Source organism: Triticum urartu, chromosome 2A (genome assembly GCF_056163025.1).
Source record: "Triticum urartu cultivar PI428250 chromosome 2A, HENAU_Tu73, whole genome shotgun sequence".
NCBI classification, from domain to species: Eukaryota; Viridiplantae; Streptophyta; class Magnoliopsida; order Poales; family Poaceae; genus Triticum; species Triticum urartu.
In genome coordinates, this window is record NC_141874.1 from 544,346,401 (window position 1) to 544,490,579 (window position 144,179).

The window sequence follows — 144,179 nt, forward strand, 5'->3', positions numbered from 1 at the left end:
TGGAGAAACCCAAAGAAAACTCTAAAAAGAGGGAAACCGAAAAGAAAAACCAAGAAAAAGTTGCACCACAACTACAGTAATGGGCCAGCCCAGTAGCGTGCTCCCTGGAGGCGAGACCAAGTTACATCTCGCAACGGACGTGACATAGCTCCCACACGATGAATGTCCTAGGCAGGAGGTTAGAGCATCTCCAACGGCATGCATCAAAACAAACACCCTAATGTCCACAATAGCGGAGCCCGCCATTCAACCCGGTGCACCAAATGTTCGTCCCTTTTCCAAAAAAAAGAAGAAAACTAAACAAAATGTCCACCATGCAGCCTCACTTCCGAATTATCGATCGATAGCAATTCAACCATACATTTAAATTCTAATAAAAAGCGTCGGATGGTCAACAAGTTTTTCATGTTCATCAATTCCAGATTCTACCATACTCCTCGAAAGTGGCCTTCATCTCAAGCTTCCTCCACTAGGGCTTGATTTTATTCGTCGTCCCATATTGTTCACCCAAATGGGCGACTCCTTGAGCTTCATCCAACAATGTGTCAATGTGTAGGGCTTGCCCTTCGTCCTTTGGTACATCACAATAGCACGTCTAGACTATAAGTTGCAACATTGAGTGAGTCAAAGAATTGACCAACACGTAGAGCAACAAAAAGCAAAACTTACGATCTCGATTGACGCTCCCGTTGGTCACTTTCTTTCCACTTGTGAAATCGCACCTGCGGTACTTTATGATGGCATTTGAAATGGCGTATCACCCGATGGAGTAGCGACTTTGCATTGCGATCATGGATCACATCCAAATTGTAGGGCATGTAGTGCATGCGCTCATGAAATGAAGAATGCACATGTTGCCAAAATATCGTTCCCTTTTGCTTCATGCCTACAAACCCTACACTTGTGGCATACCATGCACCGCACAATAATGCATCCTCCCTCACCGAGTACCCCACCATCGTGCTTGCTTAATACGGAGATAAATAATTTTTTTGCCCACGCCAATTGTGGGGAGTGTAAATTGATCAAATACAACGTAGGTGAATTTTTTGGATTTTTCTAAGAAAAACATTAATATTTTTAGCACTATTTTCAACATCTCTAGCCTTTTTGAAAATGAATAATAGAAAATACTTAAATATATCTAAAAATAATATTTTATGGTAATGGTGGTCATATATATATATAATATACCTTAGAAATGATTTCTAATGAATTATTGGTTTGCAAAAGTAAATATTGTTAGATGAAACCTCACTTTTAGGTTTTTTGAAAATAAAAGGGTTTATTTGCTTTTTGATCAAAATTAAATGTAATAAGAATGTTTTTGGGCTTGACAAGATGGCATGATTTGGTCCCAAGTTTTATCTTTGTTAATCAAGATATGAGATACAAAGTAAATGGTTTGACAAAAACAAAACACATCATACTGGTGTTCGCAAAAAAAACACATCATACTGGAAGATGGAGAGTTTCTCGAAGGAAAAAACAAGCCTAAGGCAAGTAGAGCACATATGTAATATATGTAAGCTAGAAGTTTCATCCACGCGAGGATAAAACCTTCATGGACGATGGCTCCATGTGTGAGCATGCCAACAAATAAACTTATGGAGCTTGAGAGCAAAGACCAGATACAGAGCTAGTATGTTGTATATGTCCTTCAGTTGAGTTATTGACTCTTGTCTAACTAAGAGGAAAATCGAGAGTTACAAGAAGAAGAGGTCGAGCCAATGATCAAGATGATGTGATACAAAACACATGGCATGATAAAAATAAAACACATCATACTGGATATTGGCTAAATAAACAACATACTAGAAGATGGGGAATTTCTCCAAGGAAAAAACTAGGCTAAGGCAAGTAGGGCATATATGTAATATATGTAAGTTAGGAGTTTCATCCATGCGAGGAGAAAACCTTCTTGGCCGATGGCTCCATTTGTGAGCATGCCAACAAACCGATTTCTGGAGCTTCAGAGCTTCAAAGGAAAGACCAGATACATAACTACTATGTTGTACATAACCTCGAATTGAGTTATTGACTCTTGTCTAACTAATATGAAAATCAAGAGTTATGAGAAGAAGAGGTGGCATCAACTTGGGTTTGACGAGCGACTGCAATCTCGCCGTTTCCTCGCCCCCAGCCGCATGCAACGAGGTGGGGGAACCTCGGGTTCTTCCAAGCATGTTTAGAAGTCTTCAAGTCTAATTTTATGGTCTTTGTCGGCGGCGTGCTTGAGGAGGGTGCAATGCCGATGAGAATAAAGTTACTCTAATTCTTCATCATCGTGACAAAATGACTTACCCGGTAGTGTCACTGAGCTAGAGATGTCTTGTCTTTGCATCCTTGACCTTGCGGAATTTACGTTTTTGTCATTGTGAAGCGTTCATACGGATCTACTAAGGTCGTATTAGTGTATGGTGCTTTTCTTTGTCTGATTTCTTGGGGCTTATGCCCGCTTCTTTGCTATTTTAGTGAAGATTTTATTGTCTGAGAACCTGTACTTCTAGGAGATCATACCCGACCCAAGCACATTAGACACCCATGACTCCCCGTCTTTTTAGATGGGTGACTTTTGAGGCTTTTGAAAATAATTGACGCAGTAAAGCTCGTTCAGGTTTGTCGGGTTCCTCTACTCCATTTTGATTGCGTTGTCTTTATTCAAGAGATTTCAATACAATTCTTAGCTTGCATTTGAGCCTGTGTGCTCATATCGGGCCTATGATCTTGTAATGGAACCTTCAACTTGGCTCTTAACTTGTCTGGTGCGGGCTTCGTTTGTTAAGTTGTTTTCGTACTCTGTCTATGTTGGAGGCTTTATTAATTAATCAATAATCCCACACCTACCTAAGGTAGTTAGGTAATCTTTTTTTTGATCTGGTTAGTTAGGTAATCTTACTTAACCTTCAATAATCTAATCGCCCTTCTTCCTGATTTTAACGGGGTGGGCCCCCAGCTATTTCTTCTACCAATCTAAATACGCAAGTCAGCTGTTACGTAACTTTACCTAGAATATGTAGGTAGGTGTAGCAAAGCCCTTAATTTATAAAGCAGGAGTCTATATCCTAAAAAAACATCTTAGTCAAAAGAGTTAGTATTATGTCATTTCATGATCTATGATCCAAGACATTATACATGTAATAATGGTTAGAGTTTGAATAAAATTACATGTTATTTGAGAAAAAAGGTTTATCTTACTACTACGCTTATCAGTGTAATTATTTTATATCCATTATTACTAGCAGACTAACCTCCGTGTATATAAAGGACTACCCTTCGGGTTCTGAAAGAGCACGAGGCAGACATAGCGGCAGAGAAAATAAACATGGTTCTGCACGTGGGACTCTGAAACTCTGCAGGTGACACTAACCGATTCAAAATTTCAAATTCTGCAGAAAGAGATATGAGCAATGAGACAAAAGAGGACTAAACAAGGGGACAAACACACGCCAACTTGTTTGTTTCAACAGTTTGTCTAATTCATATCTAGATGTTTTTTAAAAACATCACATTTAAATTTTCACAAATAACGCAGCAAGCAACAAGGAAAAAAAAAACTGGGACAAAAAATAAACCACAAATATAATGGACACAAGGTTAGATGTGACATATGTGTCTTAGACAGACCCTTGTTTCAAACGGTGCCAGTTCAAACATCATCTCGTCTCTTCCCAGTGAGTGATCAACTCATCAACTATACATCTCAATCTTCAACAATCTAGTCTTCTACCAAACCAAAATCATCAGTGGACTATGTATAATGGATTCTGTTCTAATCTAGCCAAGAACCACTCAAAACCAAAGCATCATACGTTATTCAGAACAGGATTCCAAGCATGGAAATTCTTGACCCCCCTGACCTCCTTGCACACCCGCTCCAGCATCCCCAGGAAGTCCCTGACGATGACGAAGATCCTGAGCGGGCTCGCCTCGTCCTTGCCCACGTCGCCGTGGTAGTACTCGGTGATGTCCCTCACGTGGCCCAGCACCCGGCGCTCGCCGTCCTCCAGCTCCCGGATCACCTCCTCGGCTTGGCTGACGAAGGGCGCCATGAAGGCGACGAAGCACCCGTTCCTCTCGTCGCCGGAGAGGCCGCTCCCCACCAGCTCCTTGATCCGGGAGATGCCCTGCGACAGGCTGGAGACCGACGTGGTGAGCACGTCCAGGTCCACGGTCGCCGTTTTCTTGACGTTGGTGAGCTCGGCGGCCAGGCCGGTGCCGATGTCTGTCCCCTCGGCCGCGCGCGTCGGCGACTTCTGCGACCGCGTCATTTCTTGGACCACGAAGTGCAGCAGCGTCGTCTTCCCGTCGGCGCCCTTGACGTCGGCGAGCTTGAGCAGCGTGTCGAGCTTGAATGCCATGGCGCCGCCCCGCGCCGTCCCGACGTTCATCCGGTTCCCTGTCTTGAGCACGGCCTCCAGCAGCTTCATGAATAGCTTGCTCGACATCAGCTCCCTGCACGCGTCCTTTCGAAACAAAGAAACAAAAACGTCAAGGAACTAGCGCGCGGTTGCAACAGTAGCATGTCGAGCTCTGCTCAGCGCTCACCTCGAGCATGGCGAACGACTTCCTGATATGGCCGACCTCGTCGGCGAAGGTCTCGCGGTACAGCATCGTCTCGACTCGTGCGAAGGCGCACGGTATCGTGAGCACCGCCTTGAGGAGCCTCTCCGCCGGGACCAGGCTCTCGACGTCGCCGTCGTAGCCGGAGAGCTTTTCCACCTCCTCCTTGGTCGGCGCCATCTTGATGAGCGCCTCCAGTTGTTGCACCGACAGGCCGTTCCCTGCACCAAAGATCCAGCAACCAAATCAAGGATCACCACCGTATGATATGAGCGTGTCCTGTTGATAGATACGTGCGCCGTGCAGCCGTTGAGTTACCGTGCAGCAGCGCGGCGTAGATTTGCTCGGCGGTGGCGTTCACCGCCTTCATGAGGATGGTGATGTTCTGCAGCCGCTTGGGGTCCAGGACATGGTTGCCGAGGGATGGGCTCCGGCTCTGGGCCTCCTCGTGCTTCGCCGAGAGCCTCGAGTTGTACAGGAACAGCGACTCGATCATCTGCTCGTCCAATCTGCAAACCAAAAATTATCAAAAGTTGTACTGCTTCAGATTCAAAGATGAGTGCGTGCGTGACAGAAAAACGGAAAGTCAAACTGATCCAGGCTTACTCGAATGAGCTCGATCGGATTCTGTCCCACACCATCCGGCGGTTGGGCGCCTGGCGCACCTTGTCCCAGTGCAGAGGCTTCAGCTTAGGCAGCGCGGCGCCATTCTTCCCCAGCGGCGCGCTCTGCCTCAGCATGCCCGGCGGCGCGGGCGGCGGCGGTAGACCCGGGCCACCACTTCTCCGAAAATTCTGCTCTTTCAGTATGAGCAGTGGTAGGGGTGGCGGCGGCGGCGGTGGCACAACACCCGGACCACAAGCCGGCTGCAGTGGCGGCGGTGGAGGAGGAGGAGGTGGTGGTGGCACCGTCATGTCACTTGCAGCGTCCGAGCGCACGGTTCCTGCCTCTGCTTTTGTCTCCTTTGATTGGCGCGTGCTGCTGCTCTGCACTCCTGGAAAGCTCAATGAGCCGCGGGTTCGCCGGAGCTCAGGATCCATGAAGAGCCGCGCTGCTGACTCCGACGAGCTCGGCGAGTGGGCGCGGCACACTCGCTCCTCGTTCCCGGGCGTGCGCGGGCATTGCGGCGAATAAGGACTCGCGGCCTTCATTTTATCCGCGGGCGTCGCAGGAGCAGAGCTCCGCCGTCTTGACCGCGCGGAAGGTGACGGCGACACGCCGTCGGCCTGACCGGACTTTGTGTCCCGGAGCTCGGAGTAGGAGAAGTGCGAGGAGTTGAAGCAACACGAAGAATGGACCGACCCGGCGCCGTCGTCTTCGGAGCAAGCTCCGGCATCGTTTTCTTCTTCAAGCTTCGGTTCGTCATCTTTCGGTCCGGGCACGACCGTCCCCGGCGCCTCAGCGTCGTCGTGCCCTGCCCCGATGTACGGCTTGACGGCGTCCAGGTAGAGCAGGTTCGGGCCAGGATCAAAGCTCACCTTGTTAGTGGCGCCGCTCTGCTCAGCCCCGTCGCGCCTCCTCTGAAACTTCCTGCACGTGAGGAACACCACAAGGACGACAAGGAGCACCACCAGCGCGCCGGAGAGCGCCGCGGCGGCGGCCACAATGACTAGCTGCATGCTTTTCTTCCCATCGTGGTCGTGCCCACCTCCCCCGTCGCGCGGGCTGTGCGCCGTGCCGTTCCTCCTGTGGGCGACTTTCCCGGGGACGGGGTCCGGGAGGCGCGCGTTCTTGTGGAGCAGCGGTAAGTGGGCACGACGACCCGTGGCCGGCGCCGCTGCCGGTGCCGGTGCGAGAGCCGGAGCCGGAGCCGGAGCGACGGCATGGGCGTGATGCTGCCTCCGCAATGGCCTCGGGCCCAGAGCACCAATGCCAAGCAGCAATCTGAAGCTGCCAACACCCCCACCATCAGCTTGATCTCCCCTCTCCTCGCCGTTGCAGCCTACCGAGAAGAGAAGCACGGCGAAGGACACGATGAAGAAGAGGCGCGGCAGGCGGTGGCGTCTACCGAGATTGGACATGATTGCAGCCTTGCAGGCATCAGCCATTTCAAGGTGGGGAGGAAGGAGGAAATGCTCCTCTGATTTGGTAGAAGAGCTGCGGAAAGGCTGTGCGATCCACGGAATGGAGCAGGCACGTACGCACGCACGCACACGCACCGGCAGGGCAGCCAAGGTAGGCGTCGACGCCACTGCAAGGAACCTCTGAGCAACTGCAGGTACGTGCAGTGCAATAGTTTGCATGTGTACCTGCCTATATGCTTTTGCATCACCCTGTCCATGCACCCGTCCGCTAAGAATAGATAGGCGTCAATGGCACTCAAGTTTGAACTGCTTAACAGTAGTTTGTGTCATGTGCGGTCAGATTCAAACGGACAGTAAAAAACAGTTAGGCACGGAAATTCAAATCATTTTCTATTGCTTGCCCTGTCGTCGTTGCTGTTGGTTTTGCTCGCGCGTCCCTTTGCGAGTTCGCTGCGTGCGCTCTGCAGACTTGTTTTTTACCGCAAGGCTGTTTGGCCATCAGGCGTCAGACAACAATGTTATCCGCCTTTTACTGGTAACCGATCTGGATGGGGGTCTGGGACAATGATTCTCCCCTGTAAAACGATTCAATGCCGCTGGTCTCAGCCGTTTGAATTGGCAGGAGTACGTACACATGCCAGGTGGTGTGTTTAAAACAAACTGTATAAGGCACCGTACCCTAGCCTGGGTGCTGTTGGATTGGTGGCATCTAGTAGTAGCAGGGATGCGTGGACCCATGAATGTGGTTGGGAATTGAGTGCCCTCAAAGGGTGAAAGCAGGAGTGCCAACCCATAGCTTCGGATTCATCTCACGACATGCTTTGCCCAATATTGGCAGATCAAGCAGGCGCGTGGGCATGTGGCAGACTGGACCAGGTTCAGGTAAGATCTAGCGCCTGAATATCCAGCAAATATTAGATTTCTTAGAGCAACTCCAACGAGCCGACCGAGCCGATCTAAACGGACGACGCTTTTGTTCATTTTTTATCCGTTTGTGTCGGTCCGGCGGACACAACATCCGGCGCTGTATTTGGGTCGGCACGAGCGCCCAACGCTGGCCCGACCCATTTCATCGGCGCGCTAAAAAAATATTGCAAGCATTTTGAAAATAAATACATGCATTTAATTAAACATAAAATCCGGCCACGAAGGCCGGCGAAAGTCCACATTACATTAATTAAAATACTAAAAACTAGATGACGCGCTGCCCTAGGCGTCCTCATCGGCGGCGGCGTCTGCGTCGGGACCGGTGAGGTCGATCAACGTCGGCGCAGGGCCGGCCCAGGGGAACGCCGTGTTCCAGACGGCGGTGATGTCAGTCTGCGCCGCCGCTGCCTGGGCCTGGCGCGCCTCCTCTTCGGCCTCACACTCAAGCATCTGCAGGCGCTGGCCCTCCCGGCGGTCCTCGTCAATCCGAACGCGGCGCAAGTGGTCGAGGTAGGCCGCCTCCTGCTTCTCCGTCGCCCCGAGCCAGATCGGCGGAGCGCCGACCCACTCGCGGACTACTCCGGTTCAGGAGTAGCACTCGATGTAGGCCGGCTCCTCCGGCTCGGCTTTGGGCGGGGACGGTGGGGCCACCGGCGGCACGATGCAGTCGCCCGCCGCGGAGAGGGCCATGGCCTCCGCCATGGCCGCCTCGAAAGCCGCCTCGTCCGCCTCCCTCCAGCGATCCTCCTCCTCGCTCTCCTTGATGGCCGCCTGGTAGGCGGCCTCGGCCTCCTGGTCCTCGTCGCAGACGACGAGCGCGGGCGGCGGCAGGCTGTGGTCGACGCCGCGTCGCCTCGCCTCCTTGTGCTCGATGGCGAACCATCGAGCCCAGTTGAGCGAGTCGACGGCGAAGCGCGGGTCGACGCGCTGCTCCTTGCTCAGCAACGCCCGCTGGCGCCGCACCTCCTCCGCATGGGCCCTGGCCGTCCGCGGCGCCGCCGGCACTGGGATCCTCTCCGGATCCAAATGCCAGTCGTGCGGCAGCGTCACGTTCGGGTACGGCAGAGGCACGCGGTGGTGCCAGTGCCACTTGGCCTGCTGCACCGACACGTTGATGCGCTGCCTCTGCCGGGGAGCGCGCGCTGGCGCGGGGAGGGTGGGGAGGGAGGGGGAATGGCGGGCGGGGGCTTTGCCCTTGCGGCTGTTGCCGACGCCGGAGAAGAAACCCATGCTGGCGGTGGCTAGGGTTGTCGCCGGCGTGGGGGCAGGGGTGGCCAGATGGGGACGGGGGGCGAGTGGTAGTGGATGAAGACGGCCCCGCCGCACGCCCGGCTTAAAAAAGGACGACCGCCGTCGCTGACGTGTGGGTCCAAGGTGGGCGGTTGTCATAAATTATGTTGACCGTAGTAGTTGGATGGCCGTCAGGTGGGGACGCGGCGGACGGCGAGGAGACGCGCAGCGCGTCCGCTTCGCGTCTGCGCCGATGCATTCCAGGCGCAATTTTGGGCCGGAAATGGGTCAGCACGGACGCCGGGCGAACACGATTTAAGTTTGGGTCGGCGCGTTGGGCCGCCACTTTTGTCCGCGCCGATCCAAACGGACGTGGGCGGATGAAATGGATCGCCCCATTAGAATTGCTCTTAAACATGGCAAATCCAACGTTTTTCATGTCAAAGTGTGTTAGCCGATGATGACAAATTTAGTTGGCAAGTATAGCAAATCTAACTCAATTCATTTTTGCCAGGAATTTACAAACTAATTTGCCATCCTCACACCAGTATAATTTGCCATGAAAAAGTTTCACTTGCCATGCCTAACAAACTGACGTTAAATTTAGCCTTTCCGAAGAGCTAAGCACTTCAGACATTTGCTAGCTAGAAAGGTACGTGACTGAAAATCTTTGAACCTGTTTGGAATTTCTTTAAAAGCATTAATATTTACTTTTTCCGTTCCAAATTAGTCGTCGCAGAAATGAATGTATCTAAAACTAAAATACATTTAGATATATTTATTTCTGCGACGAGTAATTTGAAACAGAGGGAGTAACATTTTAGAGAAACCGAATTTTATGGGAAATCCTCTCATGGTGCCCTTTAGATACTCCCTTCATTTTAAAATATAGTGATTCCTCTATTCCCGTGCTTCAACTTTGATCATAAATTTAACCAACAAGACCGACTGCCGCAGGAGCAAAAGTTATACCAATGAATTCGTATTCAAAAAAAGTTTTCAATTATATTTTTTTCTCCCGCCACAGTCTGTCTCGTTGGTTAAATTTATGGTGAAAATTAGACCTCGGGAAGCATGGGCGCACTATATTTTGGAATGAAGGAATTAGCTAGGGGAACTTCCTTTTTTACTCTGATTTTTGGAGGATGCTAAACATTAGTTTAAACTTTGTGGTTTTACTCTCTTTTTTGAAATTTGATTTCGTCCCAATTTATGGATAAAGAATATCCACACATTATAGAGGAGTTGAGGATGAAACCTCAGATGACTAAAACTTGATACATGATGCTCAGAGCACAGCTAACAAATGCAACACATCAAGCAAACAAAAGATAAGAGGAGGAACACCGCATGCCACCACCGTCGCCCTCACCAACAGGAACATTCTGCAAGGTTGAGGTAAGGCAATTTCAATGACAAGAGACAACGAACGCAAGGGGAGTGGCCATCGCCTGCTTTGAGAAGGGTGGACCTCGTCGTGGTAATATTTCTCTGTCGTCGAAGGGGGCCGACTGCCCCCTTACCCTGGCACGAAGGAAGTTGCTCTTTCAAACGATAGAAAGCTCAGTAGCAGGAATGGCAACATGAAATTGCTTGAAATAGGCTTTTTCCCAACTTTACAAATAAAGCAAACATCGATACAACCAAATCCAAAGTGACAAAGCAGGTAATACGGCTGCGGCAACAGCACTATCATGCCCAAAGAAAGCAAAAATAAATAAGAAAAAGCCACCTAGTGGTAGTAGGCTCATCGACACTATGGAGAGGAGAGATGACATGCGGTATCTAGAAGCGCATCCAATATGAGCCGAAGACAATCGAGATCCCGCGGCCATTGAAAAATGAGTCAGAGGCATGCCAAGGGAATACCCTTTCAATCACCATTTTATTATGCGTTGTCCACAAAGTCCATGACATAGCCGGAAATATAAGCCAGAATAGATGGCGTTACCGCCCGGTCTGGTTAGCTCCGACTTCTGGGAACCCCGCAAGGTGTAGGCCTTCTAATCAGGCCCGAGGGCCTCACGAATATAACTTTCGAGGGCAAGCGCTGCAAAGCAGGAGAACGGAATGTGGGTCCCGGTCTCTGAGACATCATAGAGGGGGCACAAGCCATTACCATGGCCGTGCTGCTTAAGCACCTCCGTCCCAGAGGGGAGACGGTCCCGCAGCAATTGACACACAAAGATCTTGATCTTCAGGGGCAATGGGGCCTTCCACAGAGGCGTTGTCCATGGAATGGTGGGTGCACAACAAAATGCATGGTACGCTAGGCTCACAAAAGAATACACCCGGAGGTGAAAGACTCGAAGAAACGGTGTCTGGATAGTCCGGGAGCACCAGCAGGAGGGCTGCTTGTAATTTAGTCCACTCTATAGTCTCCGCCTGCCCAAATTACTATAATGAAAATTAATGTTTAGCGGTTTCGGGATAAAGAAAACCCTGAAGGAACTATAACTTTATGCGTAATGTTATCGGTGTGTCCAGATAGTCCGAAAGCATCGATAAAGGAATGATTTACATTAGGACGATTTATTCTACGGTTCCGGGGTAAAAAATGGAACGAGGTAGCATTAGTGTTGTGTGAATCTCAGACATAACTATCTTTTTTGCATGAACATAAGGTTAGATAGTTAGGAGGATAATAATATCCCCAACCCATTAGGGTTTAACTCCTAAATTTGACACTGGTGCTCACATTTTCCTACATTTATTTCAGGTCCTTTGGTGATGTGCATTCGGTGGGAGGATGCATTCTCGTCGACTATAAAGATGCCTGTGACGACTTCATCAACCTTAAGATGAGGTGTCGGTTCAGTCTCTCGATGGTGCTCATAGGGGTAACATGTGCATGCGTGCTTTCATAGGGATGAATATATGTGCGTAGGTATGAGCATATGCGTCTGTATTGTGTTAAAAAACTATTTTTTGTTAGGAATTAAAAAACAACAATTTTCATTATTTTGTTCCTCCTATAATCTAAACTTTCTAAATAACTTTGTCATGACTTATACTAAACATAGGGGTTGCGCCATGGTCTTCATGCGCCAACGGAGGGGTTGCGAGTCCGTCGCCGCGTTCGGACGCCAGACGGACCGCACCGTCTCTGGTGAGGCAGTGATGGACACCATACTTACGAGCGAATAAGGAAAAATATATGTGAGGTCTGGTGGGTCAGCGTGGGCCTGGTCCGACGTGACGGGCGTGCCCGGGCATCCCATATCCGCCCGGGCATTTGAGGGCCATTTGAGACGTTCATTTAAATCAAATTTTTACGACCGGACAGTGATCAGGTAGCCCATCCGAACGTATGAGGCGGCTTTAAGATGTCCGGCTGTAGATACTGGATAGATGCTCTAAGCAACTACTGAGTGAATTGAAGTGAAGCCCTCAGTGAACTGAAGTCAAAAACAACACAGGCGAAGATACGAGGGCTTTGTTAAAACAACCTACTTTTTGGCCCGAAGACCCCACAGAAAGGGACAAAGGGTCTCGCTCTGTCTAGCCGGGTGCTTTCATCAATGTTGACTTGATTCTCCTCCGCTACTACGTACAAGTCTAGAAGTATCAAAAGGTGGTTGCTGGATTAATCAACACTATATGGTGGTCTACCAAACTCGACGCCGTGGTCTTCTCTCGTTGGCAAGCCATTGATGGCACTGAAGGCCTAGGGCTAGGGGTGTTTAACAGTGCGTGCCTCAGCGTGACCCCAATCAAACAAAGATGTCCATTCCCTTGATTGACGCAGGTGCGCGGCCGCGGTGGTCCGATGGTTCCTGAAAAATTAACACGTTGCACGTTCGGCACCTACAACGCTGCTCATTAAACCGACGAAAACGACGACCACTCGAACCAAATTAGCGGACATGTTTATTTTTCTTAGAGGCGAAAACTGCGCTCTCCCTTTTTTTGGAAATTATATTCTTATAGTATTACTTAAGTAAAGTACAATCACGCTTAACAGCATCTAAAACGACCTCTGGTCCTGACCCAAGCCATACAACAGTTAGGCCTTGAGTCCTCCCAAAGTTTGCCAAAATATGACTAAAGGAATTACAACCACGACCGATGTGAGTAATACAAGAGAACTACATTCGGACATGCGTCTCTCTTAACAAAAAATGTGTATCTTGTTTTGTTTGTGTCTTCACTCTTCAACATATTCACAGCCTTCAAATTGTCACTTTCAATATCGTTGGCGGCCATCGACGCGGCAGGTTAGGGCTCCTCCAGTCCTCCTTCCTTGCCCAATAATCTCTAGACTCTTGTCGAGCGGCTCCTTTCCAATGCGGAAGGTTCTTTTCAGGAGTCAGGAACAGGAGGGTAGGACCAAGAAGGAAGGCAAGAACGACCAAACGGCAGTCGGCATGGAGGACCTAATTTACCTGAAAGCAAGAAAGTTCAAGCGATCACCTGATCTTTGATTTTTAAGCGTCGCTACATCAAGAACCGGTGATTTCATAAGCCTTTGACTTTTTAGTTTCGATTTCTATCCGATCTTTACTTCCGCTAAAATCTTGTAGTTAATTTCATTTTTTCAATCTACTCCCTTCGTTCCGAATTACTTGTCGTAGGTATGGATGTATTTAGATGTAATTTAATTCTAGATACATTCATTTTCGCGACAAGTAATTTGGAACGGAGGAAGTATTAGGTATTAGTATTGCAAGATCCAAGTCATCTTTATTTAGAAAGCATGAATCTGGTTACCAAAAATGTGTGAAGAAACAAAAAAAAAGAGGTTTGAACTCGAAAGAAGATATGGATAGGTTTGTTATAAGGAAAAAAACACAAGTGTTCTCCTGCGGCTCTTAATCAAGAGCACACAGGTGGTAAGACTGTTGACAATGATCCTAGCCCAAGAGATGCCCACATGATAATGATATATGGATATTAGTATAATTATGTTTAGGTAATATATTTTTCAGTGAGATAAGGTGTTGGGAAACGTAGCATGCATTTTCCAAAAAAATTCTACGCTCACGCAAGATCTATCTAAGAGATGCATAGCAACGAGAGGGGGAGAGTGTGTCCACGTACCCTCGTAGACCGAAAGCGGAAGCGTTTGACAATGTGGTTGATGTAGTCGAACTTCTTCTAGATCCGACCGATCAAGTACCGAACGTACGACACCTACGAGTTCTGCACACGTTCAGCTCGATGACGTCCCTCGTCCTCTTGATCTAGCAAAAGTGTCGAGGAAGAAGATGAGTTCCGTCAGCACGACGGCGTCGTGGTGACGGTGATGATGAAGTAATCCGTGCAGGGCTTCGCCTAAGCACTATAAAGATATGACCGGAGGCATAAACTGTGGAGGGGGGCGCCGCACACGGCTAACAATTGTTGGTGTGTGTTCTAGGCGCCCCCTCCCCACGTATATATAGGTGGGAGGGGAAGGGGAGCAGCCTTGGGGCGCCCCAAGTAGGAGGAATCCTACTTGGGGTCCTTCCCGAATTCGGCCACCCCCCTTTCCTTATTTCCAGAGAGAAAGAGGGAAGGGGGAAGGGAGAAAGGAAAGGGGGGATGTCGTGGAATTGTCACGACAGATGCTCTAGTGTGAGGACTTAGTCGTGAGCCAACGCATCTATGTGGTAGCTTGAGAGGGATTGATTGGGATCGAGAGACGCAACACACAAGACGAGGATTTAGACACCTTCGGGCCCCGGGAAACATCATCCGATAATAGCCCTACATGTTGTTTGTGGTTAGGTCTCATTATGCTTGTGAGGGAGACGCCGCATAAGCCGGCTCTCCTCTAGTTGTGTCTAGCCTTAGCTATTATTCTTCTTCTCCCTCTTGGAGTGCCCTGCCCCTCCTTATATATGTTGAAGGGGCGAGTTACATCACTAGTCCTAATAGGATTAGGATTACTCTATTGCAAGTGGAGTCCTAGTCTTGCTTCCTGTAACGCCCCGAGACCGTTGCGCCAGATGTCTTCCGGTGTTTCGTTGTTGTTGCCTTATCATTTGCTTGCGTGTCGCATCTTGTCATGTCATCAGGTGCATAGCATCATCATGTTTTTCAAAACTTGCATCCGTCCGGGTTCCCCCAGTGCCATCCGTTGTCAGTTCTGAGCCCAGACACACTTGCACGCGCCCGCGGCACGTCCGAAATATTATTTTATAAGTGACCGAAAAATGTTCTCGGAATGGGGTGAAAGTTGGCATGCGGTCTTGTTATAGTGTAGGTAGGCTGCCTGCCAAGTTTCATCGCATTCAGAGTCCGTTTGATGCCCCAACGAATAACTATAGCGGCAGTATAGCCGGCCTAACGTCGGACGTTTTCGGTCTCCGGAAACGGTTGCCGGATTGCATTCCCCCTCTTTCCTCTCAGTCCGCACACTTGACCTTGTCCGTCTAACCCTCTCTGCACAGTGCATCGAACCCTTCGCGCGTGTCCGAAAGTTGTCCCGGACCCGACCCGGACAGTCGTCACCGTTGGGTCCGGATCATCCCCAAACATCTACTAAACGTCTCCGTTTTGTTAATTGGACTCCCTAGCTATTTTATTCGCGACCGTCCGATTAAGATCGGAGGGACCTAATGCCCCTAAACTTAGCCTTTTTGCTATATATAGATCAAATTCTAGCCTAACCCTAAATTTGAGGAGAGATGTCCCATCCTCCCAGCCGCCGCCGCCATTCCACCAAATCCCCCTCGGGATCCTTCCACCAACCAGCTTCATTTCCCCCCGATCCAATCCAGCCAACCAGCGCCAGCCTCTGCTTCCCCTCGATCCACCCAAGCCCATCGATCCTCTCCCTCCTCGCTCTCCTCGTCGACCAGGGAGACGAGCTCCTCCCGAGCGCCTCCGCCTTACCTCCTCGCCGGCAACCAACGACACCAGGCCGTGACCTGCGCCCCTTCTCCTCTTTTCCTGCCGTCTCCTTCCTCCTCTGCTCTAATCCCTCTCTCTCTCTACTTCTCTTGCTTCCGCAGGAACTAGAGGAGTTCAACCTCGAGCTGCCATGGATGGAGGCCGCCAAGTCCCCCGAACCCAGCCTTCCCGTACGCCGCGTCGCCGTTCCTCCTTCGCATCCCCGAGCGCTCCTCACGTTCCTCTACTTCGTCGTCCACGCCGACGACCAAGCCGTCGCCCCGTTCCCGCTGTCCGCTGCCCGCTCCTCGCCAAGTCCCCTACTTCGCCCGCTCGTTCGAAGCCGAACGCGACCAACGGCCTCCTCTCAAGTCCGGCACCGCCAAGCTGCTTCCTCGCGGGATCCGCCTTTCCGCCGACGACCTCGACCATCAGCGCCTCCGCAAGCCGCTGCCGCGGAGCCTCTGCATCCGCCGCTACATCGCCTCTGCATCGAGCGCCGCTCGACCCCGCCTTGCCCGCTGCTTCTGCTGCTTCCTGCAACGCCAAGCCGCCTCCCTTCCCTCGAGTCCGTCCAGATCCGCCAAGTTCCGCCGTTCGCCGTGGCCATGGAGCTCGTCGGCGTCGTCCTCGTGCCGTCCCAGCCTCGTCGCCATTTGCCTCCTCGCATGGCCTCCTCTGTTCACACGCACGAGGCCAGCACCTCTCCAAGGCCCATCTAGCTCTGCCTGCCCCAAGCCTCTCCATCAGCTGGGCCTCAGCCCATGGTGAGCCTCCACTGTGCCCCCCTTCTCTGTTGAGCCTTGTTCCAGATCCGGCCTGTGTAGGTTTTTTTTAGGATCTGCGATTTAGTTATTTTCCGGAGTTTGTCAGTTTTGCAGAAAGCCCCCTAAACTTCATGCATTTAATAACTTCACAACCGTGCATCGGATTAAAACAAACTTAATATGAAACTTGCTTAGATTTTCATCTAGTTTCATAATATGTCTTTTTCACCCATGTTTAAAATGCTTAAAATGATGTTTGATTAAGTTTGTCCCTATGCCATGTTAAAATGATTTAATTCATATCTAAATAACCGTAACTTGGAATTTAATAAACTTTATATGTAAATGGGGTAGAAAAATGCCTAGTTTAACATGGTGCACTTGTTTTTTCATGTTTAATAACTCTAAAATTATGTTGAGGGCAGAACAGTACCAAACCTAATATATGCATATGAGGAGTTACCGGAATTTGTTGTTCGTTGTTTCCCGCCTCATTTAACCTTGACTAGATAGGTAGTTTTCATTTGCTTCACCCTCTTGCCATGTTTAACAACATTTAATATTGTTGGGTACATAAACAAGATCGAACTAAATAAGTCACGTGGTGTTTCGAGCTCCACTTAATTTGTAGGTTTGTTTGTGCACTTTGCCATGCCATGTATCATTAAACAGGACATGCATCATACTTGGTTGTGCATCATGCCATGTTTATGTGATGGTTGTTTACTATGTTGTGTGTTTCTTTCCGGTGTTGCTTCTTCGGGTTGGTTCCGATAACGTCGCGTTTGTGAGGACCCGTTCGACTACGTCCGTTTGTCTTCTTCATGGACTCGTCCTTCTTCCTTGCGGGATCTCAGGCAAGATGACCATACCCTCGAAATCATTTCTATCTTTGCTTGCTAGTTGCTCGCTCTTTTGCTATGCCTATGCTGCGATACCTACCACTTGCTTATCATGCCTCCCATATTGTTGAACCAAGCCTCTAACCACCTTGTCCTAGCAAACCGTTGTTTGGCCATGTTACCGCTTGCTCAGCCCCTCTTATAGCGTTGTTAGTTGCAGGTGAAGATTGAAGTTCGTTCCTTGTTGGAACATGGAGATGTTGTTCCTTGTTGGAATATGTTTACTTGTTGGGATATCACAATATATCTTATTTAATTAATGCATCTATATACTTGGTAAAGGGTGGAAGGCTCGGCCTTATGCCTGGTGTTTTGTTCCACTCTTGCCGCCCTAGTTTCCGTCATATCGGTGTTATGTTCCCGGATTTTGCGTTCCTTACGCGGTTGGGTAATAATGGGAACCCCTTGACAAATCGCCTTGAATAAAACTCTTCCAGCAATGCCCAACTTTGGTTTTACCATTTGCCACCTAGCCTTTTTCCCTTGGGTTTCGCGGACTCAAGGGTCATCTTTATTTAAACCCCCCCGGGCCAGTGCTCCTCTGAGTGTTGGTCCAAACTAGAGTCCTGTGCAGCGCCCCCTTGGGGAAACTCGAGGTTTGGTTTTAGTTGTATGGAGAGCTCATCTGAGTGTGCCCTGAGAACGAGATATGTGCAGCTCCTATTGGGATTTGTCGGCACATTCGGGCGGTGTTGCTGGACTTGTTTTATCATTGTCGAAGTTGTCTTGTAGAACCGAGATACCGAGTCTGATCGGAATGTCTCGGGAGAAGGTATATCCTTCGTTGACCGTGAGAGCTTGTGATGGGCTAAGTTGGGACACCCCTGCAGGGATTTGAACTTTCGAAAGCCGTGCCCGCGGTTATGGGCAGATGGGAATTTGTTAATGTCCGGTTGTAGAAAACCTGAAGTTGACCTTAATTAAAATACATCAACCGCGTGTGTAACCGTGATGGTCTCTTTCCGGTGGAGTCCGGGAAGTGAATACGGTTGTTAGAGTTATGCTCGACGTAGGTTGTTCTAGGATCACTTCTTGATCATACTTTCTCGATCGTGCTTTGCCTTCTCTTCTCGCTCTCATTTGCGTATGTTAGCCACCATATATGCTAGTCGCTTGCTGCAGCTCCACCTCATACCTTTTACCTTACCCATAAGCTTGAATAGTCTTGATCGCCAGGGTGTGAGATTGCTGAGTCCCCGTGACTCACAGATACTTCCAAAACCAGTTTGTAGGTGCCGATGTTACCGAGCAGGTGACGCAAACAAGCTCAAGGAGGAGCTCGATGAAGATCTTGCCCTTTGTGTTGTTTCGTTCTAGTTGATCAGTAGTGGAGCCCAGTTGGGGTCGATCGGGGATCTGTGTAGCATTTGGGGTAGTCTTCTTTTATTTTGGTTCCGTAGTCGAACCTTGATTGTATTTGGATGTTGTAATGTTTTATTCATGTAATTGGGTGAAGTGGCGATTGTAAGCCAACTATGTATGTCTTTCTCTTATGTATTACATGGGTTGTGTGAAGATTACCTCACTTGTGACATTGCTTACAATGCGGTTATGCCTCTAAGTCGTGCTTCGACACGTGGGAGATATAGCCGCATCGTGGGCGTTACACTTCCTTTGTAAGGGAATATTCCTTACGCTTTCCTTTAAAGCCGGCCCACCATCACATGAACCGGCCTATTGAGCGTTGGGCCTTATCGTCCATCTGACCCGCCCGCCGGGTCTCTGATGAATCGTAACCCGCCAGGTCCAAGCGGGTCGCTAGTGAGTCGCCAAGCTCCAGCCGGGTCATACATCCGGCGGATTATACCGTGGGGTATATCCCCGGCATTAGCCCCCGGTTTAATTTGGATTTATCCATGTTAAACTGATCCTGCAACATAAACACAAGAACAAATTTGACAGGTTGTGCTCCGGGTTAAATATTCTTGTAAGCCGGCACCTGATCATCCTTAAGTCCTTGACATTTTCTCATGGAAAATCCAGGTCAATAGGCCAGCTTCATAATCCATTTGCTGACATTGGCTCTTGTAAAGAAATATTATAAGAAATAATCCATTTGAGTCGGCCTTCAATGCTCTGATTTGACAAAAATATTGGTTTTGAAATATTCAACTGATATTTAGTCGGCTTAAAGATGTAGATCTTGCCAATTTATGATTGCCAAAATTGTCGGGTTATAAACAAATGATGCTGGGTCATGTAATTGTTGCTGATGCCAGGTTAATCTTATGATGACGCTGGGTCATAAACTTTGCAGATTTCTTCGATAATAATATAATACCTGATTTGCTCAAAACTGAGAATTTGAAGTTATTCCTCCCTTATATGCATATCACATGTAGCCCCCAAGTGCCGGGTTGTCATGCTTCCAGCAACCTGGTACTTGTAATTGCCTTATGCTCATAAAAATTTCAACCAGTGTAGCCCCCAAGAGCCGGTTCATTATGCAATAATGAGCAGGGACTTTGTAAATATGATCATGTAGACTTGAGCAGCAACATGTAGCCCCCAAGGGTCGGCTCAGTAAGATAATACTGAGCTGGGACTTTGTATATAATTCATTGATAATAACATCATATGATGTAATCTCCACCATGGGGCTTGAACCCATGTCCATAAGGTTAAGAGCTTTGTACTCTACCAACTGAGTAGTGGATCTTTCAATATAATGGACTGAGGCTTGTGTACCTTAAATTTTTTACAAGAGCAATTGGTAGCCCCCAAGGGCCGGCTCATTACAATGGGATGAGTCGGGTCTTCAATAAGTTGATCAAAAAATGACTTTACATTAGCCCCCAAGTGCCATGGTGCATGCTGGCAGTGACATGGGACTTGCATATTTGATGTAATCTCAATTTGAATAATGTAGCCCCCAAGTGCCGGGTCGTAAGCCTGCAGCGACTCGGGACTATTCCTTCCATTGTAGAATAAACCATATCCATTGATAAAATAATAGCCATTGCACCAAAGCGACTTTGAATAGCTTATCTATTGACAAGTAAATCTGGAGTTTAAAATACCCGGCGGCTCTTGACCGATGGCGATTTAATACACCTCCATTGTAAGCCAGAATTTTTATAACCCGGCGGCTTATAGCCTTTGGGAAAATCCAAAACGGATAATCATTTTGAAGCATCAATTTTAATGATGAGCTTGGACTTAAGCATTTATATAAGTCATAGTTCTGCAAATCTGCACAGAGTTTAAAAAACATATGCCCTGGCGACTTAACGTCAAAAGCCAGGGCCGACTTAAACATAATCATGTATAAACAATATCATATCTGTGATATTGAATCATACTGCCGGCTTATGATACCTGTGCAGTAAGGGTGATAACACAATCTTCAGAAGCCAAAACTTCCAAATGTTTATGATTGTCATATATGGCGACTTATCATCCAAAGTCAAGCCGGGTTAATCGAAACCATATATATGCTTTAGATATGAACAAAAAGGTCTCAATACAAAACCAAAGATTGTTTTCAAAAAACTTAAGCCAAACAGAGAAAAAATGAGGCTTCTGATTCGAATACGATCAGTAAAATGGACCAAAAGGGGTTAAGCTAGGATTTGAATACGATCATGAAGCCCCCTAGTGATTTTGGCGTTGCACCGATCAAGAGGGTACCGACAGCTATGTTCTTTTTGGTTCGAATACGACCTATATTTGAACAGGAAGCCCCCAAATGACCTTGAGAGTTTTTTAACTACTCTGATTCTAATACGATCAAAGTCGGACCCAAAAGGGGTTAAGCTATGATTCGAATACGATCAAGAAGCCCTCTAGTGGGTTTGGCATTGCGCCGATCAAGAGGGTACCGACAGCTATGTTCTCTTTGGTTCGAATACGACCTATGTTTGAACAGGAAGCCCCAAAATGACCTTGAGAGTTTTTTAACGACTCTGATTCGAATACGATCAAAGTCAGACCCAAAAGGGGTTAAGCTAGATTCAAATACAATCATCCCCCAATGGTCTTTTGAAGCAGGGTACCTATGTTTGAGTTGTGCCTTGCAACAGACTCTCTTTGGTCCCTTTATTTTTTCCTGAGAACTCGAGCTTTGCGAGAGATAAATTCTTCTTGAACCGGAAATTCTTAAACCGGATATTGAGAGCTTCAAAGCTTTGCGAGAAACAAATTTACCTTGAGCCGGATTTTGAACCGGATTTGAGAGCTTCAAAGCTTTGTGGTAGATAAATTTTCCTTGAACCGGATTGTAAACTGGAAGCATCATTGTGAGCCGGAATATTTCTGACGGTCTTTTAAATTTTCATCAATATAGAGTAGCCTATGGGACTGGGTTATCTTTCCCTCCATCGTCATGGGATTCTTGAACTTGCTCAAACTTGCAACATTGGCAACATTTACTGAGTCATGTCATCGTAGCTCCCGAGTCTTGGCTTGAGATTCTTTATATTTGACCATAGCATAGGGTGTATATCATTGGTGTTGATAGCGCAATGTGAATCCATAGTAGGTGAGGTGACTGCGGCGGGTTATAAATGATCCCGTATGAGCCGTGTCAGCAACTCGGCCAATGGTTCCTTCCAACTGGCTGTTTGAAGTTAACCAAACTGTAGTGGCGGCGACTTGTGCGCCTGCCCATTGAAACATCCAGTGCAGACGGCGGCTGATAACATATAATAATTTGCCTCCAATTTATTGAAAGAAAACCGAGCTCCCCGAGCAGTGACTTGCTCATACTCAATAAACAGCTCATGCAGACATGTACGACCTGATGTGTTGAAGTAGACCAGACCTCAGGGGTCGGCCGTAGAGTTTTAGAACCGGCGTGGAAGCATGAATCAGCCACCGACGCGGACGGACAAATCGACCACGCTGTTTGTAAGTTGATGCAACCAAGAGAGTCGGCCGTGGGCGCGAGCGAGCTGACCACGGCATTGATGCAGACTCAACAACAGAAGCGGCGGCTTATATGTGTGTCCGTCGAGCAGCACGGCATGGACGAACACCAGCTGACCCGCGCTTCATATCCATAGCACTTGTGTGATGGATAATTATCCTGCATTGAGAACACACGTATCAGAGTAGTTTGTTTTTTGAGAAATTAATATGCGCTAAAATAGAACTGGACAAATATCACCTAGTATTTTTATATCTCAGGCGCTCATATTGGACAAGCACATTTTTGTTCCGCGGATAACTCAGCCTTGAAACCTGGACTGTGCATGCGCTTGGTCCTGTGATTTGCGCCCAGCCTCTGGGTTTCTTCTGAATGCGTAAGGGGTATCTGTCAATCCCAGTGGTTGGTTTGACCGCCATAGTAATATAGTAGTTGATTTTTGCTTGCTTCTGCTAGTAGATTTGAGACGACGGCAGCCCATCATAGATACAACCTTCTCTGAAGACCGTTGCCGCTATAGCAGCCGAACACAACACCGAAGTCATACTCTTCTCTGCTACTACAAAACTTGACCCCTGCAGCACTTCTCTGCTACTACAACGGGGATGGGTTAAGGCCATGATAGTGAGGCGATTCAAGGCCACACTGACAACTCGAGGCGGCAGGGTCGACAGAAACGAACGGCTTGTCAGCATCTGACGTGAAGACGGCTAGCGGAGGCGCAAAGCGCCGGGCATCACAGGCGCGTGGAGGCCGGCAACTCACGACGACTCACGACGACATTGGTGGCTCATGGCACAGGTGGAGAGCGGCGGCCTGAAGCCGGCTGGCTACGGGCCTCGACGGCTGAGGCGACAGACGCTCGAGGCAACTCTGCGGACCTCAACAGCGGTCGACGGCAGGCAGCTCAGTGATTGACGGCGCTAGTGCTGTAGCCACGCCATAGTGTTTATTTCTTTACTCTGATTCACTTAGTTGGAGTCTTCACGTCTTGTCTTCAACGACAAACCTGATAGCTTCTCTGAGCAGATGTAGCAGTTTGATTAGTTGTACGAGTTGGCTGATGGAAGTAGATCACGGGTGGAGGAGCAGTAACAGCCAGGCGGTCAGGCACCCGCGTGACACTGCGTACGCCCGCAGCCACTGTAGAAAAAAAGAACAAGGCAGCTCAGGGAGACCCGCGGCAAGGCGGAGCAGTGCGAGAGGCAGGCGGCTCACTGGCAGGGCAGCCCAGTATCTCAAGGAGGACGGCGACTCGCCGTGCAGCAGCTGATGCGGCCCGCGGCCGCGAGACTCGGCGAGGGCACCGCAACGTGGCGAAGCCAGCGGGCGGCTCGGCAGGGGCACCGGCGGGTTACGGTCTCAAAGGTTTCCAGCGAAGGCGTCTTGATGACGGGCCGTGACAGCGAGGCGTTTGACGTCGGAGGCGCCTGGTGGTTCGAGCAGGGCAGAGTCGGCGTGACCGCAACAGCTTGGTGTAGCCGCGGGGGCGACGCTAGTGGAGGCAGCAACCCACAGGCAGGGGTGACCCGAGGCCTGCTCCGGCAGGGGCCGCGGCGGCACTTAGCCACTGGGCGAGGCTAGAACGAGGCTGCGGCGGCTCGGCAAATTTGATGGAGGTGATCCGCCTCGCAGCCGAAGACGCGGCAGAAGTGAAGGCGCGCTGAATTGGGGCGGCTCACGGGCAGCGCGAGGCCGAGCTGGAGACTCGGAGAACCGGTCGCGGTGGAGTATGGGCGGTGCAGGGAGTCCTGGCGACGGCGAATAGCCAGGGCGGAGGAGGCAGCTCGGGGACGCCGGCTTGAGGCCGTAACGGCAGAAAACTGCGCCGGCCATAGCAGAACTGCGGTAGCGGAGGCGAGGCAGGTCGCGGACCGGCGAGTTGGAGGTGCTGCTGCTCGTCTCAGCCACGGAGGCAGCAGGCGCTCGAAGCGATATTAACTTCCCGTCGTGGCTCCACCCCCTTTTTTTTTAACTTCCCGTGTAAATCCAAATCGAGGGCTGTTGCTCTAGTCCTTTTGTTGCCATCACGATCAGCTGCCCTGGATGCGATTTACTTCGCGCATAGTTTCCTTTCAGAGTGTTAGAATTAAAGATAGATTATAATCTCAACTGTTTATCCTCTCTCTCGTAACAATCTTGGTCTCTATCTTCTTGTACCGAACCCGTATCCTAGCGATCGGGCAAAACCTTGTACGCCACGGCAAGGGCTCTTCTTGCCCTCAATCAATATAAACCCACGCGGCTCTCTACGGAGAGTAGGAACGCTTCCATCTGACTTGGTATACAGAGCCATCCTCTTCCCATCTATCTAGCCAAAGCTCCATCGATCTCCAAAAATCAGATCGCCATGTCCTCCTCGGCTCCCGTCGCCCTCAACCTTGGTGCGCCACCTGCCGAGAAGCTTACCAAGGGGAACTTTCTCCTATGTAAGGCTCAAGTGATGCCGGCCTTACGAGGAGCGCAGGTCACTGGCCTCCTAGATGGAACCGACGCAGCGCCCCCGAAGACGGAGGAGCAGCAGCAGTCGGACTAGACGACGGTCACGGTGCCCAATCCCCTCTATGCGCCATGGTTGTCCAAAGATCAGCAAGTTCTCAGCTATCTTCTGAACTCTCTGTCGAAGGAAATCCTCGCCCAAGTTGTGAGTAAAGAAAATACCTTTGATTTATGGACTGCTATCATCACTATGTTTGCCTCGCAGTCTCAATCTCGAATCACGAATTTGAGAATTTCTATCACCACCACCAAGAAGGGCTCCATGTCAAGCACCTCCTACATCGCCCGGATGAAAAATCTGGGGGATGAACTTGCTGCAGCAGGCCGACCTGTCTCCGATCCAGAGATGGTGGACTATGTCCTTGCCGGCCTCGATCGGGACTATGATCCGGTCGTGGCGGCGATTGGCGCCGTTAAAACCTCCATCACCGTCGACAAACTTTTTGCCCAGATCGCTGCCTTCGATCAACGGGTAGAGATGCTAGGCGACGGTCCAGAAGCTGGCTTCAACACCTCCGCGAACCTAGTGTATAGGGGGCGTGGTCAGCCTCGTGGCAGAGGGCGCGGGCGCGGCAACAGAGGCCGCGGCCGAGGGAGACGCTCGCCCTCCTCCTCTTCTTCAAGCGGCGGCAATAGGAGAGGTGGTCGTCCCCAACAACAGCAGCAGCAACGTCCACAGCACCGGGACTATCCCGAGTGCCAAATATGCCTCAAGCATCACCGCGGAGGAGCCCGTGAGTGTTGGGATCGCTATGAGGACGATGAGTATGAAGAAAAGGAGGCAAACGTCGTCACCGACTCCTACGACGTCGACACAAACTGGTATGCGGACTCCGGTGCCACTAATCATATTACAGGAGAACTCGACAAGCTGACCGTCAGAGACAAGTACCGTGGACATGACCAAGTGCACACGGCAAGTGGATCTGGTATGAAAATCACTCACGTTGGTAGTTCAATTGTTAAAACCCCATGAAAAACTTGCATCTTAAAAAAGTTCTATATGTGCCCACAACATCAAAGAATCTCCTTTCTGTTCATAGATTTACCCTTGATAATCGTGTTCTCATTGAATTCCATCCATATTTCTTTTTGGTAAAGGATTTGGACACGAGGAGAATACTTCTTAGGGGCAGATGCGTGGGAGGTCTCTACCTGCTCATATCTTCATCGACACCATCAAATAAACAGGCTTTAGTAGCTGTCAAGCCTTCATCGTCAAAGTGGCATAGTAGACTAGGTCATCCTTCATCAGTTATTGTTAAATTTGTTCTTAGCAAGAATAATCTTCCGTACTCTCATGAGTCCAATATTGAGTCTGTTTGTGATCCATGTCAACAAGCTAAAAGTCATTAGTTGCCATATCCCATATCTACCAGTATTTCCACTGCACCATTGCAACTTGTGTTTTCAGATGTGTGGGGACCAGCCCCCACCTCCGTTGGTAGACACTCATATTATGTTAGTTTCATAGACGACTACAGCAAGTTTACATGGATCTACCTCCTCAAGAAACGATCCGAAGTATTTCAAGTTTTCAAGAACTTCCAAAATCTTGTTGAGCGCAAACTAAATACTAAAATCATCGCCATGCAAACTGAATGGGAAGGTGAATACAGAAAACTAAACTCTTTCTTTCAAGAACTTGGCGTCTCACATCATGTTGCATGTTCTCATGCACATCAACAGAATCGCTCCGCTGAAAGGAAGCATCGCCATGTTGTTGAAGTAGGGCTAGATCTACTAGCAAATTCATCTATGCCACTAAAATTCTGGGATGAAGCCTTTTTAACTGCTACATATCTCATCAACTTACTACCCAGCAAAGTCATAAATTTTGAAACTCCCATCACACGCCTCTTTGGCATCTCTCCTGACTACAAGTCGCTACGTGTTTTTGGTTGTGCGTGTTGGCCCAACCTTCGACCGTATAATACACGCAAGCTCGCTTTCCGTTCAAAGAAATGTGTGTTTCTTGGGTATAGTCCCATTCACAAAGGAGTCAAATGCCTAGATGTTTCTACTGGCAGGGTCTATATCTCTCGTGATGTAGTATTTGATGAGTCATTATTCCCTTTTGAGTCCCTTCATCCCAATGCCGGAGCACTTCTCAAACAAGCAATCCTTCTTCTTCCACCACATCTCCAAAACTCTGATCATGGGGGCGACAATTTTACTAATCCAACTGATGATCCTACTAGTAGGACTGTGCCTCCATGTGTGCAGGATCATGCAGCAGAAAATGGAGCAGAAATTGGTGGAGAAAATGATCAATTTTTTGCAGAAAATGAGCCTATATTGCATGCACCAGAAGAGGACGAAGCTGGCGCGGAGCACGAGGCGGATCCGGAGTCACCTGGAACTCCTGTTCGTCTGACTGCCTCGGATCAGGTGCGTAGATACGCGCCGAGCCACGCGCTTGGACTCCTCCTGCCGCGCCAATCAGCAGGCGCCGCGTCGTCACGTGCGGACGAGCCGCGCCCTGCACCGCGTCCCACGCGCGGGCAGGCGACAGCGACAGACCCGGTGGGGTCCGCGTCGGGATCCCCATCTCACACGCATGCGCCAGCGATCAGCGGAGCGACAGAAGATTCGGTGGGGTCCGCGTCGGGATCCCCGTTCCATGTGCGCGCGGCAGCGACCAGTGGCGGATCTTCTGCAGCCATATACTCCAGTGGATCAGACACACCTCAGGCCACGGGATCTGCTGTGGAAAGCGAGTCTGGGCGCTCTTCTGGATCTTCTGAGCCAGAGCCTTCTGCGCCATCTCCTGTAGCACGACCAGCACACGCACGTCGAAGTCAGCCCCAACAAGTTACAACTTCACGTGTCATGACTCGGTCGCAAAAGGTATAAGAAATCCAAAAATCCGAACTGATGGTACTGATCCATATGGTATGCTGTGTATCGCAGGAGAACCAACAAAATTGGAAGATGCACTTGGGGATCCCAAATGGAAAAATGCAACGGATGATGAATATTCAGCGCTTATGAGGAACAAGACTTGGCATCTTGTACCAGAAAAAAGAGGTAAAAATATCATTGACTATAAGTGGGTTTACAGAATCAAGAGAAAAGCAGATGGCTCCATTGACAGGTATAAATCTCGTTTGGTTGCAAAGGGTTTTAAGCAGCGCTATGGTTTGGACTATGAAGACACTTTCAGTCCTGTCGTCAAGGCTGCAACTATTAGATTTGTGTTAGCTATTTCTGTGTCCAGGGAATGGAGCTTGAGACAGCTAGACATTCAGAACGCGTTTTTGCATGGTGTTCTGGAAGAGGAGGTTTACATAACACAACCACCTGGGTATGTAGATAAAAGGCACCTCATCATGTGTGCAAGCTGGACAAGGCACTTTATGGCCTGAAGCAAGCACCAAGGGCATGGTACTCAAGGTTAAGCTCTCAGTTGAGGCGTTTAGGCTTTGTTGCATCTAAGGCTGATACTTCATTGTTCATCTACAACAAGGCAAACATAACCATTTTTGTACTAGTATATGTTGATGATATTATAGTTGCAAGCTCATCGCAAAGTGCTACTAATGCCCTTCTGCATGATTTAAGCTCAGAATTTGCTTTGAAGGATCTTGGTGATCTACACTTCTTCTTGGGTATTGAGGTAAATAAGATTCAAGATGACATAGTACTAAACCAGGAAAAATATGCCACTGAACTTCTAGCTCGTATGGGGATGAAAGATTGTAAGCCTTCACCTACACCACTATCCTCTTCAGAAAAACTTTCAGCTTTTGAAGGTGATCCACTCAAAGAGGAAGAAGTCACAAGGTACAGAAGTGCAGTAGTAGCCTTACAGTATTTGACATTGACAAGACCAGATATTTCCTTTGCTGTTAACAAGGTTTGTCAGTATCTTCATGCACCCACTACTGTACATTGGACAACTGTTAAAAGAATTTTACGGTATAACATACTGTGAGTTTAGGCCTTCAAGTTAAATGCTCCAACTCCACTCTTGTTAGTGCCTTCTCTGATGCTGACTGGACAGGATGCAGTGATGACAGGAGGTCAACTGGAGGTTTTGCAGTATTTTTTGGTTCTAATCTTATCTCTTGGAGTGCTAGGAAACAAGCCACAGTATCCAGGTCAAGTACTGAAGCTGAATACAAGTCACTAGCTAATGCTACTACTGAAATCATTTGGGTTGAATCGTTGCTCAATGAATTGGGGATTAAACATCATCGTGTGTCATGTTTGTGGTGTGATAATCTAGGTGCCACATATCTCTCTGCAAACCTAGTGTTTCATGGCAGAACCAAGCATATAAAATTGACTTTCATTTTGTAAGAGAAAGGGTTGTAGAGAAGAAGTTGGACATACGATTCATTCCCTCCAGAGACCAAGTTGCAGATGGGTTCACCAAAGCCTTGCCAGTCAAGCCATTCGAGGAATTCAAGAAGAATCTCAATGTAGGATAGTTGAGATTAAGGGAGGGTGTTAGAATTAGAGATAGATTGTAATCTCAACCGTTTATCCTCTCTCTCTCTCTCTCTCGTAACAACCTTGGTCTCCATCTCCTTGTACCGAACCCGTATCTAGCGATCGGGCAAAACCTTGTACGCCACGGCAAGGGCTCTTCTTGCCCTCAATCAATATAAACCCACGTGGCTCTCTACGGAGAGTAGGGACGCTTCCATCTGACACAGAGAATAAAAACAATAATCTATCCTGAAGCGACTCGGTGGCCACGTACGAGGTATTGCAGCGGAGAACTTTTGTCCGTCTCGGTGATACACTGAAAATTGATCCGGTTTTGAAGGATCATCTGACCACAGCGACGCGCATCATGCAACCCTAAATTTTCTTCAACTCAAATCTTGTATCTGCCAACCTCAAATTAATCATACTTCTGAACATAAAATTGATGAACATGCCGGCTCTGTCCAAGGCTGTCTCACGCCGGGTTACCCTGCGCGTTTTCTATGCTGGTGCTTTTCCATCTGATATATCGCGAGCTTCTCGATCCTTGAAGAGATCCCTCCAAGAACTCAATACCACCGTGCACAGGCCCCACGGTGGGCGCCAACTGTCGTGGAATTGCCACGGCAGATGTCCTAGTGTGAGGACTTAGTCGTGAGGCCAACACATCTATGTGGTAGCTTGAGAGGGGTTGATTGGGATCGAGATACGCAACATACAAGACGAGGATTTAGACAACTTTGGGCCCCGGGAAACATCATCCGCTAATAGGCCTACATGCTGTTTGTGGCTAGGTCTCATTATGCTCGTGAGGGAGACGCCACATAAGCCGGCTCTCCTCTAGTTGTGTCTAGCCTTAGCTATTATTCTTCTTCTCCCTCTTGGGGTGCCCTGCCCCTCCTTATCTATGTTGAAGGGGTGAGTTACATCACTAGTCCTAATAGGATTAGGATTACTCTATTACAAGTGGAGTCCTAGTCTTGCTTCCTTTGTAAGGGAATGTTCCTTACGCTTTCCTTTAAATCCGGCCACCATCACATGAACCGGCCTACTGGGCCTTGGGCCTTATCGTCCATCTGACCCGCCCGCCGGGTCTCTGATGAATCGTAACCCGCCAGGTCCAAGCGGGTCGCCACTGAGTCGCCAAGCTCCAGCCAGGTCATACATCCGGCGGTTTATAACGCGGGGTATATCCCCGACAAGGGCCGAACCCCCTTTGCTCCTTCTCCAATTCGGCCACATGCCTAGGGGGGGGATGTGCCAACCCTTGCGGGCTGGTGTGCTCCCCTCTTATGGCCCATATGGCCCATATCTTCCTCTCGGGGGTTCCGGTAACCCCCTCGGTACTTCGATAAATACCCGATACTACCCAGAATACTTCTGATGTCACAACCCCTAAATGACAGGAGGCACCAAGAACAATGTTCTCTTCACAAAACCATCGGAACGATTCCAAGATACCCGCGTGATCCTAATTTTTGTTGTTGTGAAAGTTGAGAAGAGAAGAGTCAAAAGTCTACGTTAGGATGCCTTACCAGAGCGATGAAGGGACTGAGGAGTAAAAAGAATTCCTAACTCTCCGATATATAATACCTAAATGACTCAAAACATTTTTCTAGACTCAACAACGCCAGCGATTCGATCAAGCAGGGGGCTCCTAAGGTTGGGGAAGGCTCTGATTACCAACTTGTAACGCCCTCGATGCGGCTATATCTCATACGTGTCGAAGCACGACTTAGAGGCATAACCGCATTGAAAGCAATGTCGCAAGTGAGGTAATCTTCGCAAAACAACCCATGTACATAAATAAAGGGGAAAGGTACATAGTTGGCTTACACTCGCCACGTCACACAAATACATATATAAGTCATTACATTCATCCAATACACTCATGGTCCGACTACGATACCAAAATAAAGATCAACCCCCAAATGCGACAAAGTCCCCGATCGCCCCAACTGGACACCACTACTGATCATCTGGGAAAGACACGTAGTAACGGCGAGAGTCTTCGTCGAACTCCCACTTGAGCTCGGTCATATCATCTAGAACAGTATCATCGGTCCCTGCATCTGGTTTAGGAAGGAATCTGTGAGTCACGGGGACTCAGCAATCTCGCACCCTCGCGATCAAGACTATTTAAGCTTATGGTAAGGTAAGGTATGAGGTGGAGCTGCAGCAGGCGGCTAGCATATATGGTGGCTAACATATTCGCAAAAGAGAGCGAGAAGATAAGGCAAAAGCACGGTCGAACAACTATGATCAAGAAGTGATCCTAGAACAACCTACGTCAAGCATTACTCCAACACCGTGTTCACTTCCCGTACTCCACCGAGAAGAGACCATCACGGTTACACATGCGGTTGGTGCATTTTAATTAAGTTAAGTTTCATGTTATCTACAATCGGACATTAACAAATTCCCATCTGCCCATAACCGCGGGCACGGCTTTCGAAAGTTCAAATCCCTGTAGGGGAGTCCCAACTTAGCCCATCACAAGCTCTCACGGTCAACGAAGGATATTCCTTCTCCCAAGACAATCCGATCAGACTTGGCATCCCGGTTACAAGACATCCTCGACAATGGTAAAACAAGTCCAGCAACACCGCCTGAATGTGCCGACAAATCCCGATAGGAGCTGCACATATCTCGTTCTCAGGACACACTCAGATGAGACTAGCTATGAGTAAAACCAACCCTCAAGTTTCCCTGAGGTGGCCCCGCAGGCAGCTCAGTCGGACCAACACTCAGAGGAGCACTGGCCCAGGGGGGTTTAAATAAAGATGACCCTCGGGCTCCGGAAACCCAAGGGAAAAAGAGGCTAGGTGGCAAATGGTAAAACCAAGGTTGGGCATTGCTGGAGGAGTTTTATTCAAGGCGAACTGTCAAGGAGTTCCCATTATAACCCAACCGTGTTAGGAACGCAAAAATCCGGGAACATAACACCGATATGACTGAAACTAGGGCGGCAAGAGTGGAACAAAACACTAGGCATAAGGCCGAGCCTTCCACCCTTTACCAAGTATATAGATGCATTAAGATAATCAAGATAATATTGATATCCCAACAATAAACAGTGTTCCAACAAGGAACGATCTCCAATCTTCACCTGCAACTAGCAACGCTATAAGAGGGGCTGAGCAAAGCGGTAACATAGCCAAACAATGGTTTGCTAGGACATGGTGGGTTAGAGGCTGAACATGGAAATATGGGAGGCATGATAAGCAAGTGGTAGGTATCATAGCATAGTCATAGCAAAAGAGCGAGCATCTAGCAAGCAAAGATAGAAGTGATTTCGAGGGTATGGTCATCTTGCCTGCAAAGTTCTCAGAGTTGCCTTGATCCTCGTAAGCGAACTCAATGGGCTCCTCGTTCATGAACTCGTCTCCTGGCTCTACCCAAGCAAGAACAACAAGCAAAAGGAACACAATCAACCACGTGCAATGCTCAAACAACATGATGCAAACATGGTATGATATGCAAGATGCGATATGTGATGCATATGCAAGATTAGGAAAGGAATGATTGAACCTGGCCTCAACTTGGAAATCCAAGAGTGCCACTGGAAAAAGGAGTTGGTTTCGGTTGAAATCGATATAAAGATCACCGGAATCGGATGCACGGTTTGGAAATGGCAAGCAAAACAAATATGGTACCGGTCTGCGATAATCAGCAAGTAGCCATCTAAATGCATCAAGATAAATATGCTACAGCACTCAAACATGGCAACAAAATACATGGCAGGGATCCACTCATGATGCTTGACAAAAGATGAACACTGAGCTACGGCTAATTCATCCATTAACAGGTTCAAACAAACATGGCAAAAGTGAAAATGATAACAGGTTTCAGACTTAGTGAAATCAACACAAGTCTGGAATTTATCATCAGGAAGCACACTTTAGAGCATGAAAACTACATGCTACAGGAACATATCATGGCAAATCAAGGCATGACATGCGGCCACTCGAAGCATATAACAAAAGTCCCTTAGTGACCTTGAGCCAAATGGATCAGAAAATACAATTGCAAGCATGTGAACATAGCAAAAACATAAACAGATTCAGACTTAGTGAAAAACTGGAGCATGCAAAACAGTTAACAGGTAGGCATGTTTACGAGCTCGATGCACTCACCACAGAGCATGGCATGACAAACTAAGCAGACACACATCAAGAAGACATGGCATAGAAGCTAGACATGGCAAGAACAATAACATAGCATGCACGGATCAATAGCAACATCCTCGGCAAAATCGCTAAACATGTCAACAATCTGCCAGGATCATTTTATAGCAAAAGTAGAGCTCGATTGACTCAAGATAGGGTGCTCCAAAAATGCAAATAAAGACATGGATGTATAGAGCACCACAATATTAACAAAACATCCTTACTGATCATCCTCAAAAGAGGCACGTATCACTAGGAAACAACATGAACATATGGCATAAAAACAAAAACAGAACAAGGACTTAGTGAAATTCTAAGTCCCTGAAATTAGCATCACCGAGTAAGCTACTTTGCATGCTTGTGCTAGTCACCACAAAGATCACAAAAATACATGGCAATCACCCCTGTAAAGATGGCATGTCATTCTACAAAACACATGTAGAGCTCAGGATCATAGCATGCACACATTAATCATGGCAAAAATGACAAAAGGCCATTTGCTGAAATAGATCTGATAAATTCATCACATAGCCCTCTTCCAACAACATTTTGGGCATCAAGATGAGCTTAAATGAAAATGATGCAATGCGATGAAATGATGTACTCGTCGAGACGAACATTTTGATATGCTACACGTACAAATCAGAGCTACGGATGCGGAGTTATGGCATGACAAACATAGGAAAAAACTAGGGTTTGAAGAGGAAAAAGTCAACCGTCTCCTCAGATCTGGATCTGCACGCTTCCCGAGAAGATCGCCGGAGTTCGCTGGAACAGTGGCTCGTCGCCGGACTTGGGGGGTTCACCGAAGAAGAAGAGGCCGGCCGGGGCGAGGAGAAGCCGGAGAGGCTCATCGCGGGTAGTGGCTGGCGCCGGAGTCAGCGTCGATGGAGCTCGCCATGGCGGAGCGAGGCGGTGTGGTCGGCCGCGGCGGAGCACTGGCGAGGGGCGCGGCGGAGGGTGGCGAAGTCGGCGGCGGAGGCGGCGGCGCACCAGGGCGCGGGCGGCGTGGGAGGAAGGAGAAGGACGGCGCGCCTCGGGCCCTCGGGGGCCGGCTGCGGGCCGGGCGGGCCGCGCACGGTGGAGGCCGGCGGGAGGCCACGTGGCCGCCTACAAGTGGCTGCGGGAGGCGGCGGAGAGGCGTCCGACGTGGACGGACATGTCCGGTGCGGCGCAAGGAGGTTTTCTAGGGTTTTGAGGAAGGAGAGACCCGAAATTTCGGAGGAGGGGCTAGTTTTATAGGTAGGGGGAGCTAGGGAGCTCCAAATGAGGTGGGGTTTTCGGCCACACGATCGTGATCGAACTCTCTAGATGATGGGAGAGATTTAGGTGGGTTTTGGGCCACTTTGGAGGGGTGTTGGGCTGCAACACACACGAGGCCTTCTCGGTCCCTCGGTTAACCGTTGGAGTATCAAACGAAGTCCAAATGGTACGAAACTTGACAGGCGGTCTACCGGTAGTAAACCAAGGACACATGGCAAGTCTCGGCCCAATCCGGAAATGTTTAACACCCGCACATGAAAATAGGTATAAAGGACCACCGGAGGGTATAGGAGCGCCAGAATGAAAAACGAACAACGGGGAAAAATGCTCGGATGCATGAGACGAACACGTATGCAAATGCAATGCACATGATGACATGATATGAGATGCATGACAAAGACAACAACACATGGAGACAAAAACCCAACAATGATGAAATAAAATAACTTAGTGCCGGAAACAGCAAGAGTTGGAATCCATATAAGGTAAATTACATCCGGGGTGTTACAACACTCCACCACTATGAAAGGATCTCGTCCCGAGATCTAGGACTGGAAAAACTCCGGGTACTCAGAACGAAGGTGATCCTCGCGTTCCCAGGTGGCTTCACGGTCGGAATGATGTGACCACTTGACTTTGAGGAATTTGATTGACTTGTTGCGAGTCTTGCGCTCAGTTTCTTCAAGAATAGCAACGGGGTGCTCACGATAAGAAATGTCTTCTTGGAGATCAATGTCTTCGAAGTTGACGGTGCGGTCAGGAGTCTTGAAGCACTTGCGGAGCTGAGAGACATGGAACACGTCATGCACGTTTGCAAAGTTGGAGGGAAGCTCAAGTTGATAGGCGAGATCGCCTCTCTTGCTGACGATCTTGAAAGGACCCACGTATCTAGGGGCAAGCTTCCCTTTGATACCGAAGTGACGAGTACCTTTCATTGGAGAGACGCGGAGGTAAACATGGTCTCCGATCTCGAAAGCCAAGTCACGATGCTTGCTATCATAGTAGCTCTTCTGGCGCGATTACGCGGCTTTGAGATTATCACAAGTGACTTTGCACATCTCTTCTGCCTCTGTGATCAAGTCATTTCCAAGAAGTTGACGTTCACCAGTCTCTGACCAGTTAAGAGGAGTATGGCACTTCCTGCCATAGAGAATTTCAAATGGGGCCTTGCCCAAACTCGCTTGAAAGCTGTTGTTGTAGGAGAACTCGACATATGGAAGACAATCTTCCCACTTCATACCGAAGGAGATGACGCAAGCCCTGAGCATATCTTCAAGAATCTGATTGACACGCTCGACTTGGCCACTGGTTTGGGGATGAAAAGCTGTGCTGAAACGGATGTTGGTGCCCATGGCCTTCTGAAAAGAATCCCAAAACTTCAAGGTGAAGATGCTGCCACGATCTGAAGAAATCAACTGTGGAATGCCGTGCAGAGAGACAATCCGAGAGGTTTGGATTCATCAGGAGGAGTCAGAACTGGAGCAGTGACTAATTTCTCTTTCAGGGAGTTGAAAGCGATGTCACATTCAGGAGACCAAACGTACTTCACGTGCTTCTGGAGAAGGTTGGAAAGAGGCTTCGCGATCTTTGAGAAGTTCTCAACGAACCTTCGACAATATCTTGCGAGACCAAGGAAACTGCGGAGTTGCTTTACGTTTTGAGGTGGTTCCCAATTCACAATTGCAGACACCTTCTCAGGATTCACCGCTATGCCCTTGGCAGAGATGATATGCCCAAGGTAGAGAACCTCATCGAGCCAAAACTCACACTTTGAAAACTTGGCACAAAACTGATGCTCTCTGAGCTTATCCAACACCAAATGCAAGTGCTTGGCATGATCTTCCTTGTTCTTGGAAAAGACCAAAATGTCATCGAGGTAGACCAAGACGAAGTCATTTGTGTAGGGGTTGAAGATGAAGTTCATCATGCGAGAGAATGTCGGAGGAGCATTGACGAGGCCAAAAGACATGACAGTGTATTCATATGAACCATAGCTTGTTCTGAAAGCTGTCTTGGGGATATCCTCTTCACGAATGTGAATCTGCTGATAGCCCATACGGAGATCAAGCTTGGAGAACACTTGAGAACCTTTGAGTTGTTCAAATAGCTCGTTGATGTTAGGAAGTGGGTACTTGTTCTTTATAGTCTTCTTGTTCAATGGACGGTGGTCAACACAAAGTCAGTCCGTTCCATCCTTCTTCTTCACAAAAAGAACTCCACAACCCCACGGAGAAGAACTAGGTCAGATGAGACCCATACGCTCTTGTTCATCGGGTTGCTTCTTCAGCTCCTTCAACTCTTTAGGTCCAAGCTTGTAAGGACGTTTGCAAACAGGTTCCATGCCAGGCTCAAGATCGATGACAAATTCAACTGGCCGGTGCGGAGGCATTCCTGGAAGCTCTTCTAGAAAGACGTCTTGATATTCACAGACGACTGGAATTTGAGAGATGGCATCCAATTCATCCCTCTCATTGAGAGAAAACAGACGGATGGTATTATCCCTTGCGGCGAAGACAATTACATCCTCAGACGAATGAGTCAATTGAATCTGCCTGGCGGCACAATCAAGCTGAGCCTTGTGCTTAGAAAGCCAGTCCATTCCAAGAATAAGATCGATATCCGAGTTACCAAGGACCATTGGAGAAGCCAGAAACTTGAAATCACCCATCATGATAGAAATATCCGGAACCATCATGCTAGAACTCAAACACTTAGCCGGAGAAACAACTTGCAATGCTTTAGGTAATGCCTTAGTGCCAAAATTGTTCTTCGATGCAAATGGGAATGACATGAAATAATGTGATGCACCAGAGTCAAAAAGAACTTTTGCTAGAATATCGTTAACAGGAAGGTTACCCATGATGACATCTAACGAGTCCTTTGCCTGAGCTGCATTTATCAAGTTGACCTTGGCGTGCTTGGGGTTATGCTTCACCACAGCTGTACTTGCAGACCTCACAGGAGGAGGAGGAGGAAGACACCTCTGATTGAAGCATTTGTTGGCATAGTGACCCTTCTGTTGGCACTTGTTGCACGTGACCCCCGAGAGCGGACGGTGATACGGAGCACTTGATCTTGGAGCTTGAGACGAAGTCTTGTTCTGAAAGCCATGGTTGGGTGGGTGGGAAGATTGTAACACCCTCGATGCGACTATAGATCCCACGTGTCGAGGCACGACTTAGAGACATAATCGCATTGAAGGCATATGTCGCAAGTTAGGCAATCTTCACAACATCCCATGTAATATGAATAATAAAGGGGAGAACATAGTTGGCTTACACTCGCCACGTCAATCAAGAACATAAATAACATTACATCAGCCATACACTCAAGGCCCGACTACGGCGCCAAAATAAAAGAGAACCCAACATGCGACAACGGTCCCGTTCACCCCCAACTGGGCACCACTACTGATCATCAGGAAAGGAAACGTAGTATCATTGAGAGTCTTCGTCGAACTCCCACTTGAGCTCATACGCGTCACCTGGACCTGCATCTGGTGTAATAGTAATCTGTGAGCCACAGGGACTCAGCAATCTCGCACCCTCGCGATCAAGACTATTTAAGCTTATAGGAAAGGAAAGGCAAATATATGTGGAGCTGCAGCAAGCGACTAGCATATATGGTGGCTAACTTATTCGCAAAGGAGAGCGAGAAGAGGAGGCAAAGCGCGAGCGAGAAACTAGAGAGCAACCTGTGCAAACATTACTCCAACACCGTGTCCACTTCCCGGACTCCGCCGAGAAGAGGCCATCACGGTAACACACTCAGTTGATTCATTTTAATTAATTAAGGTTCAAGTTATCTACAATCGGAGATTACAAATTCCCATCTGCCCGTAACCACGGGCACGGCTTTCGAAAGTTCAATCCCTGCAGGGGAGTCCCAACTTAGCCCATGACAAGCTCTCACGGTCAACGAAGGAATAGACCTCGTCCCAAGACGTTCCGATCAGACTCGGTATCTCGGTAATTCAAGACACTTCGACAGGTTAAAACAAGACCAGCAACACCGCCCGAATGTGCCAACAAATCCCGATAGGAGCTGCACATATCTCGTTCTCAGGGCACACTCAGATAGGTCAAGCTACGAGTAAAACCAACCCTCAAGTTTCCCCTAGGTGGCCCCGCAGGCTGCCCGGTTCGGACCAACACTCAGAGGGAGCACTGGCCCGGGGGGGGGGGGTTAAAATAAGATGACCCTTGGGCTCCGGTAACCCAAGGGAAAAAGAGGCTAGGTGGCGAATGGTAAAACCAAGGTTGGGCACTGCTGGAAAATCCTTAAACAAGGCGAACTATCAAGGGGTTCCCATTATAACCCAACCGCGTAAGGAACGCAAAATCCGGGAACATAACACCGATATGACGGAAACTAGGGCGGCAAGAGTGGAACAAAACACTAGGCGAGAGGCCGAGCCTTCCACCCTTTACCAAGTATATAGATGCATAAAGATAACATAGCAATATAATGATATCCCAACAAGTAAGTAAATGTTCCAACAAGGAACGGCTCCAATCTTCACCTGCAACTAGCAACGCTATAAGAGGGGCTGAGCAAAGCGGTAACATAGCCAATCAACGGTTTGCTAGGACAATGGTGGGTTAGAGGTTTGACATGGAAATTTAGGAGGCTTGCAAGCAAGTGGTAGGCATGTTAGCAATGGCATAGCAAAGAGCAAGCAAACTAGCATAACAAAGATAGTAGTGATTTCGAGGGTATGATCATCTTGCCTGCACAGTTGTCAGAGGTGACTGGATCCTCAAGAGAAAACTCAACGGGCTCCTTGTTAGCGAACTCGTCTCCCGGATCTACCCAAACAAGACAAACAATCAACAAGGATACAATCAACCACGTGCAAGCTCAAACAATAAGATGCAAAGATGATATGCTATGCGGGACGCGATGTGGGATGCAAAATGCAAGATATGCAGGAAATGCATGAAGCTGGCCTCAACTTGGAATTCCAAGGGTGCCACTGGAAAGATGAGATGAAATCTCTTGAAAACGATATAAAGAACGCCGGAATCGGAGTTACGGTTTGGAAATGGCAAGCGTTTCAAAAAATGACACCGGTCTGCGTTTTACAGCAAGTAGGCATCTAAATGCAATGAGATTAACATGCTATAGCACCCAAACATGACAACAAAATGCATGGAAGGGATGTACACAAGATGCTTAACAAAAGTCTAACACTGAGCTATGGCCAATTCATCCATTATGAGGTTCAAACAAGCATGTCAAAAACGCAAATGCAAAACAGATTTCAGACTTAGTGAAATTAACACTTGTCTGAAATTTCAGATCACGAAGCCCTCTTCGGAGCAGCAAAACAACATGATACATGACCTGATTAAGAAAAGTAAGAACATGGCATGGAGCTACTCAACAAGATTAACAAAAGATCCAAAGTTACCTGGGGCCAAAAGGGTTCACAAAATATACTAACGGGCACACGAACATAGCTAAAACACAATCAGTTTTCAGACTTTGTGAAAACTGAGACATGCTGAAATATAACTCACGAAGGCATGTAAACGAGCTTGATGCACTCACTACGGTACAAGTCATGGCAAGGCAAGCATACATCCATTAAGAAGGAACAAAATGCTAGCTAGACATGGCAAGAACAATGGCATAGCATGCACGGATCAACTACAACAACATCGGCAAAATCGCAAACAAGTTGACGATCTGCCCAGATTCACAACGAAGCAAAAGTAGAGCTCAATTGACTCAAGCTAGGGTGCTCCATAATTGCAAGTAAAGACATGGACGGATAGAGCATAACATGATTAACTCACGAAGCCTCCTTCTAACAGCATTTCGGGCATCAAGATGAGCTCAAATGAAAATGATGCAATGGAATGAAATGATATACTCGTCGAGGGGAACATTTTGATATACTATATGTCCAAATCGGAGCTACGGATGCAAAGTTACGGCAGGTCAAAGTATGCACAAAATTATAAGGGAGAGGGGAAAAAGTCAACCCAGATCTAGGGTTCCTCGCGGGCGCGCAAACCGAGGCGAGATCCGAGCTCGCCGGAGAAGACCTGTTCGCCGGAGATGGTGGCCGCTGAAGGGAGGAGAAGCCGGGGCGGCTCCGGCCGGCGTGGATGCGGCGACGGTGGAGCGTGGAGGCGGCGGTCGGTGGCGGTGGTGCCCGAGGCGGCGACGAGGCGAGGTGGTGCGGTGCGGCGGCGGCGGCAGCCGGGCGCGAGGCGGCGGAGGACGGCGGCGCGGGCGGCGGAGGACGGCGTCGGCGGTGGCCCGGGCCTCGGGGGCCCAACACGGGCCGGGCGGGCCGCGCGGGGAGGCGCCGGCGGGGAGGCCACGTGGCGGGAGGAGAGTGGCTGAGGCGGCGGCGGACAGATACGTCCGGCTCGCGCGGACGTTGTCCGGCGGCGGCGGAGAGGTTTTTTTTAGGGTTTCGTGGGGGAGGAGATCCGAAAACGGAGGGGGTGTATTTATAGGCATAAGTGGAGCTAGGAGAGTCCAAATGAGGTGCGGTTTTCGACCATGCGATCGTGATCGAAAGCTCTAGATGATGGAGCAGAGTTTGGTGGGTTTTGGGCCAAATTGGAGGGGTGTTGGGCTGCAACACACACGAGGCCTTTTCGGTCCCTCGGTTAACCGTTGGAGTATCAAACGAAGTCCAAATGATACGAAACTTGACAGGCGGTCTACCGGTAGTAACCCAAGGCCGCATGACAAATCTCGGTCCAATCCGGAAATGTTTAAACCCCACACACTAAAGAAAGCTAGAAATGACCACCGGAGGAGAACGAAGCGCCGGAATGCAAAACGGACAACGGGGAAAATGCTCGAATGCATGAGATGAACACGTATGCAAATGCAATGCACATGATGACATGATATGAGATGCATGACAACGATAACAACACACGGAGACAAAGACCCGAACCCGAGGAAATAAATATAACTTAACGCCGGAAACGGCAAGAGTTGGAGTACAAATAGGGAAAGTTACATCCGGGGTGTTACAACACTCCACCACTACGAAAGGATCTCGTCCCGAGATCTAGGACTGAAAGAACTCCGGGTACTCAGAACAGAGGTGATCCTCGCGTTCCCAGGTAGCTTCACGGTCGGAATGGTGCGACCACTTGACTTTGAGGAATTTGATTGACTTGTTGCGAGTCTTGCATTCAGTCTTTTCAAGAATAGCAACTGGGTGCTCACGATAAGAGAGATCTTCTTGGAGCTCAATGTCCTCGAAGTTGACGGTGCGGTCAGGAGTCTTGAAGCACTTTCGAAGCTGAGAGACATGGAACACGTCATTAACATTTGCGAAGTTTCAAGGAAGCTCGAGTTGATAGGCGAGGTCGCCTCTCTTGCTGACAATCTTGAAAGGTCCCACGTATCTAGGGCAAGCTTCCCTTTGATACCGAAGCGACGAGTACCTTTCATAGGAGAGACACGGAGGTAAACATGATCTCCGATCTCGAAAGCCAAATCACGGTGCTTACTATCATAGTAGCTCTTCTGGCGGGATTGGGCTGCTTTGAGGTTATCACGAATGACTTTGCACATTTCTTCTGCTTCTGTGATTAAGTCATTACCCAAAAACTGACGTTCACCGGTTTCAGACCAGTCGAGAGGGGTACGACACTTCCTGCCATACAGAATTTCAAAAGGGCCTTGCCCGAACTTGCTTGAAAACTATTGTTGTAGGAGAATTCAGTATAAGGAAGACAATCCTCCCACTTCATGTCGAAGGAGATCACACAAGCCCTGAGCATATCTTCAAGAATCTGGTTGACACGCTCGACTTGACCGCTTGTTTGAGGATGGAAAGCAGTGCTGAAGCGGATGTTAGTGCCCATGGCCTTCTGAAAAGAATCCCAAAACTTCGAGGTAAAGATGCTGCCACGGTCTGAAGAGATCACTTGAGGAATACCGTGCAGAGAGACAATGCAAGAGGTATAGAGTTCCGCCAATTGAGCTGCAGTGATCGACTCTCTGATAGGCAGAAAGTGAGCCACTTTGGTGAGCTTGTCGATGACAACGAATATAGCATCATTGCCACGCTTGGACTTTGGAAACCCAGTCACGAAGTCCATCTCAATGTGGTCAAACTTCCATTCTGGAATGGCAAGAGGTTGGAGGAGACCAGCTGGCCTTTGGTGTTCTGCCTTCACTGTTCTGCAGACATCACATTCATTCACGAATTGAGCGATCTCGCGCTTCATTCGAGTCCACCAATAAGCTTGCTTAAGGTCTTGATACATGTTCGTACTCCCAGGGTGGATGGAGAGGAGAGAATTGTGAGCCTCGTTCATGATCACTTTACGGAGGTCACCTTTGGGCACAACAATACGATCCTCAAAGAAGAGAGTGTCCTTGTCATCAAGGCGGTAGCACTTGTACTTGGACTGACTCTTGGCAATCCCAATCTTCACCTTTTTCACCATAGCATCAAGAAGCTGGGCTTGGCGAATCTGGTCTTCTAAGGTAGGAGAGACTTGAAGGTTGGCGAGGAAACCTTGAGGAACAACTTGCAGATTAAGTTTGCGGAAAGCTTCACAAAGCTCGGGTTGATAAGGCTTAAGAATCAGACTGTTGCAATACGCTTTCCTGCTCAAAGCGTCAGCGATCACATTGGCCTTGCCTGGAGTATACTCGATACTCGGATTATACTCTTGAATCATTTCGACCCATCGAGTTTGCCTGAGGTTGAGATTAGGCTGAGTGAAGATGTACTTGAGACTCTTGTGATCAGTGAAAATATCCACTTTTCTTCCCAAAAGAAGATGTCTCCAAGTCAAAAGAGCATGCACAACTGCCGCCAACTCGAGATCATGAGTGGGGTAGTTCTTCTCATTAGGCTTCAACTGGCGAGATGTATAAGCAACAACTTTATTCTCTTGCATCAATACTGCGCCAAGACCTTGGAGAGAGGCATCACAAAAGACCTCGTACGGCTTGGATTCATCAGGCGGAGTCAGAACTGGAGCAGTGATCAATTTCTCTTTCAAAGTGTTGAAAGAAATATCACACTCCGGAGACCAAACGTACTTGACGTGCTTCTGAAGAAGATTTGAGAGAGGCTTTGCGATCTTAGAAAAGTTTTCAACGAATCTTCGGCAATAGCTTGCGAGACCGAGAAAACTACGGAGTTGCTTCACGTTCTGAGGAGGTTCCAATTCACAATTGCAGACACCTTCTCAGGATTCACAGCAATGCCCTTGGCAGAGATGATATGACCAAGATAAAGAACCTCATCGAGCCAAAATTCACACTTGGAGAACTTGGCGTAGAACTGATGTTCTCTGAGCTTATCAAGAACCAAACGCAAGTGCTTGGCATGATCTTCCTTGTTCTTTGAGAAAACCAGAATGTCGTCGAGATAGACCAAAAAGAAGTCATTGGTGTAGGCGTTGAAGATGAAGTTCATCATGCGAGAGAACGTCGGAGGAGCGTTGGCGAGGCCAAAATACATGACAGTGTATTCATATGAACCAAAGCTTGTTCTGAATGCTGTCTTGGGAATATCTTCTTCACGAATGTGAATCTGGTGATAACCCATACAGAGATCAAGCTTGGAGAATACTTGGGCACCTTTGAGTTGTTCGAACAGCTCATTGATGTTGGGAAGTGGGTATTTGTTCTTGATGGTCTTCTTGTTCACTGGACGGTAATCAACACAAAGTCGGTCCGTTCCATCCTTCTTCTTCACAAAAAGAACACCACAACCCCACGGAGAAGAACTAGGCCGGATGAGACCCATTTTCTCTTGCATATCGAGTTGCTTCTTCAGCTCCTTCAACTCTTCAGGTCCGAGCTTGTAAGGACGTTTGCACACAGGTTCCGTGCCAGGCTCAAGATCAATAACGAATTCAACTGGCCGGTGCGGAGGCATTCCTGGGAGCTCTTCTGGAAAGACATCTTGATATTCGCAAACGACTGGAATTTGAGAGATGGCATCCAATTCACCCTTCTTATTGAGAGAAAACAGATGGATGGTATTATCCCGAGCGGCAAAGACAATTACATCCTCAGACGAATGAGTCAATTGAATCTGCCTGGCTGCACAATCAAGCTGAGCCTTGTGCTTAGAAAGCCAATCCATCCCGAGAATAAGATCAATATCCGAGTTACCAAGAACCATTGGGGAAGAAAGGAACTTGTAGTCGCCCAACGTGATAGTAACATCTGGCACCTCCAGACTAGCACTCAAACGTTTGCCAGGAGAAACGATATCCATTTGTTTACCCAAATGAGAAGAAACGAACTCATGCTTGGTAAAAAATGGCTTTGACATGAAACAATGCGATGCACCCGTGTCAAAAAGAACTCTTGCAGGAATGTCATTAACAGGAAGGTTACCCATGATCACATCTGACGAGTCCTCTGCCTGAGCTACATTCATCAAATTGACCTTGGCGTGCTTGGGGTTATGCTTGACCATAGCTGTACTTGCCGATCTGACAGGAGGAGGAGGAAGACGCCTCTGGTTGAGACACTTGTTGGCATAGTGACCCTTCTGTTGGCACTTGTTGCACGTGACCTCTGAGAGCGGACGGTGATACGGAGCACTCGATCTTGGAGCTTGAGACGAAGCCTTGTTCTGAAAGCCAGGGTTGGGTGGGTGGGAAGAACCACTGCCACCTTTGCTCTTGTGCTGATACGGCTGACGGAATGGAGGAGGAGGAAGCCAAAACTTCTGCCGCTTGGCCACTTGAGTAGAGGAAGAAGGAGTAGCATCTCTGACTCGCTTCCTGGAAGCATCACACCTCAATTGAGCAGCCTCTTGCTTCAGTGCCATGTTGTAGAACTCATCGTACCTCAAGGGCTCAAAGAGAACAAGAGCAAGCTGGATATCTTCTCTGAGACCACCCCTGAACTGGTATATCATGCTCTTCTCATCAGGGACGTCCTGCTTGGCAAAGCGGGCGAGCTTCTGGAACAACTTGTTGTAGTCATAGACAGACAAAGAGCCTTGCTTCAGATTGCGGAATTCCTCACGCTTGCTTTCGACCACGCTCTGCGGAATATGATGAGCTCGGAAATCTCGACGGAAATCATCCCAAGTGATAACACGTCCACCTCTGGAGTCCTTGTACTACTGGAACCATTCTGCAACTTGATCTTTGAGTTGGAAGGAAGCGAACTTGACAAAGTCCTCAGGCCTGACGTTACTGCACTCGAAATGCTTACACAGATCCACAAGCCAATCGTCAGCATCGGTTGCCTCAACACAATTGCTGAAAGTCTTTGGCCCGTTAGCAAGGAACTGGTTGAGTGTAGCAAAGTGACTCTGACTGCTGCCTTGATTCCCTTGACTGCCTTGATTGCGCTCTTGGAGAATTTGCATGATCAGCTGTGTGTTTGCATTGGTTGCGGCCATCACAGCTTGCCATGCCTCCAGAGGAGGTGGAGGTGGTGGCGGATCTTGATTCTGGTTCTGACTAGTGCTCTTAGCGGGAGCCATCCTGAAGAGGTTGACCACCGTTAGCACATAGACAGATAAATGAAGCTGAAACCAACGGAATGAAAATTGCAACATAAAGTCTTCACATCCAAACAAAATGAACGAATGCATTCCTCTTGAAGTGGTCACATATCCCTAAATTGCGAAGCCACGTAGAATTAGGTAGAAGAAGTAAAACAACAAGATACGGCTTGAGAACGAATAATCGGTAAGAAATCCCAATCTCAAACCAATATCCGTGGAAGAAGAACTAGAGCTACGAGAATTCCCACCTATGAAACTCCCGAACCTTTCCGGTTATGCAATCAGGTGTTGGGGATACAGGGGAAGCATAATATCTCACCCAAACTAGCAATTCCTACATCCAGCTGTATCCATCCTTCAACACATAACCAAGAAAACTTCGGAAACCATCTACCTCAACCTTCGAAAAGCATCCGTTATACAAGTTATGGCGATACTCCCGAACTCCCGCCCCAGTACTGGGTGGCGTCGAGGTTATCTCACCAACGAACTGCATAAAAGAGATTTTCGATGTCGGCGGACATATCTCAAGTATTCCAGAATTGCAACGATAAAATTATGATGACAACACCTCAGAGCTCAACTCCCCGGGACACTTCCACTAAACCCCTGACAGGAGGCACCAAGACAATGTTCTCATCATAAGCCATCGGAACGATTCCAAGATACTCGCGTGATCCTAATTTTTTTTGTGAAATTTGAGAAGAGAAGAGTCAAAACTCTACGTCAGGATGCCTTACCAGAGCGATGAGGAGACTGGGAAGTAAAAAGAATTCCTAATCTCTCCGATATATAATTCCTAAGAGACTCAAAACATTTTTTTCTAGACACAACTCGGCCTCTAAAAAACGATCAAGCAATGGGGCTCCTAAGGTCGGGGAAGGCTCTGATTACCAACTTGTAACACCCTCGATGCGACTATAGCTCCCACGTGTCGAAGCACGACTTAGAGACATAATCGCATTGAAGGCATATGTCGCAAGTTAGGCAATCTTCACAACATCCCATGTAATATGAATAATAAAGGGGAGAACATAGTTGGCTTACACTCGCCACGTCAATCAAGAACATAAATAACATTACATCAGCCATACACTCAAGGCCCGACTACGATGCCAAAATAAAAGAGAACCCAACATGCGACAACGGTCCCGTTCACCCCCAACTGGGCACCACTACTGATCATCGGGAAAGGAAACGTAGTATCATTGAGAGTCTTCGTCGAACTCCCACTTGAGCTCATACGCGTCACCTGGAGCGGAATCACCTGGACCTGCATCTGGTGTAATAGTAATCTGTGAGCCACAGGGACTCAGCAATCTCGCACCCTCGCGATCAAGACTATTTAAGCTTATAGGAAAGGAAAGGCAAATATATGTGGAGCTGCAGCAAGCGACTAGCATATATGGTGGCTAACTTATTCGCAAAGGAGAGCGAGAAGAGGAGGCAAAGCGCGAGCAAGAAACTAGAGAGCAACCTGCGCAAACATTACTCCAACACCGTGTCCACTTCCCAGACTCCACCGAGAAGAGGCCATCACGGTAACACACTTAGTTGATTCATTTTAATTAATTAAGGTTCAAGTTATCTACAATCGGACATTACAAATTCCCATCTGCCCATAACCGCGGGCACGGCTTTCGAAAGTTCAATCCCTGCAGGGGAGTCCCAACTTAGCCCATGACAAGCTCTCACGGTCAACGAAGGAATAGACCTCCTCCCAAGACGTTCCGATCAGACTCGGTATCTCGGTAATTCAAGACACTTCGACAAGTTAAAACAAGACCAGCAACACCGCCCGAATGTGCCGACAAATCCCGATAGGAGCTGCACATATCTCGTTCTCAGGGCACACTCAGATAGGTCAAGCTACGAGTAAAACCAACCCTCAAGTTTCCCCTAGGTGGCCCCGCAGGCTGCCCGGTTCGGACCAACACTCAGAGGGAGCACTGGCCCGGGGGGGGGGGTTAAAATAAGATGACCCTTGGGCTCCGGTAACCCAAGGGAAAAAGAGGCTAGGTGGCGAATGGTAAAACCAAGGTTGGGCACTGCTGGAAAATCCTTAAACAAGGCGAACTATCAAGGGGTTCCCATTATAACCCAACCGCGTAAGGAACGCAAAATCCGGGAACATAACACCGATATGACGGAAACTAGGGCGGCAAGAGTGGAACGAAACACTAGGCGAGAGGCCGAGCCTTCCACCCTTTACCAAGTATATAGATGCATAAAGATAACATAGCAATATAATGATATCCCAACAAGTAAGTAAATGTTCCAACAAGGAACGGCTCCAATCTTCACCTGCAACTAGCAACGCTATAAGAGGGGCTGAGCAAAGCGGTAACATAGCCAATCAACGGTTTGCTAGGACAATGGTGGGTTAGAGGTTTGACATGGAAATTTAGGAGGCTTGCAAGCAAGTGGTAGGCATGTTAGCAATGGCATAGCAAAGAGCGAGCAAACTAGCATAACAAAGATAGTAGTGATTTCGAGGGTATGATCATCTTGCCTGCACAGTTGTCAGAGGTGACTGGATCCTCAAGAGAAAACTCAACGGGCTCCTCGTTAGCGAACTCGTCTCCCGGATCTACCCAAACAAGACAAACAATCAACAAGGATACAATCAACCACGTGCAAGCTCAAACAATAAGATGCAAAGATGATATGCTATGCGGGACGCGATGTGGGATGCAAAATGCAAGATATGCAGGAAATGCATGAAGCTGGCCTCAAATTGGAATTCCAAGGGTGCCACTGGAAAGATGAGATGAAATCTCTTGAAAACGATATAAAGAACGCCGGAATCGGAGTTACGGTTTGGAAATGGCAAGCGTTTCAAAAAATGACACCGGTCTGCGTTTTACAGCAAGTAGGCATCTAAATGCAATGAGATTAACATGCTATAGCACCCAAACATGACAACAAAATGCATGGAAGGGATGTACACAAGATGCTTAACAAAAGTCTAACACTGAGCTATGGCCAATTCATCCATTATGAGGTTCAAACAAGCATGTCAAAAACGCAAATGCAAAACAGATTTCAGACTTAGTGAAATTAACACTTGTCTGAAATTTCAGATCACGAAGCCCTCTTCGGAGCAGCAAAACAACATGATACATGACCTGATTAAGAAAAGTAAGAACATGGCATGGAGCTACTCAACAAGATTAACAAAAGATCCAAAGTTACCTGGGGCCAAAAGGGTTCACAAAATATACTAACGGGCACACGAACATAGCTAAAACACAATCAGTTTTCAGACTTTGTGAAAACTGAGACATGCTGAAATATAACTCACGAAGGCATGTAAACGAGCTTGATGCACTCACTACGGTACAAGTCATGGCAAGGAAAGCATACATCCATTAAGAAGGAACAAAATGCTAGCTAGACATGGCAAGAACAATGGCATAGCATGCACGGATCAACTACAACAACATCGGCAAAATCGCAAACAAGTTGACGATCTGCCCAGATTCACAACGAAGCAAAAGTAGAGCTCAATTGACTCAAGCTAGGGTGCTCCATAATTGCAAGTAAAGACATGGACGGATAGAGCATAACATGATTAACAAAACTCCTTTACTGATCATCCTCAAAAGAAGCACGGATCACTAGGAAACAAGCTGAACATATGGCATCATGAACTAAATAATCCCAGACTTAGTGAAAACTACTAAGTCCCTGAAAACAGATTTACCGGGTGCCTCACTTTGCAAGCTTGGACAAGTCACCACGCACATCCTAAAAATGCACGGGTTGAACCTCTAGAAAGATAACAAAATGCTTAACAAAACATATGAAGGACTCACAGGCATAGCATGCACACAACAATCATGGCAAAAATGACAAAAGTCTAAGATGAACTAGCAGATCTGACAATTAACTCACGAAGCCTCCTTCTAACAGCATTTTGGGCATCAAGATGAGCTCAAATGAAAATGATGCAATGGAATTAAATGATGTACTCGTCGAGGCGAACATTTTGATATACTATATGTCCAAATCGGAGCTACGGATGCAAAGTTACGGCAGGTCAAAGTATGCACAAAATTATAAGGGAGAGGGGGAAAAGTCAACCCAGATCTAGGGTTCCTCGCGGGCGCGCGAACCGATGCGAGATCCGAGCTCGCCGGAGAAGACCTGTTCGCCAGAGATGGTGGCCGCCGAAGGGAGGAGAAGCCGGGGCGGCTCCGGCCGGCGTGGATGCGGCGACGGCGGCGCGTGGAGGCGGCGGCGGTGGCGCGTGGAGGCGGCGGTCGGTGGCGGTGGTGCCCGAGGCGGCGGCGAGGCGAGGTGGTGCGGCGCGGCGGCGGCGGAGGACGGCGGCACGGGCGGCGGAGGACGGCGGCTGGGCGGATCGGCGTCGGGGACGAGGTCCCGTGCGGCGGCGGCGGTGGCCCGGGCCTCGGGGGCCCAAGGCGGGCCGGGCGGGCCGCGCGGGGAGGCGCCGGCGGGGAGGCCACGTGGCGGGAGGAGAGTGGCTGAGGCGGCGGCGGACGGACACGTCCGGCTCGCGCGAACGTTGTCCGGCGGCGGCGAAGAGGTTTTTTTTAGGGTTTCGTGGGGGAGGAGATCCGAAAACGGAGGGGGTGTATTTATAGGCATAAGTGGAGCTAGGAGAGTCCAAATGAGGTGCGGTTTTCGACCACGCGATTGTGATCGAACGCTCTAGATGATGGAGCAGAGTTTGGTGGGTTCTGGGCCAAATTGGAGGGGTGTTGGGCTGCAACACACACGAGGCCTTTTCGGTCCCTCGGTTAACCGTTGGAGTATCAAACGAAGTCCAAATGATATGAAACTTGACAGGCGGTCTACCGGTAGTAACCCAAGGCGGCATGACAAATCTCGGTCCAATCCGGAAATGTTTAAACCCCACACACTAAAGAAAGCTAGAAATGACCACCGAAGGAGAACGAAGCGCCGGAATGCAAAACGGACAACGGGGAAAATGCTCGAATGCATGAGATGAACACGTATGCAAATGCAATGCACATGATGACATGATATGAGATGCATGACAATGATAACAACACACGGAGACAAAGACCCGAACCCGAGGAAATAAATATAACTTAACGCCGGAAATGGCAAGAGTTGGAGTACAAATAGGGAAAGTTACATCCGGGGTGTTACAAAGATCCATTGCCACCTTTGCTCTTCTGCTGATAAGGCTGACGGAACGGAGGAGGAGGCAGCCAATACTTTTGCTGCTTAGCCACTTGACTTGAGGAAGAAGGAGTTGCATCTCTGACTCGCTTCTTGGAAGCATCGCACTTTAGTTGGGCAGCCTCTTGCTTCATTGCCATATTGTAGAACTCATCGTACTTCTTGGGCTCAAAGAGGACGAGAGCTAGCTGTAGTTCTCTCTGAGACCACCCCTGAACTGGTATATCATGCTCTTCTCGTCAGGAACTTCCTGCTTGGCGAAACGAGCGAGCTTTTGAAACATGATGTTGTACTGGTAAACAAACATAGTGCCTTGCTTCAGGTTGCGGAATTCCTCACGCTTGCTCTCAACCACACTCTGGGGAATGTGATGAGCTCTGAAGTCTTGACGGAATTCATCCCAGGTAATCGCACGGCCTCCTCTGGAATCTTTGTATTGCTGAAACCATTCTGCAGCTTGGTCTTTGAGTTGGAAGGAGGCGAACTTGACAAAGTCCTCAGGCCTGACATTTCTGCACTCGAAATGCTTGCATATATCCACGAGCCAATCATCAGCGTCTGAGGCCTCGACACAGTTGCTGAAGGTCTTTGGCTGGTTAGCAAGGAACTGGTTGAGTGTAGCAAACTGATTCTGATTGTTGCCATGGCCTTGGTTGCGCTCTTGCAGAATTTGCATGATCAGCTGCGTGTTTGCATTGGTAGCAGCCATCACAGCTTGCCATGCCTCCGGAGGTGGAGGTGGTGGTGGCGGATCCTGATTCTGATTCTGATTGTTGCCCTTAGCAGGAGCCATCCTGAAGAGGGTGACATCCGTTAGCATCTTGACAGAAATATATTCAAGCTGAAACAAATGGATAGAAATTGCAACTTATAGTCTTCACATCCGAACAAAATGAACGAATGCATTCCAATTGAAATGGTCACATTTCCATAAATTGAGAAGCCACTTAGAATTGAGGTAGAAGAATAAAAACAAGGTACGGACAAGAGCAAATACTTGGTGAGGATTACCCAATCCCAAACCAAATATCCGCGGAAGAAGAACTAGAGCTACAAGAATTCCCACCTATGAAACTCCCGAACCTTTCCGGTTATGCAATCAGGTGTTGGGGATACAGGGGAAGCATAATATCTCACCCAAATCTACCAAATCCTACATCCAGCTGTATCCATCCTTCAACACATAACCAAGAAACCTTCGGAAATCATTTACCTCAACCTTCGAAAAGCATCCATTATACAAGTTATGGAAATACTCCCGAACTCCCACCCCAGTACTGGGTGGCGTCGAGGTTATCTTACCAACAACTGCATAGAAGAGATTTTCGATGTCGGCGAAAACTCAGGTATTCCAGAATCTCAACGATAAAATTGTGACGACAACACCTCGGAGCTCAACTCCCCGGGACACTGCCACAACCCCTAAATGACAAGAGGCACCAAGAACAATGTTCTCGTCACAAAACCATCGGAACGATTCCAAGATACCCGCGTGATCCTAATTTTTTTTTGTGAAATTTGAGAAGAGAAGAGTCAAAACTCTACGTCAGGATGCCTTACCAGAGCGACGAAGGGACCGAGGAGTAAAAAGAATTCCTAACTCTCCGATATATAATACCTAAATGACTCAAAACATTTTTCTAGACTCAACAACGCCAGCGATTCGATCAAGCAGGGGGCTCCTAAGGTCGGGGAAGGCTCTGATTACCAACTTGTAACGCCCTCGATGCGGCTATATCTCATACGTGTCGAAGCACGACTTAGAGGCATAACCACATTGAAAGCAATGTCGCAAGTGAGGTAATCTTCGCAAAACAACCCATGTACATAAATAAAGGGGAAAGGTACATAGTTGGCTTACACTCGCCACGTCACACAAATACATGTATAAGTCATTACATTCATCCAATACACTCATGGTCTGACTACGGTACCAAAATAAAGATCAACCCCCAAATGCGACAAAGTCCCCTGAGGGTGTCCTGGATAAGGGGGTGTTCGGATAGCCGGACTCCTGGACTATGAAGATACAAGATTGAAGACTCCGTCCCGTTTCCGGAAGGGACTTTCCTTGGTGTGGAAGGCAAGCTTGGCGATACGGATATGTAGATCTCCTACCATTGTAACCGACTTTGTGTAACCCTAACCCTCTCCGGTGTCTATATAAACTGGAGGGTTTTAGTCCGTAGGACAAGATACACAACAATCATACCATAGGCTAGCTTCTAGGGTTTAGCCTCTCCGATCTCGTGGTAGATCAACTCTTGTACTACCCATATCATCACTATTAATCAAGCAGGACGTAGGATTTTACCTCCATCGAGAGGGCCCGAACCTAGGTAAAACTTCGTGTCCCTTGCCTCCTGTTACCATCCGGCCTAGACGCACAGTTTGGGACCCCCTACCCGAGATCCGCCGGTTTTGGCACCGACATTGGTGCTTTCATTGAGAGTTCCTCTGTGTCGTCGCCATCAGGAAGGACGCCTCGCCCCGTCTTTAAAGACGGCACCGTTGCTAAGGGAGCTTTGGCTGTCGGTCAAACCCTCCGGCTAGGTGGTTTTCTTATGACCACCTGTTCGGCTTCTGGGCCGACGATGACCTCTCGAGCCATCGAAAACAATCTTCATGTCAGCTCGGAACTCGCCGAGCAGTTAGATCCAATGGAGCTCTCCTCCATAAACGAGCTCTTGGATCACTTCGCCGCCTGGGAGTCGCTACGGATTACGACCAGATTGGGCCTAAACCCGATCTGAGAGAGATTAACTCTCCCCAAGTCACCCATCACGTTGCCGTGGTAGAGGGACAGTGCGGCGACCCTTCATCTATCTTAAGGACTCGTTACGTCCGGATTCCCGATTCCTCTAAGCCGGATACCCGTGGAGGGGAGGATATAACTCAAGACCTGAACTTAGAGTCAGGCGACGGACTGGATTCATTGGACAACATCCAGGAATCTAAATTTTCGAGTTCGGAAATTCCTCGGCCTCTGAGCCTCAGATGGGGTGAGGCTTCGGATTTAATTCCACCCACCCACCCGAACATTAGCGATCTATCCCAAATTAGGCAAGAGCCTGAAGAAACAGTACATCATTACTGGGCCAGATTCCTCCTGGTTATGAACAGGATAAAGGACTGCCACGAGGAAGACGCGATTTCATTCTTCTGCAATAATTGCACGGAAAAGGGAATCCTCAACGCCATAAGTCGCCGTGATATTACACGCTTCGCTGACTTGGTGTCCATAGTACGAAAGTACTGTGCGATGGAAAGCGCCTAGAAAAACGAAATAAAATTTTGGGACAATCCGGCCCTGAATGCAAACCTAGTCCGAAATAAAAGGGTGCATCATCACCAGACACCCGGGTCAAACACCAAAAAGCAAAAACCATCTACAGGGCATGGAACCGTATTGTAAGGATGGCTTAATGGACCCTGTAAAATTCATAGTACAGAGGACGCCACACCAACTCACAGCCTTAGAGCATGTTGGATACTCCGGCAGGTGGCCAAAATTGGCGAAAATCTCCTAATTCCGGAGGCCACAGAAAGCCACCCCAGAGATACCAATACGGTATTAACAGTCTTCGAGACTTTCGCATCAAATAATATGCGAAAAAGGACACTCCGCAGCCTTGTCGAAGTCTACCAAGTAGCAACAATAAATCCATGGAGTGACACGGCTATTACCTTTAGCGCCAGTGATGAACCTAAATTCCGAACAGCCCGAGCACCGGCCTCATTGGTCCTCAGTCCAATAGTGGACGACTTTCGTCTTACCAAGGTACTCATGGACGGCGGCAGCAGATTGAACCTCATTTATGAGGAAACCCTTCAAAAAATGGAAATAGACTGGAACCACATTGAGCGAAGTAGCACAACCTTTAGAGGAATAATCCCCAGTCGGGAAGCGCGATGTACAGGAAAAATCACACTAGATGTGGTGTTCGGCACGCCGGATAATTACAGGTCCGAAGAGGTCGCGTTCCATGTGGCTCCGTTCAACAGCGGTTATCACGCTCTGCTAGGGCGGGAAGCGTTTACAATCTTCCAAGCAATACCCCATTATGGGTACATAAATCTCAAGATGCCCGGGCCCAACGGGATCATCACCCTCGCTAGTGATCCGGACATAGCACTCCGCGCCGAAAACAAGACAGCCGCACTGGCCCTTGAGGCACTATCTAAAGCCCTAGCGGCTGAGGAACTGACTGCGCTGCGCTCCACGGTGAATAGAGACGATGTGGTACTCGACAAAAGATCCAAGTCCACCTCCTTTAAACCGGCGGACGGAATAGTCCAATTCCAGGTCCATCCAACGGACCCCAATAAAACAGCCTCCATCGGGGCACATTTAAACCCTGATGTAGATGCCGCACTGCGAGAGTTCCTACGAGAGAACTGGGACATTTTCGCCTGGCACCCTTCAGACATGCCAGGAATCCCACGCAGGCTGGCCGAGCACAGCTTAAATATCCTAAAAGAATTCAAACCTGTCAAGCAAGCTCTTCGGCGTTTTTCCGAACCTAAGAGACAGGCCATGGGAGAAGAGCTAGCAAAGCTATTGGAGGCCGGATTCATCAGAGATATAAAACATCCGGACTGGCTAGCAAACCTGGTGATGGTACCAAAGAAGGACAAATCCTGGCGCAGGCTTCCGCACAGGCTTTCACTGGCCGACGGCCCGGGCAGACGCCCGGGACCTAGTCTAACGATGCACCGGTTGCCAGCTCTTTGCAAACCAAAGCCATATGCCACCCACCGCTCTCCAAACTATCCCCATCAATTGGCCCTTCGCGGTCTGGGGGCTTGACATGGTTGGACCCCTTAAAGGTGGAACCCACAAGCAAAAATACTTACTGGTCATGGTTGATAAGTTCACCAAATGGATAGAAGCCAAGCCTGTTAAGACTTTATATCCGGGGTTGTACACTGTTACGGCGTCCCCCACAGCATCATCACTGATAACGGCACGAACTTTACGGCCGACGAGGTAAAACTCTGGTGCAAAAACATGGGCATCAAGCTCGATTATGCTTCCGTCTATCACCCACAAACTAACGGCCAGGTCGAACGTGCAAATGGTCTTATCATGAGCGGCATTAAACCCAGATTAGTGCGGTCCCTCAAGGAATCTAACACGCACTGGGTAGAGGAGCTCGACTCCGTACTCTGGGGGTTGCAGACCACGCCGAATCGCACCACCGGATACACACCATTCTTTATGGTGTACGGCGCAGAGGCAGTTTTGCCTTGCGACATAATTCATGACTCACCTCGAGTGCGCATGTACGAAGAAAGAGAAGCCAAGCTCGATCGGTAGGACAGTTTGGACGCATTGGAGGAGGAGCGTGACGTGGCAAAAGCCCGTTCCGCATTCTATCAACAGCAGGCTCGAAGATACCAAAGCAGAGAAGTACGAGCCAAAAATTACAACGTTGGTGAATTAGTTCTACGCCTGCCGGACAAGAAAAAGGACAAACTCAAGCCCAAGTGGGAAGGACCCTTCATAATTGACCAAGTCCTGACTGGTGGAGCGTATCGCCTGCGAAATGCATCGGATAACCAACTCGAGCCGAACCCATGGAACGCAGCCCGTCTCCGAAGATTTTATGCCTAGCGCTGGACTCTGTGTTCGTCTCCTTCCTCTGTACATTTTTATATACTTTCTGTCTTACATTCCTCTTCTTCTCCCTCTCTTATAGCCTTTAAAAGCTCATAAAGTGACGCGCTATCCGCGCTCATTAAACCTGGGGGCTTCTTTAAACAGAAGCTTATTTATACGGGCTTCATGCCCAACACATGTGTCACACTTCCGCATGTACCTTTTATTCACTATTATATGCATCGATATGACTTAAGTTTTGGCCAAGCTGGGTTGCCTGGCTCCTGTGCTTACCCCTACGTTCCCGATTGTTCGGCTAGGTGGTAAAGGGAGCACCTCTGTGATTGTTACTGCCGGGTCAGCCGGACGTGTACCTCAGACTGGGTGAAGCCGAAAGCTAGCGTTCTTAAGGGAATATCCGGTCGGTGAACTAAAGATGATCTTTTTTTATTTATCTATACCCCCCTAGATGTTTTTCCTGCGTTTCTTTTTGCAGCATGGACATGCACTTTAGGGCATGCCTCCCAGGGAAAGGAACCCCTAACGGAACTATTCTCCCTGGAAGATGTTTCTTACTAACAATGTAATATAACATAACTAGTCGGGCACTTGTCTGTTCACGCACTAATGACCCCTACGCCTGGTCTCCATGCATTCCCTGGTTCCTATATAACCGCATGGGAATTCAGACACACTCGGGACCGTCAGGTCCCGAGGCTGTAGCGAAAAGGTCGGCCATGACAAATGATCTACAATCCGGCTAGAAGGCATTATAAATGTCAATTAAATTACATAGTCATTTTGACTGATTGTATTCCTCTTCAATACCATCTAGCATGCTGTCTAATTTACAGTCCTACTAGGAATACTTTGCGGCCAACTCTACTTGGCCGTATACCAAGCTTACAGGGATCTCCTTCCCATCGGGGCCCACAGGACCGACCTCGGCCATGCGGTTGGGGTCAGCCTTTGTGTACCACGTCTTCACCATGGCCCAGGCCTCCCTAGCGCCTTGACGGCAGGCCGATATCTTCCACAATCGGAAGCGCCGCCGTGCTCCCTTTAGCCTCTCTGCAAGATCTTCAAGACCTTCGGGCATGGAGATGGATGGCCACAGGGCCTGGGCGACGCCTTGCATCGCCTGCCGAACTCGATCGAGCAGTTGCGAGAGCTCGGGAAGGTCACCTGTAGAACCGGGCATCTCCTCTGCAGGACGACCTGTTAGCACACCTACAGACATTGCTCCGTTAGTCGACTTCCCCGCCTAACTTTCTTTCAAAGGTTCGTTCAAGCACTTACTAAATATGCCGCGCCGAAGCCGCTGATTCTCCTTCACGGAGCCTGCCAGCTGGGCACGAACATCCTTCAGCTCGACGCCCAGCTTGGTGTTGGCATCTTGGAGATCATTCTTCTCCCGCCTCACCTTTGTCAGCACCTTCTCACCAGCCTTTAGCTAGCGTAGGAGGTGTTGCCTTTCCGGATTCAATCCGGCGCCATCTGCAATTTCATTTGTCAGATTCGCACCCATGCCGTGCTTCACAAAATACTTATCTTTCGAAGTGTATATTACCAGAGGGGGTCTCCTTGGGCTCCCCTGCTGTGGCTAGTGCGGCCTCAAGTTGGGCTTTGCACTCTTCCAGCTCCTTGGACAGTAGGGAATTCTTTTCTGTAAGAACCTGCATAACAAATGATCCTTAAATCAGTTATTCTAACTGTTTCAAGTCTCGGGGGCTACTGGTATATATATAATTACCAAAATTTTCTTACCCATATGTCTTTTACATATTGCTCCGTGGCTCTGGCTAGACCATTTTGAGTGGCACAGAGGTATGCATCTCCCGAATTGAAGGCATCTAACGCCCCTTGGGAGAAACAAGCGTCGCGAAGAATTGTCCGGCGACGCCTGTGGTTCATGGCACTCTCCACCTCAGAGTTGGTGGCAGACAACCCGTCCACATCCTCCGTCGGAGGAGCGTCTGGCGCGCGCCTTGCGTTTGCCTCCGCCTCCGGACCAGGCTTTGGAGCCTGGCTGGTGGAGGCGCGATTGGCAGCCCCTCCGGATATAGTCCGGCGGGGTCTCTTTGTCCTGAAAAGAGCACGAGTGTCAATGTGCCTCGAAGGTATAACACCTGGGATAAGGGGGCGCGCCATACCTTTGCGCTGACGTCTCGGTCCGGACTGCACTTCTTTTCTGCCCACGGGGCCCTGCGGCCCCTCATTGGCTTGTCGCCGCAGGTTTGGCCTTCCGCCTCAAAAACCTCCCCTGCAAAGCTCAGCTGTAATCAGGAAGCTGAAAACACGAGAGGGCGGACACCTATTCGGGGTACTGGGACTTTGATCTCAGTTACCTGGGAGGCTGGGATTAGCCCCGGGTAATCGGCCATAATGGCCACCAAGGCGTTGTCCTTGCTCAATTGATGGAACACTCCATCAATCAGCTCCACAGATATGTCCGGATCCTCTTGAGAGGCCGGGTCGAGGGACCGTCCTGGGTCCTCGGGTTGTGGAGGAGGGCTGCTTATTTCCTTAACAGCCCGGCACAGTTCCTGCGTTGAAGTCGTCAGACTGAATATTTAACAATGGGAATACAAAACGGATGGGCAAGTAAATGCGACCGCTTACCCAGCTTGGGGGATTGTGCATAGAGAATCCACCCTGTGGGTTGACGTGGAGAAATTCCTCCTCTTCTCCCTTATAAAAAGTGGACAAGATCTTTAGTAGAGCGGTAGCTGAATCTGGCCCCTTACGGCCGTAGCGGGTGGCGTCGTCCTCCCCGTTGAAGTCCCACATGGGGTGGCTTCTATACTGAAGCGGCTGCACCCCCCGCATGATGCATTCGGCCATAACCCCGATCATGGTTAGTCCGGAATGGGCTAACAATCTTATTCGGCCCATCAGGTAAATGATGTCCCTGTCACTTTCCCTCTGAGGGCTCCGTGGACGCCAGCTTAGGCGCTTTTTTAAGGGAGCACTGTCGAATTCAGGGAGGCCGATCTGGACAGGATCCGGCAGTGGGACGTCTTCTATATAAAACCATTCCGAGGGCCAGTCTTCGGATGCCTTCTTTGGGGTTCCGGACAGATATCCGGTCCCGGCGATGCGCCACACTTCGGCTCCGCCCACTTGATACATTGACCCCTCCTTAGAGCGGGGCACAAGGCAAAATAACCTTTTCCATAGCCCGAAATGAGCCTCGACGCCCAAAAACAGCTCGCAGAGGGGTACGAAGCCCGCGATATGCAATACGGAGGCAGGCGTGAGATTGTGTAGCTAGAGGCCGTAGAACTCCAGCAGTCCCCGGAGAAATGGATGGATTGGAAACTCGAGCCCCCTTATTAAATAAGGGACAAGGCATACCCGCTCTCCTTTGGAGGGATTGGGGGCACTCTCCGCTTGCTTTCCGCCGTTATAGATGGCAAGACCAGCTCGAACCGGGATCATGTAGGCCGGGGGGAGAAATCCCTTGGTCTGGAGCTTCACTAGCTCGCTATGCGGGATGGAACATCTCTCCCAATATCTAGGCTGAGGGCTGGAAGGGCGAAAGGAGGAGTTGCGACGGCTGGCCATGGTGGAATGGACCTTTGTCGGATGCGCTCTGATGAACACTCGCGAAGGGGGGAAGATGTGGTTTGGATCTAAATCCCCGTCCCCTTAAATAGGGCAGCTCATTTACGTGGCTAGGGGTGTGAATGTAAAAACACTTAGACTTTTCATATTCGTTTGACACGTGGGAAGCGGCCATTATTGGGCGTAGAAGCCGAGGAGCGCAACATCTACAAGAAACCGGACTTTATTCAACAGGTACACGGAATTTGGGGGAGAACCCTCCTTGCAATGCCGAAGACAATCTGCGCACCGAACTCATCGTCATTGAAGCCTGGTTCGGGGGCTACTGAGGGAGTCCTGGATAAGGGGGTGTTCGGATAGCCGGACTATACCTTCAGCCGGACTCCTGGACTATGAAGATACAATATTGAAGACTCCGTCCCGTGTCCGGAAGGGACTTTCCTTGGCGTGGAAGGCAAGCTTGGCGATACGGATATGTAGATCTCCTACCATTGTAACCGACTTTGTGTAACCCTAACCCTCTCCGGTGTCTATATAAACCAGAGGGTTTTAGTCCGTAGGACAAGATACACAACAACAATCATACCATAGGCTAGCTTCTAGGGTTTAGCCTCTCCGATCTCGTGGTAGATCAATTCTTGTACTACCCATATCATCACTATTAATCAAGCAGGACGTAGGATTTTACCTCCATCGAGAGGGCCCGAACCTGGGTAAAACTTCGTGTCCCTTGCCTCCTGTTACCATCCGGCCTAGACGCACAGTTCGGGACCCCCTACCCGAGATCCGCCGGTTTTGACACCGACATCCCCGATCGCCCCAACTGGGCACCACTACTGATCATCTGGGAAAGACACGTAGTAACGGCGAGAGTCTTCGTCGAACTCCCACTTGAGCTTGGTCATATCATCTGGAACGGTATCATCGGTCCCTGCATCTGGTTTACGAAGGAATCTGTGAGTCACGGGGACTCAGCAATCTCGCACCCTCGCGATCAAGACTATTTAAGCTTATAGGTAAGGTAAGGTATGAGGTGGAGCTACAGCAGGCGACTAGCATATATGGTGGCTAACATATTCGCAAAAGAGAGCGAGAAGAGAAGGCAAAAGCACGGTCGAACAACTATGATCAAGAAGTGATCCTAGAACAACCTACGTCAAGCATTACTCCAACACCGTGTTCACTTCCCGGACTCCGCCGAGAAGAGACCATCACGGTTACACACGCGGTTGGTGCATTTTAATTAAGTTAAGTTTCATGTTATCTACAACCGGACATTAACAAATTCCCATCTGCCCATAACCGCGGGCACGGCTTTCGAAAGTTCAAATCCCTGCAGGGGAGTCCCAACTTAGCCCATCACAAGCTCTCACGGTCAACGAAGGATATTCCTTCTCCCAAGACAATCCGATCAGACTCGGCATCCCGGTTACAAGACATCCTCGACAATGGTAAAACAAGTCCAGCAACACCGCCCGAATGTGCCGACAAATCCCGATAGGAGCTGCACATATCTCGTTCTCAGGGCACACTCAGATGAGACTAGCTATGAGTAAAACCAACCCTCAAGTTTCCCCGAGGTGGCCCCGCAGGCAGCTCAGTCGGACCAACACTCAAAGGAGCACTAGCCCAGGAGGGTTTAAATAAAGATGACCCTCGGGCTCCGGAAACCCAAGGGAAAAAGAGGCTAGGTGGAAAATGGTAAAACCAAGGTTGGGCATTGCTGGAGGAGTTTTATTCAAGGTGAACTGTCAAGGGGTTCCCATTATAACCCAACCGTGTTAGGAACGCAAAAATCCGGGAACATAACACCGATATGACGGAAACTAGGGCGGCAAGAGTGGAACAAAACACTAGGCATAAGGCCGAGCCTTCCACCCTTTACCAAGTATATAGATGCATTAAGATAATCAAGATAATATTGTGATATTCCAACAGTAAACAATGTTCCAACAAGGAACGATCTCCAATCTTCACCTGCAACTAGCAACGCTATAAGAGGGGCTGAGCAAAGCGGTAACATAGCCAAAAAATGGTTTGCTAGGACATGGTGGGTTAGAGGTTGAACATGGCAATATGGGAGGCGTGATAAGCAAGTGGTAGGTATCGTAGCATAGGCATAGCAAAAGAGCGAGCATCTAGCAAGCAAAGATAGAAGTGATTTCGAGGGTATGGTCATCTTGCCTGCAAAGTTCTCAGAGTTGCCTTGATCCTCATAAGCGAACTCAATGGGCTCCTCGTTCAAGAACTCGTCTCCCGGCTCTACCCAAGCAAGAACAACAAGCAAAAGGAACACAATCAACCACGTGCAATGCTCAAACAACATGATGCAAACATGGTATGATATGCAAGATGCGATATGTGATGCATATGCAAGATTAGGAAAGGAATGATTGAACCTGGCCTCAACTTGGAAATCCAAGAGTGCCACTGGACAAAGGAGTTGGTTTCGGTTGAAATCGATATAAATATCACCGGAATCGGATGCACGGTTTGGGAATGGCAAGCAAAACAAATATGGCACCGGTCTGCAATAATCAGCAAGTAGCCATCTAAATGCATCAAGATGAATATGCTAAAGCACTCAAACATGGCAACAAAATACATGGCAGGGATGCACTCATGATGCTTGACAAAAGATGAACACTGAGCTACGGCTAATTCATCCATTAACAGGTTCAAACAAACATGGCAAATGTGCAAATGATAACAGGTTTCAGACTTAGTGAAATTAACACAAGTCTGGAATTTATCATTAGGAAGCACATTTTAGAGCTTGAAAACTATATGCCACAGGAACATATCATGGCAAAGCAAGGCATGAAATGAAGATACTCTAAGCATATAACAAAAGTCCCTTAGTGACCTTCAGCCAAAAGGGATCAGAAAATACAATTGCAAGCATGTGAATATAGCAAAAACATAAACAGATTCAGTCTTAGTTTAAAACTGGAGTATGAAGAACAGTTAACAAGTAGGCATGTTTACGAGCTCGATGCACTCACTACAGAGCATGACATGACAAACTAAGCATACACCCGTCAAGAAGACATGGCATAGAAGCTAGACATGGAAAGAACAATAGCATAGCATGCACGGATCAATAGCAACATCCTCGGCAAAATCGCTAATGTCAACAATCTGCCAGGATCATTTTATAGCAAAAGTAGAGCTCGATTGACTAAAGCTAGGATGCTCCACAAATGCAAACAAAGACATGGATGGATAGAGCACCACAATATTAACAAAACATCCTTACTGATCATCCTCAAAAGAGGCATGGATCACTAGGAAACAACATGAACATATGGCATAAAAACAAAAACAGAACAAGGACTTAGTGAAATTCTAAGTCCCTGAAATTAGCATCACCGAGTAAGCTACTTTGCATGCTTGTGCTAGTCACCACAAATATCACAAAAATACATGGCAAGCACCCCTGTAAAGATGGCATGACATTCTACAAAACACATGTAGAGCTCAGGATCATAGCATGCACACATTAATCATGGCAAAAATGACAAAAGGCCATTTGCTGAAATAGATCTGACAAATTCATCACAGAGCCCTCTTCCAACAGCATTTCAGGCATGAAGATGAGCTCAAATGAAAATGATGCAATGAGATGAAACGATGTACTCGTCGGGACGAACATTTTGATATGCTACACGCACGAATCGGAGCTACGGATGCGGAGTTATGGCATGACAAAGTTAGCAAAAAAACTAGGGTTTGGAGAGGAAAAAGTCAACCGTCTCATCATATCTAGATCTGCACGCTTCCCGAGGAGATCGCCGGAGTTCGCCGGAACAGTGGCTTGTCGTCGGACTTGGGGGGGGGTTCACTGGAGAAGAAGAGGCCGGCCGGGGCGAGGAGAAGCCGGAGAGGCTCGCCGCGGGTGGTGGCCGGCGCCGGAGTCGACGTCGATGGAGCTCACCGTGGCGGAGCGAGGCGGCGGGGTCGGCCGCGGCGGAGCACTGGCGAGGGGCGCGGCGGAGGGCGGCGAAGTCGGCGGCGTACCAGGGCGCGGGCGGCGCGGGAGGAAGGAGAAGGACGGCGCGCCTCGGGCCCTCGGGGGCCGGCTACGGGCCGGGCGGGCCGCGCGTGGCGGAGGCCGGTGGGAGGCCACGTGGCCGCCTACGAGTGGCTGCGGGCGGCGGCGGAGAGGCGTCCGACGCGGACGGACATGTCCGGCGCGGCGCGAGGAGGTTTTCTAGGGTTTTGAGGAAGGAGAGACCCGAAATTTCGGAGGCGGGGCTAGTTTTATAGGTAGGAGGAGCTAGGGAGCTCCAAATGAGGTGCGGTTTTCGGCCACGCGATCGTGATCGAACGATCTAGATGATGGGAGAGATTTAGGTGGGTTTTGGGCCACTTTGGAGGGGTGTTGGGCTGCAACACACACGAGGCCTTCTCGGTCCCTCGGTTAACCGTTGGAGTATCAAACGATGTCCAAATGGTACGAAACTTGACAGGTGGTCTACCAGTAGTAAACCAAGGCCGCATGGCAAGTCTCGGTCCAATCCGGAAATGTTTAACACCCGCACACGAAAAGAGGTAGAAAGGACCACCGGAGGACATAGGAGCGCCGGAATGCAAAACGGACAACGGGGAAGATGCTCGGATGCATGAGACGAACACATATGCAAATGCAATGCACATGATGACATGATATGAGATGCCTGACAAAGACAACAACACACGGAGACAAAAACCCAACAACGAATGAAATAAAATAACTTAGTGCCGGAAACGACAAGAGTTGGAATCCATATAAGGTAAATTACATCTGGGGTGTTACACAATATTTTATCTATGTATTCACACATGTACCAAGGTTTCTGATCAATACAATTCTTGCATGAATAATAAACATTTATCATGAATAAGGAAATATTAACTAACAACTTTATTATTGCCTCTAGGGCATATTTCCTTCAATCTCCCACTTGCACTAGAGTCAATAATCTAGATTACATTGTAATGATTCTAACACCCATGGAATCTTGGTGCTGATCATGTTTTGCTCATGGAAGAGGCTTAGTCAACGGGTCTGCAACATTCAGATCCGTATGTATTTTGCAAATCTCTATGTCTCCCTCCTTGACTTGATCACGGATGGAGTTGAAGCGTCTCTTGATGTGTTTGGTTCTTTTGTGAAATCTGAATTCCTTCGCTAAGGCAATTGCTCCAGTAATGTCACAGAAGATTTTCATTGGACCCGATGCACTAGGTATTACACCTAGATCAGATATCAACTCCTTCATCCAAACTCCTTCATTTGTTGCTTCCGAAGTAGCTATGTACTCCACTTCACACGTAGATCCCGCCACGACGCTCTGCTTAGAACTGCACCAACTGACAGCTCCACATTCAATATAAATACATATCGGTTTGTGACTTAGAGTCATCCGGATCAGCATGAAAGCTACCATCGACGTAACCATTTACGACGAGCTCTTTGTCACCTCCATAAATGAGAAACATATCCTTAGTCCTTTTCAGGTACTTCAGGATGTTCTTGACCGCTGTCCAGTGATCCACTCCTGGATTACTTTGGTACCTCCCTGCTAAACATATAGCAAGGCACACATCAGGTCTGGTACACAGGATAGCATACATGATAGAACCTATGGCTGAGGCATAGAGAATGACTTTCATTTTCTCTATCTTCTACGGTGGCCGGGCATTGTGTCTGACTCAAGTTCACACCTTGTAACTGTTGGGCAACGTAGCATGCAATTTCAAAATTTTCCTACGATCATGCAAGATCTACCTAGGAGGTGCATGGCAACAAGAGGGGAAGAATGTGTCCACGTACCCTTGTAGACCAAAAGCGGAAGCGTTAGTTTAATGCGGTTGATGTAGTCGAACGTCTTCTCGATTCAACCGATCAAGTACCAAACATACGGCACCTCTGAGTTTTGCACACGTTCAGCATGATGACGTCCCTTGAATTCTTGATCCAGCAAAGTGTCGAGGGAGAGTTTCGTTAGCCCGGCGACGTGGTGAGGGTGATGGTGAAGTGATCCGTGCAGGGCTTCACCTAAGCACTACCACAATATGACCGGAGTAAACGGTGGAGGCGGGCGCCGCACACGGCTTGGAACAATTGATGTGTGTTAGAGGTGCCCCCACCCCCGTATATAAAGAAAGGAGAGAGGAGGAGGCCGGCCTAGGGGTGCCCCAAGTGGGAGGAGTCCCACTTGGGCTCCTAGTGCAATTCGCCACCTTTCCTTTTACCGAAAGGGGAAAGGGGGAAGGAGAGAGAAGAGGAGAAGGAAAGGGGGGCGCCGCCCCCTCCCCTTTTCCAATTCAGACTCCTCCCTTGGGGGGTGCGCTCCACCCCTTGTGGGCTGGTTTGCCTTCCCTCCTATGGCCCATATGGTCCATATCTTCCCCTGGGGGGTTTCGGTAACCCCCAGTACTCCGATATGCACCTGATACATTCCGAAACACTTCTGCTGTCCGAATACTATTGTCCAATATATCAATCTTTACCTCTCAACCATTTCGAGACTCCTCGTCATGTCCGTGATCTCATCTGGGACTCCGAACAATCTTCGGTCACCAAAAACACATAACTCATAATACAAATCATCATCGAACGTTAAGCGTGCGGACCCTACGGGTTCGAGAACTATGCAGACATGACCGAGACACCTGTATGGTCGATAACAAACTTCGGAACCTGGATGCTCATATTGGTTCCCACATATTCTATGAAGATCTTTATCGGTCAAATCATAATGACAACATACGTCATTCCCTTTGTCATCGATATGTTACTTGCCCGAGATTTGATCGTTGATATCTTCATACCTAGTTCAATCTCATTATTGGCAAGTCTCTTTACTCATTCTGCAATGCATCATCCCGTAACTAACTCATTAGTCACATTGCTTGCAAGGCTTATCATGATGTGCATTACCGAGAGGGCCCATCGATACCTCTCCGATACTCGGAGTGACAAATCCTAATCTCGATCTATGCCAACCCAACAAACACTTTCAGAGATACACTGGTAGAAAAAGGGCCTGTTGTCCCGGTTCGTAAGGGCCTTTTGTCCCGGTTCCTGAACCGGGACTAAAGGGTCGGTACTAATGCCCTGCCCCTTTAGTCCCGGTTCAATCCAGAACCGGGACTGATGGGCCTCCACGTGGCCTGTGCGCGGAGCCCAGGCAGGAGACCCTTTGGTCCCGGTTGGTGGCACCAACCGGGAGCAATAGGCATCCACGCGTCAGCATTTCTATGGCTGGGATTTTTGTTTTTTTTGAAAGGGGGGGGGGTTGGGGGTTTTGGGGGGTTAATTTAGGTGTTTCATATATTGTGTTAGCTAGCTATAATTAATAGAGAGAAGTGTCCTCTCTTATGTCCGTGCTTGGTCGACGCTACGTACTATACATACGTATAGAGAGGACTAGACACGCTAGCTAGCTAGTAAGCAAACGAAGGAAACAGAAGATCGTCATGAACATATATATATGCATACAGAGAGAAGTGATATCGACCACCTCTCCTTCTCCGAGAGATTGGTCAAACAACAAGTTCTCGTATATCTATCCGACACTACCGGCTACATATATACAATAATTATCTCTTACAAATATAATCATATGGACTCATCGTCCACATAGTATTCTCCGTCTTCAGCGATCACGTGGTCAAGAAAGAATGCCGCCAATTCCTCTTGAATTGCTCGCATGCGAGCTGGTGCTAGGAGTTCATCCCGCTTCCGAAACATCTAATTTGAAGAAGGGGGTCAATACATATATATATGAATGAATGAAACTCAACACAAATGATGGTAATAAAATAAAATTGTGAATGTTGTTATTTACGTACTTCATATTGTTCGTCAGTGTAGCCCCGCTCACAGGTCGTGTGGCGGATGGACTCGCAAACGTGGTATCCACAGAAATCATTCCCTTTTTCCTGCCACAACCACTTTACAAGAAATAGAGGTCAATCAAACTGATAAGCAAGAATGCCAAATCAATAGGAGATGCGCGGAACATGCTACTATAGTACTTACTTTCGGGTGTCTAAATTGCAGCTTCTTCGCGAGTCCTGGAGCTTTTTTGGAGAATTTTTTCCAAACCCCGCCAGACAAAGAAAACAATTAATTGATATATCAGGAAATGAACAAAGTTGCTGATATGGTGGATAATGATCGATTTAACTTACTTCTCGAGCATTTGAGTCATGTCCGCATAGTCTTGGGGATCTTTTCATTTTGAGTCTAAGACAGTTACTAGTCCCTGCTCAAGCTTAATCTCTAGGAGAATATAGTGGTAACTGCACACACATGCATAACTCATCAATTACATTACTATAACCTTGACTAATATATATATAAGGGAAACCAAATACGCACAAGACAGTAACACTCACTTGAAGTTGTAAGGAAAGAGTATTATATCTTTGTTTTCATTTATTACCAACGATCGTAGCAAGTTGGCCTCGGTATCCGCGGCATGAAATTTAACCTGAGTTGCATCTATGAGATATGTGTTAATGAAACCAATATCACCGACTTGTCTTTTCTTCAATTCGGCGATCTTCAATCTGCATAATATAGTGAGGATGATTATAAATACATGCAATGAAAGAGCTGAGCTATATAGAGAGACTTAATGATAGAAGTAGTACTACTTACAGACAGTAGCAGGTGACCGTTGTTTTATCGAGGGCCAATTGATTGAAAAACTGAAAGAACTCCTCAAATGGAATAGGCAACAGTTCAATTCCAACGAGGTCATGCTCCTTTTTAACTTTCACATACAAAGTACTCCTCCCCCCAGAGTCTCTGCAGATTTTCAAGTACCAATCATGCAATCTTCGCGTCATCGTTGATAGAGATCTTTCATCTTTGATGAGAGGCTTCCCGTACTCGTATATTTGTATGTGCACCTCCATGGGTTCATAATGTACATCTTCGGGCAGGTAATCGGCAAGATTGCTATAACCGGGCACCATCCTCGGATCATTAGCGACGTTGTCGCTAGGCACCTTGAGCGGGGGGCACGATTGCTTCGCTTGTTCACCGAGCTGGGCAATTTGTTTCCCATCTCGTCATTCTTTCAGCCTTTGATCACTGACAGTACTTCCCGACCGCTCCGCTTCGGCAAATTCCTTTCCAATAATGCGCTCATAGTTTCCTTCCGGCGGAGACTTGGGTGGTTTTGTCAGGGCAGCCAGAGTGCGCTTCGCTTTCACCGGATCTACCTTCTCCTCCGGAGGTGGATGTATCTTTGCTTTCAACCCTTGAAACCAGTCATCCACTTCGGTTCGCGCGATCTTCGCGTTCTCCTCTGGGGTCCTCTCGTATGGTAACTTCTCTGGAGTCTTCAGAGAAGGACCGAATCTGTATGTCCTCCCGCCTCTGGCTGTACTACTAGACATCGGCCGAGCAGACAGAGCGGCTGTCTTCTTTACTTGCTTACGAGGCGGAGGAGAAGGACTACGACGCACCGGAGCAGCCGGAGCGGCGGCAGGTCTCTTCCGCCCTTGCTGACGAGGCGGAGAAGGAGGAGGCTGGCTGCTCGGGCGCGTCGGCGCAGGCGGAGAAGAAGGCAGAGTGCCGCCACGCGCCGGAGAAGGAGCCGGTCGAGTGCCCTGATCGTCACTCGCCGGAGGAGGAGGCGGTGGAGGAGGCGGAGTGCCCTGACTCGCCGGAGGAGGAGGCGGTGGAGGAGGCGGAGTGCCCTGACTTGCCGGAGGAGGAGGAGGCGGAGGCGTCCAGTTCGGAAGGTTGATGAGCTCCTTCCGCCATAGGCATGGAGTCTTCAGAGCAGACCCTAGCCTAGTATCCCCTTCACCGGTAGGGTGGTCAAGCTGGAGGTCCTCAAATCCCTCCGTTATTTCACCCACCATCACCCTAGCATATCCTTCTGGAATCGGTCGACGGTGAAAAGTTGCGCCGGGTTCAGTAGGATAAACAGAGCCAACAGCCGCCTTGACCTTCAGATTCATCCATTGCGTCATAAGCTGGCAATTTTGAGACTCCGTGATAGCATCCACGGGATAGCTGGCAGGAGCCGTTAAGGCATGCTCCGGCTGAAGCAGCCCGGTGGAAGCCATGCTGCTTCTCCGCTGAGATGGCGGGGTAGCTTCGGGGGAAGCTTCGGCAGTACGTTTCCTGCGATTTGCTTCTCGTTCCTGTATCGCTTGTACCCTTGCTTGCAGCGCCTGCATTTGGGTCTGCTGCAATTTTTTCCTCCTCTCCTGGGATTTGTAACCGCCTGCGTCTGGAAACCGAACCTTCCACGGAATGGAGCCTGGCGTGCCTCGTGTCCGTCCAGGGTGCTCAGGATTCCCGAGGGCCATTGTGAGCTCGTCGTTCTCTCTATCTGGAAAGAACGCCCCTTGCTGCGTTGCTTCGATATACTGCTGAAGCTTCCTGACTGGTATGTCCATTTGATCGTTCGTCCAAATGCACTTCCCTGTTACAGGGTCCAAGGTTCCGACAGCCCTGAAGAACCAAGTCCGGCAACGGTCTGGCCATTTAATTGTCTCTGGTTCGATCCCTTTATCAACCAGATCATTCTCAGTCTTGGCCCACTTAGGCCGGGCTACGAGGTAGCCACCTGACCCCGTGCGATGGTGATGCTTCTTCTTTGCAGCATTTTGCTTGTTTGTCGCCGACATCTTCTTACTCTTTTCCGATGTCTTGTGGGACACAAATGCGGGCCAGTGATCTTTGATCGTCTCATATCTGCCCTTGAATTCTGGTGTCTCTTTATTTTCGACAAACTTATTCAGCTCTTTCTTCCACCTCCTGAATAGTTCTGCCATCCTCTTAAGAGCAAAAGACTTGATTAATTGCTCTTTAACTGGCTTCTCTGGATCATCCTCTGGCGGTAGGGTGAAATTTGACTTCAGCTCAGTCCAAAGATCATTTTTCTGCATATCATTGACATAAGACACCTCAGGGTCTTCTGTAGCTAGCTTTAACCATTGCTGGATGCTGATCGGGATCTTGTCCCTAACCAAAACCCCGCATTGAGCAACAAATGCGCTCTTTGTCCGGAGGGGTTCAATCAGTTGGCCGTCGGGCGCGATTGCTATGATCTCAAACTTTTCATCCGAGCTCAACTTTTTCTTCGAGCCTCGTCTCTTTACCGAAGTTGTGCTTGATCCGGAGGGCTAGAAAAAAGAACAAAGACTTAATTAATATGTGTACATACCAAAACAATGAATGCATCAATTAGCTAGTCAACAAAAGCTTAACTAATATATATACCTGGCCGGACTCGGCTCGGTCACCGGAGACGTCATCACGGTCTCCTTCTTGCACCGGCATTGGGTCACCGGAGCCGTCCTCACGGTCTCCTTCTTGCACCGGCATTAGGTCACCGGAGCCATCATAATCATAGCCAGCTGCTTCCAGACCATCGGTGTCATTGAGAAACAACAAGCAGACGGCATCACTTCCTCGTGCGATTATGTCCCCCAACAACTCTTCTTGTACTTCGTCTCGGGCGGTGTCCATAGTTTCTACAAATATTTACAACATGGCAATTATTATTCAAACATGACAGATGGATATATTAGTGGCAAACGTAGAACTAATATTAATTAGTGGCCTCGACGCTGCTTCTCTAGGGTTTGGGGTGGCCTCGACGCTGCTTCTCTAGGGTTTGGGGTGGCCTCGACGCTGCTTCTCTAGGGTTTGGGGTGGCCTCGACAACGCTTCAAGGATAAAAAAAGAAGAGGAAGAACAAAAAAAAGAGGAGAAGAAAGAATAGAGGAGTAAGAACTCCTCTATTCTTTCTTCTCCGCTTTTTTTCTTCTTCTTCCTCTTTTTTTTATCGGGAACGAGGGTCGTCGAGGGTCACCGAGTGGTAGAGGAAACCCTAAATAGCAAGTATTGTGGGTGTGAGATACATGTGACCGTCGGTGTCGGACACTACATCCACGTCCCACAAGTGACGTGGGCGTCGAAGCCCGCGCCACTTGTGGGACGTGGATGTAGTGTCCGACACCGACGGCCACATGTATCTCACACCGACGATACTTTCTATTTAGGGTGTGAGATACATGTGACCGTCGGTGTCGGACACTACATCCACGTCCCACAAGTGACGTGGGCGTCGAAGCCCGCGCCACTTGTGGGACGTGGATGTAGTGTCCGACACCGATGGTACATGTATCTCACACCGACGATACTTTCTATTTAGGGTTTCTCCTCTACCGCTCGGCGACCCTCGACGACCCTCGTTCCCAATAAAATAAAGAGGAAGAAGAAGAAAAAAATAGGAGAAGAAAGAATAGAGGAGAAGAACTCCTCTATTCTTTCTTCTCCTCTTTTTTTCTTCTTCCTCTTCTTTTTTTATCCTCTTCTTCCTCTCATGTTCGACGACCCTTGACCCCTCGGTGACCCTAGACCCCCTCTCGACCCCCTCATGTCGAAGTTATCGGGTAGGGGGTATATCGACAACGACATACCCGATACATGCATACATACATACATATCACATGCATCCATACATATATGAACAAAATTAATATCTACTAATTAACAACCTAAATAAAAAAACTAATACATATAGGAAGAAGAAGAAAAAAGAAGAGAATAAAGAATAGAGGAGAAGACTTCCTCTTCTTCTCCCTCTTCTTCCCCTTCTTCCTCGCCTCTCTCATGAATGTCCGACGTTCTCGACCCCCCCCCACGTGTCGAAGAAAAAAAAGAAGAAAAAAAGAGGAGAAGAAGAAAGGAATAGAGGAGAAGAAGAGAAAAATAGAATATATTCTCTTCTTCTCCTCTATTCCTTTCTTCTTCTCCTCTTCTTTTTCTTCTTTTTTCTTCTTCTTACTTATTTCTCCTCGTCTTCCTCTCCCCTCTCGGCGACCCTAGACCCCCTCTCGACCCTCGACCCCTAGGCGACCGTCGACCCCTCTCTTTTTTTTCTTCCTCTTCTTTTTTATCCTCTTCTTCCTCTACCGCTCGGCGACCCTCGACGACCCTCGTTCCTGATAAAAAAAGAGGAAGAAGAAGAAAAAAAGAGGAGAAGAAAGAATAGAGGAGAAGATCCTCTATTCTTTCTTCTCCTCTTTTTGTTTCTTATTCCTCTTCTTTTTTTATCCTCTTCTTCCTCTCATGTTTGACGACCCTCGACCCCTCGGCGACCCTAGACCCCCTCTCGACCCCCTCTTCTTCTCCCTCTTCTTCCCCTTCTTCCCCGCCTCTCATGAATGTCCGACGTCCCCCCTCCCCCCTCATCATCATCTATCATCCCCCCTCTCATGTTCGACGACCCTCGACCCCTTGGCCGCCCTCTTGACACACCCATGACCTAAAATGACCTAAAATGAAAATAACCTAAAATTCACTAAAGTTATCGATGACCCTCTCGACACACCCACGAATAAGAAAATATATCGTCCTCTTCATCTCCTCTTCTTTACATATTCACATAGCCACATACACATACATAGCCACATACATATTCATCTATGAATAAAAAAACATCATAGGTACAATTCATATCGACATTTATACATACATGAAAAAAATTATATGAACATCATGAACAAAAAGATCATCGGGCAAAATTATTTTCCATGAACATACATATAGCCACATTCATATAGAACTTTTCCATATATGAACATATATAGATGATTCTCTAAAAATGTAACTTTTGCATATATGAACATATATACATAGAGAAAATACATGCATATATAGCCATATCCATAAACAGAGAGCAGCGGCGGCAATGGGTGGCGTCGTCGGTGACAGGGATGGGAAAGGGGGGGAGCTCACTTGGGGCGGGCGGCGACGGGGAGAGGAGGCCAGCGACGGGAAGGAGGACGGCGGGCTCGGGGATGCCGACGACGGGGACGGCGTGCGCGGGGCGGCATGCGGTGACGGGGACGACAGGCTCGGGGTGGCACACGACGACGGGGACGACCGCGGGCTCGGGGCGTCACAGGGCGACGGGGACGAGGAGGCGGGGCTCGGGGCAAGGCAGACGACAGCGAGCTCGGGGCAGGGCGGCCGGCGACGGGAAGGAGGGTGCGACGACTACGACAGGGCGCGGCGACGGCGACGGGGCAGGGCGCAGCGACGGTAAGCACGCGGGGATGGGGCAAGGCGCGGCGACGGCGACGAGGAGGAAGAGCAGCCTGGCGGTGTCGGCAATGGGGAATGGAGCAGTTGGCAAAAATTTCCTAAGTGTGGACTTATATAGCAGAGCCTTTAGTCCCGGTTCGTGGCAGCAACCGGGACTAAAGGTGGGCATTAGTCCCGGTTGGTGCCACCAACCGAGACCAAAGGCCTCTTTTCAGCAGCCCAAAGGGTGGGAAGCGGCGGCCTTTGGTCTCGGTTGGTGGCACCAACCGGGAGTAAAGGGGGGCATTGGTCACGGTTTGTGCCACGAACCGTGACCAATGCCCCCCTTTAGTCCCGGTTGGTGCCACCAACCGGGACCAAAGGCCTTGTGCGACTGCTGCGTCGAAAGTTTAGTCCCACCTCGCTAGTTGAGAGGGGTGCGCAGTCGTTTATAAGCCCCACTGCCGCACCCCTCTCGAGCTCCTCTCCATTGCAGGCTTACGGGCCTAATTGTCACTGCTATGCCTATGGGCCTACTGGGCCTCCTGCGGGTCTGAATCCTGGCCCTTGGATGGGTTTCTAGTCGTATTCAGGCCGTGGGGGCCCAGTAGGTGGCATTTATTTTGTTATTTTTTGTTACTTTATTTATTTTCTTTTGTTTCTTGCTTTATTTTTTAATTCTTTATGCTTTTAGTTTTAGAAAAATTATAAACTTTTTGTTAATGCCATTAGTTTTCAAATTTGAAAACACTTTTTTGTTTTATTTGTTGCTTTATTTATTTTATTTGTTTCTACTTACAACAAAATACTTATTGTAGCTATTTTTTCCAGTTTTTTTGTTTTGTTTTCTGCATTATTTATTTTCTTTTGTTTTTTGCTTTATTTTTTTATTCCTTTTGCTTTTAGTTTTAGAAAAATTATAAACTTTCTGTTAGTGCCATTAGTTTTCAAATTTGAAAACACTTTTTTAGTTTTTTTGTTTTCTTTGTTGCTTTGTTTTTTTATTTTGTGATTAACTTTACAATAAAAATAGTTTTTTCCTATTTTTTATTTGTTTTTTGCATTATTTATTTTCTTTTGTTTTTTGCTTTAATTTTTAATTCTGTTTGCTTTTAGGTTAGCAAAATTATAAACTTTCTGTTAGTGCCATTAGTTTTAGAAAAATTATAAACTTTCTGTTAGTGCCATTAGTTTTCAAATTTGAATAGTTAAAATTTGAATTCTTTGAAAATTGTTTGAATCACAAGTTTGTGATTAACTTACTAAAAAATTAGAATAGATGCGCTTATAGAGAAAATTCAACCTAAATTCCTAGTAAATTTCTATGAATTTCAGAGAAATTCACTATGAATTTAGGTTAAACTTTTCTCTATTAGGGCATCTATTTTCACTTTGAGAGGAGCTCAACCAGGCAGAGAGGGAAGGGCTTATAAACCGGTGTGAGCCCCCTTCGGTTGGCGAGGTGGGACTAAACTCTGCCCGCAACGAGGACCAACCCTTTAGTCCCGGTTTGTGGCACAAACCGGGACTAATGGTCATGGGCCAGGGGCGAGGAGCAAAATTATAAACTTTCTGTTAGTGCCATTAGTTTTAGAAAGTTGAAAGTTGAAAGTTGGCATGGGCCAGGGACTAATGGTCATGGTATTACAACGGCCGAACCATAAGACATGAAAGCATTTCAAATGAACTCTGAAAAAGTTGAAAGTTGGCATGGTATCATAATTTCACCCACATAGCATGTGCATGTACAAAACGGACAATGGTAGCATGTTCGTGTCTTACAAAGTTGGCATGGTATCATCATAATAGTTGCGGGAGAAAGTCTTCACTTTTTCTTTGCTTGTGTCATTTGCTTATTGCGCCGTAACCATGGATAATCTTCATTGTTTATCAGGATGCTTGGGTCAGCCTTGACACTGAAGGGAGGAATTTCATGAAACTTTTCATAATCTTCAGACATGTCTGTCTTGTCGTCCACTCCCAGGATGTCCCTTTTTCCTGAAAGAACTATGTGGCGCTTTGGCTCATCGTATGATGTATTCGCTTCCTTATCTTTTCTTTTTCTCGGTTTGGTAGACATGTCCTTCACATAGATAACCTGTGCCACATCATTGGCTAGGACGAACGGTTCGTCAGTGTACCCAAGATTTTTCAGATCCACTGTTGTCATTCCGTACTGTGGGTCTACCTGTACCCCGGCGCCTAAAAGATAAGGAAGCGAAAATCAGGTCCGTAGTCAAGTTCCCATATGTCCACTATGTAACCATAATATGTGTCCTTTCCGCTCTCGGTTGCTGCATCAAAGCGGACACCACTGTTTTGGTTGGTGCTCTTTTGATCTTGGGCGATCGTGTAAAATGTATTCCCATTTATCTCGTATCCTTTGTAAGTCAATACAGTCAAAGATGGTCCCCTAGACAACAAGTACAACTCATCACAAACAGTGTTGTCACCTCTGAGACGTGTTTCCAACCAACTGCTGAAAGTCCTGATGTGTTCACATGTAATCCAGTCGTCGCCCTGCTCCGGGTGTTTGGAGCGCAGACTGTTCTTGTGTTCATCGACATACGGGGTCACCAAGGTAGAGTTCTGTAGAACTGTGTAGTGTGCTTGAGACCAAGAATATCCGTCCCTGCATATTATTGAGTCTCTTCCAAGAGTGCCTTTTCCAGTCAGTCTCCCCTCATACCGCGATTTAGGGAGACCTATCTTCTTAAGGCCAGGAATGAAGTCAACACAAAACCCGATAACATCCTCTATTTGATGGCCCATGGAGATGCTTCCTTCTGGCCTAGCACGGTTACGGACATATTTCTTTAGGACTCCCATGAACCTCTCAAAGGGGAACATATTGTGTAGAAATACGGGCCCCAGGATGAAAATCTCGTCGACTAGATGAACTAGGACGTGCGTCATGATATTGAAGAAGGATGGTGGGAACACCAGCTCAAAACTGACAAGACATTGCGCCGCATCACTCCTTAGCCTTGGTACGATTTCTAGATCGACCACCTTCTGAGAGATTGCATTGAGGAATGCACATAGCTTCACAATGGCTAATCAGATGTTTTTCGGTAGAAGCCCCCTCAATGCAACCGGAAGCAGTTGTGTCATAATCACATGGCAGTCATGAGACTTTAGGTTCTGAAACTTTTTCTCTGGCATATTTATTATTCCCTTTATATTCGACGAGAAGCCAGTCGTGACCTTCATACTGAGCAGGCATTCAAAGAAGATTTCTTTCTCTTCTTTCGTACGAGCGTAGCTGGCAGGACCTTTATACTGCTTCGGAGGCATGCCGTCTTTTTCGTGCAAACGTTGCAGGTCCTCCCGTGCCTCAGGTGTATCTTTTGTCTTCCCATATACGCCCAAGAAGCCTAGCAGGTTCATGCAAAGGTTCTTCGTCACGTGCATCACGTCGATTGAAGAGCCGACCTCTAGGTCTTTCCAGTAGGGTAGGTCCCAAAATATATATTTCTTCTTCCACATGGGTGCGTGTCCCTCAGCGTCATTCGGAACAGCTAGTCCACCGGGACCCTTTCCAAAGATTACATAGTGTAAATCATTGACCATAGCAAGTACGTGATCACCGGTACGCATGGCGGGCTTCTTCCGGTGATCTCCCTCGCCTTTGAAATGCTTGCCTTTCTTTCGACATTGATGGTTGGTCGGAAGAAATCGATGATGGCCCAGGTACACATTCTTCCTGCATTTGTCCAAGTATATACTTTCAGTGTCATCTAAACAGTGCGTGCATGCATGGTATCCTTTGTTTGTCTGTCCTGAAAGGTTACTGAGAGCGGGCCAATCGTTGATGGTCACGAACAGCAACGCCTTAAGGTTAAATTCCTCCTGTCTGTGCTCATCCCACGTACGTACACCGTTTCCATTCCACAGCTGTAAAAGTTCTTCAACTAATGGCCTTAGGTACACATCAATTTCGTTGTCAGGTTGCTTAGGGCCTTGGATGAGAACTGGCATCATAATGAACTTCCACTTCATGCACATCCAAGGAGGAAGGTTATACATACATAGAGTCATGGGCCAGGTGTTGTGATTGCTGCTCTGCTCCCCGAAAGGATTAATGCCATCCGCGCTTAAAGCAAACCATACATTCCTTGGGTCCTTTGCAAACTCATCCCAGTACTTTCTCTCGATTTTTCTCCACTACGACCCGTCAGCGGGTGCTCTCAACTTCCCATCTTTCTTTCGGTTCTCAATGTGCCATCGCATCAACTTGGCATGCTCTTCGTTTCTGAACAGACATTTCAACCGTGGTATTATAGGAGCATACCACATCACCTTCGCAGGAACCCTCTTCCTGGGGGGCTCACCATTAACATCACCAGGGTCATCTCGTCTGATCTTATACCGCAATGCACCGCATACCGGGCATGCGTTCAGATCCTTGTATGCACCGCGGTAGAGGATGCAGTCATTAGGGCATGCATGTATCTTCTCCACCTCCAATCCTAGAGGGCATATGACCTTCTTTGCTGCGTATGTACTGTCGGGCAATTCGTTATCCTTTGGAAGCTTCTTCTTCAATATTTTCAGTAGCTTCTCAAATCCTTTGTCAGCCACAGCATTCTCTGCCTTCCACTGCAGCAATTCCAGTACGGTACCGAGCTTTGTGTTGCCATCTTTGCAATTGGGGTATAACCCTTTTTTGTGATCCTCTAACATGAGATCGAACTTCAGCTTCTCCTTTTGACTTTCGCATTGCGTTCTTGCATCGACAATGACCCGGCGGAGATCATCATCATCGGGCACATCGTCTGGTTCCTCTTGATCTTCAGCAGCTTCACCCATTGCAGCATCATTGGGCACATCGTCTGGTTCCTCTTGATCTTCACCAGCTCCCCCCGTTGCAGCATCACCGTATTCAGGGGGCACATAGTTGTCATCGTACTCTTCTTCTTCGCCGTCTTCCATCATAACCCCTATTTCTCCGTGCCTCGTCCAAACATTATAGTGTGGCATGAAACCCTTGTAAAGCAGGTGGGAGTGAAGGATTTTCCGGTTAGAGTAAGACCTCGTATTCCCACATTCAGTGCATGGACAACACATACAAACCATTCTGCTTGTTTGCCTCAGCCGCATCGAGAAACTCATGCACGCCCTTAATGTACTTGCAGGTGTGTCTGTCACCGTACATCCATTGCCGGTTCATCTGCGTGCATTATATATAATTAAGTGTCCAAATTAATAGAAGTTCATCATCACATTAAAACTGAAGTGCATACATAGTTCTCAGCTAACAACATATAGCTCTCCAGAGCATCTAATTAATTAAACCATACATTGAAACTATGTAAAACATTTCAATGCGAAAACAAATGCGATCATAATCGCAACCAAGGTAACAATTGATCCAACGGCATAATGATACCAAGCCTCGGTATGAATGGCATATTTTCTAATCTTTCTAATCTTCAAACGCATTGCATCCATCTTGATCTTGTGATCATCGACGACATCCGCAACATGCAACTCCAATATCATCTTCTCCTCCTCAATTTTTTTTATTTTTTCCTTCAACAAATTGTTTTCTTCTTCAACTAAATTTAACCTCTCGACAATAGGGTCGGTTGGAATTTCCGATTCACATACATCCTACATAAATAAAATCTATGTCACGTTGGTCAGCATAATTTTCATAAATAATAAATGAACCAATAGTTATAAAGATAATATATATACCACATCCGAATCATAGACAGGACGAGGGCCGACGGGGGCGGATACCAGAACCATCGCACTATATAAGATGCAATAATAAAAGTAAGAAAATAATACAAGTATCTATGTAAACATACAAGTAAGAATATTTTTCCTTTCAGAAAGAAGATAAGAACAAGAGGCTCACCACGGTGGTGCCGGCGATGAGCTCGGCACGGGTGATCGACGGCAGTGAAGACGGGGACGGGGCGTGACCGACCGCTAAACCTAGACAAATATTATGGAAAATGGAGCTTGGAGGTCAAGCTTGGAGAGGAGAAAGCTTAAGTAGTGTGGCTCGGGAATTCCATCGAACACCTTGTGTGCATAGGAGGTGAGCTAGAGCACCACCAAGCCCTCTCCCCCTCGGCCAGAGAAAAACAGAGCACTAGGGTGCTCTGCTCGCGAGCGAGGGGTATATATAAGCACCTCATTGGTCCTGGTTGGTGACATGAGCCGTGACTAAAGGGGAGCCTTTGGTCCCGGTTCAAGCCACCAACCGGGACCAATGGTGGTGGGCCAGGAGCGAGGCCCATTGGTCCTGGTTCATCCCACCATCCGGGATCAAAAGGTCCAGATGAACCGGGACCAATGGCCCACGTGGCCCGGCCGGCCACCTGGGCTCACGAACCGGGACCAATGCCCACATTGGTCCCGGTTCTGGACTGAACCGGGACTAATGGGCTGACCCGGCCTGGACCAAAGCCCTGTTTTCTACTAGTGATACTTGTAGAGCATCTTTATAATCACCCAGTTATGTTGTGACATCTGATAGCACACAAGGTATTCCTCCGGTATTCGGGAGTTGCATAATCTCATAGTCAAAGGAATATGTATAAGTCATGAAGAAAGCAATAGCAATAAAACTTAACGTTCATTATGCTAAGCTAACGGATGGGTCTTGTTCATCACATCATTCTCCTAATGATGTGATCTCGTTCATCAAATGACAACACATGTCTATGGTCAGGAAACTTAACCATCTTTGATTAATGAGCTAGTCTAGTAGAGGCATACTAGGAAAATGTGTTTTGTCTATGTATCCACACATGTATCAAGTTTCCGGTTAATACAATTCTAGCATGAATAATAAACATTTATCATGATATAAGGAAATATAAATAACAACTTTATTATCACCTCTAGGGCATATTTCCTTTAGTCTCCCATAAGCACTAGAGTCAATAATCTAGATTACATTGTAATGATTCTAACACCCATGGAGTCTTGGTGCTGATCATGTTTTGCTTGTGGAAGAGGCTTAGCCAACGGGTCTGCCACATTCAGATCCGTATTTATTTTGCAAATTTCCATGTCTCCTCCTCGACTTGATCACAGATGGAGTTGAAGCATCTCTTGATGTGTTTGGTTCTCTTGTGAAATCTGGATTCCTTCGCTAAGGCAATTGCTCCAGTATTGTCACAAAAGATTTTCATTAGACCCGATGCACTAGGTATTACACCTAAATCGAATATGAACTCCTTCATCCAGACTCCTCCATTCAATGCTTCCGAAGCAGCTATGTACTCCGCTTCACACGTAGATCCCGCCACGACGCTCTGCTTGGAACTGCACCAAGTGACAGCTCCACTATTCAATATAAATACGTACCCGGTTTGAGACTTAGTGTCATCCGGACGAGTGTTAAAGCTAGCATCGACGTAACCATTTACGACGAGCTATTTTTCACCTCCATAAACGAGAAACATATCCTTAGTCATTCTCAGGTACTTCAGGATGTTCTTGACCACTGTCCAGTGATCCACTCCTGGATTACTTTGGTACCTCCCTGCTAGACTTATAGCAAGGCACACATCAGGTCTGGTACATAGCATGGCATACATGATAGAACCTATGGCTGAGGCATAGGGAATGACTTCCATTTCTCTTTATCTTTTGCAGTTGTCGGGCATTGAGTCTGACTCAACTTCACACCTTGTAACACAGGCAAGAACCCTTTCTTTGACTGATCCATTTTGAACTTCTTCAAAACTTTATCAAGGTATGTGCTTTGTGAAATTCCAATTAAGCGTCTTGATCTATATCTATAGATCTTGATGCCCAATATATAAGTAGCTTCACCGAGGTCTTTCATTGGAAAACTCTTATTCAAGTATCCTTTTATGCTATCCAGAAATTCTATATCATTTCCAATCAACAATATGTCATCCTAAATACAGGCTTCTCCAAAAGTCTGTATAAAACCATATGCTTTGATCACTTCATCAAAGCGTATATTCCAACTCCGAGATGCTTGCACCAGTCCATAAATGGATCATTAGAGCTTACACACTTTGTTAGCACCTTTAGGATCGACAAAACCTTCTGGTTGCATCATATACAACTCTTCTTTAAGAAACCCATTAAGGAATGCAGTTTTGATGTCTATTTGCCAGATTTCATAATCATAAAATGTGGCAATTGCTAACATGATTTGGACAGACTTAAGCATCGCTACGGATGAGAAGGTATCATCGTAGTAAATTCCATGAACTTGTCGAAAACATTTCACAACAAGTCGAGCTTTGTAGACAGTAACATTACCATATGCGTCTGTCTTCTTCTTGAAGATCCATTTATTCTCTATGGCTTGCCGATCATCGTGCAATTCACCAAAGTCCCTACTTTGTTCTCATACATGGATCCCATCTCATATTTCATGGCCTCAAGCCATTTCGCAGAATCTGGGCTCATCACCGCTTCCTCATAGTTCGTAGGTTCGTCATGGTCTAGTAACATGACTTCCAGAACAGGATTACCGTACCACTCAGGTGCGGAACGTATTCTGGTTGACCTACGAGGTTCGGTAGTAACTTGATCTAAGGTCTCATGATCATCATCATTAGCTTACTCACTAATTGGTGTAGGCATCATAGGAACGGTTTTCTATGATGAGCTACTTTCCAATTCAAGAGAAGGTACGATTACCTCATCAAGTTCTACTTTCCTCCTGAAGGAAATATGCCCTAGAGACAATAATAAAGTTGTTATTTATATTTCCTTATATCATGATAAATGTTTATTATTCATGCTAGAATTTTACTATCTGGAAGCTTGATACATGTGTGGATACATAGGCAAAACACTATGTCCCTAGTAAGCCTCTACTAGACTAGCTCGTTGATTGAAGATGGTTAAGTTTCCTAACCATAGACATGTGTTGTCATTTTATTAACGGGATCACATCATTAGGAGAATGATGTGATGGACAAGACCCATCTGTTAGCTTAGAATATTGATCGTTAAATTTTATTGCTATTGCTTTCTTCATGACTTATACATATTCCTTTGACTATGAGATTATGCAACTCCCGAATACCAGAGGATTACCATGGGTGTTATCGAACGTCACAACGTAAATGGGTGATTATAAAGATGCTCTATAGGTATCTCCAAAGGTGTTTGTTGGGTTGGCATAGCTCAAGATTAGGATTTGTCACTCCGAGTATTGGAGAGGTATCTCTGGGCCCTCTCGGTAATGCACATCATAATAAGCCTTGCAAGAAATGTGATTAATGAGTTAGTTGTGGGATGATGCATTACAGAACGAGTAAAGAGACTTGCCAGTAATAAGTTTGAACCAGGTATGAAGATACCGACGATCGAATCTTGGACAAGTAACATACCGATGACAAAGGGAATAACGTATGTTGTCATTACGGTACGACCGATAAAGATCTGAGTAGAATATGTGGTAACCAATATTAGCATCTAGGTTCTGCTGTTGGTTATTGACCGGAGAGGTGTCTCGGTCATGTCTACATATTTCTCGAACCCGTAGGGTCCGCACGCTTAATGTTCGATGATGATTTTGTATTATGTGAGTTATGTGATTTGGTGACCGGATGTTGTTCCGAGTCCCGGATGAGATCACAGACATGACGAGGAGTCTTGAAATGGTCGAGAGGTGAAGATTCATATATAGTACGATAGTATTCGGACACCGGAAGTGTTCCGGGGGGTACCGAGTACGTATCGGGTCACCGGAAGGGGTTCTGGACACCCCCCGACAATGATGGCCTTATTGGGCCAAGGGAGGGACAGACCAGCCCCTAGTCGGCTGGTGCACCCCCATAGGAAGGTGAAAGTAAAAGGGGAAGAAAGAAGGAAGGGGAGGCAATTCAGACTCCCCTTCCTTCCCTGCTCTCTCCTTTCCTTCCCTCTCCGGAAAAGATGGTAAGGGGGGCGAATTGAATCAGGCCCCCAAGTAGGATTCCTCCTAGTTAGGGCGCCCCATGGCTGTCCCCTCCCACCTATATATATGTGGGGAGGGGGCACCTAGAACACACAACAAAGATTGTTAGCCATTTGCGGCGCCCCCCTCCATAGTTTACTCCTCGGGTAATATTATCGTAGTGCTTAGGCGAAGTCCTGCGTGAATCACTTCACCATCACTGTCACCACGCCGTCATGCTGATGAAACTCTCCCTCGACACTTTGCTGGATCAAGAGTTCGAGGGACGTCATCGAGCTGAACGTGTGCAGAACTCGGAGGTGTCGTACGTTCGGTGCTTGATCGACCGGAACAAGAAGAAGTTCTACTACATCAATCGCGTTGTCAAACGCTTCCGCTTTCGGTCTACGAGTGTACGTGGGCACACTTTTCCCCTCTTGTTGCTATGCATCTCCTAGATATATCTTGCGTGAGTGTAGGAAAATTTTGAAATTGCGTGCTACATTCCCCAACAGTGGCATCAGAGCCAAGTCTATGCGTAGATGATATGCATGAGTAGAACACAAAGAGTTGTGGGCGATCATAGTCATACTGCTTACCACCAACGTCTTATTTGATTCGGCAGTATTTTTGGATGAAGCGGCCTGGACCAACCTTACATGACCACGTTCATGAGATCGGTTCCACCGACAGACATGCAACTTGTTTTGCATAAAGGTGGTTGGCTGGTGTTTGTTTCTCCAACTTTAGTTGAATCTAATTTTACTACAGCCGGTCCTTGTTGAAGGTTAAAACAACACACTTGACGAAAAATTGTTGTGGTTTTGATGCGTAGGTAAGAACGGTTCTTACTAGAAGCCTGTAGCAGCCACGTAAAACTTGCAACAACAAACCAGAGGACACCTAACTTGTTTTGCAGGGCATGTTGTGATGTGATATGGTCAAGACATGATGTGATATACGTTATTGTATGAGATGATCATGTTTTGTAAAAGTTATCGGCAACTGGTAGGAGCCTTATGGTTGTCGCTTTATTGTATGAAATGCAATCGCCATGTAATTGCTTTACTTTATCACTATGCGTTAGCGATAGTTGTAGAAGCAATGTTTGGCGAGACGACAACGATGCTATGATGGAGATCAAGGTGTCAAGCCGGTGACGATGGAGATCATGATGGTGCTTTGTAGATGGAGATCAAAGGCACAAGATGATGATGGCCTTATCATGTCACGTATTTTGATTGCATATGTTCTTTATGTTTTATGCATCTTATTTTAATTAGTACGGAGGTAGCATTATCCAAGTGGGAGTTCTTGAGTAATATGATTCATTGAACTTAAATTTATCATGAACTTAGTCCTGATAGTTTTTGCATATCTATGTTGTAGATCAATGGCCCGTGCTACCGTTCCCTTGAATTTTAATGCGTTCCTAGAGAAAGCCAAGTTGAAAGATGATGATAGCAACTACATGGACTGGGTCCGTAACTTGAGGATTATCCTCATTGTTGCACTAAAGAATTACATCCTTGATGCACCGCCAGGTGCAAGGCCTGCTGCAAGAGCAACTCCGGACGTTATGACCATATAGCAACCTAAATCTGATGACTACTTGATACTTCAGTGTGCCATGCTTTACGTCTTAGAATCGGGACTTCAAAGACATTTTGAACGTCATGGAGCAAATGAGATGTTCGAGGAGTTGAAGTTAATATTTCAAGCAAATGCCCGAGTTGAAAGATATGAAGTCTTCAACAAGTTCTATAGTTGCAAGATGGAGGAGAACAGTCCTGTGAGTGAACACATACTCAGAATGTCTGGGTACCATAACCACTTGACTCAGCTGGGAGTTAATCTTCCGGATGATAGTGTCATTGACAGAGTTCTTCAATCACTGCCACCAAGCTATAAAGGCTTCGTGATGAACTATAATATGCAAGGGATGAACAAGACGATTCCTGAGCTCTTCGTAATGCTTAAGGCTGCAGAGGTAGAAATCAAGAAGGAGCATCAAGTGTTGATGGTTAACAAGACCCCTAGTTTCAAGAAAAGGGGCAAAGGAAAGAAGGGGAACTTCAAGACGAATAGCAAGCAAGTTGCTGCTCCCGGGAAGAAGCCCAAGTCTGGACCTAAGCCTGAAACTGAGTGCTTCTACTGCAAAGGGACTGGTCACTGGAAGCGGAATTGCCCCAAGTATTTGGCGGATAAGAAGGATGGCAAAGTGAAAGGTATATTTGATATACATGCTATTGATGTGTACCTTACTAATGCTCGTAGTAGCGACTGGGTATTTGATACTGGTTCTATTGCTCCTATTTGCAACTCGAAACAGGGGCTACGGATTAAACGAAGATTGGCTAAGGATGAGGTGACGATGCGCGTCGGAAATGGTTCCTAGGTCGATGTGATCGCCGTCGTCACACTACCTCTACATCTACCTTCGGTATTAGTTTTATACTTGAATAATTATTATTTGGTGCCAGCATTGAGCATGAACATTGTATCTGGATCTTGTTTGATGCGAGACATTTATTCATTTAAATCAAAGAATAATGGTTGTTCTATTTATATGAGTAATATCTTTTATGGTCATGCAACCTTGATAAGTGGTCTATTCTTGTTGAATCTCGATCATGGTGATACACATATTCACAATATTGATGCCAAAAGATGCAGAGTTAATAATGATAGTGCAATTTATTTGTGGCACTGCCATTTAGGTCATATTGGTGTAAAGCGCATGAATAAACTCCATGCTGATGGGCTTTTGGAATCACTTGATTATGAATCACTTGATGCTTGCGAACAATGCCTCATGGGCAAGATGACTAAGACTCTGTTCTCTAGAATAATGGAGCGAGCCACTGACTTATTGGAAATAATATATACTGATGTATGCAGTCTGATGAGTGTTGAGGCTCGTGGAGGGTATCGTTATTTTCTGACCTTCACAGATGATTTGAGCAGATATGGGTATATCTACTTAATGAAACATAAGTCTGAAACATTTGAAAAGTTCAAAGAATTTCAGAGTGAAGTGGAAAATCATCGTAACAAGAAAATAAAGTTTTTACAATCTGATCGCGGAGGCGAATATTTGAGTTACGAGTTTGGTCTTCATTTAAAACAATGTGGAATAGTTTCGCAACTCACACCACCTGGAACACCACAGTGTAATGGTTTATCCGAACGTCGTAACCGTACTTTATTAGATATGGTACGATCTATGATGTCTCTTACCAATTTACCACTATCGTTTTGGGGTTATGCATTAGAGACAACTGCATTCACGTTAAATAGGGCACCATCTAAGTCCGTTGAGACAACACCATGTGAACTGTGGTTTGGCAAGAAACCTAAGCTATTGTTTCTTAAAGTTTGGGGTTGCGATGCTTATATGAAAAAGTTTCAAACCCAAATCGAAGAAGTGCGTCTTCATAGGATACCCAAAAGAAACTATTGGGTACACCTTCTATCACAGATCCGAAAGCAAGATTTTTGTTGCTAAGAATGAGATCCTTTCTAGAGAAGGAGTTTCTCTCGAAATAAGTGAGTGGGAGGAAAGTAGAACTTGACGAGGTAATTGTACCTTCTCCCTTATTGGAAAGTAGTTCATCACTAAAATCAGTTCCAGTGATTTTTACACCAGTAGGTGAGGAAGCTAATGATGATGAGCATGAAACTTTAGATCAAGTTACTACCGAACCTCATAGGTCAACCAGAGCATGTTCCGCACCAGAGTGGTACGGTAATCCTGTTCTGGAAGTCATGTTACTAGACCATGACGAAGCTACGAACTATGAGGAATCATGAGCCCAGATTCCAATAAATGGCTTGAGGCCATGAAATCTGAGATAGAATCCATGTATGAGAACAAAGTGTGGACTTTGGTGGACTTGCCCGATGATCGGCAAGCCCTTGAGAATAAATGGATCTTCAACAGTAAGACGGACGCTGATGGTAGTGTTACTATCTACAAAGCTCGACTTGTCGCAAAAGGTTTTCGAAAAGTTCAAGGTGTAGACTACAATGAGATTTTATCACTCGTAGCGATGCTTAAGTCTGTCCGAATCTTGTTAGCAATTGTTGTATTTTATGAAATCTGGCAAACGGACATCAAAACTGCATTCCTTAATGGATTTCTTAAAGAAGAGTTGTATATGATGCAACCAGAAGGTTTTCTTGATCCTAAAAGTGCTAACAAAGTGTGCAAGCTCTAGCAATCCATATATGGACTGGTGCAAGCATCTCATAGTTGGAATATACGCTTTGATAAGGTGATCAAAGCATATGGTTTTATACAGACTAATGGTGAAGCCTGTATTTAAAAGAAAGTGAGTGGGAGCTCTGTACCATTTCTGATATTATATATGGATGACATATTGTTGATCAGGAATGATATAGAATTTCTGGATAGCATAAAAGCATACTTGAATAAGATTTTTTCAATAAAAGACCTCGGTGAAGCTACTTATATATTGAGCATCACGATCTATAGAGATAGATCAAGACTCTTAATAGGACTTTCACAAAGCACATACCTTGACAAGATCTTGAAGGAGTTCGAAATGGATCAGTCAAAGAAAGGGTTCTTACCTATGTTCCAAGGTGTGAAGTTGAGTAAGACTCAAAATCTGACCAAGGCAGAATATAGAGAGAGAATGAAAGTCATTCCCTATGCTTCAGTCATAGGTTCTATAAAGTATGCCATGTTGTGTACCAAATGTATTGTGTGCCTTTCCATAAGTCTGACAGGGAGTTACCAATAGTGATCCAGGAGTATATCACTAGACAACGGTCAAAATTATCCTTAGAGGACTAAGGAAATATTTCTCGGTTATGGAGGTTATAAAGAGTTCATCATAAAGAGTTATGTTGATGCAAGCTTTTACACCGGTCCATATGACTCTGAGTCTCAATCTGGATACATATTGAAAGTGGGAGCAATTAGTTGGAGTAGCTCCATGCAGAGCATTGTAGACATAGAAATATGCAAAATACATACAGATCTGAATGTGGCAGACCCGTTGACTAAACCTCTCTCACAAGCAAAACATGATCACACCTTAGTATTGTTTGGGTGTTAATCACATGGCTATGTGAACTAGATTACTCACTCTAGTAAACCCTTTGGGTTTTGGTCACATAGCGATGTGAACTATGGGTATTAATCACATGGTGATGTGAACTATTGGTGTTAAATCACATGACGATGTGAACTAGATTATTGACTCTAGTGCAAGTGGGAGACTAAAGGAAATATGCCCTAGAGGCAATAGTAAAGTTGTTATTTATATTTCCTTATATCATGATAAATGTTTTATATTCATGCTAGAATTGTATTAACTAGAAACTTGATACATGTGTGGGTACATAGACAAAACACCGTGTCCCTAGTAAGCCACTATTAGACTAGCTCGTTGATTAAAGATGGTTAAGTTTACTAACCTTAGACATGTGTTGTCATCTGATTAACGGGATCACATCATTAGGATCCTGATGTGATGGACAAGACTCATCCATTAGCTTAGCAAATTGATCATTAAGTTTTATTGCTATTGCTTTCTTCATGACTTATACATATTCCGTTGACTATGAGATGATGCAACTCCCGGATACCAGAGGAATACCTTGTGTGCTATCAAATGTCACAACGTAACTGGGTGATTATAAAGATGCTCTACAGGTATCTCCGAAGGTGTTTGTTGGGTTGGCATAGATCGAGATTAGGATTTGTCACTCCGAGTATCGGAGACATATCTCTGGGCCCTCTCGGTAATGCACATCATAATAAGCCTTGCAAGAAATGTGACTAATGAGTTAGTTGTGGGATGGAGCATTACGGAACGAGTAAAGAGACTTGCCGGTAACGAGATTGCACTAGGTATGAAGATACCAACGATCAAATCTCGGACAAGTAACATACCGATGACAAAGGGAATAACATATGTTGTCATTACGATACGACCGATAAAGATCTTTGTAGAATATGTGGGAACCAATATGAGCATCCAGGTTCCTCTATTGTTTATTGACCGGAGAGGGGTCCAGTCATCTCTACATAGTTCTCGAACCCGTAGGGTCCGCATGCTTAATGTTCGATGACGATTTTGTATTATATGAGTTATGTGATTTGGTGACCGAATGTTGTTCGGAGTCCCGGATGAGATCACGAACATGACAAGGAGTCTCAAAATTGTCGATAGGTGAAGATTCATATATAGAACGATAGTATTCGGACACCAGAAGTGTTCCGGGGGTACCGGGTACGTATCGGGTCACCGGAAGGGGTTCCGGGCACCCCCCGGCAAAGAGATGGGCCTTATTGGGCCAAGGGCGGGACAGATCAGCCCCTAGTGGGCTAGTGCGCCCCCCATATAGGCTGAATAGGAAGGGGAAAGGAAAAGAGGAAGAGAGAAGGAAGGGGAGGCAATTCAGCCTCCCCCTTCCTTGCCTCCTCTCTCTCCTTTCCTTCCCTCTCTGGAAAAGATGGTAAGGGAGGGGGGCCGAATTGGACAAGGCCCCCAAGTAGGATTCCTCCTACTTGGGGTGCCCCATGGCAGTCCCCCTCCCACCTATATATATGTGGGGAGGGGGCACCTAGAACACACAACAAAGATTGTTAGCCGTGTGCGGCGCCCCCCTCCACAGTTTACTCCTCTGGTCATATTGTTGTAGTGCTTATGCGAAGCCCTGCGCGGATCACTTCACCATCACCGTCACCATGCCATCGTGCTAACGAAAATCTCCCTCGAGACTTTGTTGGATCAAGAGTTCGAGGGACGTCATCGAGATGAACGTGTGCAGAACTCGGAGGTGTCGTACCTTCGGTGCTTGATCGGTCGGAACGAGAAGAAGTTCGACGACATCAACCGCATTATCAAACGCTTCCGCTTTTGGTCTACGAGGGTACATGGACACACTCTCACCCTCTTGTTGCTATGCATCTCCTAGATAGATCTTGCATGAGCGTAGGAATTTTTTTGAAATTGCATGCAACGTTCCCCAACACCTCCCACTCACTTCTTTTGAGAGAAACTCCTTCTCTAGAAAGGATCCATTCTTAGCAAGAAATATCCTGCCTTCGGATCTATGATAGAAGGTGTACCCAACGGTTTATTTTGGGTAGCCAATGAAGGCACATTTCTCCAATTTGGGTTCGAGCTTATCAGACTGAAGCTTTTTCACATAAGCATCGCAACCCCAAACTTTAAGAAACGACAACTTAGGTTTCTTGCCAAACCACAGTTCATACGGTGTCGTCTCAACGGATTTAGATGGTGCCCTATTTAACGTGAATGCAGCTCTCTCTAATGCATAACCCCAAAAAGATAGTGGTAAATCGGTAAGAGACATCATAGATTGCATCATATCTAATAAAGTACGGTTACGACATTCGGACACACCATTATGCTGTGGTGTTCCAGGTGGCATGAGTTGTGAAACTATTCTACATTGTTTTAAATGAAGACCAAACTCGTAACTCAAATATTCGCCTCCGCGATCAGATTGTAGAAACTTTATTATCTTGTTACGATGATTTTCGACTTCACTCTGAAATTATTTGAACTTTTCAAATGTTTTAGACTTGTGTTTCATTAAGTAGATATACCTATAAGTGCTCAAATCATCTTTGAAGGTCAGAAAATAATGATACCCACCGCAAGCCTCAACACTCATCGAACCGCGTACATCGGTATGTATTATTTTCAATAAGTCAGTGGCTCGCTCCATTGTTTTGGAGAATGGAATCTTAGTCATCTTGCCCATGAGTCATGGTTCACAAGCATCAAATGATTCATAATCAATTGATTCCAAAAGTCCATCCGCATGGAGTTTCTTCATGCGCTTTACACCAATATGACCTAAATGGCAGTGCCACAAATATGTTGCACTATTATTATCAACTTTGCATCTTTTGGCATCAATATTATGAATATGTGTATCAGCATGATCGAGATTCAACAAAAATAGACCACTCTTTAAGGGTGCATGACCATAAAAGATATTACTCATATAAATAGAACAACCATTATTCTCTGATTCAAATGAATAATCGTCTCGCATCAAACAAGATCCAGATATAATGTTCATGTTGAACGTTGGCACCAAATAACAATTATTCAGGTCTAAAACTAAACCCAAAGCTAGATGTAGAGGTAGCATGCCGACGGCGATCCCATCGACCTTGGAACCATTCCTGACACGCATCATCTCCTTGTCCTTAGCCAATATTCGTTTAATCCATAGCCCCTGTTTCGAGTTGCAAATATGAGCAACAGAACCAGTATCAAATACCGAGGCGCTACTACGAGCATTAGTAAGGTACACATCAATAACATGTATATCAAATATACCTTTGTTCACTTTGCCATCCTTCTTATCCGCCAAATACTTGGGGCAGTTCTGCTACAGTGACCAGTCCCTTTGCAGTAGAAGCACTTAGTTTCAGGCTTGGGTCCAGACTTGGGCTTCTTCCCGGGAGTGATAACTTTCTTTCCATTCTTCTTGAAGTTCCCCTTCTTTCCCTTGTCCTTTTTCTTGATACTAGTGGTCTTGTTAACCATCAACACTTGATGCTCCTTCTTGATTTCTACCTCCGCAGCTTTGAGCATAGAGAAGAGCTCGGGAATTGTCTTATCCACCCCTTGCATATTATAGTTCATCACGAAGCCTTTGTAGCTTGGTGGCAGTGATTTAAGAACTCTATCAATAACACTATCATCCGGAAGGTTAAGTCCCACCTGAGTCAAGTGCTTATGGTACCCAGACATTCTGAGTATGTGCTCACTGACAGAACTATTCTCCTCCATCTTGCAGCTATAGAACTTGTTGGAGACTTCATATCTCTCAACTCGGGCATTTGCTTGAAGTATTAACTTCAACTCCTGGAACATCTCATATGGTCCATGACGTTCAAAACGTCTTTGAAGTCCTGATTCTAAGCCGTAGAGCATGGCACACTGAACTATCGAGTAGTCATCAGACCGCGTATGCCAGATGTTCAAAGCGTCTACATTAGCAGGAGGGGGCTTTTCACCTAGCGGTGCATCAAGGACATAATTCTTCTGTGCATCAATGAGGATAATCCTCAAGTTACGGACCCAGTCCATGTAGTTGCTACCATCATCTTTTAACCTAGCTTTCTCAAGGGAACGGTAGCACAGTCCATTGATCTTCCACATAGATATGCAAAAACTATCAGGACTAAGTTCATGATAAATTAAGTTCAATTAAGCATATTACTAAAGAACTCCCACTTAGATAGACATCCCTCGAGTCATCCAAATGATCACGTGATCCATATCAACTAAACCATGTCCGATCATCACATGAGACGGAGTAGTTTTCAATGGTGAACATCTCTATGTTGATCATATCTACTATATGATTCACGTTCGACCTTTCGGTCTCCAGTGTTCCGAGGCCATGTCTGTACATGCAAGGCTCATCAAGTTTAACCTGCGTATTCCGCACGTGCAACACTGTCTTCCACCCGTTGTATGTGAACATAGAGCTTATCACACCCGATCATCACGTGGTGTGTCGGCACGATGTACTGATGCAACGGTGCATACTCAAGGAGAACACTTATACCTTGAAATTTTTTGAGGGATCATCTTATAATGCTACCGCCGTACTAAGCAAAATAAGATGCATAAAAGATAAACATCACATGCAATCAAAATATGTGACATGATATGGCCATCATCATCTTGTGCCTTTGATCTCCATCTCCAAAGCATCATCACGATTTCCATCGTCACCGGCTTGACACCTTGATCTCCATCGTCGCATCATTGTCGTCTCGCCAACTATTGCTTCTACAACTATCACTAACGCATAGTGATAAAGTAAAGCAATTACATGGCGATTGCATTTCATACAATAAAGCGACCATAAGGCTCCTACCAGTTGCCGATAACTTTTACAAAACATGGTCATCTCATACAGTAACGTATATCACATCTTGTCTTGACCATATCACATCACAATATGCCCTGAAAAAACAAGTTAGACGCCCTCTACTTTGTAATTGCAAGTTTTACGTGGCTGCTACGGGCTTCTAGTAAGAATTGTTCTTACCTATGCATCAAAACCACAACGATGTTTTGTCAAGTTTGCTGTTTTAACCTTCAACAAGGACCGGCCGAAGTCAAATTTGATTCAACTAAAGTTCGAGAAACAGACACCCGCCAGCCACCTTTATGAAAAACAAGTTGCATGTCTGTTGGTGGAACCAGTCTCATGAACGTGGTCATGTAAGGTTGGCCCGGGCCGCTTCATCCAACAATACCATCGAATCAAAATAAAACGTTGGTGGTAAGCAGTATGACTATCATCGCCCACAACTCTTTGTGTTCTACTCGTGCATATCATGTACGCATAAACCTGGCTCTGATACCATCGTTGGGGAATGTAGCATGCAATTTCAAAATTTTCCTACGATCATGCAAGATCTATCTAGGAGATGCATAGAAACAAGAGGGGAAGAGTGTGTCCATGTACCCTCGAAGACCGAAAGTGGAAGCGTTAGTTTAACGAAGTTGATGTAGTCGAATGTCTTCTCAATTCAACCGATCAAGTACCGAACATACGACACCTCCGAGTTCTGCACACGTTCAGCACAATGACGTCCCTCGAACTCTTGTTCCAGCAAAGTGTCGAGGGAGAGTTTCGTCAGCCCGACGGCGTGGTGATGGTGATGGTGAAGTGATCTGTGCAGGGCTGCGACTAAGCACTACGACAATATGGTCGGAGGAGTAAATAGTGGAGGGGGCGCCGCACACGGCTTGGAACAATTTATTGTGTGTTAGAGGCGCCCCACCCCCGTATATAAAGGAGGGAGAGGGGAGGAGGCCGGCCTAGGGGATCCCAAGTGGGAGGAGTCCCACTTGGGCTCCTAGTCCAATTCGCCCCCTCTTTTCCTTTTACCGGAAGGGGAAAGGGGGAAGGAGAGAGAGGAGGAGAAGGAAAGGGGGCGCCGCCCCTCCCCTGGTCCAATTCAGACTCCTCCCTTGGGGGCGCCCCTTGTGGGATGGTTTTCCTTCCTTCCTACGACCCATATCTTTCCCCGGGGGGTTTCCGGTAACCCCCTCCCCCCGGTACTCCGATATGTACCTGATACATTTCGAAACACTTCCGGTGTCCTTATACTATCGTCCAATATACCAATCTTTACCTCTTGACCATTTCGAGACTCCTCTTCATGTCCGCGATATCATCTGGGACCCCGAACAATCTTCGGTCACCAAAAACACATAAATCATAATACAAATCGTCATCGAACGTTAAGCGTGTGGACCCTATGGGTTCGAGAACTATGTAGACATGACCGAGACACCTCTCCGGTCAATAACTGATGTCTACTACGCAACTTTATTCTTGTAGACTCGTGTTGGGCCTCCAAGCGCATAGTTTTGTAGGACAGTAGCAATTTTCCCTCAAGTGGATGACCTAAGGTTTGTCAATCCGTGGGAGGCGTAGGATGTAGATGGTCTCTCTCAAACAACCCTGCAACCAAATACAAGAAATCTCTTGTGTCCCCAACACACCCAATACAATGGCAAATTGTATAGGTGCACTAGTTCGGCAAAGAGATGGTGATAAAAGTGTAATATTGATGGTAGAAATATATTTTATATTCTGAATAAATAAAAACAGCAAGGTAGCAAATAGTAAACGGGCACAAAAACGGTATTGCAATGCTTGAAAATGAGGCCTAGGGTTCATACTTTCGATAGTGCAATCTCTCAATAGTGCTAATATAATTGGATCATATAACCATCCCTCAAAGTGAAACGAAGAATCACTCCATAGTTTCTATCTAGCGAAGAACATAAGACAATTGTTTGTAGGGTACGAAACCACCTAAAAGCTATTCTTTCCGATCAATCTATCCTAGAGTTCATATTAAAATAACACGAAGCTATTCTTTCCGATCGATCTAACCAAGAGTTCGTACTAAAATAACACAAAAGCAAATTCAGATTCATAATATTCAATCCAACACAAAGAAATTCAAAGAGTGCCCCAATATGTCTACCGGAGAAACAAAGGCAAGAATGTGCATCAACCCCTATGCATAGATTACCCCAATGTCACCTCGGGAATCTACGGGTTGAGTGCCAAAACATATATCAAGTGAATCAATATGACACCCCATTGTCACCACGAGCATTCAATTGCAAGACATACATCAAGTGTTCTCAAATCCATAAAAGTATTCAATCCGATAACAACAAAATCTCAAAGGGAAAAACTCAATTCACCACAACAAGATAGAGAGGGGAAAACACCATATGATCCGACTATATTAACAAAGCCCGCGATACATCAAGATCGTGACATCTCAAGAACACGAGAGAGAGAGAGAGATTAAACACATAGCTACTGGTACAAACCCTCGGCCCCGAGGGTGGATTACTCCCTCCTCATCGTGGTGGCCGTCGGGATGATGAAGATGGCCACCGAAGATGATTCCCCCCCTCCGCCGGAGTGCCGGAACGGGGTCTAGATTGGTTTTCGCGGCTACAGAGCCTTGCGGTGGCGGAACTTCTGATCTAGGTTAACCCCGAGGGTTTCTAGAATTTTGGGGAATTTATAGGTTAAAGAGGGGGTGCGGGAGGCCACCAAGGTGGGCACAACCCACCTCGGCGCGCCTGGGCCCCCAGGCGCACCCTGGTGGGTTGTGCCCCCCTCGCCCCTAGGTGCTTCTCTAGCCTATCCTGGGTGTTCTGGTCCATAGAAAATCTCCAAAAAGTTTCGCGGTGTTTGGACTCCGTTTAATATTGATTTCCTGCGATGTAAAAAACAAGAAAAAAGACAACAACTGGCACTGGGCACTGGGTCAATAGGTTAGTCCCCAAAAATGATATAAAGTTGCTATAAAATGATTGTAGAACATCTAAGAATGATAATATAATGACATGAATACTTCAGAAATTATAGATACGTTGGAGACGTATCACCATCCCCAAGCTTAATTCATACTCGTCCTCGAGTAGGTAAACGATAAAAGAAATAATTTATGAATTGTGAATGCTAGCAAAGTGCATAGGTTTGATCAATGATAATTTCAATCACTATTCTTAGCATCATAACAATAATTTCTTTCTTATAAAACTTCTCATGTTATAGTGGCAACCAGTTCACATGTTAAGGTTCAAACAATGAATTCTCTTGAAACTCAACAACCTATGTTCTTAGTCACCAAGCAATTGCAATTCAACTTATTCAACAGAGTTTAAGTAAGAGCTCCACATACTCAACCATCTTATAGTATTCCATGATTGCTAACACTCACCGCATACACATGAGCAATACGTTTCAACCGGACACATAGAAAGATAGGGGATTATTGTTTTGCCTCCCAAAGTATTCACCTCAAGGGTGATGTCAACAATAATAACTCATGCTACCCATATCCAACTGGATATATGTGCCTAGTTCTTTCCTCACCACATGATGCTTGCCAAAAGAGAAAAATAAAAAGGAATAGAGAGAATAACTTTGACTCTTTGCATAAAAGTAAATACTGAATAGTAAAAGATATGCCCTTCGCAGAGGGAAGCAAAGGTTGCCATGCGCTTTTGTTTGTATGCTCAACCCCTTGGTGCAAAAGAATGTCACATTATATTGCCCCTTGTGATAGCAACCTTTATTATGCAGTCTGTCACTTTTATTCTTTGCCATCACAAGTTCGTACAACGCTCAATTTTCTCTTACACTAAATGATCTAACACTTTTAGAAGCAATTTTTATTGCCTTATTGCACCAATGACAAATTACTTGAAGGACCTTGCTCAATCCTTAGGTAGGCATGGTGGACTCTTGAAGATAAGATTTGGGTTTAAGGGTTTTTGGATGCACAAGTAGTATCTCTACTTGGTGCAGAATTTTTGGCTAGCAAATATGGGGGGCATGCACCACATGTTGAAGGATCTATGACAATATAACTTATATGTGAATATGAACAAACATTACATTGTCTTCCTTGTTCAACGTCAACAATTTTGGCATATAATATTTTGATGGGGGCTCACAATCACAAAATATTTCCAAGATAGTGTATTTGGATGTGAAAGTTCTCTTCCTTATACTAATTATTCATGAATTTCTTGTATGACCAATATTATGATTGTCAAGCCTCAAAATATTTCACTTTCTAAACCCAATGTGAAGCTACCACTTAGCATGATATGATTTCAACTTCTTGACATTCAATTTATTCAACAATTTACTCATAGGATATAAGTGAAGCACAAGAGTAAATGACAAGCTACTCCAAAAAGATATAAATGAAGATCATGAGCATAATATTTCTTCCTCTCAAATTAATTTAAGTGAAGCAAGAGAGAATTTCTTTAAAAATACTAAAGCACACCATACACAAAAAGATATAAGTGAAGCACTAGAGCAATTCCATAGAAAAGAGCTTCGTTGACGGGATGTGAATGCCGCTTACCTAGCCTCCCTGGCAACTATTCTCTATTTTATTAAAAAACTTTCAGATCTAAGTATTTTATTAAAATATAAAGCAAAATGAAAATAAAATTACATTTTAAGAATAGCACAACTCATGTGAAGAAGCAAAAACTTAGGCTCAACCGATACTAATCGATACTTGTTGAAGAGAAAAGGTGGGATGCCTATCGGGGCATCCCCAAGCTTAGATGCTTGAGACTTCTTGAAATATTATCTTGGGGTGCCTTGGGCATCCCCAAGCTTGAGCTTTTGTGTCTCCTTAATTCTTCTCATACCATGGTTTTCCTAAATCTCAAAAGCTTCATCCACACAAAACTCAACAAGAACTCGTGAGATAAGTTAGTATAAACCAATGCAAAAACGTTATCATTCTCTACTGTAGCAAGTCACTAAAATTATTATTCAAAATTGCACACTAAATGCCTCTGCATATTTAATACTCCTATCCTCAAATAGAATCATTAAACAAGCAAACATATGCAGACAGTACAAACATAACAGCAATCTGCCAAAACAGTATAGTCTGTAAAGAATGCAAGAGTATCAATACTTCCTTAACTCCAAAGATTATGAAACTTTACCACACTATATAAAATTTATCATAGCTTATTGTGCAAAAAGTTTCAACATTTTATCACATTATGAATTTTCTAGGGAATTTTTTCAACATTGATAAACTTTCTGTTTTGAAACAGCAACATGTGGAGTTGCAAAATAAGCATAGTAAAGGCCATCAATGCCACTTTTATTGAAATAAAAGATGCAAAACATTGTTCTAAATAACATCAAGCAAATCCTAACAAAATAAAATGATGCTCCAAGCAAAACGCATATCATGTGACGAATGAAAACATAGCTCCAAGTGAGGTTACCGATAATGTTGGAGACGAAAGAGGGGATGCCTTCCGAGGCATCCCCAAGCTTAGTTGCTTAGATCTTACTTGAATATTACCTTGGTGTGCCTTGGGCATCCCCAAGATTAGGGTCTTGGCACTCTTTATTCTCCTCATATCGACATCTCACCCAAAACTTGAAAACTTCAATCACACAAAATTTAACGGAACTTTGTGAGATAGGTTAGTATGATAAAGAGGAAACCATTCACTTTTGGGACTATCAAAGACAAGATTCATAATTGTTCTCACACAATTACTACTGTAGCATATCATTTCCACAATTTATATTGAGCAATATAAGCCATGGAAATTAGAAAACAAGCAAACTATGCATTCAAAACAGAATCTGTCAAAAACATAACTGTCTGTAGTAATCTATACTCCAACCATACTTCTGCTACTCCAAAAATTCTGAAAAATAGGAAAACCTGGATAATTTTTCTATTAATCTTCTTCAAAACGAATCAGCATTTTATCATGCTTCTGTTAAAAAGTGAGAATTGTTTTCCAGAGCGCAACAGTTTTTGTTTTTTAGCAAGATCAAATCAACTATCACCGTCAGCCGTCCCAAAGGTCTTACTTGGCACTTTATTGAAACAAAAGCAATAAATAATGATTACTACCGTAGCCTAATCATGTGAACATACAAAAATAGTAGGTAAAAAAGTGTTGGGTTGTCACCCAACAAGCGCTTTTCTTTAATGCCTTTTAGCTAGGCATGATGATTTCAATGATGCTCGCATAAAAGATAAGAATTGAAACATAAGGAGAGCATCATGAATCATAAGTTCCTCCCTCATAATAATTTTCAGTAGCATCATGAATAGATTCATCAATATAACCATCACATAAAGCATTCTTTTCATGATCCAAAATCATAGAAAATTTATTACTGTCCATATAAGCAATTTATTCTCATTCATAATAGTGGGAGTATCATAGGAAACTCGAATACTATAAATTGTTCCCCCATTAAAAGAGTAATGTTCAGTAAACGGATATTCAAAATAATTATCACTACTTTTTATAACATAAGTATCATTACAATAATCAACATAAGTGAGAGGCATGAAATCATCATAGCAAATTTGATCATTCAAAGTAAGGGGACTAAAAAGATCATCTTCATTAAGCATAGCATCCCCAAGATTGGGACAAACATTAATTGCAGCAAATAAATTCTCAAACATGTCATTATCATCAAACATAGCATCCCCAAGCTTGTGGCTTGGCATATTATAAGCATAATTGTCGGATTCGGGGTTCCGCAGACCCTTGAGAGGTTCAAACACTGGGGTGCGTGCGAAGAACTCGCCCTCCCCAGTCTGCCTATGCTCCGATTCCACGGCCTAGCTCGACGAACCCAAAGAACAAGAGACACGACAGTTTACCCAGGTTCGGGCCACCTTGCGGTGTAAAACCCTACTCCTGCTTTGTGGTGGATTGGCCTCGAGGGGCTGTGGATGAACTAGTACAATGGATGAACAACCTCAGGAGGTGAGGTGTTCTTGGGCTCGATGAGCTGGAGAGGTGGTTAGGGTGGAATGGATCCCCCCTTCTATGGTGATGGCTAGGTCCTATTTATAGTGGCCTTGGTCCTCTTCCCAAATGTAGGCGGGAAGGGATCCCACAACGGCCAAATTTGAAGTGAGACAACTATTGGGGAACGTAGTATTTCAAAAAAATTCCCGCGGTCACGCAAGATCTATCTAGGAGAAGCATAGCAACGAGCGGGGAGAGTGTGCCCACGTACTCTCGTAGACGAAAGAGGAGGCGTTTAGTAACGTGGTTGATGTAGTCGAATGTCTTTGTGATCCAACCGATCAAGTACCGAACGCACGGTACCTCCGTGATCTGTAGCTCGGTGACGTCCCTCGAACTCTTGATCCAGTTGAGATTGAGGGAGAGTTTCTTCCGCACGATGGCATGGTGACGGTGATGATGAAGTTACCGGCGCAGGGCTTCGCCTAAGCACTATGACAATATGACCGAGGTGTAAAACTGTGGAGGGGGCATCGCACACGGCTAAAGATCAACTTATGTGTCTATGGGGTGCCCCCTTCCGCTGTATATAATGGAGGGGAGGAGGAGGCTGGCCGGCCCTAGGGGGCGCGCCCACGTAGGGGAGTCCTACTTGGACTCCAAATCCTAGTAGGATTCCACCAAGAGGGAGAGAGGGGGAAGGAAGGAGAGGGAGAGAGGGAGAAGGAAAGGGGGGCGCTGCCCCCTTCCCTTGTCCAATTCGGACTGCAAGGGGGGCCTGCCTTGGCTCTCCTCCTCTCTCTCCTATAAGGCCCATGGTGGCCCATTAATTCCCCCGGGGGTTCCGGTAACCCCTCCGGCACTCCAGTTTTACCCGAAACCATTCAGAACACTTCCAAGTGTCCGAATAACATGGTACAATATATAAATCTTTATGTCTCGACCATTCCGAGACTCCTCGTCATGTCTGTGATCTCATGCGGGACTTCGAACAACCTTCGGTACATCAAATCACATAACTCATAATACAAATCGTCATCGAATGTCAAGCGTGCGGACCCTACGTGTTCGAGAACTATGTAGACATGACCGAGACACATCCCCGGTCAATAACCAACAGCAGAACCTGGATGCTCATATTGGCTCCTACATATTCTACGAAGATCTTTATTGGTCAAACCGCATAACAACATACGTTGTTCCATTTGTCATCGGTATGTTACTTGCCCAAGATTCGATCATCGGTATTACCATACCTAGTTCAATCTCGTTACCGGCAAATCCCTTTACTCATTTAGTAATGCATCATCTCACAACTAACTCATTAGTCACATTGCTTGCAAGGCTTATAGTGATGTGCATTACCAAGAGGGCCTAGAGATACCTCTCTGACAATCGGAGTGATAAATCCTAATCTCAATCTATGCCAACTCAACAAAAACCATCGGAGACACCTGTAGAGCATCTTTATAATCACCCAGTTGTGTTGTGACGTTTGATAGCACACTAAGTGTTCCTCCAGTATTCGGGAGTTGCATAATCTCATAGTCATAGGAACATGTATAAGTCATTAAGAAAGCAATAGCAATAAACTAAAAGATCATAGTGCTAAGCTAACGGATGGTTCTTGTCCATCACATCATTCTCTAATGATGTGACCCCGTTCATCAAATGACAACACATGTCTATGGCTAGGAAACTTAACCATCTTCGATTAACGAGCTAGTGTAGTAGAGGCATACTAGGGACACTCTGTTTGTCTATGTATTCACACATGTACTAAGTCTGCGGTTAATACAATTCTAGCACGAATAATAAACATTTATCATGATATAAGGAAATATAAGTAACAACTTTATTATTGCCTCTAGGGCATATTCCCTTCAGTCTCCCACTTGCACTAGAGTCAATAATCTAGATTACACAGTAATGATTGTAACACCCATGGAGTCTTGGTGCTGATCATGTTTTTCTCGTGAGAGAGGCTTAGTTAATGGGTCTGCAACATTCAGATCCGTATGTATCTTGCATATCTCCATGTCCCCCTCCTTGACTTGATCGTGGATGGAATTGAAGCGTCTCTTGTTGTGCTTGGTTCTCTTGTGAAATCTGGATTCCTTTGGCAAGGCAATTGCACCAGTATTGTCACAAAAGATTTTCATTGGACCCGACACATTAGGTATTACACCTAGATTGGATATGAACTCCTTCATCCAGACTCCTTCATTTGATGCTTCTAAAGCAGCTATGTACTCCGCTTCACACGTAGATCCCGCCACGACGCTCTGCTTAGAACTGCATCATCTGGCAACTCCACCATTCAATAAAAATACGTATCCGGTTTGTGACTTAAAGTCATCAGGATCAGTGTCAAAGCTTGCATCGACGTAACCGTTTACGACGAGCTCTTTGTCACCTCCATAAATGAGAAACATTTCCTTAGTCCTTTTTAGGTATTTCAGGATGTTCTTGACCGCTGTCCAGTGATCCACTCCTCGATTACTTTGGTACCTCCCTGCTAAACTAATAGCAAGGCACACATCAGGTCTGGTACACAGCATTTCATAGATGATAGAAACTATGGCTGAAGCATAGGGAATGACTTTCATTTTCTCTCTATCTTCTGCAGTGGTCGGGCATTGAGTCTGACTCAACTTCACACCTTGTAACATAGGCAAGAACCCTTTCTTTGCTTGATCCATTTTGAACTTCTTCAAAACTTTATCAAGGTATGTGCTTTGTGAAAGTCCAATTAAGCGTCTTGATCTATCTCTATAGATCTTGATGCCCAATATATAAGCAGCTTCACCGAGGTCTTTCATTGAAAATTCTTATTCAAGTATCCTGTTATGCTATTCAGAAATTCAATATCATTTCCGAGCAACAATATGTCATCCACATATAATATCATAAATGCTACAGAGGTCCCACTCACTTTCTTGTAAATACAGGCTTCTCCAAAAGTCTATATAAAACCATATGCTTTGATCACACTATCAAAGTGTATATTCCAACTCCGAGATGCTTGCACCAGTCCATAAATGGATTGCTGGAGCTTGCACACTTTGTTAGCACCTTTTGGATGGACAAAACCTTCTAGTTCCATCATATACAACTCTTCTTTAAGATATCCATTAAGAAATGCAATTTTGACATCCAGTTGCAAAATTTCATAATCATAAAATGCGGCAATTTCTAACATGATTCGGACGGACTTAAGCATCGCTATGGGTTAGAAGGTCTCATCGTAGTCAACTCCTTGAACTTATCGAAAACCTTTTGCAACAAGTCGAGCTTTGTAGATAGTAACATTACCGTCAACGTCAGTCTTCTTTTTGAAGATCCATTTATTCTCTATGGCTTGCCGGTCATCGGGCAAGTCAACCAAAGTCCACACTTTGTTCTCATACATGGATCCCATCTTAGATTTCATGGCCTCAAGCCATTTTGCAGAATCTGGGCTCATCATCGCTTCCTCATAGTTTGTAGGTTCGTCATGGTCAAGTAACATGACCTCTAGAACAGGATTGCCGCACCACTCTAGTGCAGATCTTGCTTTGGTTGACCTACGAGGTTCGGTAGTAACTTGATCAGAAGTTTCATGATCATTATCATTAGCTTCCTCACTAATTGGTGTCGGAATCACTGGAACTGATTTCTATGATGAACTACTTTCCAATAAGGGAGAAGGTATAGTTACCTCATCAATTTATACTTTCCTCCCACTCCTTTCGAGAGAAACTCCTTCTCTAGAAAGGATCTATTCTCAGCAACCAATATCTTGCCTTCGGATCTGTGATAGAAGGTGTACCAAACAGTTTCGTTTGGGTATCCTATGAAGACACATTTCTCGGATTTGGGTTCGAGCTTATCAGGTTGAAGCTTTTTCACATAAGCATCGCAGCCCCAAAATTTAAGAAACGACAACTTGGGTTTCTTGCCAAACCACATTTCATATGGTGTCATCTCAATGGATTTTGATGGTGCCCTATTTAACGTGAATGCAGCCGTTCCTAGAGCATAACCCCAAAATGATAGCGGTAAATCAGTAAGAGACATCATAGATCGCACCATATCTAATAAAATACAGTTACGACGCTCGGACACACCATTATGCTGTGGTATTCTAGGTGGCAGGAATTGTAAAACTATTCCACATTGTTTCAAATGAAGACCAAACTTGTAACACAAATATTCACCTCCACGATCAGATCGTAGAAATTTAATTTTCTTGTTAGGATGATTTTCCACTTCACTCTGAAATTCTTTGAACTTTTCAAATGTTTCAGACTTATGTTTCATCAAGTAGATATACACATATCTGCTCAAATCATCTGTGAAGGTTAGAAAACAACGATACCCGCTGTGAGCATCAATACTCATCGGACCACGTACATCAGTATGTATTATTTCCAATACGTCTGTTGCTCGCTCCATTCTTCCAGAGAACGGAGTCTTAGTCATCTTGCCCATGAGGCATGGTTCACAAGCATCAAGTGATTCATAATCAAGTGATTCCAAAAGCCCATTATCATGGAGTTTCTTCATGCCCTTTACACCGATATGACCTAAACGGCAATGCTACAAATAAGTTGCACTATCATTATTAAACCTATATCTTTTGGCTTCAATACTATGAATATGTTTATCACTACTATCGAGATTTAAAAAAATAGACCACTCATCAAGGGTGCATGACCATAAAAGATATTAATCATATAAATAGAACAACCATTATTCTCTGATTTAAATGAATAACCGTCTCACATCAAACAAGATCCAGATATAATGTTCATGCTTAATGCTGGCACCAAATAACAATCATTCAGGTCTAAAACTAATCCCGAAGGTAGATGTAGAGGTAGTGTGCCGACCACGATCACATCGAGTTTGGAACTATTTCCCACGCGCATCGTCACCTCGTCCTTAGCCAATCTTCGCTTAATCCGTAACCCCTATTTCGAGTTGCAAATATGAGCAACAGAACTAGTATCAAATACCCAGGCGCTACTGTGAGCATTAGTAAGGTACACATCAATAACATGTATATCAAATATAACTTTCACTTTGCCATCCTTCTTATCCGCTAAATACTTGGGGCAGTTCTGCTTCCAGTGACCAGTCCCTTTGCAGTAGAAGCACTCAGTCTCAGGCTTAGGTCCATACTTGGGCTTCTTCACTTGAGCAGCATCTTGCTTGCCGTTCTTCTTGAAGTTCCCCTTCTTCCCTTTGCCCTTCTTCTTGAAACTAGTGGTCTTGTTGACCATCAACACTTGATGCTCCTTTTTGATTTCTACCTCCGCAACTTTTAGCATTGCGAAGAGATCGGAATTTTTCTTATCCATCCCTTGCATATTATAGTTCATCACGAAGCTTTTGTAGCTTGCTGGCAGTGATTGAAGAACTCTGTCAATGACACTATCATCAGGAAGATTAACTCCCAGTTGAGTCAAGTGGTTGTGGTACCCAGACATTCTGAGTATATGTTCACTGACAGAACTATTCTCCTCCATCTTGCAGCTATAGAACTTATTGGAGACTTCGTATCTATCAACTCGGGCATTTTCTTGAAATACTTCAACTCCTCGAACATCTCATATGCTCCATGACATTCAAAATGTCGTTGAAGTCCCGATTCTAAGCCATAAAACATGGCGCACTGAATTATCAAGTATTCATCAGCTTTTCTCTGGTAAACGCTCATAACATCTGGTGTTGCTCCTGGAGTGGGCTTTGCACCTAGCGGTGCTTCCAGGACGTAATTCTTCTGTGCAACAATGAGGATAATCCTCAAGTTATGGACCCAGTCCGTGTAGGTGCTTCCATCATCTTTCAACTTAGCTCTCTCTAGGAACGCATTAAAATTCAAAGGAATAGTTGCACGGGCCATTTATCTACAACAACATAGACATGCAAAATACTATCAGTACTAAGTTCATGATAAATTAAAGTTCAATTAATCATATTACTAAAGAACTCCACTTAGATAGACATCCCTCTAGTCATCTAAATGATCACGTGATCCATATCAACTAAACCATGTCCGATCATCACGTGAACATCACTATGTTGATCATATCTACTCTATGATTCATGCTCAACCTTTCGGTCTTAGTGTTCTGAGGCCATATCTGCATATGCTAGGCTCGTCAAGTTTAACCTGAGTATTCTGCTTGTGCATAACTGGCTTGCACCCGTTGTATGTGAATGTAGAGCTTATCACACCCGATCATCACGTGGTGTCTCGGCACGACGAACTATAGCAACGGTGCATACTCAGGGAGAACACTTATACCTTGAAATTTAGTGAGAGATCATCTTATAATGCTACCGCCGTACTAAGCAAAATAAGATGCATAAAGGATAAACATCACATGCAATCAATATAAGTGATATGATATGGCCATCATCATCTTGTGCCTTTGATCTCCATCTCCAGAGCACCATCATGATCACCATCGTTACCGGCTTGACACCTTGATCTCCATAGTAGCATCATTGTTGTCTCGCCAACTATTGCTTCTACGACTATCGCTACCGCTTAGTGAAAAAGTAAAGCAATTACATGGCGATTGCATTTCATACAATAAAGCGACAACCATATGGATCCTGCCAGTTGTCGATAACTTTTACAAAACATGATCATCTCATACAACAATTTATATCATCACGTCTTGACCATATCACATCACAACATGCCCTGCAAAAACAAGTTAGACATCCTCTACTTTGTTGTTGCAAGTTTTACGTGGCTGCTACGTGCTTCTAGTAAGAACTGTTCTTACCTACGCATCAAAAACAACAACGATTTGTCGTCAAGTATGCTATTTTAACCTTCAACAAGGACCGGGTGTAGTCGAACACGATTCAACTAAAGCTGGAGAAACAGACACCCACTAGCCACCTGTGTGCGAAGCACGGCGGTAGAACCAGTCTCATGAACGCGGTCATGTAATGTCGGTCTGGGCGGCTTCATCCAACAATACCGCCGAATCAAAGTATGACATGCTGGTAAGTAGTGTGACTATTATCGCCCACAACTCTTTGTGTTCTACTCGTGCATATAACATCTACACATAGACCTGGCTCGGATGCCACTATTGGGGAACATAGTATTTGAAAAAATTTCCTATGATCATGCAAGATCTATCTAGGAGAAGCATAGCAACGAGCAGGGAGAGTGTGTCCATGTACCCTCATAGACCAAAAGCGGAAGTGTTTAGTAACGCGGTTGATGTAGTCGAACGTCTTCGCGATCCAATCGATCAAGTACCGAACGCACGGCACCTCTGCGATCTACACACGTTCAGCTCGGTGACGTCCCTCGAACTCTTGTTCTAGTTGAGGCCAAGGGAGAGTTTCGTCAGCAGGACGACGTGGTGATGGTGATGATGAAGATACCGGCGCAGGGCTTCACCTAAGCACTACGACAAATATGACCGAGGTGTAAAACTATGGAGGGGGCACCGCACACGGCTAAAGATCAACTTGTGTGTCTATGGGGTGCCCCTTCCCCCGTATATAAGGGAGGGGAGGAGGAGGCCCGCCGACCCTAGGGGGCGCGCACAAGTAGGGGAGTCCTACTAGGACTCCAAGTCCTAGTAGGATTCCACCAAGAGGGAGAGAGGGGGAAAGAAGGAGAGGGAGAGAGGGAGAAGGAAAGGGGGGCGCCGTCCCCTTCCCTTGTCCAATTTGGACTGCAAGGGGGGCCTGCCCTGGCTCTCCTCCTCTCTCTCTTATAAGGCCCGTGGTGGCCCATTAGTTCCCCCAGGGGTTCGAGTAACCCCTCCGGCACTCCGGTTTTACCCGAAACCATCCGAAACACTTCCGGTGTCTGAATAACATGGTCCAACATATCAATCTTTATGTCTCGACCATTTCGAGACTCGGCGTCATGTCCATGATCTCATCCAGGACTCTGAACAACCTTCGGTACATCAAATCACATAACTCATAATACGAATCGTCATCGAACATTAAGCGTGCGGACCCTACGGGTTCGACAACTATGTAGGCATGACTGAGACACATCTCCGGTCAATAACCAATAGCGGAACCTGGATGTTGGTATTGCCTCCTACATATTCTACGAAGAGCTTTATCGGTCAAACCATATAACAACATACGTTGTTCCCTTTGTCATTGGTATGTTACTTGCCCGAGATTCAATCATCGGTATCACCATACCTAGTTCAATATCGTTACCGGCAAGTCTCTTTACTCATTTCGTAATGCATCATCTCGCAACTAACTCATTAGTCACATTGCTTGCAAGACTTATAGTGATGTGCATTACCGAGAGGGCCTAGAGATACCTCTCTGACAATCGGAGTGACAAATCCTAATCTTGATGTACGCCAACTCAACAAACAGCATTGGAGACACCTGTAGAGCATCTTTATAATCACCCAGTTATGTTGTGACGTTTGATAGCACACTGAGTGTTCCTTTAGTATTCAGGAGTTACATAATCTCATAGTCATAGGAAGATGTATAAGTCATGAAGAAAGCAATAGCAATAGCAATAAACTAAACGATCATAGTGCTAAGCCAACGGATGGGTCTTTTCCATCACATCATTATCTAATGATGTGATCCCGTTCATCAAATGACAACACATGTCTATGGCTAGGAAACTTAACCATCTTTGATTAACGAGCTAGTCTAGTAGAGGCATACTAGGGACACTCTGTTTGTCTATGCATTCACACATGTAATAAGTTTCTGGTTAATACAATTCTAGAATGAATAATAAACATTTATCATGATATAAGGAAATATAAATAACACCTTTATTTTTGCCTCTAGGGCATATTTCCTTAAACAAGTAGTACATGCTATCCTGACAAAAGTAGTCTTCGCCTGCAAAAGCTCCTGGTCGTGACTCCGCGGTGGGCTCCGCGATGACCTCCGTCCTGCCGTCCTGGCAGTCTTGGTCTTGTTGCACTGAAATGGAAACCTTTGCTTGATTCCTAGGGACTCCGGGCCTGCGCTTGCCTCCTTAGCACCAAATTGGAAACTAGTACACTGCGCCCGCTGGCGCCCGCCTGGCCTTGGTCATCATGGCTCATGTCATATGAACCTCGGGAGGTGCACCTTGCATTGATATCTCCGCTCCTCGGGAGCTAGCCTGGTGAGGCTGCCCCCCAGGGAGGTCTTGGTGTCGTCCTCCTTGCGGGGTCTTGGGTTGTTGTTGTTGTTGTTGTTGAAGCTGGGCCGTACCAGGCCTTTGACGGAGCCACATCATGGGCCGCAGGCAGGCAAGTCTGGGTACCCTCATTCCCAGAACGTCGACAGTAGCCCCTGGGCCCAAGGCGCGCTCGTACTTGGCTTCGAGACGAAGCCAAATGGCAAGTGTGGATCACTGCGGGCCCTATCCACCCACGGCCTTGGTCGACACATGGCATCCGACGGGACGTGGGTGCCCCCACCTCCCCATGCAGCCTTGATATTCGCCCCGCTCGCCGGCCGCCATTGCCAGCGCAGCCCCGCCTTCATTGCTTGTTGTGCTCTCCCTTGGTTGCTTCAACTTCCTGAGAAATAGCGGCTTCCTTCCCGGATATGATGCCGGCACTAGTCCTCCCCCATTGCTATGGCGCCGCGGTTGAAGAAGAAGAGGAATGCCGGTGCATCGGTCGAATCTCCGCCAGCCTTCGAGCCCGCCCTCGAGCGGTCGACCGTGGTCAATCAAGAAGAGCTGGACAAGATCCGTCTAGCACTCGCCGGCAATTCCAATGAGTGGAAGGCGATGGTGGCTTGGCCCGCCTCCTAGGCCATGGTCGATGCCCGCCAGCACTCGGGGTGTGTGGCCTTTCAGGCTGTGGCGGCGACAGCCGGCTCGGGCGTCGGTTTCGAGCTCTCGCTAGCTATATGTGGAATCCGGAAGCGGTGGGTGTTCATGGGTGTTGGCATGCTCAACTCCCTGCTCATGCTTCCACGGGTGCCAGCCGTACCCAGCTCTGGCTGGGGGCACGCGAAGCTTGTCGACCATCGACTTGCTCATGCCTGGCACCGACTGGCCAGGCTGAAGAAGCTCGGGGTGACGGCGCCCATGGTGGTGAGGGAGTTTGTCCAGTGCCGCATTGCTCTGTTTCAGCGTCATTCCCGACAAATGTGGGCCTTCTCGGGTAGCGAGGATCCCATGATGCTCTAGGTGTCCGTGCTTCCTCCTGAGATGTTGCGCATGGTGCTCATGCTCTTGACGGGCGACTCGGCGCCTACCACGCTTCCAGAGGGGGGCAGCCTCATGTACTGTTGCTCGAATATGGAGGAGTTCGTGAGGCAGATGCCCCTTTTTGATGAGTGGGGGCTGCGCCCAGCTTGCCTTGAAGGGACCCGTGAGAACCCCGTCCTCGTGGTTCCTATGCCTGCCATTCCTGCGGCACGCACCCCAGAGGTGGATGCAGGGGGTGAGCGCCGCCAAGGGCTGCCAGGGCGGCTGCTGAAGAGGTGACGCAGCCCAGCGCTCCTGAGGTGGTAGCCCCCAAGGCTCGGGTGATCTGTCCTGAGGGGGCGACCGGAGAGCTGACACGATCCGGAGCTCCCCAGGTCGCCGCCCCCGAAGCTCGGACAAGCAGTCTTGAGGTGGAGGCTGGGGAGCTGCCGCAGCCCGACGCTCCCGAGGTCGCCACCTCAGGAGCCCCGCCGAATGCCCCAGACACTGATGGTCGTGCCCAGGGCTTCAGCCAGATTCACCTGAACTTTGAAGCACTACGCAAGAGGAAAGGGGGTCCAAGCTGCAGTGGTGACGCCTACCAGTCGCTGAAGCAGAGGAAGTACATAGCCATGGACGAGTGAGTACCTTATCTTCGCAATTTCTTGTGTGTTGTGTCCTTTCTTGACAATGGCTATTCAGGGTCCCTTCGGCTGTAGCAGCGAGGCCTCCCGAGGTGCTTCCTTCACCAGTCCTTAGCTCGCTCCTGGTCTCGAGCCCCCCACGTCTGACCACTGCGCGAAGGGCCTGCCCAAGAGGTTGATGCGCCAATGAGGGGTCTTGATCCTTCTTTCCTGGCGTCCTTCCTTCGCGATCCGGCCTGGGGTGCAGAAGGCGTGTCAAGGGCTCCTACATTGGTCATTACTGGTGGCTGGGCAGCCCCAGTACTGGCTTCGTCTTCGGGTGGCAAGGCCGCGCCACCCAGCACCTCCGCCGAGGCCCGAAAGGTGGCGGGGAAGGCACCAGCCTCCAGCCCCCTGCCAGGGGCAGGCAGGCCACCTCAAGCTTCCCCAACAACCGTCGGCGTGGAGGATGGGCTTGGCCGTGCGCCACGAGCTCTTCCGGGAGGCGATGGGTGCGCTGAGCCAGCTTAGAGAAGAGCTTGTTGATGTCGACGCTCGCCTTGAGACGGAGGACCTTCACCTGGCGCACGAGTGGCACCAGTTGAAGGTCGCCATCAACCTTGGGTATCTTCAGCATGAGCGCGACAAAGCAAAAGTCGCGGTGTCCCTTGCAACCTCACGTGAGGCTTGTGCCCAGGCCTTGGAGGAGGCCAGGGTGGCCGACCATCGCTGTGAGGCTGTCGAGGAGTGTGAACGGGAGTTCCATGCCTTGAGCGCTACCCTTGAGTAGCAGATCGAGACGCGCATGGCCGTCTTAGCATCAATGAGGGGAGCACCTTCTGAAGAGAAGGAGATCCTGAAATGCGAGGAGGCGCTGGTGCTGGAGGCCTTGGAGCGCAGCCTGGAGCTTGAGCGGCTGGAGGTGAGGGAGCACCAGGTGGCCACGGTTGAGGACGCCATCACCGCGCGGGAAGCCAAGATCCAGGAGGAGGTCGATCGGAGGGTGGCGAAGGCTCGCGTGGATCTTGCCGATGAGTACCGCTTGAAGCTGGAGCTCATGGAAGCCGAGGTTGAGGGCAGGACTACCGCCCTTAAGGCAAAGTTGAACAAGGCGGAGCAGCACAAGAGGGCCGCCAAGGTAGCTCAGGCTTTGGCCCAGGCTGACTTGGCATCCACACGCGCCGACTTGCTCTCACTCCAGCGACAGATCGATGGCGCCGCGTCCCTCGTGAAGAAGAATGCGGTTGAAGCATGCCGTCGACGGACGTTGCAGCGCGAGCATGCTTCTATGCTCCAGGCCCTCAAGGTGAGGGCCAACCGAGCCTTGAGCACCATCTACGACGTGAGCGCCCCTCACCCAGCGCGAGGAAGATTACGCCGGCCACCTCCACTTCTTCACCGACGTCGTGACGCTCCTGGAGGACCGGGTCGTGAAGGCTCGCGAGATCATTGAGGAGAGGAGCCGGGGCCTCCTTGGGTGCGCATTCTCACGCATCTTCAGCCACCTCCAGAACCTTGACCCCCACTTTGATTTTGACGCCGCCATAGCCCCTGTGCCCGGGGTTATTCGGGACAACCTGGCGTACAGGGTGGATGATCATGTGGAAGCTCTGGTCACAGAGTTCGCCCCCGAGGATGATGCGGCGGTGATCATGGCGGATGAAGATGGTGCTGACGACGATGATGAAGACGATGTCAGTGGCAGCGCAGGTAGCACGGATAAAGGCGACCAGGACAGTACTAGAGGTAGCACGTCCAGTTAGACCTACGTTCCTTTGCTTTGACCTATACGCAAAAACTCGGACACGGCGTCGCAGGGCGTGAGAGCATTTTGGAGGGGGAGCCCATTGTAATGTATAAACCAATGTCATGTCTTTTAAAGTAGGACTTGAAATGTGCTATCGCGAGCTTGCGAGCCCCCGAGCAGGGTTGTTGCTGAGACTTATGTTGATTTTAGTAGGCCTTGAGAGGGTCCTGAGGTCGCAGACGTGCCTTCCTTCTGAGGCGAGCTCTTCGGGGCTTGCGAGGTTTTAGGTCTCCTGACGGGCCTGCTGGCTCACCCAAGAGAGCCTCGCGAGGAACGAATGCTGGACTATGGCTGGGTTTGCGCATAGTGATCCTGCGGTGATTGCATCCTTGGCCTGGGGGGCCTTGTCGTCGGCCGGGCCAACCCGAGCGTGCTTGGCTCGCCACACCACACCCAGCCCCCGCTCGCGAGGCGCTCGCAGGGAGGAGCAGGTGTGAGCCCCTCAAAAAAACATGCAACCAGAAGGTGAGAAACCGACACAAATCAAGAGAAAATCCCCCCATTTTTGATAACACAAAGAGAACCTCAAATCTCAATCCAAAAGGCGGCGAATCGGGTTACAGAAAAGGGGGCGAAGCAAACAGCTACGTCCGGCACCCAGCTAGTCTTCTTGTCTTCTCACCAGCGCGGAGCTAAGTGCTTTCACTGGGTGTGAGCATAGTCATTGGGGGACAGTGTCGACGGCCAGCACGGAGCATGGTGCATCCACTTGGACATGGGTGGGAGCCCCCATGAAGCCCGAGGGCGGCACTCAGGAGACTCCGGGGAGTGTACAACCCCACTCATTATTACTTGAGAGTGTCATGAGAGGACACCTTCACAGGCGCGAGCCTTGCTTCATATCGCCAGATGAGGGCCCCGCCCTACGCCTACCCCGACCACCGTTGGGGCGTCCGGAAACCAGGAGAGACCAAGGGGCAAGGGGGACGCTGGCGGCGCCCGTGGCGACCACGGGCCCTCTGCTGGGGGGAAGGGCTCGCCAGCGCCTTCCCTGGCAGAGGACCTACCTCTATGTAGCGCCTTGCTCCATGTGGCGCGGGGGAGGCCCTGGCTTCGGGCCCCTCCCGCGCAGCCCCCAGTGCGCCTCTCCCGACCAGAGTGGAGCCGTTGCCCGGGGGTCTCTGGCCGCTGTTGTGGCCTGGTTCACCTACGGTCCATGGTTAGCGTAAGCATGCTCCTGAGATACTGGCTGTACCCAACGGTTATTGTCGTTGAACGGGTCGACGAAGCTTCCTGGTGCCTCGCGGAAAGCCTCAGCCTCTTGCACCCCTTCTGCCCAGCCTAGCTCGGGGAACGAGCCGAGGACTTCCCCTGGCGTGTACTCTAGGTCCATCATGCGGGGTATGTAGGCGTCTGGGGTCGCAGTGCCGGGGCCATTGCCTAGGTGCCCCGCGCCATGGGCCACCGGGCCCGGCGCCTAGCCCTGTTGTCCATGGGGCGACATCCCGCCACCGCCCCGCAGGGGTCCGCCATAGCTTGCGCCTTGTGGTAGGACGAACGGTGGCGCGGGCCATGTTGGTGCTGTCGGGTCCCCCAGGCGCTCCGAGGGGCGCGCGGGCACCCCGGGGTCCGACGCGCGCCCCTGCCACAACCTGCGGCGTGGGCAGGGTGCAAAAGGGTGCCGCTCCCCTGCATACGGCATCAAGCAGCTTGGCGATCCGCTCCAGCAGGGCGTCGCGACCGCCCTCTGCCAACCTACATCGCAGCAGCTCTCGCGCCATGATGAGCGCAACCCGCATGTTCTCCTACTCCCGACGAGTGTGTGGTGCTGTTGCCGTGGCGTAACCCAAAGATCATGTGGTGGTGTGCGTACACTATGGTGCGAGGGCGGACGGCGCCAGCCGGCGCCCCCGTGTCCGGCAGTGTTGAGCGATGCGCAGGCCGCCTGGAGCGTGGAGTGGAGGTCTTCTTGGGTGGACGACACTGCCCGGACGGGCCAAGCAGCCTAGTGCTCTGCATGAGGCCTCAGATCATCGGCCATCGGAGCTGTGGGGCGATGGTGGGCTGACTGGAAGAAGAGAAGCTTTGACGCACCCCTACCTGGCGCGCCAAATGTCAGATTCGGGGTTCCGCAGACCCTTGAGAGATTCAAACACTGGGGTGCGTGCGAAGAACTCGTCCTCCCCAGTCTGCCTATGCTCCGATTCCACGGCCTAGGTCGACGAACCCAACGAACAAGAGACACAGCAGTTTACCCAGGTTCGGGCCACCTTGCGGTGTAAAACCCTACTCCTGCTTTGTGGTGGATTGGCCTCGAGGGGCTGTGGATGAAATAGTACAATGGATGAACAGCCTCAGGAGGTGAGGTGTTCTTGGGCTCGATGAGCTGGAGAGGTGGTCAGGGTGGAATGGATCCCCCTTCTATGGTGGTGGCTAGGTCCTATTTATAGTGGCCTTGGTCCTCTTCCCAAATGTAGGCGGGAAGGGATCCCACAATGGCCAAATTTGAAGGGAGACAACTAGTACATGCTATCCTGACAAAAGTAGTCTTCACCTGCAAAAGCTGCTGGTCGTGACACTGCGGTGGGCTCCGCGATGACCTCCATCCTGCCGTCCTGGCGGTCTTGGCCTTGTTGCACCGAAATGTAAACCTCGGCTTGATTTCTTGGGACTCCGCGCCTGTGCTTGCCTCCTTAGCACCAAAGAGGAAACTGGTACACTGCGCTCGCTGGCGCCCGCGTGGCCTTGGTCATGATGGCTCACGTCATATGAACCTCGGGAGGTGCACCTTGCATTGATATCTCCGCTCCTCGGGAGCCAGCCTGGTGAGGCTGCCCCCCAGGGAGGTCTTGGTGTCGTCCGCCTCGCGAGGCTTGGCCCCTCGCGAGAGTCTTGGGTTGTTGTTGTGGAAGCAGGGCCATACGAGGCTATTGATGGAGCCACATGATCTGCCGCAGGCAAGCAAGTCTGGGCACCCCCGTTCCCAAAACACCGACAATAATCACTCTCATCATTAATAGTATGAGTAGCACCAATGGTATAACAATTGTTATCATCATAGCTTTCCACGTTGGTGCCAATTTTTTTCAAAGATTATAAGAAATATCTTTATCTTCCTGATCATAATCATCACAACAAGCAATGGGCATAACAAAATCATCATCAATAGTGCTCTCGGACATTGTCCCATAAGACATAGAAGCAATATCATCATCAAGTACGTCATCCTCCACCATTATTTTTGAGTCATTTTTGTAACGCCTCGGACACACCCGCCGGTGGTCATTACTCCTGGCGGGATCTAGACTGGCCCCACAGATCAATACTAGTCTTTTCTGCGCACTTTGTCCTCACTCGTGCGCACCTGGGAACAACTTCCCGGTCGGTCACCCATCCTGAAACTACTCCAAGCTGAGCACGCTTAACTTTGGAGTTCTGTCCGTCTGGGCTCCCGGAAAAGAAGGAATTCCTTATTGATATGATTAGTCTATCATCCCTAATAAGCCAGGCTATCACATACACCCCCACTCAGAGGAACCGACGTCCTCGTCGGGCCACAGGAACGTTCCCTCTTGGCACAAACGTCTGTGCATCCAGTCCGGTACATGTGCCATGTCGTGTGCCACGACGGGTCACAAACATCATGAACAACATGACCGCGCACCTGTCCGCAAACATCCGTGTAACCGCGAGGGTCGGCTCTGATACCAACTTGTAACGCCCCGGACACACCCGCCGGTGGTCGTTACTCCTGGCGGGATCTAGACTGGCCCCACAGATCAATACTAGTCTTTTCTGCGCACTTTGTCCTCACTCCTGCGCACCCAGGAACAACTTCCCGGTCGGTCACCCATCCTGAAACTACTCCAAGCTGAGCACGCTTAACTTTGGAGTTCTGTCCGTCTGGGCTCCCGGAAAAGAAGGAATTCCTTATTGATATGAGTAGTCTATCATCCCTAATAAGCCAGACTATCACAATTTTCATGAGGCACAACAATAATAGGAGCAACACTATTTGGGAGAGATACCTTTTTAATTACCTCTATTCTTTCCTCTTCTTCACCATATCATGTGTGGGTTTAATTAAATTTTTCAAGCTTCTTGTTGAAGAGATTGATTGGATAGGAAGCTCCTGCTCGTTACCTATTTCATCATGAGAGACAATAGGAGGGAAAGTGGAAATATTTACCCTTTCATTAGTACTCCTTTTATATTCTATTGGTTTTCCCATCTTCCTATAGTTGGCAATATAAGCATTCTCATTGCAATTTACCATGCAAAACATATGGATATTTTTTCGTTTAGTTTCAATGTCATCCATGAGAATGAATACTTCAAACCAACTATTTTTATATGTTAATTCTTCAATCCCCAAAAATAGATCAAGCTCATTATAAAGTTCAAGTGTGATCAAGTTATTGCAATATTTGAACACGATTCGGTCATGAAAAAGCATGCATTGGAAATTAAGATGACCAACCTTATTGCAAAGTTCACAAGTAATAGGACAAAGAGAACATAATTTTGTAGCAAATTCATCTATCACTTTGAGCAAAGAATTGCTTCTATCATGTTTATGCTTCTTGCAAAACCTATCTTCCCTATAAGGCACGTCTTCACAAACTTTATGCACTCCACAAAAATTGACATGGTTATAAGAAACATTTTTCTCATGACTAGTGCAATAATCATTAGAATTTTGGATATTCAAAGAATTCATACTAACAACATTGAAATCATGCTCATCATTCAAATATTTTGTGCCAAACATTTTATTGACTTATTGTTCTAACAATTGAGCACAATTCTCCAATCCATCATTTTCAAGAAAGATATTATAAAGATGATCAATAATATGATGCAACCTCAATTCCATTTTTATGTAGTTTTCTTTTATAAACCAAACTAGTGATAAAATAAGAAACTAAAATATTCAATTGCAAGATCTAAAGATATACCTTCATGCACTCATGTCCCCAGCAATGGCACCAGAAAAGAGCTTGATGTCTACTACGCAACTTTATTCTTGTAGACTCATGCTGGGCCTCCAAGCACAGAGTTTTGTAGGACAGTAGCAATTTTCCCTCCAGTGGATGACCTAAGGTTTATCAATCCATGGGAGGCGTAGGATGAAGATGGTCTCTCTCAAACAACCCGACAACCAAATACAAGAAATCAATACCAAACGGAGTCCAAATGCAACTAAACTTTACAGAGATTTTTTTGGACCAGAAGACACCCAATGGGCCAAGGAAGCGCCTGGGGGGGTGCTCCAAGGGGAGCACAACCCACCAGGGCGCGCCAGGAGACCCAGGCGTGCCCTGGTGGGTTGTGCCCTCCTCTGATCTAGACACCATCACGGAGGGGTTCACCACTTCCATTGGCGCCTCTCCGATGATGCGTGAGTAGTTTTTTGTAGACCTTCGGGTCCGTAGTTTGTAGCTAGATGGCTTCCTCTCTCTCATTTGATTCTCAATACAATGGTTTCTTGGAGATTCATATGACGTAACTCTTTTTGTGGTGTGTTTGTTGGGATCGGATGAACTTTGAGTTTTTGATCAAATCTATCTTTTTATATCCATGAAAGTTATTTGAGTTTCTTTGATCTCTTATATGCATGATTGCTTATAGCTTCATATTTATTCTCTGATATTTAGGTTTTGTTTGGCCAACTTGATCTATTTATCTTGCAATGGGAAGAGGTGCTTTGTAGTGGGTTCGATCTTACGTTGCTTGATCCCAGTGACAGAAGGGGAACTGACACGTATGTATTGTTGCTACTAAGGATAAAACGATGGGGTCTATTTCTACATAAATAGATCTTGTCTACGTCATGTCATCATTCTTATTGCATTACTCCGTTTTCCCATGAACTTAATACACTAGATGCATGCTGGATAGCGGTCGATGTGTGGAGTAATACTAGTAGATGCAGGCAGGAGTCGGTCTAGTAATCTTGGACGTGATGCCTATGTAATGATCATTTGTTGGATGCCGTCATGAGTATTTGAAGTTCTATCAATTGCCCAACAGTAATTCGTTTACCCACCATTTGCTATTTTTCTCGAGACAAGCCACTAGTGAAACCTACGCCCCCGGGTCCCTTTCTCATATCATTTGCCTTTGCGGTCTATTTTCCTTTGCTTTTATTTTCAGATCTACTAAACCAAAAATACCTTGCGATCTATAAATCTACTACAATTTATTCATGTCCTTTTGCCAATTTCTGGAGCTGTTACCCGAAAGGGATTGACAACCCCTTTTACATGTCGGGTTGCGAGTATTTGTTATTTGTGTGCAGCTGTTGTTTACGTGTTGTTGCTTGGTCCTCCTACTGGTTCGATAACCTTGGTTTCATCACTGAGGGAAATACGTACCATCATTGTGCTGCATCATCCCTTCCTCTTTGGGGAAATACCGACATAGCTTCAAGACGCTATCAGTAGAGAGCTCAAATCATTACATCCTTGAATAACCTTTCTTGGTTCTTGTTTGTTTTTCTCCTTGTGAGGTTTGGAGCTTTTTGTCATCATCATGACAAGGTCGAGTTCGTCAAAAACAGAGTTCATATGCATCTTTTTAATGTTTTTGATGTTGGAGTTTGTGCCGGTTCTCCATTCATATAGGTTTTGTTGTTGTTTGGATAGTACTTGTCGTTTTCTATCCAACAAGCTTCAGTTTGCTGATTTCGGAGTTCATATGCAGAAGTTCTGAAAATTCTGGGTTTTCCTTCACAGGCGGTTGTACTGGCTGACCAGTACTTCTGGGACAACCATCGCCCTAGGGGTGATACCCTAGGGTTGCAATATCCAGGTGTCTGCCAAGCGGTTGTACCACTGCCTCTGAGCGGTTGTACAACCTGGTGCTTGGCGAACCCCAGGACTGCTGCTCGACAGTTGTACCGACCAAGTACTGCTCCAACCACTAGTAAGGGGTGACTCCTGTCTGATGTGGAGCGGTAGTTGGGCGGTGGTGAACCGGTAGTTTACGGATGGCTTAGGTATACTGGTACTACCCATGACTGGAGTGGTTGTACCGCTCGAGACTTAGCCACCACAAGTACTGTTGGGGAACGTAGCATGCAATTTCAAAAATTTCCTACGATCACGCAAGATCTATATAGGAGATGCATACCAACGAGATGGGGAGAGTGTGTCTACGTACCCTTGTAGACCGAAAGCGGAAGCGTTAGGTTAACACAGTTTGATGTAGTCGAACATCTTCACGATCCACCTGATCCAAGTGCCGAACGTACGGCACCTCCGTGTTCAGCACATGTTCAGCTCGATGACGTCACTCGAGCTCTTGATCTAGTAGAGGGTCGAGGGAGAGTTCCGACAGCATGAGAGCGTGGTGACGGTGATGTTGATGTGATCCGCGCAGGGCTTCGCCTAAGCACTACGATGCTATGACCGAAGGAGTAAACTGGGGGAGGGGGATACCGCACATGGCTAAGAAACAACTGTTGTGCCTTTGGGGTGCCCCTGCCCACGTATATAAAGGAGGGGGAGGAGGAGACCGGCCCAAGGGGGGCTCACCAAAGGGGGGAGTCCTACTTGGACTCCCAGTCCAAGTAGGATTCGCCCCCTTTCCATCCAAGGGAGAGAGGAAAAGGGAAAGGGGGGAAAGGGAGAAGGAAAGGGGGGCCGCGCCCCCACCACTACAAAAAATACACTTCCGTGATGATACGTGTTTGTCACAGTAGGTCACGTTTTCTGTCATGCATGTACATCCATGACAATTTTATGACAGAATCAAGATAGTCATACCTGTGCTGTCGTAGAAGTGTTCCATGACATTACCAAAATTATCATCACGGAAGTGTCCACTTCCATGATGATAAATCGCGCGTCACAGAAGTGCTTTCGTCAAGGGTGACCGACATGTGGCATCCACTGTAACGGAACGCCGTTAAGCTATCGGTTTCGGTTTTGGATCCGATAAGCCGTTAACAGCCCCGACCAATGGGGATTTTCCACATGTAAAATCATCATTGGCTGGAGGAAACACGTGTTGGCTCACCGTTGGGACAGATGTCATCCACTCATTGGACCCAAAGTGCCTATTATACGTCAACACGTGGCACGGCCCAATAGAGGCCCGTTTGACTTGGTCAAAAGGTGGCGGGCCGGCCCACGGCAAGCCTGTTAACAGCCTATTCGCATATAGCCCATTTACAGCCCACTAACCCAGGGCCCGTTTACGACCTATCCGAATTAGGCCTAGTAGCGTCATTTGGGCCGTCCAATATAATTCTAGCCCATTTTTAACTTCTGGCCCATGTATGGCCCATGACGTCTTTTGGCCCATATGAGGCCCTTAGTAACCCTCGGCCCATTAACGGCCCGTGGTAAAACCGGCCCGTAATGAACAGTGTATCACTTTATACCCATTAACGGCCCATTATTCCGTTGGGCCGTTTCCAGCCCATGTTATCTTTCGGCCTTCTCAGGGCCCATTTATTCTTGGGCTCATTTCCAGCATTCGGTTACTTACGACCCGTTACTATCATTTTCTGCTTGTGGGCCAAATTCAGCCCGTGCTTACAGTCGGGCCGTTTGTGGCCCGTTAATATGTTGGGCCGTTTTCGTAGCGTCATCAAATATGACCGATTAACGACAACCCATTATGGTCGGCCCATGAACGGACGATTCCAACTCTAGCCCATTTACGGCCATAAAGCGGTATGTCATTGGCCCATGTTTGGGCAATCGATCATATGGCCCGTATAAGGCCCATTGATGATACGACCCGTAGAAGGCCCATTGATGATACGACCCGTAGAAGGCCCATTGTTTCTATGCCCTGTAGAAGGCCCATTGTTTCTACGGCCCGTAGAAGGCCCAGTGTCACTATAGTAAATATGTAGCCCACGGTTATTGTGGCCTAGTTTAAAATATTAGGTTATTGCGGCCACTAGCAAACCGCGGAAAAAGAACAACACTGACTACAAGCAAACAAATAAACAAGACAACAAGGAAATAAATAAGCAAGCAACTTAGGCTAGGCTATCACGGCTATTACACATAGTACATCCACTGGGCATCAAAGTTTGCCACCAATGCAAATATAGGGAACAAAGTAGCATATCATATACACTGGTTGTCAAAGTTGGCGACCAGTGCAAATAAACGCCGCAACAAAACAAGTCCAGAACTGAAACCACTTCAGAAGATCTCAAGAAACAATATCCTAGGTACCCATAATGCTGGCAAGATGCTTAGCAAGCTTATTAACTTTCTCTTGTTTGGCACTTAAATCCTCCAGCACTTACTGTTGGACCAGAAAGTATGCATCTGAATTCTGCAGGGACTTCCTCAGTCCTTCAGCTTCCTGTCGCAACACATTTGATCGATGTCTTTCAGGCAGCGAGTTCGAAGAGCTTGTGCCAGCAGTAGTGTCTAGTAAGTCGAACACTACATCAAGACAGGACTTCTGGGTTCTCTCACTATCGTCAAGGTAGTTTTTATCAGCTTTCTTGGAGACCAACAAGGATGTCTCACTATCTTGAACCTTATCTACATTACTTCCTTCACCATTGAATAACGGGGTATTGTTCTCCAATATTTTGTCCAGAGAAACAATCAGACACGTCACAGGTTTACCATGTTGTATATGAAACTCATTTTGGTAAATCAGTTCAGTAGTAAAGTGCACAGGATAACAACATGAAACAAACATATATCTATGTACCATGGTCACTTTATGGTCTATATCATTCTAGTTTTTGTTGCCAAATCAAGATAGGTACACAGTTCAAATAATATTTGTTCAAGACAACGCATAATAGACAGAATATAAGTGTGGGAAACTATAGAGACACTTGTAATGTGCATGACATGAGAACATAACTGTTTATTCAATTGAAACTGAAATCAATATAGAGCAAGTTACAACAGCAAACCAGTTAAAGAAACAAGTTTAAAACATACCAGTTGCGCCATTGGAGTTTCAATTCCATCCTTCAAATTTGAAAATAGTTGGTCAGAGTAAATACAGTGATGCAAGAGCAAAGGAGTATGAACCATAGCTACAGAACCTGACCCGAGAACAATTCTTCTTCTCCTCTAAGCGTTGAGTTGGGATTCAGAGTGGTGGTCCTCGTGCTTTGGGCACTGCAATTCCCTTACTAACTGCTCGTGTTTGGATGCTCTGTGGTGGAGACGGTGCTGTGTCAACTGGAACTGGGTTACTATCTGCTGGGGTTGGGGTTAGAAGGGGTGTAGCTGGTTCTCTGTCCAACTGCGTAGGAGTACAATCTGCGAGAGTCTGGGTTATTTGTGGTGGGGCTTGTTCTTGGGCAAGTACAACCATGGTTCTATCTGCATCAACTGGTAGCACTATCTTTTCTGAAGACCGTGCTGTTACTCCCTTAGATACTGCCATCACCCTCTCCAATTCAAATGGCTGATAAACAAGAAAAGTAATTGAATGTACAGACATTGTATGATAGACAGGTGCAATGGATAGTGGGGAATAAAAGAGGGCAAGAAATAATTCACATTTATGTTTTCTAACCAAACAGGATAGCATGACACAATTTCACATATATGATGGCTAACTAAACAGGATAGCATGATACAATTTCACATTATTATGGCTAACTAAAAAAGATGGAAAGACATAGTTCAAAATATGATGACTATGTAAATAGGATGACATGATATAACTATATAATGTGTTTATTAAATAGGTTGGCATGCCATAATTCACATACATGCCGCCTATGGAAACATGATAACATGATATAATTCCCGGATAGAATGACATAATTCAAAATATGATGACTGTAAACACTAAACAGGATGAGATGATATAACTATATGATGTCTTTATTAAATGGGTTGCCATGCCATAATTCAGACAGATGTTGTGTATGTAAACATGATGGCATGATATAATTCAAATATATGATTTATATAGTAAGCAAGTAAGCAGATGGCAATCCATATATGATGTAAAAACTAAGCAATGCAAGACAACATGCATGACATGGGTAATATAACCCTGCCAAGTTTGAGCATAGACCTCAGGGGGAAAATAGGACTGGTCATCAGTCTCTGAATCCACAAGTATAGGGGATCGCAACAGCTTTCGAGGGTAGAGTATTCAACCCAAATTTATTGATTCGACACAAGGGGAGCCATAAAATATTCTCAAGTATTAGCAGCTGAGTTGTCAATTCAACCACACCTGGAAACTTAGTATCTACAGCAAAGTGTTTAGTAGCAAAGTAATATGATAGTGGTGGTAACGGTAACAAAAGAGTAGTACAAGCAAAAGTAACATTTTTGGTATTTTGTAGTGATTGTAACAGTAGCAGCGGGAAAGTAAATAAGTGAGAACCAGTATATGGAAAACTCGTAGGCACCAGATCAGTGATGGATAATTATGCCGGATGCGGTTCATCATGTAACAGTCATAACATAGGGTGACACGGAACTAGCTCCAATTCATCAATGTAATGTAGGCATGTATTCCGTATATAGTCATACGTGCTTATGGAAAAGAACTTGCATGACATATTTTGTCCTACCCTCCCGTGGCAGCGGGGTCCTATTGGAAACTAATGGATATTGAGGCCTCCTTTTAATAGAGAACCGGAACAAAACATTAGCACATAGTGAATACATGAACTCCTCAAACTATGGTCATCACCGGGAGTGGTCCCGATTATTGTCACTTCGGGGTTGCCGGTTCATAACACATAGTAGGTGACTATAGACTTGCAAGATAGGATCAAGAACTCACATATATTCATGAAAACATAATAGGTTCAGATCTGAAATCATGGCACTCGGGCCCTAGTGACAAGAATTAAGTATAGCAAAGTCATAGCAAGATCAATCTCAGAACATAGTGGATACTAGGGATCAAACCCTAACAAAACTAACTCGATTACATGATAAATCTCATCCAACCCATCACCGTCCAGCAAGCCTACGATGGAATTACTCACGCACGGCGGTGAGCATCATGCAATTGGTGATGGAGGATGGTTGATGATGACGACGGCGACGAATCCCCCTCTCCGGAGCCCCGAACGGACTCCAGATCAGCCCTCCCAAGAGGTTTTAGGGCTTGGCGGCGGCTCCATATCGTAAAACGCGATGATTTCTTCTCTCTGATATTTTTTCTCTCCGAAAGCAAATATATAGAGTTGGAGTTGGCGTCGGAGGGTTTCCAGGGGCCCACGAGGTAGGGGGCGCGCCCTAGGGGGGGCACCCTCGTGAGAAGGGTGTGGGCCCCCTGGTCTTCATCTTTGGCGAGGATTTTTTATTATTTTTTCTAAGATGTCCCGTGGAGTTTCAGGTCATTCCGAGAATATTTGTTTTCTGCACATAAAACAACATCATGGCAATTCTGCTGAAAACAGCGTCAGCACGGGTTAGTTCCATTCAAATCATACAAGTTAGAGTCCAAAACAAGGGCAAAAGTGTTTGGAAAAGTAGATACGATGGAGACGTATCAACTCCCCCAAGCTTAAACCCTTGCTTGTCCTCAAGCAATTCAGTTGAAAAACTGAAAGAAAGAAAGAAAAACTTTTACAAACTCTGTTTGCTCTTGTTGTTGTAAGTATGTCAAGCCAACATTCAAGTTTTCAGCATAGATCATAACTAACCACATTTGCAATAATTCTTAAGTCTCACGATTACTCATATCAATAGCATAATCAACTAGCAAGTCATAATAATAAATCTCGGATGACAACACTTTCTCGAAACAATCATAATATGATATAACAAGATGGTATCTCGCTAGCCCTTTCTAAGACCGCAAAAAATAAATGCAGAGCACCTTTAAAGATCAAGGACTGACTAGACATTGTAATTCATGGTAAAAGAGATCCAATCATAGTCATACCCAATATAAATTAACAGTGATGAATGCAAATGATGGTTGTGCTCTCCAGCTAGTGCTTTTTAATAAGAGGGTGATGACTCAACATAAAAGTAAATGGATAGGCCCTTCGCAGAGGGAAGCAGGGATTTGTAGAGGTGCCAGAGCTCGGTTTTAAAATAGAGATAAATTGTATTTTGAGCGGTATACTTTCACTGTCAATGTAACAACTAAGAGATGGCGATATCTTCCATGCTAAACACATTATAGGCGGTTCCCAAACAGAATGGTAAAGTTTATACTCCCCCTCCACCAACAAGCATCAATCCATGGCTTGCTCGAAACAACGAGTGCCTCCAACATACATTAGGTCCCAGGGGGAGTTTGTTTGTGATTAATTTTGATTTAGTTTGCATAAAGTATGGGACTGGGCATCCCGGTGACCAGCCATTTTCTCGTGAGTGAGGAGCGGAGTCCACTCCTCTTGAGAATAACCCGCCTAACATGGAAGATAAGGACAGCCTTTGTGGATACATGAGCTATTCGAGCATACAAAACAGAATGTTTATTTGAAGGCTTAGAGTTTGGCACATACAAATTTACTTGGAACGACAGGTAGATACCGCATATAGGAAGGTATGGTGGACTCATCTGGAATAACTTTGGGGTTTAAGGGATTGGATGCACAAGCAGTATTCCCGCTTAGTACAAGTGAAGGCTAGCAAAAGACTGGGAAGCGACCAACTAGAGAGCGACAACAGCCATGTACATGCATTAAAATTAATAAACATTGGATGCAAGCATGAGTAGGATATAATCCACCATGAACATAAATATCATGAAGGCTATGTTGATTTTGTTTCAACTACATGCGTGAACATGTGCCAAGTCAAGTCACTTAAATCATTCAAAAGAGGATACCACCCCATCATACCACATCATAATCATCTCAATAGCATGTTGGCATACAAGGTAAACCATTATAACTCATAGCTAATCAAGCATGGAACAAGCAACTATGATCTCTAATTGTCATTGCAAACATGTTTATTCATAATAGGCTGAATCAAGAACGAGGGACTCATCATATTTACAAAAACAAAAGAGGTCGAGTTCATACCAGCTTTTCTCATCTCAGTCAGTCCATCATATATCATCATAATTGCCTTTCACTTGCACGGCCGAACGGTGTCAATAATAATAAGAGTGCACGTGCATTGGACTAAGCTGGAATCTGCGAGCATTCAATAAACAGGAGAAGACAAGGCAATATGGGCTCTGGGTTAAATCAACAATAATGCATATAAGAGCCACTTCAACAATTTAATTATGGTCTTCTCCTACTGACCACCAAAGAAAAGAAAAGAAATAAAACTATTTACAAGGGAAAGTTCCCAACAAGCAAAAGAAGAACGGGAAATATTTTTGGGTTTCCTTTTTAATTATTACTACTACAGCAGAAAAATAACCACTACTATTTTTTTGGTTTTTCTTAAGTTTTAACAAACACACAAGAAGAAAGAAGGAAAAAGAAAATAAACTAGCATGGATATTACAGTGAAAAAGTATGCGCACCGACAACTAGCAATGAGTGTGTGTGAACATAAATGTAACGTCGGTGAGAAATACGTACTCGCCCAAGCTTAGGCTTTTGGCCTAAGTTGGTCTATGGCCACGGCTGGCCTGGCAGATATCCATAATAATAGTTGTTGGGGTCGTACTGTGATGAGGAGGAATAGTTGGGATCATACTGATGTGCAGCGGTTATCGCCTGCTGAGCTGCAGCGTGGAGTCGAGCTGCCTCCGCTCTCCTCTCATACTCTTCTGCCTCCTCTCTGGTAATAACATATCTTCCTTTTGTCTGTGAATCAAAGAAGGAAGGAGCAGGGAGAGTAATACGGAAAACATGTCATTTATCACAAATTAAACGATATAAGAGAGGTGATTCAGGCCTCTCGACAAACTGGTGCGAAGCCATAGAGTCATAATCTAAATATGCAGGAGGTAACTCCATATCACCCTCACGAATGTCTATTTCAAGAAAATGAGCTAAGCGGGTTGCAAAAATTCCCCCAAAGAAATCTCCATTATGTCTATTATGATGCAACCTACGAGCTACAATGGCTCCCATATGATAAGATTGGTCTCCTAACACAGCACTCCTAAGAATGCTAAGATCAGGGACACACATGTGACATGCTTCATCCTTAGCATTTATGCATCTACCGATGAAGAGAGAAAAATAATGTATAGCAGGAAAGTGAATGCTCCCTATGGTAGCCTGCGTTATATCTCTAGATTCCCCCACAGTTATACTAGCAAGAAAGTTTCTAAATTCAGATTTAGGGGGATCCCTAACACTACCCCATGATGGAAGTTTGCATGCAAGAGTGAAATCCTCTAGGTCCATGGTATAAGATTTGTCATAAAGATCAAACATGACTGAAGGAGAATTACGCGAAGATGAATACTCAAACCTCCTCACAAATGAACTTGTGAGATCATGATACTGGGGGCATTTGTTAGCCTCGAAATCCTCAAGACTGGCATTGCGCAAATATGCTTTGAATTCTTCTTTAATTCTCGCATGGTCCATAAAATTTTCCGATGGCCATTTGCAAGGCCGTACCGGAGAGTATCTTGGTGGATCCTCGTCAGGATCGCGCATAGCAATCCTGGGTCCTTGCTTCTTAGAGGAACCACCTTGGAACATCTTCCTAAGCATATTGTTTTTCTCTGAAAAATTCTGAAATTTTTAGTAACTTCAAAATAGAAGTAAACCAACTTCAATAAACCTGAAAGCAACTACTCCTACAAGTGCCTGGAGCCTAAATCAAGCATTAGAACTACTTGGAACCATATAAATTTGACATGCAAACTCAAGAACATGGTCACCTATGCAACACAAATTTGCAAAGAATAAAGCACTAGAACAAAAACTAATTGGACCAATGGAGGAGTCACATACCAAGGAACAATCTCCCCAAGCAGTTTTCCGAGAGGTGCTTTGAGCAAGGAGATCGAAAATCACAGCAAAAGTGGCTGGCACTCGTGCTTGAGTTGGTTTTTCGGGTTTGTGTGAGACAGAGGAAGAAGACGGGTGCTGGGATAAGTGGAGGAGGGCCACCGTGGGCCCATGAGGTAGGGGGCGCGCCCTAGGGGGGGCGCCCACCACCCTCGTGGCCAGGTGGCAGCTCCTCCCGCGGTAATTTTTGCACAGTAAATCCTCAAATATTCCCGAAAAAATCATATTAAATTGGCATGGCATTCTGAGGACTTTTATTTTCGGGATATTTTTATATTGCACAGATAAGTCAGGAAACAGAAAGAAAAATACTATTTTTACTTTATTTCTACTAATTAACAGAAAGTATAAAGAGGGGTACAGAAGTTTGTGCTTCTAGTTTCATCCTTCTCATGCTCATCAAAAGGAATCCACTAACAAGGTTGATCAAGTCTTGTTAACAAACTCATTCAGATAATCATGAAACCGGAGAAGTTTCGAATAACACTAAGTTACCTCAACGGGGATATGCACATCCCCAATAATAAGTATATCATATTTCTTCTTGACAGTAGGAAGAGGAAATTCAAAACCTCCAAATATAATCGATGGAATTTTTCCAATAGAGTTGATACTATGAAGTTGAGGTTGTTTCCTCGGAAAGTGTACCGTATGCTCATTACCATTAACATGAAAAGTGACATTGCCTTTGTTGCAATCAATAACAGCCCCTGTAGTATTAACGAAAGGTCTTCCAAGAATAATAGACATACTATCACCCTCGGGAATATCAAGTATAACAAAGTCTGTTAAAATAGTAACGTTTGCAACCACAACAGGCACATCCTCACAAATACCGACATGTATAGCAGTTGATTTATCAGCCATTTGCAAAGATATTTCGGCAGGTGTCAGCTTATTCAAGTCAAGTCTACGATATAAAGAGAGAGGCATAACACTAACACCGGCTCCAAGATCACATAAAGCAGTTTTAATATAATTTCTTTTAATGGAGCAAGGTATAGTAGGTACTCCGGGGTCTCCAAGTTTCTTTGGTATTCCACCCTTAAAAGTATAATTAGCAAGCACGGTGGAAATCTCAGCTTCCTGTATCTTTCTTTTATTAGTAATGATATCCTTCATATATTTAGCATAAGGATTTGTTTTGAGCACATCAGTTAATCTCATACGCAAAAAGATAGGCCTAATCATTTCAGCAAAGCGCTCAAAATCCTCATCATCCTTTTTCTTGGATGGTTTCGGAGGAAAAGGCTTGGGTTTCTGAACCCAAGGTTCCCTTTCTTTACCATGGGTCTCTTTTATCATAACATTGATTCTTTGATTGTGGGTTATCAAGATCAACAGCAGGTTCAATTTCTACATCATTATCATTACTAGGTTGAGCATCATCATGAACATCATCATTAATATTTTTACTAGGTTCATGTTCATTACCAGATTGTGTTTCAGCATCAGACATAGAAATATCATTTGGATTATCAGGTGGTTCAGCAATAGGTTCACTAGAAGTTTGCACAGTTCTATCATTTTTCTTCTTCTTCTTCTTTTTTAGAAGAACTAGGAACATCAATATTATTTCTTTGAGAATCTTGGTCGATTCTCTTAGGGTGGCCTTCAGGATACAAAGGTTCCTGAGTCATTCTACCAGTTCTAGTAGCCACTCTGACAGCATAATCATTTTTCTTACTATTCATTTCATCAAGCACTTCTTTTTGAGCCTTAAGTACTTGTTCTACTTGAGTGGTAACCATAGAAGCATGTTTTCTAACAAGTTTAAGTTCACCTTTAATATTAGCCATATAATCACCCAAGCGTCTAATCATATAAGCATTTTCTTTTAATTGTCTACCAAAATAAGCATTGAAGTCATCTTGCTTAAACATAAAGTTATCAAACTCATCCAAGCACTGACTAGCAATTTTAGTAGGAGGGATCTCAACTTTATCATATCTATAGAGAGAATTGACCTTTACTACCTGTGTCGGGATATCGGGATGAAGAGGTTCTTCAGTAAATAAAGAATTTTGATCAAATGTTTCTTCAACAGGCGGTGAATTAAGACCATGTATTTCTTCAATAGGAGGTAAATTCTTAACGTCTTCAGCTTTAATACCTTTTTCTTTCATAGATTTCTTTGCCTCTTGCATATCTTCGGGACTGAGAAATAAAATACCTCTCTTCTTCGGAGTTGGTTTAGGAATAGGCTCAGTAATTGGAGTAGGAGATGGCTCAGGAGCTGGCTCAGGAGGTGCCCAATTATTTTCATTTGTCAACATATTATTCAATAGAATTTCAACTTCATCCGGTGTTCTTTCCCTGAAAAGAGAACCAGCACAACTATCCAGGTAATCTCTGGAAGCATCGGTTAGTCCATTATAAAAGATATCAAGTATTTCAGGTTTCTTAAGAGGATGATCAGGCAAAGCATTAAGTAACTTGAGAAGCCTCCCCCAAGCTTGTGGGAGACTCTCTTCTTCAATTTGCACAAAGTTGTATATTTCCCTCAAAGCAGCTTGTTTCTTATGAGAAGGGAAATATTTAGCAGAGAAGTAATAAATCATATCCTGGGGACTACGCACACAACCAGGATCAAGAGAATTAAACCATATCTTAGCATCACCCTTTAATGAGAACAGAAATATTTTGAGTATATAAAAGTAACGCGATTTCTCATCATTAGTAAACAGGGCAGCTATATCATTTAACTTAGTAAGATGTGCCACAACAGTTTCAGATTCATAGCCATAAAACGGATCAGATTCGACCAAAGTAATTATATCAGGATCAACAGAGAATTCATAATCCTTATTAGGAATACAAATAGGTGAAGTAGCAAAAGCAGGGTCGGGTTTCATTTTATCTCTAAGTGATTCTTTGTTCCATTTAATTAATAACCTATTAAGCTCATATCTATCGTTGCAAGCTAAAATAGCGGCAGAAGATTCCATATCAAAAAGATAGCCCTCAGGAATAACAGGCATATTTTCATCAGCACTATCATCATCGTATTCAGATTCAATAATTTCTTTTTCTCTAGACCTAGCAATTTGTTCATCAAGAAATTCACCAAGGGGCACAGTAGTATCAGGCATAGAAGCAGTTTCATCATAAGTATCATGCATAGCAGAAGTGGCATCATCAATAACATGCGACATATCAGAACGAATAGCAGAAGAAGGTGTAGGTGTCGCAAACTTACTCATAACAGAAGGTGAATCAAGTGCAGAGCTAGATGGCAGTTCCATACCTCCCCTCGTAGTTGAGGGATAGATCTTGGTTTTTGGATCTCTCAAGTTCTTCATAGTGTCCAGCATATATAGATCCCAAGTGACTCAAAGAATAGAGCTGTGCTCCCCGGCAACGGCACCAGAAATTTGTCTTGATAACTCACAAGTATAGGGGATCGCAACAGCTTTCGAGGGTAGAGTATTCAACCCAAATTTATTGATTCGACACAAGGGAAGCCAAAGAATATTCTCAAGTATTAGTAGCTGAGTTGTCAATTCAACCACACCTAGAAACTTAGTATCTGCAACAAAGTGTTTAGTAGCAAAGTAATATGATAGTGGTGGTAACGGTAACAAAAGAGTAGTACGATCAAAAGTAATATTTTTGGTATTTTGTAGTGATTGTAACAGTAGCAGCGGGAAAGTAAATAAGCGAGAACCAGTATATGGAAAACTCGTAGGCACTGGATCAGTGATGGATAATTATGCCGGATGCGGTTCATCATGTAACAGTCATAACATAGGGTGACACAGAACTAGCTCCAATTCATCAATGTAATGTAGGCATGTATTCCGTATATAGTCATACGTGCTTATGGAAAAGAACTTGCATGACATCTTTTGTCTTACCCTCCCGTGGCAGCGGGGTCCTATTGGAAACTAAGGGATATTAAGGCCTCCTATTAATAGAGAACCGGAACAAAGCATTAGGACATAGTGAATACATGAACTCCTCAAACTATGGTCATCACCGGGAGTGGTCCCGATTATTGTCACTTCGGGGTTGCCGGATCATAACACATAGTAGGTGACTATAGACTTGCAAGATAGGATCAAGAACTCACATATATTCATGAAAACATAATAGGTTCAGATCTGAAATCATGGCACTCGGGCCCTAGTGACAAGCATTAAGTATAGCAAAGTCATAGCAACATCAATCTCAGAACATAGTGGATACTAGGGATCAAACCCTAACAAAACTAACTCAATTACATGATAAATCTCATCCAACCCATCACCGTCCAGCAAGCCTATGATGGAATTACTCACGCACGGTGGTGAGCATCATGAAATTGGTGATGGAGGATGGTTGATGATGACGATGGCGACGAATCCCCCTCTCCGGAGCCCCGAACGGACTCCGGATCAGCCCTCCCGAGAGGTTTTAGGGCTTGGCGGCGGCTCCATATCATAAAACGCGATGATTTCTTCTCTCTGATATTTTCTCTGCGAAAGCAAATATATAGAGTTGGAGTTGGTGTCGGAGGGTTTCCAGGGGGCCCACGAGGTAGGGGGCGCGCCCTACGGGGGGCGCCCCCACCCTCGTGAGAAGGGTGTGGCCCCCCTGGTCTTCATCTTTGGCGAGGATTTTTTATTATTTTTTCTAAGATGTCCCGTGGAGTTTCAGGTCATTCCGAGAATATTTGTTTTCTGCACATAAAACAACATCATGACAATTCTGCTGAAAACAGCGTCAGTCCGGGTTAGTACCATTCAAATCATACAAGTTAAAGTCCAAAACAAGGGCAAAAGTGTTTGGAAAAGTAGATACGACGGAGATGTATCATGCATCACCCCAGTACATCGGTAGATGCACATGGTGCTGGTGCGTCCACTGTCCCGTGCAACTCTTTAGCTGTTGTTAATCTAAGGCCTTGTTTGGTTAAAAACTCCCTAGCCCCTACCTGCTTGGTTCTAGGGACTAAACATGGACTAGAGGTTATTAAATGACATGCTAAAAGACCATGTTACCCCTAGTAATGAACTAATAGAGACAAGGTGTGATGCGTGGCAGGGGCAACTGTTGGAAAAAGTGCCAAAAAGACTCCCTCGTGGTCTTCTTTCTTTAGTCCCAAATGCCCACTTTTACTCCCTAAGAGTCCCTCCTGTTTGGTTTAGATGGGACTGACACAAAGTTTTTTTAGTCCCTCCACACAAATGTCCCTGTAAACAAGCACCCTCTAATAATGCCCTTGGAAAATTGATGCAATGCCACAGTTAAAAGCAAATTACATGTTTAACAAATTTTATTGTTAATATAATCTCTCTGTTAATATTAATCAATGTCACCATTTGAGAAATGCTACTGTCTTGCTTTCTTTCCCATTTAGGTAAGGTAGATGCTTCTTTTTGTTGGCTTCTGTGTCATCCACCGTTATTGACCACTAGTTGTTTCCTTTGCACCTCTGTGTAAACAGGGTTATCTACTTCACCTCGTTGCCATTGTGACCTTTTGTTGCACTGCACAAAACACTATTGTTTTAAGAGTGTTTTGTGCAGTTCAACCAAAATGTCGCACCGACAACGTTGGTTTATTGCTTGATCTTAGTGGAACTGCACAAGAGGAGATCTTACTTCCTATCCGTGTTGGAAAATTTGGTTCAGATCTTCTTCTTGTGAGTTGTTTGAATTCCGCGTCATCAGAGGTCAGTACTAGCCTTCTTTCACATGATTCTACAGTGTGCTTTCATATGTTGTGCTACTTGTACGGTAATGTTGCTTGATTTTAGTGAACTGCACAAATGGAGACAAGACTTCCAATTCGTATGTGCACCGCAATATCCCATTGAGGTAAGATAAGGATATTTCATAACTGTTGGCCTGTATTTTGCAACTTTCATCAGAAAATTAATGTCATTGTTTAGTGCTATGCTTGTGCAACCTAATTGACATGCCAAATCTTACATTGAAGGCAAAGCTTGTCTGTTATTGAACCAAGTGATGACGGGGAAGAACAAGCGGAAGAAAACCAAAAATCAACTCCTGGTGCTGTAATGAAGCACTGGAACTATGATGACACAAGTAATGATATAGTTTTGCATCTTAACTTATTTCTATAGCTAGAACGATCAATTGTTTTGCCACTGATTTGATGCCACTCTTAATGTAATACATAATTATCTCTACTTGTGCAAACAGGGATCTTCTTTGAAGATACCATATATTTTAGTGGAACTGCACAAGAAGATGTTGGAAACATTAATCTAATCGAGGAGTATATAGTAAGCATGGCCACCACAGTAGATAGCAACAGATGGCTCCGGAGAAGTGCTTCATCTGTATGCTCTACACAATAAGCCTCCTGACAAAGGTTGGTACTCGCCCGCTGATTTCATCCATATGATTGAGCTTTGTCATCTCTATTGGTGTTGTGCTACTGTTTAGATACTGTCATCAAAAAGTGGTATTGTCCTTGAGAAGTGCTTCATCTATGATGTTTTAAATATTTCCTTTCCTTTTTTTCGAGAAAAAAGGGATGCTAGCATTTAGTTATCCTCTTGTCTTTGCACAACAAGATCATCCTCTGAAGAAGAAGAATATGGAGTACATGAAGTGACTAGTTCTGATTATGCTAGGATGAAGAAGCCCTGTCTATCTTCTCTTCAGAACGAGCAGTTGAAGGATGGTTACATTACCCCCCACAAGACCAAACTAACTTCAGCTCAGAAGGACTGACAAATCTCCATTTTATTGCTGTGATGCGCGAGTACAATGTTGTTCTAGGATTCTTTCCGGTGAGTTCCATTTTTCGAAAAGTGTGCTCTACATGGACCATGTCGATGCCTGTTTAAACTGTCAATTCATAGTACAGTTTGCTTTATACTAATCACTTTTTTGTATTTGTGCAAACAGGGTGCTCAGCTTGATTTCAATGGAAACTGCCCAAAATGTTCATGAATTCATCGAATCATTCATTTCCACCACAAGAAAGGAGGTGCCGATAAGTTCAAGGTGTTGCCACATATAAGGGCGAAATCATACAAGCTACGGACGAATTTTGTTGATTTTAGTGGAACTGCACAAAAAGAACAGTTGGTTTATTTAGCACGAGGTGCCATGTCAATGTCCGAACTGATGGCAAACCCTGCCCATTCCACAATCGTAGGCATTTGATATTTTGGAATGGGAAAACCTTGTCAAATTTTTCTCATTGATTTTAGCAAGAAGACATGCGTTTGATATTTTCGAATGGGACGCCCTTTGCTGTCAGTAGCGTCAATCCATTTATTTATTTATTCTTTAGTTGTGAAGTAAATATTGGCTCTGACATGTGAATCACTGAGATGCATAATCATTGATTGTTTTGAATGTTCTCTATGAATTGCCAGGCCTGTGTGTTTTATTGCAATGTACATGAACGCTAAAAAGCTGCACAAACTCTTTGTACTCCTTATGTTCCTTTTTACTTCGCACATTGTGAAAGTGCATACTTTTTTCTATAATATTGGTCAAAGTAGAGATACATTGACTGCAGACAAAACTTGTATGCAGACTAGAAAGGACCGGAGGGAGTACATGTGAAACTGCTGCAAACAAGGTGATCACCCTGGGAATAATGCTAGTACGTATTGTTTTGCATGTTCATCCAATGCCGGTGATACAAGAATTCGAACTAATCGAAATAAATTCATTCATAAACGGTCAGCCAACTGCACCAGCAGTTAAGTAGAAGCAGCATCCTTCTCCAACATAGCTCTACGACTCCACGTCACCGCCAAGAAGCTAACCGTCCGTTAGTGGTCAACCCGCCTAGCTTGGCTTCAACCAAGGGTAGCAGCAGTGGCCTTCCTTGGACCCGAGCAGCGGCGACCTACCGTGTTCTACTCTTCCTCGTTTTCTGTGTGGTGCGGCCTCGCTGGCAATGGGGCGAGGCCTCGGCGGAGCCGGCGATGTCCTCTATCTCGTTGCCGGCGGGCGGCGCCTCGACGGTGCGGGGGAAATCCTCCCCCTTGTTGTTGGCAGGGTGGGGCCTCGGCGGAGCCGGCGGTGTCCTCTGCCTCGTTGTTGGTGCCACGGGGCCTCGGCGGAGCAGGGCCTCGGCGACGCCAGCAGAGCGGGGACTCGTCGAAGCTGGCATTGTCCTCTGCCTCGTCCTTGGTCTCACCAAACAATGCCTCGCCCGCTTCATCGCCCTCTTTGTAGGCGGCCACAGCCTCCACCACCCGCATGCGGTACCGCCAGCACTCGAGGCAGCCCTGGTGGGTGGAGCGGTATGAGTCGAGTAGCCTCTTGCTCTGCCCGCTCCGCGGCGATCTGCTCCTCCGCCTGCAGGTGCTCCTAGAGGAGATGGTGGTTGTAGGCGGCGTCAGCCTGCACCTCCCGGAACCGCTCCTCACGCTTCTGAATCACCGTGTCCATATATTAGGCACGAGCCTCGCCGATGGTCATGGTGCAATGCACCGGCGAGGATGGCGCGGAGGAGGGGGTTGGCGCCGGATCGTCGACTACCATGTTCTCCATTGGGACGTCGTCGTCCTCCGGCTGCCTGCCAGCCAGCCAGTCGGCAACAATGGCTGCCATCTCCTTGTGGTCCGTTGTGCGCCCGTCCCGAAGAGCGATGGAGCGTGAGGAAGCCATGGGGCAGTAGTGTTGTGGACAGGAGAATAGGAACGGATGTGGATGACTGCGCTATGGCCGGTGCAGCAGTTTATATAGCAATGGTGGGCGGCGGAGGGACGGACGTGTGGTGCCGGTGTAGCCTCCTCGGCAACCGTGTATCATTAATGTGGGCGGCAGAAGGACGGACGAACGACACTTGTGTCATTTGAAGGTGGAGCAATCACATGCACTGGGAAGCGGGGCGGGCGGTGCTGACCGTTTCGGGCGGAAAGCTCGCGCGGGCGAGTGAGGCAGTCTGGGTGGGCCAAGGCAGTCAGTCTTGGTCCAGCAGCCGGACATGCTGGCTCGCCAGCTACCTCACCGAGCTGAGTGACGACAATCAGACGATGGACGTAGCTTCCGACCAGGAGCCGGCGCCATTGTCCAAGCCGGTTCATGCCGTGTTCACCATAGAGCAGGTGTGGCCGCACTTCGACGCCCTAATGGCAGAAGAGCTACCAGCGCAGGAGGACCTGTGGTGCAACCCCCGTCTCCTCAATGAGCACTGGTGAACAAGCGAACGACAATGCCGTCGCGGACATGTGGCCCTATGATCCTGGCTTCCCGAATGAGCAACGGGCGCTGTATCAGACCATCCGTAGGGCCCGCGAGGCCCTCTCCGTCATCCTTCGGGTTGTTGCGCTCGTCGTGGCGCCGCCGTCTCGCATTGTCGACATGGTCAACGGACATGAGGATGAGGAGATGACTTTACTTGGAGAGGATGACAGTGGGGACCCACCAGGGCCATAGCCGCACGTACGCAAGTGCCTCCTTATTAGTATATAAAACAATAATTTTTTTTGCTTCCTCCTGGTTTCCTGACATCAGGGTCCCACACCATTGTCAACCTATGTAGTCAATAAACGAGAGAATTGCACAAGAAGCGGCTGACAGGTGGGACCAAACAGCTCGAGCAGTATTTGTGTTTTTGAGGTGTGAGCACTGTAGAGTTTTTCTTGAGCGATGTTTAGCCTAGATATTAATTTTGTCCTCTGAACAACAATGAAAACATCGCTGCCGGTATTAACTGGGCAGGCTGTGGCCCGTCTAGCCCAGGCCACATATCCAGCCCAGATATTATTTTTTTCAAGCTGAAAATGGCTAGCCCAGCTATACTTGTTTTTAGGAATACCAAGGCAAGGTCAAGTTGTTATTCTCTGCCACGCTGGGCTACAAATCTTTCCTAGGACGGATGCATTAGGCTGCTACCTCTTGAGCACTTGTGTTGGTTTTCCCTTGAGGAGGAAAGGGTGATGCAGCATAGTAGTGTAAGTATTTCCCTCAGTTTTTGAGAACCAAGGTATAAATCCAGTAGGAGGCTACGCGCGAGTCCCTCGTACCTATACAAAACAAATAAATCCTCACAACCAACGCGATAAGGGGTTGTCAATCCCTACACGGGCACTTACGAGAGTGAGATCTGATAGATATGATAAGATAATTTTTTTGGTGTTTTTATGATAAAGATGCAAAGGAAAATAAAAGCAAAGTATTGGAAGATTAATATGATGAAGATAGACCCGGGGACCATAGGTTTCACTAGTGGCTTCTCTCAAGCGCATAAGTATTTGACGGTGGGTGAACAAATTACTGTTGAGCAATTGACAGAATTGAGCATAGTTATGAGAATATCTAGGTATGATCATGTATATAGGCATCACGTCCAAGACAAGTACACCGACTCCTGCCTGCATCTACTACTATTACTCCACACATCGACCGCTATCCAGCGTGCAAGCTTTTAAATCTAGCCCGATACGACTGATATATAGGCCGATATATCACTTTGGGGGCTCTATCGGCATAATCATAACATGTCATTTGGTAAATATCATTTTCCAACATGTCATCCCATATGGACCGCAATATCGACCGATATGACCGATATCTAGCCCAATATGTCCGCCGATATAGAACAATGCGTAGATGACAACAATTTTTTTATTAGAAAGCAATGGAATAACATTGCACATTTACAACCTTATTATATATTATCAAAGTCATGCACAATGTTTTGTACAAATGCATATATATCATATTGTTTTTAATCATAGAATAAGGATTTTGTGAATCTTTCCTTAATAGCTTCTTTATGAAAAAGATAATAAACTAGGGATCTAAAGGTGTTATGTTAAAGCATTGAGATTATACATTTTCCTTCACTAAAAGTAAATGTTTTGAACAATAATATATAATGAAAAAACTAGACTTGGTTTCTTAGATATATCTACATATCGTCCGATATATCATCCGAGGTCCGACATCCAATATGTTGAAGCCATACCGATACGAACCCGATATACAATATTTTGAAGCTTGCCAGCATGCATCTAGAGTATTAAGTTCATAAGAACAGAGTAACGCCTTAAGCAAGATGACATGATGTAGAGGGATAAACTCATGCAATATGATGAAAACCCCATCTTGTTAACCTCGATGGCAACAATACAATACGTGCCTTGTTGCCCCTACTGTCACTGGGAAAGGACAGCGCAAGATCGAACCCAAAGCTAAGCACTTCTCCCATCGCAAGAAAGATCAATCTAGTAGGCCATACCAAACTGATAATTCGAAGAGACTTGCAAAGATAACCAATCATACATAAAAGAATTCAGAGAAGATTCAAATATTGTTCATAGATAAAATTGATCATAAACCCACAATTCATCGTTCTCAACAAACACTCCGCAAAAGAAGATTACATCGAATAGATCTCCACAAGAGAGGGGGAGAACTTTGTATTGAGATCCAAAAAGAGAGAAGAAGCCATCTAGCTAATAACTATGGACCCGAAAGTCTGAGGTAAACTACTCACACTTCATCAGAGAGGCTATGGTGTTGATGTAGAAGCCCTCCGTGATCGATGCCCCCTCCGGCGGAGCTCTGGAACAGGCCCCAAGATGGGATCTTGTGGATACAGAAAGTTATGGTGGTGAAATTAGGGTTTTGGCTCCGTATCTGATCATTTGGGGGTGCGTAGGTATATATAGGAGGAAGAAGTACGTCGGTGGAGCAACAGGGGCCCACGAGGGTGGAGGGCGCGCCGGGGGGGGGGGGGGGGGGTTGGCGCGCCCCTACCTCGTGGCCTCCTTGTTGGTTGCTTGATGTAGGGTCCAAGTCTCCTGGATCTTGTTCGTTCCAAAAATCACGTTCCCGAAGGTTTCATTCCGTTTGGACTCCGTTTGATATTCCTTTTCTTTGAAACCCTAAAATAGGCAAAAAAAAAACAGCAATTCTGGGCTGGGCCTCCGGTTAATAGGTTAGTCCCAAAAATAATATAAAAGTGGATAATAAATCCCAATAATGTACAAAACAGAAGATAATATAGCATGGAGCAATAAAAAATTATAGATACATTGGAGACGTATCAAGCATCCCCAAGCTTAATTCCTGCTCGTCCTTGAGTAGGTAAATGATAAAAACAGAATTTTTGATGTGGAATGCTACTTGGCATAATTTAAATGTTTTTCTTCTTAATTGTGGTATGAATATTTAGATCCGAAAGATTCAAGACAAAAGTTTAATATTGACATAGAAATAATAATACTTCAAGCATACTAACTAAGAAATTATGTCTCTTCAAAATAACATGGCCAAAGAAAGTTATCCCTACAAAATCATATAGTCTGGCTATGCTCTATCTTCACCACACAAAGTATTTAAATCATGCACAACCCCGATGACAAGCCAAGCAATTGTTTCATACTTTTGACATTCTCAAACTTTTTCAATATTCACGCAATACATGAGCGTGAGCCATGGACATAGAACTTTAGGTGTAATAGAATGGTGGTTGTGGAGGAGACGAAAAAGGAAGATAGTCTCACATCAACTAGGCGTATCAACGGGCTATGGAGATGCCCATCAATAGATATCAATGTGAGTGAGTAGGGATTGTAATGCAACGGATGCACTAGAGCTATGAGTATATGAATGGTCAACAAAACAAACTAAGTGGGTGTGCATCCAACTCGCTTGCTCACAAAGACCTAGGGCATTTTGAGGAAGCCCATCATTGGAATATGCTAGCCAAGTTCTATAATGAATAATTCCCACTAGTATATGAAAGTGATAACATAGGAGACTCTCTATTATGGAGATCATGGTGCTACTTTGAAGCACAAGTGTGGTAAAAGGATAGTAGCATTGTCCCTTCTCTCTTTTTCTCTCATTTTTTTATTTGGGCCTTTTCTCTTTTTTTATGGCCTCTTTTTTTATTTTTATTTTTATTTTTCGTACGGAGTCTCATCCCGACTTGTGGGGGAATCATAGTCTCCATCATCCTTTCCTCATTAGGACAATGCTCTAATAATGATGATCATCACACTTTTATTTTCTTACAACTCAAGAATTACAACTCGATACTTAGAACAAGATATGACTCTATATGAATGCCTCCGGCGGTGTACCGGGATATGTAATGACTCATGAGTGACATGTATGAAAGAATTACGAATGGTGGCTTTGCCACAAATACAATGTCAACTACATGATCATGCAAAGCAATATGACAATGATGGAGCGTGTCATAGTAAATGGAACAGTGGAAAGTTGCATGGCAATATATCTCGGAATGGCTATGGAGATGCCATGATAGGTAGGTAAGGTGTCTGTTTTGAGGAAGGTATATGGTGAGTGTATGATACCGGCGAAAGGTGCGCGGTATTAGAGAGGCTAGCAATGGTGGAAGGGTGAGAGTGCGTATGATCCATGGACTCAACATTAGTCATAAAGAACTCATATACTTATTGCAAAAATCTACAAGTTATCAAAGCAAAGTATTATGCGCATGCTCCTAGGGGGATAGATTGGTAGGAAAAGACCATCGCTCGTCCCCGACCGCCACTCACAAGGAAGACAATCAATAAATAAATCATGCTCCGACTTCATCACATAACGGTTCACCATACGTGCATGCTACAGGAATCACAAACTTTAACACAAGTATTTCTCAAATTCACAACTACTCAACTAGCATGACTCTAATATCACCATCTCCATATCTCAAAAAAAATTATCAAGTATCAAAGTTCTCATAGTATTCAACACACTCATAAGAGAATTTCGTTATTAATCTTGTATACCTAGCATATTAGGATTATTTAAGCAAATTACCATGCTATTTAAGACTGTCAAAATAATATAAGTGAAGCATGAGAGATCAATAGTTTCTATAAAACAAATCCACCACCGTGCTCTAAAAAGATATAAGTGAAGTACTAGAGCAAAACTATATAAATCAAAAGATATAAGTGATGCACATAGAGTATTCTAATAATTTCCGAATCATGTGTGTCTCTCTCAAAAGGTGTGTACAGCAAAGATTATTGTGGTAAACTAACAAATAAAGACTCAAATCATACAATATGCTCCAAGCAAAACACATATCATGTGGTGAGTAAAAATATAGCTCCAAGTAAAGTTACCGATAGAAGTAGTCGAAAGAGGGGATGCCTTCCGGGGCATCCCCAAGCTTTGGCCTTTTGGTGTCCTTAGATTATCTTGGGGGTGCCATGGGCATCCCCAAGCTTTTTGGTGTCCTTAGATTATCTTGGAGACGTATCATAGGCTTAACAAGAAAATGGGCTTTAAGAAATAATAAATGGGATGTAAGTATAAAAACTGGGCAGTAACTATAAAAATGCACCAAACACGTAATTACTTTATAAAATATTATTTTTGGATATTGAAAATTTTAATTTCATTAATTGTTGCAAGCGCAATGTTTCGTTGGATTTTTACGTAATATAAATTTATATTGAGATTGTATTTAATCTGACTAGAAATTTCGGGATAAAAATATTTCGGATCCCATCAAAATGTGGGAAATTTTATTGAATTCTGTTTTGAACGGTTGGTTGAAATGGGCTGTACTTTTAACAAACTGTTAATTGGTTTTAGTAAATTCCATTAGAATTCAAAAATTGGCTACACATTCTTACAAATCTCAAATGGGCTATAAGTTCTCGGCCACACACTTGTGGCCTTACTAAGTTGACGCGTCCCCTCAAAAAAAAGAGTTGACGCGTATGCAAGGCTTTGTCAACTGATAGTCAACACACACTTCTAGCAGTAGTGG

At 46.3% G+C, this 144,179-nt stretch overlaps 1 protein-coding gene across 1 annotated transcript; it reads right to left on the reverse strand.

The window, feature by feature from the left end:
• Positions 1-3,570: 3,570 nt before the first annotated feature.
• On the reverse strand, positions 3,571-6,837 carry LOC125527914 (Actin-binding FH2 (formin homology 2) family protein). Its single transcript, XM_048692414.2, has 4 exons — positions 5,170-6,837; positions 4,882-5,072; positions 4,549-4,784; positions 3,571-4,466 (listed from the first exon to the last, which is right to left on the reverse strand). Exons 1-4 carry the CDS (start codon positions 6,804-6,806, stop codon positions 3,807-3,809), a joined length of 2,724 nt encoding a protein of 907 aa, XP_048548371.2. The 5' UTR covers positions 6,807-6,837; the 3' UTR covers positions 3,571-3,806.
• Between the last annotated feature and the right edge of the window lie 137,342 nt (positions 6,838-144,179).

Coding starts and splice junctions, on each gene's coding strand:
- LOC125527914 (XM_048692414.2), bottom strand. CDS start 6,806: ATGCAAACTATTGCACTGCACGTACCTGCAGTTGCTCAGAGGTTCCTT. Junction 5,073..5,169: donor ATCCGATCGAGCTCATTCGA/GTAAGCCTGGAT, acceptor TTTGGTTTGCAG/ATTGGACGAGCAGATGATCG. Junction 4,785..4,881: donor CTACGCCGCGCTGCTGCACG/GTAACTCAACGG, acceptor TCTTTGGTGCAG/GGAACGGCCTGTCGGTGCAA.